This window comes from Onychomys torridus, chromosome 6 (genome assembly GCF_903995425.1).
Source record: "Onychomys torridus chromosome 6, mOncTor1.1, whole genome shotgun sequence".
Taxonomy (NCBI): domain Eukaryota; kingdom Metazoa; phylum Chordata; class Mammalia; order Rodentia; family Cricetidae; genus Onychomys; species Onychomys torridus.
This window is the reverse complement of record NC_050448.1, coordinates 92,690,422-92,820,704: the sequence shown is the minus strand read 5'-3', so window position 1 is coordinate 92,820,704 and position 130,283 is coordinate 92,690,422. Positions and strand designations below refer to the sequence as shown.

The 130,283-nt window shown below is 39.7% G+C and overlaps 1 long non-coding RNA gene across 1 annotated transcript; it reads right to left on the bottom strand.

Annotated features, from left to right (window-relative positions):
- Positions 1 to 23,130: 23,130 nt before the first annotated feature.
- LOC118586404 lies at positions 23,131 to 92,151 on the bottom strand. The gene is made up of 4 exons (XR_004945299.1): positions 91,922 to 92,151; positions 89,746 to 89,866; positions 86,137 to 86,358; positions 23,131 to 23,361 (listed from the first exon to the last, which is right to left on the bottom strand). It is a non-coding gene; the product is annotated as an uncharacterized LOC118586404 (long non-coding RNA).
- Positions 92,152 to 130,283: the final 38,132 nt, after the last annotated feature.

Below are 130,283 nucleotides of genomic sequence, written 5' to 3'. Positions count from 1 at the left end.
CATGATTACAAAACAGGGAACAAATTATCAAAAACTGACTATTAGGATATTGGTGAGTCTAAGAACTGGGGAAGTCTGTGCACTGGTTTTTTCCTGGGATCTTTTTTTTATCTGGCCTGTCCATTAATTGCAAAGTGCTGCCCATTTTGATGTGATTCTCCTCTGCCCCCTCTCCTCTATGAAAACACCTTCACAGACAGCCCTGAGATGTGTCACCTGATTCTAACATCCAATTAAGTTGACAAAACCAACCAACTGTCACAAGTAACGTGTTCACCTATATGTTAAGCAGCTTTCCAAAACATTATGTCCATTTCTTTCTCTCCACTCTCTTAAGGCTTCCTCTAGAACCAAAAGGAAACTTGTGTAGTCCACATGCAGGGCACTCTAGAAGGTCTGAGAATCTGCCTCAAACCATGAGATATTCTTTTCATTCTAGGGCACCATGCAACATGATGTAGGTTATCACTACCTACACCCCGACATCCTTATCCTCCCATGAGTAAGCCAGTTGTCTGGTTATTCCCAAAGCCAAATTGCAACAAGGACTGATTGTTCAGCTCTTTGCAAATAATTTAAGAAATTCTGGGCTATTTACAGAGTGTTCCATGACTGCATGGAACACAAGAAGATTTAATGGGAGGTGATGAACTGTGTTGCCTACACACGGAAAAGCCTGTGTGAGTCTCAGCACAGTATTTCTCACTTAACATTCATCTCAGCACTGTGGGATGAAGATTGTCTTCCAAGTTTGGAGGTGAAGAAGGCAAGGCACCTTACCTCATCAAAAACACCTAGTGATGGTAGAGGTAGGTTTTGTGTTTGGAGGCCCAAAAGATCACCAGCTATCTGGTCTCATTATTACCAAAATTGCTAACTAGAAAAGTATCCAAGCAAGAATAAATTGAGGCTTTTTAACAAAGTTCAAGGAGCAGCATACCTCCCTCTCTGGCATGCTAACCTAATATTCTAAAGGTATTTTTCATTATATCTGTAAACATTCAGCATATGTATCAGTGTACTCAAAAACAAACTTCCATTTACAGTTGTATCTAAAAAATGTTTGCTCTTCCCTTGTTCCAGATAATAATTTGTTTTTATGTTCCAAATAATAATTTGTTCTACATTTATAACATCTTATCAAAAAAAATGTTACTTGAAGAAAAGCCCAGGTAAAATTAAGTAATATTTTCCCTATGTTAATTCCAATTTCAGTCTTTGGAGATATAGATCTGACCAGGGAATTAATTATCTTATCATCTATATCTTTCAGTGGTATTTTGGGCACCACATGGCTAACTAACAAGATTCCCAAGATTAAGGTTATAAACTAAACTTCTTACTTCAATAAAACTCTTTGTAGTGGAGCAAACACTAGATTATTGATCTTCAAAGGTCTGTTAATTATCATCAGAGATAAGCCACATAAAAACATACAATTGTTGTCTATTTGAAAGGTCCACGTTAAGAATGAAAAGAAAAAAAAAAAAAAAGAAGAAGAAGTGATGAGAAACTGTTCTAAGTTCCTGGAGGTAAGCATACAAACAGCCCATCCTTCTTGGACTTGGGCTCTTCAGAGCAATGAACACATCCCTCTTTGAGAGCTGGCCTGTTTCTTCTTTACTTAAAAGAAATTTTCATCAAGGAAACAAAGTCTCAGTACAAATGAAATCCTTTGAGTGCTTTTCAGTAGGAGATACTAGATGTGGGGAATTGTTATCTTTGGCATGTGTGAGGTTTGAGTTCAAAGGAATCCTGAATTCAATTCTTTTCATAAAACTCTGTGTTCTCTGTTCCTATGCTGTCTTATTGCCATCTCATACTTGTCATGGATAGACCCAACATTAAATTCCTGTTGGTATGAAAAAAATAAGTCTGAGTCTTCATCTTTGTATCCATTCTTTACTTTCAACACAAACACATAAGGCTTGACATTCCTCCACATGCTGCCCTTATTACAGTGGTTCTCAACCTGTAAGTCACAACCCCTTTGGAGGTCACATATCAGATATCCTGCATATCACATATTTACATTACAACTCACAACAGTAGCAAATTTACAGTTATGAAGTAGCAATGAAAATAATTTTATGGCTGGGGGGTCACCCCAACATGAAAAACTATATTAGAGGGTTGCAGCATTGGGAAAATTAAGAACCATTGACATTAACCCTGTTAGCATCTGGGTTGTTTATCCTGACCAAGTTCCCTTTTGCCACTGTGAGCCAGTAGCCAGGGTCTTTCCTCTTGTTGTGATAATGATCTCTGCAGGTGCTGCTTCTAATTTTGTCTCTGTGCTTCCCAGAGTTTATTTCTCAGCATCAAGCTACTTCTTTTTCTCAATAATTGATTGCATTCATAACTTCTGCTGCTGGATTGGGAAGGAATCTCTGCAAAGAATGTTAGGTGTGAAAAGGCATTGTTTTCTCTAAGTAAATTCCTATCCAGCATGAGCTGCCATTCCCCTTCACCTGAGAGACCAATGTATCACTCTTCACTGTGAGTCAAGATAGTTGAAAGGTGCTGAGATAAAGTTCATCTTTTCAGTGTCGCTAGATTGGTGTCAAGTTCAGCAGGATTTAAAGTTGGCATTCCCAAACAAAATATCGTAGGGTGACTGAATGTTGGTCCCGCCCAAAACACTAACCAGGATTCTCCTTCTATCAGCTGAACCTGGAACAGTTAAGCATAGCCTCCCTGAACCAAGTAGAGCCAAACATAGAGTGAAGAAGGCCAAACATAAGCCTTAAATTTTCTGCTTTTCTTGAGACTGCCATTTCCCCCAGGATGCTGACCCTGAAGCTATAAAATCTTGGCTCCTATTGTTTTACAATGAAGAATGTTTTGCTTTCCCTTAAGTACTAAAGTAGTTACTGAGCTCAAAATAGATTTAGATTTAAAAAGGAAGAAGAAAGAAAGAAAAAACAGCAACTTTGCATTATTTTCTCACATTTACTTTGACAAGGTTGTGGGAAACATTAAGAGGCCTATGTACTGTAAACCAAACCAATTTGGTTTCCCTTATGTAACATATAAAAGGTGACTTTCAGACACATAAATTGTCATTTTCTACATCTTTCTCTTACTCATTTTTGAAATCGACAATCATGGGAACACAATCATGGCTAAGAGCTGGTTGCTAATCATTCTTCTGACTCCAAACAGTGCATCAAGGGTGAAATGCATCAAGATAATGTTTTCTCCAGAGACTTGGCATTTAACTAGAACAGGATTCCAAGGCAAATTAAATGCTTCATGGCCTGGGAGCTTAATTAAGCTCTTGTTAATTAACTAGTCAGTGGATTGATTGTAAAAAGTTTAGTTTTTATCAGTAGAAGGACAGAAAAGTAAAAAAAGCTTTTCTAGTTTTCCATACTTTGTCATACTTTAGAAAAATGACAGACTATTGCTGGACTTCCTATACATGCTGACTTTCTAAATCCCCCAGTTCCTCAGGAATGGATGTCATGGTTGTGACTGAAGCTATGTGCTGGTAGATTGCCTTCATCATACAATTTAGAAGACAACACCAATGTTGTCTATTCCACTTCAGATCTTCTCTAGGCCTCCCCTCTGACCATAGCTACTGCAGTTTTAGTTACGCTGTATCTGTAACATTTCAAACATTAAGTTTCAGCACAGCCATTCTGTTTTCTGAAAAGTTATTTTAAGAGTCATGGGGGGAACATACCTCTTGGATTAATACACCTGTTCCTGCCAGTGAAAAGTAGAATGTAAGAACATGGTTATCTGAGGTTTGAGTTGCGGGAATCCACAAGTTCACCTTCAGGATAACATTGTGATTAGTAAGCATGAAAGATATTAGATACAGGAATTCAGGAATTTTCTAAGAATTTGGTTTGTTGGTCATGAGGCTCAGTTACAAAAGGCACTAACACACATTTAAATTGTAAGTTCCTTGAAACCAAGACCATGATTACCATATATCCAGCCCCTTGCCCTAAAGAATGTCTCTGTCTCTTTTTTATAAGTACTTTTGTTTTCATCAGAGGAATAGAAGAGAGCCCCAGAGAGGTGACAAATGGAGGAATGGAGTTTATAAATAAGAAAGCAGAAAGAGATAGACGCTACCTGTAGGAGAAAGGGGAACCAGATGAGAAGAGCAGGTGACATGGGGGAGGGGAACAAATGAGAACATAGATAATGAAACATGTACAGAGTTGCCACGATGAAATCCATTACTTTGTACATTAATGCAAAAAGAATACTTTCACAAAGGTATTTTTTGTGTGCTAACTACATATCAGAAAGTACTTCAGTCCATGAAGATTCAATACGGTCATCATGCAAGTAACATTTTTGTGGTGGTATTGTATTCCCCAAAATATTGTGCACCCTAATAAACTTATCTGGGGTCAGAGACAGAACAGCCACAATATTAAACATCGACGTTAGGCAGTGGTAGCACACGACTTTAATCCTAGCATTCCAGAGGCAGAAATCCCTCTGGATCTCTGTGAGTTCAGGGCCACATTGGAAACAGCCAGGCATGGTTACACATGCCTTTAATCCCAAGAAGTGAGCCTTTAATCACAGGGAGTAATGGCAAAAACCAAAAGATATACACGGCGTGAAGACCAGAAACTAGAAGCTTTTGGCTGGTTAAGTTTTTAGACTTTTGAGCAGCAGTTCAGCTGAGATCCATTCAGATGAGGACACAGAAGCTTCCAGTCTGAGGAAACAGGATCAGCTGAGGAACTGGCAAGGTGAGGTGGCTGTGGCTTGTTGTGCTTCTCTGATCTTCCAGCGTTCACCCCAATACCTGGCTCCAGGTTTGTTTGATTTTTATTACGACCATTTAAGATTCATACTACACATTTTAGAATTAGGTCTCTGGCTCCAATGTGGAGAAAAACATCAGTATAACAAATTCAAAAGCAAGGAAATCATTCCAATAGCCCCTAAAGGAAATAATAATATGGAATGTGATGCTAGCCACAAAGGTAAGAATACTATTGTGCTTCGAGAGTAGAGCCAATGAGGTTTGCTGACAGGTCAGAAAGCTATAGAAAACACCTGAGAAGATGCATTATAGGAGCTGGAGAGACTGCTCAGAGGTTAAGAGCACTGGCTGCTTTTCCAGGATTGGGCTCAATTCCTAGCACCTACATGTAGGCTTACAACTGTCTATAACTCCAGTTCCAGGGGATTTAATGTCCTCTTCTGGTCTCTGTGAGCACTGCATGCATATGTTGCATAGACATTCAGATAAATACTCAGATGTACCAAATAAAAATTTTAGACAAAAATCTAAAAAAAAAATTCTAATGCAATATAGAAAGTCTAAGGAAATCATATGTGAATGATCAGGAGTTCTGTTTGGGTTCTGCTGTATAAGTCTAAGAAATAGTCAAACATGCAAATCAGTTCAGAGGAAGAACATGGGAAAAGTTGACAGGTAGATACAAACATGTTTATGTTAAAGAATACATAAAAAGTAAAGTACCAAATCACAAACACACTGACACCCAATATTCAAGATGAGAAAGGGAAAGAGGAAAAAAATCAATATTAAATGAGAACCACAAGAGTGCAGCATCTTGTGAGCAGTATGAAGAGAAGGTGTCAAGGGCAAGGGGCAGAGTATGTGAAGCATCCATTGGGCAGTAGAATAAGACAAGAAGCTGGACATGAAGATGCCTACTACTCATCAAGGATGCTGATTTTGAAAGGCCCGGGTGACCAAAGTGTTGCAATGAAAGCTTGGCTCTTACATGGTCCTTGGAGAAGAACACGGGGAAGTAAAGTAAAAAAATAAAATAAAAAATAAAACATACAGACAAAAGTTCTCAGGAGATTTTCCATTGAAATAAATAGAGATATGGGGCAGGATCAGCAGGCCATTTGGCCAAGAGATTATTTTATGGTTTCTTGGTTTAAAAAAAAAAAAAAATCTAAAGAAATTGTGATTCTTGAGTTAGGAAGAAGAAAGAACAACCTGGAAGTTATGAGGTACAAAAAGACAAAGTGTCCTCCTGCCCTGCCTCATCTGTGGACCCGTGCAGAAGAAAACAGTTAGCAGAAATATTGTAAGTTCTATACATCTTCATGTTTCTCTGTGACTTCAATCTCACCACAAATAGACCAATACCCAGGTTAGGTGCACCAACAAGACAGGTTGGTCTCTGTGACAAGTTCCTTTCTTATCCTTCTGTGACAGTGCTCAATAGCATTCAAATAACAACAATGAAATCCTCTCTCTGCCTTTGCCTTGACATCCCAATGGGCCCCAAAATAAAGCCGCTTGTCCACAGGCCTCACACTCTTGTGCCACCACCTGCTTGGCTAAGCCCACTGCCTCTGTCTCTGTGTTCCTTTCAGATGTCTTCCTCCTGTCATGAGATAACTCTATTTCCTTACATAAGTATTAATTAAAAAAATGTTTTTTGAACCTGTCCTAGACCCTTCTCTGACTGACCATTACCAAAAAGAAAAAAAAAAATCACATAGGATGTTTGCAAGGGAAACTGTCTGCAGGGAAGTGACAGGTTCTCATATAGGCTGTAGCTAAAGATAACACTCCGAGAAGAAAATGACAGAGGAGATTTTGCTGGAATAGACTGTGTGTTTTACATAGTCCACAATGATGCATGGATATGGTGGGCTAAACCGGAGGGAGTGAAAATGAGTCATAAGGTGACAGACAGAGTTGGTAGAGCCAAGAGGAGGAGTCAGTGCAACTTCTGGCCACTGTGGTCCAGAGGGTGTAGAGCATGCCTATGTCTTCTGGAATTGTGGTCTTCACTTGTTCATCCCAGGATGCCCTGAATGTTAGCTGCATTATATCTTACAATTTAAATGAACTTGGGTAAGGATAAGAAACACAGAAATATGATACTCATTATGGTATGGCTAGGGTCCAGATCACAATAGGAATTTAACAAGCTTGCTTTATGCTTGGGAGAGACTGAGATCCTGAAGGGGGACTTGTGGCTACATGGCATGGATCTGTGGAGTCCGGAGAGTCAGAGGATGGAGGATATTGGCGTTTGCTCCCATAGTTGCTACTAAAACAAACAAACAAAAATCCTCCTTTTCTCTCTGAAAGCAGGAAAAAAGGTTTGAAGTATTCATATTACAGAACTGTGAGAATAAGAATGCATGAAACGCAAGGCTGACTTCAATGCTCCTACTTACTTTAGCAATTATCTTTCACTAAAAATCACTATCCACTTACATTTTCTCGTGTTTACTTTACATCCTTAAATTTCATAGAATAGTATAAAAGGGGAAATGGTCCTTAACGAACCTTTCTTTCATCTTTACCTTCAGGTTTCCTCCTTTTTATCTTTCTACTTCACCCTTACAAGGTTCTCAGTGGTTTAAGTAGAGACGGATAGTCCATGCATGGAAAAGTCTAAGAAAGAGGTCATTTATAAGGAAAACAGGTATTTGTGGGCAATGAGTCAGGCCCTAGGGAAAAAAGCAACTCTAGCTTTTCTAGCTGAAACCTTCTCAAAATTCTATGTATGTTCATTTCCCTGAGTTTCATCATGTATAAATAGATGGGAACTTTATTGTCCCTGGGGTACTTGCTGAAGACTACTGCCACAGTTATTAAGTACCAAATAAAATCCTGGTTATTCTTTTTCTGATGCTTCAGTTCTGTACAGTGTTCCAATTTTTCTTCCAGTCTCTCATGCTTGTTGAAATGACATGGTAGATTTGTGTGTGTTTCTTACAAGCGAAGGTTAATGCTACATGTTAATCAAAGGCCTTTTTACTCAAATCTGCAGATAGTTCCCACCCACAGCCTAGTGTAGAGGGAAAGAGCCAGGATCGCTACTGCAGGGTCATCTCCATCCCTCTGCCTAAGTTGAGCACCAAGATCACAACCTGTACAGATGAGATTCATGACCCACTGAGGTTGTGCCAGACCCTTCTCAGCATCTGTAATTAGATTATAAAATGATGAGCACATTCAAGAGACCCACAGCCAGACAAAACACAGACAGTGAGAGACCTTGGAACATTTAGCCCTAAATGAGAGGTCTCCATCAAATCTCTCCCTTCAGGGTTGGGGGAATCTTGATGAAGAGGAGGCAGAAAGAGTGTAAGAGCCAGAGGGGATGGAGGATGAAGGCCAAGGAAAGCAGGCCTTCTAGACACAAAAGGATCTGTGCATATATGAACTCACAAGACTGAGGCAGCATGTACAAGGCCTGCATGGGTCCGCACTTGATAGATAGAATCCTAGAGCTGAAAGGAATAGACAAATGTTCCCATCCTTAACCAAGAAGCTACCAGCAATTAATAACCACTTGCAAATGAAAATTTAGTTTTCTCCAAAGGAACCTCACTGGGGAAACAAATATCCTCCAGGATGATGGCCAACAGAAAACTCATTGTCATCAACCTCTTTGGAGGTTCCTTGTCTCATAATGTCATTTCAGAGATTTTTTTTCCATTTATTTTATTTTATTTGCATACTTTTTCTCTTTTCATCCTACAGGTCCTTTGTGAACAAGTGGGTCTCTGTATCTCTGTCTCCTGTGCCTTTTCTTGGGCTCTTATCCTTATGTTTGTTTGTTTTGTCTTATTCTGATGTGTTTGTTTTGTTCTGTTATATCATATCATTTGTATCACGCTCTTACTGTATCCCTTAGAAGCCTTTTTGTTTTCTAATGAAAGACTGAAAGAGACTAGATCAGATGGGAGGGGAGGAGGGGAGAAACTGGGAGGAGTAGAGGAAGAAGAAACTATAATCATGAAACATATGGAAAAAAACTCTACTTTCAATAAAAAGGGGAAAAAGGAAATTGCAAACCATGCCAAAAAAAAAAAAAAAAACCCTATACATTCAAATAAAGAAGCTTATAAAATTGAAAGGATGAAAGAAAGAATTTTATGGGATTGCATAAATGAGAGATACAATTAGAAATAAAAATAATTATAGAGAAAAAATACCTTAAATATTAATAGATGTAATAAAAAATAAGAACATAGGAAGCAAATGTAAGATAGCTCCTAAAATGGTGAGAGAGGATAAAAACATTGTTCCCTGGAAATACCTGGAGTGGATCTTCCAAGAATCATTCTGACATCATCAGCACTTAGAAAAGATTTCAGAAGGCCACAACAGAAAACCACAAAGACAAATACACAATAAAAGCTTAAGTATTCTATGAAGATACTTAAAAATTCAAAACCAAGGAATTTCAAATTACAGTTGTATAATAAAAGTTGGGTGAACTACAAGGAAATTTGACAAATCCATGCTAAAAATATTCTCTCAGTTATCAACAAGTTAAATAAACCATAAGTCAGTAGCATGAATCTCAATAGTATAACTGACAAATGTGAGCTATGCAAAGGATACATGGAAATTTACAGCTACAATTTAGAAAATATGTAATTTTCTGGGCAAAGAAGTAAACAGAGGATTCTTGAAGGACATTCAAATAGCCAAGAAATATATGAAAAAATGTTCAGCATATTTAATCATCAGAGAAACACATCAAATTGCAAGGAGATGCTATTTCATCCCAGTTAGATTGGCTATCATCAAGAAAAGAAACAATAACTATGGTTGCCAAGAATGTCAGGGAAAAAATATTAATACACTGTTGATATGAAAGTAATTTAGACCAACCAGTATAGAAGTCAGCACGACAGTTCCCAGAAAACATTACCACCAAACACTGTATTATCCTTTTATATAACTCTTGAGTAGAAAATGAAAAGAATATATATCAAAGATATGTGTGCATCCATGTTTATCGATGCAACATCTACAATAATCAGATTGTGGAGTTGGGTTAGTTACCCATAAATAGTGTGGTATACATATACAATGGAGTTTTATTCAACCATAAAGAAAAAATAATGAAATTTTGTTATTTGCAAGAGAAAAAAATGAATGGAACTGAAGATCATTCTGTGATGTAAAATAAGTCAAATTCTGAGAAATATCACATATTTTCTCTCAGATGCCAACTCTAGATTCAGAGAAAAACTACACACACACACACACACACACACACACATGCACGCACACTACAAAAGTAGCAAAGATAGAAATGACCATGTGGGGTAAGAAATAATCAAACTAAACTATGGGAGGCAGAACAGAAATAATAATTGAAGACAAAAAAGAAAGAATAATTCATATTTTCTCTCTCATACACAGAACCTAGATAAAATACACACATGCACACACACACATATACACACACAAACACACACACATATACACACACACACACACACACACACACACACACACACACACACACAATGGCAGGAAGCCAGAAAGGAGACATTTGGAGAGAGAAAAAGACAGTCAGGCACCAGAAAGAGAGGGAGCAGGAACAAGGGAGGTTAATATGGAAACAAATATCATCAGGGTACAATTGCATGTATGCATGAAAATATCATGATGAACCCCATTTTGCATAATTAATAAAGACTAGCAAAAATAAACTGCTGGAGACTTCTGGTTGAAGATGGCCAATTAGAAGCTACCTCCACGTGACAAGACAAAGATACTTAGGACTCTGTAAGATAGGTGCCAAGTTAAAGGAGGTAGATATGGGAGTGATGAGACAGCCAAAAACTGGGGTGAAACACAAGGGCAAAACAGAGAAAAGTAATAGAGAGCAATAGCTTCAGTAACGGCTCCCCAGTTTGTGGGTCCACAGAAGCATTATCCAACAAACGAGGTCAGCAGCCCTAGTGAAAGAAACCAACAGTCTAACACAGGAAATGTCGAACACAGTTCTTGTAAACCTAGACTCCAGAGGAGGTTCATTATGTCACACCTCACAGCTTGGAGGGATGTGTCCAGGCACCATCTTAACAGGCAATCTGTTGCCTACAGATGAGATCTCCCAGAGCTCTGACAGTCCAACTCAGGGACCTGAGGTTAAGTTATCACAGTACCATGGTACCAGATAGTTGCAGCAGGTCCTTGAGAGATGAGCAGCATCTAATACATTAGAAGTTCAGTTAGCCCAGAAACTTAGTAAAAGATAAGGGTTCAGTGTTGGAAGCCTCACCTTTAGTGGATCAAAACACATGCAATTCTCTGAGGATGACTTCAGGGCATTAAAATTGTAAGCCTTCAAGCTACAATCCATATAACCATGGAGTTTAGGTATAGAGTCAGGGACTCAGGGGAGGGATGGGTCTCCCTAGAGAGAGGAAATAGAATAGATAGTTATGGATGGGTGGGGTAAGGGGATTGTAATGAGAGAAACAAACAGAGAGGGAGGGAAGAGAGCAACAACATGGGGAATACAGGGAAGGACAGCTAAGTCTAAGAGCCATTTGAGGAGTCATATGGAAATCTAATGCAGTAGAAGTTCCATACATACATACATACATACATACATACATACATACATACATACACATATATGAAGGTGATTGAAATTAAATCACCAAATAACAGGGCCACAGAGCCCCAACTGGACATCTCTTGTCCCTAAATGAAGCTTCAAGTATTGGGAATGAGTTACGTCTAATCAAGTTTTTGGACAAAAGGGTCCCCTGGGAACCTCCAAATAACCCAGGCTATGGCCAAGGCTGTTGGTTGCTCTCCACAAACTAACAGTAAGGACCTTCTGCTGTAGGTCCTATACCCATTGAGCAGAGAGAAGTTAAGCTGGTGCCTACCTAGAGCCTTCACCCCTACTAACTAATGTGCATTAGTATATAAGGTACTTTGCATGGTACCAAAGAAGAAAGATAAACACCAACCCTACTATAAACCCTTCAGTCTACAAAGATGACCTTCCTGCAAGATGTGCTAGTGCAATGGTGGCACAAAGCTTGTGGGAGCAACCAACCAATAACTGATTTGACTTTAAGGCCCAAGAGATGGAACCCATACCCAACACTGCTTGGATGGCCAAGAACCTAAGACTAGATAACCTAGAGTCCTAGGGGGAAAACCAAATACTACTACTGTTTTGCTAAAGAAATGTAACAATGAAATTACTCTTAATGATATTCTGCTATACTCATAGACCAGTGCCTTGCTCAGCCACCATCAGAGAAGCTTCCTCCTACAATAAATGGGAACAAATATAGAGACCTACAGCCAGACAATGTACTGAAAATGGAACCAGGGTCCTAAATGAGGTATCTCCATCAAACCCCTTCCTTCAGAGCTTAGGAAACCCTATAGAAGAAGAGGCAGAATGATTGGCAGAGCCAAAGGAGAGAGGACACCAAGGAAACAAGACCTTCTAGACACACCGGGACTGATGAACATATAAACTCACAGAGGCTGTGGTAGCATGCACAAGGCCTACATGGGTCTATACCAGATGGTATCCCAATACTCAGAGGCTAAGTGGACACAAGTCCCCATCCCTAACCCAGAAGCTATCTCCAGTTGATAACCACTTCTAAATGAAAAATTAGGTCTCTCCACTGGAGTCTCACAGGGATACAAACCACTCCTAAAGGCAGGCATCCTGCCCAGCAACAGATGACCAATACAAAATGAACTCAATGGAATTTTTAGAGGTACCTTGTCTCAAGAGGCTTTGTCAGGGATCTCCTCACCTTACAGGTTCTTTGTGTATATATTATGTTTTGTAGTTTGTAGGGACCCAATATCCTCTTTTGTCTTCCAGAGGAACCAGTATACATGTGGCATTCACTCACACAAACATGCACATAAATGCACATAAATAAAAACAAATCTTATTTAAAAGAAAGAAAAGGTATAAGGATCAGAGCAGAAATTACAGAAATACAAACTTTTAAAAACACAAAGATGAAACAAAGCATTAGTTGTTGGGAAAGATTAACAAGAACAGAATCAATCATTAAAGTAACTCCCCCCCCCAAAGAAACAAATTAAAATAAAATTATAATATGTACCAATGAGATCCAAAGAATCATTAAGAAACTCTTGGAAAATCTATATTCCAAAATGATGGAAGATCAAGGAAAATGGATAAATTCACTTTGAGAATTTACCAAATTTCAAGTTCACTTCTCAGTTCACTTCCAAATACTTGTGGGTTATAAGATAACTGTTCATTAAAATAGTCCTAAATAAGCAATCATGGGAGTGTTGTGAAAATCAAGAATATAGGCAAATACTAAGTAGTGTTTTGTTCTCAGAGGGAGACAGACAGAGCAACTGACAGAAACTGGTTTGCTAGCAGCTTCATAATGCATTTTCCAGCTTCCAAAATACTAAGCTCTGATTTTAATTACTTCAAAGTAAAGTGGAACATTACTTAAAAGTGAATGCCAAAAGGAAAGTGTGGGAATCCCTTTCCAAGGAGAGAATAAGTTTGAGCAAAGGATAATTTATTGTTGAAATATGTTGCTCTTGCTGCTAGTATTGTTATTTTTAATGTATATATTTATTATTTCACAATTTTGTACATATATAATGTAATTTGATACTACCTCCCATTATTTTCTTTTTCCCCTCTCCTCCCACAAACCCTCATTTATTGCTAATAAACTCCCTCCTACTTACACATCTTAAGTAGGGTTGTCTGCATGGGTTGGTGTTATTTACCTGAGCAATGGCAACTGACCCATGGCTACACCAATGAGAACTATGGTTCTCCCTGTCCCAGTAATCATAAACTGCTCCTCCTCTGGGAGAGTGGAGCCTTATGATCCCATTCCCTATCTATTTTATGCTGATAAGGCCCAGTCTTGTGAAGGTCTTATGCTGGCAGCTACTGCTGTCATTAGTTCTTGGGTACAATAGCCATGCCATGTCCAGAAGACAGCATCTAGCATTTCAGAGCACTCTTTCCTATCCTATGACACTTACATTCTTTCCATCCCTCCCCCTTGATGTTCTCTGAGCTTGGAGGGGAGTAGTATAGATCCCACTTAGGGCTGAGCATTCAAAAATCACTTATTCTCTGCACTTGGGGACCAATTACTTGTTTTTGCATCAGCTATCACCCACTACAACAGAATCTTCTCTGTCCAAAGCTGAAAACAGCAGTAGACTACAGTTAGAACTGTAGGCTAAACATTTAGAAGGAAATATGACACCATATCCATTTAGAAGCTCTTGTTTTTGTTCAAAAGTTCAGAAGTAGGAAGAGGGCTTAAATGGAGTTGAATAGCTAGTTATTTAGTTGACTCAGTTATCAGCCATTCATACTCACAATTAATTTGCCCATCTGTTTTTCTAAAGATTAGGAAGCTAAAGATTCTATTTCATAGGTTCCCTTGAATTTGAGGAGCATGTCAGTGATCCACATTCTGTATGCATGGACTGGGCTCATCACTAGAAGATGAAAACTTATAAAATATGCAGGAGAAAGAAACTGATTTTATATTAGCAGGTGTAATGTTTGTTTTATGTGCTGATTTTGGGTAGGCTTTGGTACCATGACTTTTGCTCAAACACTAGTCTACAGGTGCTACGAAGATATTTCTCAGGTGTAAATAGCATGTGCTTTTTGTAAAGCTTGAGTACAGTAGATCGATCACTCTCTCCATATTCGTAGACCTCAGCCATCAGTTCAGCTCCTAGAGGCAAAGACTCATGTTCACTCTTGAAGAATTAATACTTTGTAAAGACTGATACCAAAATCAAGTGGTGACAAGACTCAGACTTGTCAGCTTCCAAAATGCTATAATCTCATGACTGATTCCTTAAAATAAATGTCTTGGTACATTATGAGAGGTAGCTAGATGGGCAGATAGATAGATAGATAGATAGATAGATAGATAGATAGACAGATAGATAGATAAGACAGATAATAAATAGGCAGCTGGTGAAAGAAATACTTCTCTGGGGAACACTAATTCAGCATTTGTGCTAGAGCTTTTGGTGTCTGTTCTATGTCAGAGATGCCAAACAGGTAGAAACAGATGTGGTATATCTTCTTAAAGATCTTAAGATATGTATAAACAGGATGTTTCTGGCTTCATGGTATCTGGGTAAGTATTCTTGCATGAGTACTGTGAAAATAATGTCAGTCTCATAGTTGTCAATATATGTCATTTCTGTTAAAATATCTTGAGTGAATGCATATGTGGCCTATAAGCATTAATAAAATATTTCCTGAAATCTGGTTCAGAGTGGTCTTGTACTATGAACTGTAACTTAATTGCTATAACTATTCTAGCTGAAATATTAGAATGATGTCCTCTCACATATGAAGTGTTAAAATCATAGCTATGCATGGTGACACCTCCCAGAACTTAAGAGCCTAATGCAGGATAATGGATTCAAGTTTGAGGGTAACCTGGGATATATAGTGAGTTTGAGGCTTTTGCGACTAGTCTGGGTTACATAGTGGCACTGCCTCCAAATGGAACATCTTTCCAAACCTCCTGATAATCTCCCATTTACTCCTCTAGATGAGTCTCCTATGTATCTCCAGGGGGTCCTTCTGTTTCAGTCGCCTCCTACTCCCTTTTTTTTTTTTTTTTTTTTTTTTTTTGGTTTTTTCGATACAAGGTTTCTCTGTGTAGCTTTGGGGCCTGTCCTGGACTAGCTCTGTAGACCATCCTGGCCTCGAACTCACAGAGATCTGCCTGCCTCTGCCTCTTGAGTACTGAGATGAAAGGTGTGTGCCACCATTGCCCAGCCCTCCCACTTCTTATAGTCACCAGAGTGTAGATGAAATTCTAAACAGTCTTAGTAAATAAGAAACACAGATCCAAATACAGAAGAAATAGCCAAAGAGATCAGAGCAATAGCCATGACTAGCTTTAGCTTACTACTACCAGCAGTAGCTTCCCCAGAGAGAGAGCTTCTTCCTGCCTGACTTGTCTTTTCATTGCCTTTCTGTTCTGCCTTCTCATTGGCTCTAAACCCAACCACATGACTTCCTCATCACTGCCTGTCTATATAGACCTCCAGGTCTCTATGGTTGGTACTGGGATTAAAGGTTCATGTTACCATGCTTGGCTGTGTCCTTGACCACACAGAGACTCTGCCTGCCATGTGATTGGATTACGGGCATGTGCTACCACCGCCTGACTCTGTTTATGGCTCACCTCTGATCTCCAGGCAACTTTATTTATTAACATGGAAATAAAGTCACATTTCAGTACAAATAAAATATCATCGTACCTGAGAGCTTTGTGCGGTCACCACTGTCCTCATCCACCCAAAGACTCAGCTTCCCACTTAACTGTGTTGCTTATGCTTTGCACAGAAATGCATAAATGACTGGATTTAATCAGCCAGGCCTGGTTGTTTAGGCCTGTAACCCGAGTACTTGGAAGGTGGAGGAAGAAAGAGCAGGAGTTCAAGGTCATCAGCCACTACATAGCAACTTTGAGGCCAGCCTGGACTATATAAAACCTTTTATCAAAAAATACATATAAATAAATAAGTACATAAATACATAAATAAATACATAAATAAACCATCTAAGAGCAGTCATGCTTTGGATCCCTTGCTTTTTTTCTCTCTGGTGATTTCTGATTGGGGCTAAGACTGGATTATTAAATAATCAAGTAAATTGGAAGATTTATTTATTTTTATTTTATGTGTATGGGTGTTTGGCCTGCATGTATATATGTCTGTGTATGTCTTTTGTGCCTGATACCCATGGAGGCCAGAAGAGGGAATCAGATTCCTTGGAGCTGGAAATGGTTATGAGCCATCATGTGGATGATGAGAATAAAACATAGGTCCTCTGGAAGAGCAACCATGCTCTTAAACCGCTGCTCTATCTCTCCATCTCAAATCAAGTGTTGTGGTTTGCGTGAGAATGGCCCCCACAGGATCATATACTTGAATGTTTGCTTCCCAGTTAGTGGAAGAATTGGGGGATGTCACCTTGTTGGAAGAGGTATGTCACTGCAGGTAGGCATTGAGATTTCAAAAGCCTACTCCAGACCCAGTCTGGTTTTCTCTCTTCCTCTTGCTTGTCGATCAGATGTAAGCTCTCAGCTACTGCTCCAGTGTCATGCCTGCCTACCTGCCTGTTGCCATGGTCCCCACCATAATGATAATGGTCTAATACTCTGAAACTATAAGCAAGCCCCAATTAAATGATTTCTTTTATAAGTTGCCTTGGTCATGGTCTTTCTTCACAGCAGTAGGACAATTACTAAGACAGCAAATAAATTTGAATTCAAGCAAACCTGTATTACATACTAAGCCTTAAAGATCTTAGAAAAGTTACTCAGCTTGTGCAAAACTCACTTTCCTCATGTAGTTTGAAATATAGCTCAAATGTGGCTACTATAAGAAAATGTCACTAGAATTAGCTATTTAAAATAACTACCATCATAACTGTTGCCACAAAAGCATTAAATAATTGTTAGCCATATAAATTATTATTGTTGCAGCATACTAATTATTCAGGCATTGGTAGAGATTAATGCCAGTGAAGAGAGATTTTTATAGCTCATTGATGTATCCTTAAAGTATGTGTGTGCGCATTAATCTGTATATGAAAATTATACCCATTCTTTAATCATGAGTGAAAACAAAATTTTACAGTGGGTATAATTGCTCATTATTAATTATCTCCATCATCTGCTGATTTAATAATTGCCTCTCACTTGAGGACAAAGAGTGTCATTAATTCTCATTTATTATGTTTGGTGAGTACTTTTATGCTCTCCCTCTCAAAATCACCCCCTAAAAGTAGACATCAAAATAATCCTGCTTATCCATAAAAGAAAAGGTATACGGAAAGAGTGATGATGGATGAGCTTTGATCAATAGAGGTTAGTTTGGGTGTGCAGTGTTTTAGGGGCACTGAGCCAGGCAATCTTTCATTGTATTACCTTTATTATTACCTTTAGTCATGTATTGTGCATGTCCTGGCACACAGGCATCACAGTATACATGTGCTGGTCAGAGGACAAATTGCACAAGTCAGTTCTTTCCTCCAACTAAGTGAATCTCAGGGACCCAGCTCAGGTTGTCAGACATGGCAATTACCCACTGAGCCCTTTCTCCCGGCTTCATCATTCTGCTGAAATGATACAGGCACAGCCCTCTCTAAATCTAAATGTAGATAAATAAGTAGTGATGACACTTGTTAGCTATGTGGTTTATTCATAAAAGTAAAGGCAAGATAGTCTTGGTCTCTTCACTGTCTCACACACCCTCACATAGCCATTACCCATGCTCTTAAGGGTTAAACTAAAGTATGAATCAACTTGACTACTGTACTTGTAATGCACCACTTTTCTTTACCTTTTGAGCCAGGTATTGTTAAGCGTGCACTAAAAAGTAACTTGTAGCTCACGCAGAGGATCTGAGTTCAATTCACAGCACCTACATCAGGGAGATCACTGTAACTGTAACTCAAGATCCAGGGGATCTGACCCATTTCAGGTCCTTAGAGGTACCTGTTCACACATGGCATATGCATACACATAAACACAAATGTTAACCAGTGTGTCCCAAAATCCTTGTTGACACACTGTGCCCTTCTATCATTTTATTCTAGCTTTCCTTCTGTTGTAGTTCACTGTTAAAACACATTCTCCACTGGGTGGGATGAGAGTCTACTTGATATATCTTTCAAAACATGCAACTTCTTAGGAGGAAGATACAAAGAGCAAGAATGGGGAAGCCCTTCTATTTACTATATAGTAAATAAAAATAATTGTAATTACATATTTAAATTCAACAAGTCATTTAGTAACCTTATTAGATAACACTTTGCAGATAACATAACTCATATTCAGGGATAGGAAATAATTTCCCCAAATTTGCATATGCAATACATACTGTGGCCTGGCCTCAGAGCTTAATAGAGCTGGTTCTAAATCTCACACTCAGGCTGTTCTCTAGCTGTCTTTAGTAAATCCATAGTACCACACAACCAATCCTTATAAACACAGCTTCAGGTTCTGAGGTGATCAAAACATAAAGTAATCTGAAGTATATAAAAACATGTCTGAGGGTCAGCAAGACAGCTCAGTGGGTAAAAGCATTTGCCACCAAGTCTTTTGCCCAGAGGCCGAGTCACACAAGTTGGCCTCTGGCCTCCACAAGTGTGTTGTATCACATATGCACAACCAACAAAACCAAAAACTTGATAAACAAATATAATGTTTCTAAATTAAAGCATGTATTTCAATGTAACTTGAATTCTAATTGGTCTTAATAATAAAAACCCAGAGTCAGATATGGTGGTAAATGCTGAAAGATCAGAGAAATAAAGCAGCCACAATCACCTCTTACCTCTCCAACTCCTCAGTCGAAAAAGGGGCTGAGCTCCTGTCTCCTCTCACCTTATGTTGCTGTCTCCACCTCCCTAGTACTGGGATTAAAGGCATGAGCTTCCACTGACTGACTGTGTTTCTGTTTTAGACTGGATCAATCTCATATAGCCCAGGGTGGCCTTGAACTCCTGATCTTCCTGCTTCCATCTCCCAAGTTCTGGGATTAAAGGTGTGTGCCACCTCACCTTGCCTCTATGGTTAACTAGTGGCTAGCTCCACACTCTGATCTCCAGGCAAGCTTTGTTTGTTAGAGCACAAACAAAATATGATGGCTATTCTTGGTTGTCAATTTGACTTATCTGGAATTAACTAAAACCCAAGCAGCTGAGTATAACTGTGAAGGGTTTTTCTTAATTAAATTATTTGAAGACCCACATTTAATCCAGATCTTTTGAGATGGGAAGGGCCACCTTTAATCTAGACCACACCTTCTTGTGGCAGCCTATATAAAGGATATGGAAGAAGGAAACTTTTGCTCCTTGCCTGCTAGCAAGTCTATTTCTTCACTGGCATTAAAGCCTACTTCTTCAGGATTCTGGTGCATACTGAAGATCAGCTGTGACATCCAACCTCCTGGACTGAACAACTATAGGAATCTTGGCCTTTCCATTGGAAGATAGCCAATGATGGACTAGCTGGACCACAGCCTGTACACCACTTTAATAAATCCCTTTTTATATGTATATAGATTCATTGTACCAGTTCTGTTCTTCTAGATAACCCTAATATGCCATACAAATATATAGATGCTCAGATGTTTCTAAGAGTGCATATAAAATGACCCTCCTATAGATTTCCATAATAGTGTTTAAGATAGATAATGTCTATTTATTTCAATTATGTTAAACATGCATTCTCTCTGAATATTTTTGCTCAATCAGTAAAACATCTCCAGTATTAATATATGCTGGCAATATGCCCATCATCTCTCAATGAAATTTGACAAGAAAGTGTGTGAAGAGCATTGTGCTAAATTCTAGAGACAAACTTGTGAGGCAAACAGGACATGAGCCCTGTCCTTAAAGAACATGCATCGTGGTAGAGAAGACTGATTACACTCACCAGCCTGAAAATGATTATGGCTGGAGCTCTAAATACAGTTGCATGACAGTGGAGAAATCACAGCTGTGGAAAGCTAAGATGGAATTAGAAGGGAAAATGCCAGCTCATTGTGTTCCAGGAGAAAGAAGAGCATTTTAGGTCGGAGAAAAGCAAAGGCGAAGGTCCAGTCATGGCAAGTGTGTAAACGCTGAAGAAACAGGAGTGTGTAAAGTAAAGCTGGACAGCATGTGGATCAGGCTAGTCTAGACATTGTTTCATTTTTGCCTTTATTTTGTTTACCTTAAAATCTCCAGAGCTTTTAAGGAGAAAAATTATATAATACATTCTGAATTTAAGAAATCAGATGTGTTCAGGGTGGTGTGGTGGGAGACTAGTTTGCTTTTCAGAGCAGCAAGCTCTGGCCACAGTGTGGACCAAGGATTAGAAAGGATCCAAAGAAAACAGAAGCAGTCAGAGCCCTTTTGTGGTCTCCTTGGGTAAGATGTCACAGTAGCTGAAACAGAGGTGGCGGGAATAGGAGGAGAGAGTATGTAAGAGATGCTTGCTAGGTCGTTAGGGTGCTGGATCACAGAAAAACAAGAAAGCAGGAGATAGAGTTAAGGCATACATTTCTAGGTGTAGTCTTGAGTACAAAATAGCCTTTCTGAATCGGGAAGAACAAAAAGACTTCTGGGGGCCAGGAGGCAGGACAAATGATTAGTTTCATAGGTTAGATGATGAAGAGAGGCTAATTGAGCAACTGGATTTAGGAGTCATTGTCTCTAAGGAAGGGAATAAGCAAGCTGTGGCTGATGGGGAAACTGAGTAAAGCTTAAACACTGTAGTTCCAGCATGATTTTGGGAAGTATTCAGTAAAGAAACAACTGGATGCCTGTGACTCTGGATAATATCAAACCCTAGATGTAATACTTTATCTCAAGCATACATAGTCATGATAATTTAAATTCACAAATCAGGCACAGTATCAAATTAATAACTAGGAATAATTATAGAAATATCCTATACTAACAGCTATGGGCTATAGTTATTCTCAAAATGTCTTATTCTATGGTCACCCTTCTTGTACTGATATGATATGGCACAAGATGAAATGAACTGAGGCCATTGATATAGACATTATGACACAGTGTGAGGCAGCTATGTAAGGGTCAGTTGAGCTGACTCAAATGATCCTACAACAACCAATCTGATAACCAGAAGGGATGCCAACAGGCTAGCAGGGCAGAAAACATGTACAATTATGGATACACCAGACAAAGGCTGGCTCACGTTCCAGGAGATCACAAGAATAAAACTCCAAATAAAGAGGGATGATCATAAACTATCAGATTGCTTTCCTAGTGTTCTCTCTGCTATTCAAATGGAGTAAAATGTGGGGAGAAAAAAATTCCCAAGGTTTCTCCACCACAGTAAAGAAAAGAAAATTCAGAGAGTTCAAAAAAAAAAAAAAAGAAAAAAATCATCAAACAATTTTGGCTCATGCCAGGTTTCTGACTACTCCCAAAGAACTTTGGGGAAAGTGGCTAGCTTAAGAAAGGTAGGCTTCTTTAAAAGAATCTCTATAGGTAAGAACTCTAAAAGTTCTAGGGCTGGTAAGGAATTAAAGCCCACCATGTCCTTGTTAACTGTGTATATTCTAGGCCCAGCCTGACAAGTTTCCTTTATCATCACACAGTGTCTCGGACTTGGGACATGATGATTCCGGAGATAGTTCATGAATTAACATAAACACCAATGTCCTCTGTTCACAGGAGGGGCTGGCTCAGCGTCCATACCTCTTGTTAAAGACACCAAGGTCCCTCCCGTGAGCCATTATCAATGATGTTCATGGCGGGGAGACATATGTCTCTCTGACTCCTCTACCCTCCCCTCCTACTAAGGTTTTACGGCTCCTGCACTTCAGATTTAATGATCCTTTCAATCTTTAATTAATTCACCTATTATTTTCACCTAATGTTTTCTTTGAACATACAATGGAACAACGTACATGAGACTCCGACAGTAAAATAACTAATAATATATAGTAACTAAATGCAAGCAGTAACTAGGAAGAGAAATAGCTAATGAAAGAACAGCAAATGTGGAGCAGTGATACTATGTGAAAGAGGATTTTTATTTACATTTATTTATTTACTTATGTATTTATTTAGGGGGGGTGGAAAAACTTATACAAGTTTCCTCCCTGATCCTACTACCACCAGCTCCCAGTGGAGCAGTTGTAATCTGGTGCTACAGAATTCATATATAACTGTCTGGTAAAATAAGTTAGTTAAACTTTTGATGTTCACTTGGGCTGGCAAGATGGCTTAGTATATAAGGGTGCTGGTAACACAATCTTTATAACCTGAATTTGATTCCTAGAAGCCAATTAAATGAGGAAGAAGAGAACTGACCGTACAAAGTTGTCTTGTGACTTCATGTATGCTGTGCCATGGGCATTTGCACAAACACACACACACACACACACACACACACACACACACACACACACAGTAACTACAAAGTTTTTGAAATTACATTTTTGAAAACTGGATGTGCCCAGTTAAAAAAAATAGACAAAAGTGTGAAGAAGGTCTAGCTAGGCCAGAAAAGAAAGTATTCATCTCACACCATAAGTGGAGTGAATAATGGCTTGAGTTTCTTTTGTACACATTTGAAGCTAAGGAAATTGTGATTGGATTTTCACAATATTCAAGTCTGTCTGACCATGTGACAAAGGACCTGGGAAGGCACCACCAATGAGAGTGATAACCTGGTGTCATCACTGCCAACATGATGAGAAAGGAAAAAGTTTCAGCTGGAGCCATCCCAAAATAACAGGCTCCTGATAGGCTGATCTGGTCCACTGAAGAGGCGACGGTGTCATACTGTGTTGGCAGATGCTGGCACTCACCTCTCCAGGGGAAGGACTACACACGGGGACCTCACGGCAGAGCAGGGGGAAGAAACCAGGAAACCAGGCAAACTCGGTGCAGTCCTACTTCACTGTCTGAACTGCAAGGTCATCTTCGGGAAGAACCCTTCCTGGTAAACACTCGTGTACAGTCAGTACAGAGAGCTCATCTGCCCACTTCCACTGACAATCTCAAGTGCCTGTGGTGTGGCAACCATGGTGAACGCCAAATCAGTTCTCTGTAAAGGAAGAAGATGCCGTTTAGGGATTAAAAAACCTTTTTGTGGGTCCAAACAACAGAAAGGGTTCTTGTGATTTTCTTCTTTTCTGTTTTTCTTTAGTCAGGAAACACCACCACATCCTGACAGCTGTGGGCTACAGTGGGGCTTTCAAAACTATCCTCTTTCTCTTCATTTGTTCCACCAACAAATACAGAGGTGAAAGGGGAGTAGAGGGAAGAAGAGGTAGAAAAAGGAGGTGGTGGTGGAGGAGGAGAAGGAAGAGAACGAATAAGAAGTGGTGGTGGTGGAAGTGATGGTAAAGAGGAGGTAATGGTAGATCTGGGGTGGTGGTGGTGGTGATGATGTTGGTGATGGTGGTGATGATGATGTTGTTGGCGGTGGTGGTGGTGGTGATGATGATATTGTTGTTGGTGGTGGTGGTGGTGATGATGTTGGCGGTGGTGGTGATGATGGTGTTGTTGTTGTTGTTGGTGGTGGTGGTGGTGATGGTGATGATGATGTTGTTGTTGGTGGTGGTGGTGGTGGTGGTGGTGGTGATGATGTTGTTGTTGTTGGTGGTGGTGGTGGTGGTGGTGGTGGTGATGATGATATTGTTGTTGTTGTTGTTGGTGGTGGTGGTGGTGGTGGTGGTGGTGATGATGTTGGTGGTGATGATGTTGTTGTTGGTGGTGGTGGTGATGGTGATGATGATGCTGTTGTTGTTGTTGGTGGTGGTGGTGGTGGTGATGGTGATGATGATATTGTTGTTGTTGTTGGTGGTGGTGGTGGTGGTGATGGTGGTGATGATGATGGTGGTGGTGGTGGTGGTGGTGGTGGAGAGAAGGAAATGGTAGATCTGGGGTGGTGGTGGTGGTGGTGGCCAGGGCCTGTACGCATGCAGAGGGAAGGCAGCATGTGCCCCACTGTCTGGTCAACTGTGGGACTCATGGGAGCATCTCAGAAAGACATTATAGCAGGATGGAAGGAATGCCTATGGATGTGGGCTGAAGCTTGGCTCTGTCTGAACGTGGTGTTTCATCTTCTGAGGCACCAATCATTGTCTGGCTTCCACTTCCTCTGGTGTAAATTTGGAGCAACCAGCCTCTTGGGGTAAAGATAGAGTTAAATGAAAAAATAGATAGGAGATCACACAATAGGAGCCCAATCCTGCTACAGACTTGAAATGACAGAACCTGCTTACCTCTGTCTTCAGAACGCAGTTTTCTGATTCATCTTTGCACTTTGTACTCCCGTAGCTGGCTGCTGCCATGCCCTGATGAATCAGCTCCTTTCACACCCTCAGATGTTCTCTGCTGTACCCACACACGCGCACGCACGCACGCACGTTCCCCCTTCTGAATAACCAGCATGTTCATGACAAATGCCACACTTCATCTGTTCTTTGGCTCCTGCTGTTCTGTTTGTCATCAACTGTCACCCAGTAAATCAACCCATTCCTTCAGGAACAACTGAATTTTCCTTTCTCGGTGACCTGTCTCTGACTCTGTGTTGAGTTAATTCATCACTGGTGTCTCAGCTCTCCTGTGGTGCTAAGCAGCTGGCAGCACAGTTCAAACTTCACTGAGATTTGTGCTTGTTTCTATCCTGAGAGAGCAGTGATTCCCAACCTTCCCAATGCTTCGAACACAGCTCCTCATGCAGTGGTGACCCCCAACCATAAAACTGTTTTTGTTGCTACTTCCTAACTGTAATTCTGCTACTCTTATGAATCATAATGTAAACAACTTTTCTGATAGACTTAGGTGATTCCTCTGAAAGGGTAGCTTGATCCCTGGGTTGAAAGCCTGTGATAGATAGTAAGATGTTAGAGGTGAGCCCCTCATCTTGTCCAGCATCTAGCACCAAGTCTGCACCATAAAGAAGACTAAACTAAACAAAGAAATATTGAATTGCTTTTTAAAGGCTAAGTCTTATGTGGAAAGACACCATATCAGTGTTTTGTTCTCCCTTTTATAAAGTGTGGCATTTAGCCACGAGATTATAAATAATACACTTTCCCATCTATACAATAATTCAATTCCCTTAGAACAAATAGGATATAAGTATGCCTAGACACATTCTATAAACTTTTGTTAATACTATAGCACTCTTCCCATTAAAGATTTAGCAAAGTATTATTTTGCTAGATCAACAATTAAGCTATAACAGCATGATCATATAAACAATTTCACGTTGTCACTGTATTCTTCCTCCTGTCCAAATATAAGCCTACTCTTGAATCATAATCCTCTTACCACAGCTCCCCAAGTGCTGGCGTTACAGGTGTGTGCCACCATACCTCCTGGTTGATTAGTTAGTTAGTTAGTTAGTTAGTATTAGTTAGTTAGTGTTAGTTAGTTAGTGTTAGTTAGTTTGGATTTTTAAGACAAGAGACTACTCTTGAATTCCTGATCGGCCCACCTCAGCCTCCCGAGTGCTGGGGTTACAGGCCTGCAACAGCACACTTAGCTTAAGCTTGAGTGCTAACATATGAAGTGCACTTAATTATCAGAATCTCAGGCCCTAGAACCAGCATTGCATGTGATTTTTCTAAGTGTTAAGATTCAAAGTATTGACTAAGCTAATTATCTGAATGTACTCTTAACCCTTTACTCATGACCAAAACAATGCTGACAGCCATAAATAGCACCATTAAGTGTGACTTAATGCCTTTTTAAAATACCTTACTTTAACCTGGTATTTGTTATAACAATGAGTTACAAAACTTCTTTTGGAAATGGTAAGTCATTAGAAGTTCCCTGGTTTTTGCCATCTAAAATGCACAGAGCTTACTCAGAAATTTTTATCTAATTTTATATTGATTAATCTTTAATTTTTATATTACAAATACAAATTATTCATAGGCTGAAAACACTCACGATACTGAAAATTCCTAGTGGACAAATAACTTTGTAACTACGATTCTGAAACTTGTCTCAATTCTAAGCTCCTTGCTGCCAATCAATTGTTCATACACCGTGATTAATAATACAAGGTTTCCCGGGAACACAATTGTATTACACAGCAATTGTATTGTACATAATTGTATTAGAGAGCAGCTGACTGTATTTGTAGGTGTGAATTTGCTGCTTAAAGCTGCCCCAATTTTATACTTTCAATACATAATAAATGGTGTTGATCTCTAACTCTGTTCTTGGAACCCAGCGGCACGTCTCAGGCAGCTAAGCAGAAGCTAGCAGGGTAGAGCAGCAAAGTCAAATACGGCAGAGAGAAAATACAGAAGTCGAAAAGGAGTCATGTTCCATGGTGGGAGGGAAGAAGCTGTTCTCAAGGAAAAGGTGAAGTCGCAGGAAGATTAGCAGCCCGGGTCTTTTGAAAATTCTAAATAATGGCCAGTTACTATCTTCTTGTCAGTCTTTGTCTGATCACTTGTATTTATTTCATTTGGGCCAAACTTTAAGCCACCTAATGTAACCAAGAAAATTCATACTGGTTACATAATTTCAGAGAGGGTATTTTCAAGAAATTCTGAACTGTAGCATGGATGAAGCTCATGCAAGAAGGTAAGATGAGGGGGCGCTGGTAATGGGTGCAAAGTTGCAGTCAAGCAGGAGAAAATTCCAATATTTCATTACCCAGGAAGGGAAAATATTTAATGATAGCTTATTTATTTTAACTTCCAAAAAACCAGAAGACAGGATTTTTTAGGGTTTTACCATTAGGAATAGATAAATGTTTTATACAATGAATATTCTATTTACATTGATTATTCTTTATATTAATATGCACATAAATATGTGCAATTATGCTAATTTAAAAATTGTCTACCAAATGCTATTTCAAATATTTTATAAAACTCATTAAACTTTTTTAAGAAGTTCTCTGCTCTCCAGGTAACCTGGAAAATGGAAAAATCAATGAAAAAGTGACATCTGCTTTATTACAGGTATTCACCCACAAGGTCTCAGGAAATGTCTTCAGAAAGCATGGTAAAACTGGCTGCAACCAAATGCCTCTAGCATTTTCTAGGACTCACTCTGAACCTTCAGCTTCAAAGGCTGTTTGGGCAAATAGCCAAAGCCTATGGGACCCAGGACCAGCTTCCTGAGCTAGAAAGCTATACAGTTTGGTTGACATGAAACTGTCATTTTCTACAAAAAGCCCTATGTTTTGATCTGTTCTAAGCTCTACAAATTATGCAGACTATGCTATAGACCTGTGTAAGTGCAGCTCTGAAATCTGGGGGGAATGAAAAGAAAAGAAAGAAAGATAACATTACTTCTTCCTTTTTGTATTATGTTTTTATTGATTTATTTTATACTGGAAATTTCTTTCCTCTCTTTTCCTCCATCATGGACACAGGCAGCAATATGCATTTCTGCCTAATGCTCCATCCTTCACCCATTGCTCCTCCTGGGGAACAGTCTGGAAAAAATCAGTTTACATAACCTATTTGTACTCGGGGTATAAAAATGACAGAAACTGCCAATCCCAGATTAGACAAGTGAGAAGCAAACATCCACTCCACCATCATCGGTATATTTGAACAGATGTGTTAAGAAATATCATCTCTGTGTCATTTTTAGCACTTAGTTCTGCCTCGAATTCTTATCAGCAGAACACAGGGTACAGAACTTTGCAATCAAGCAGAGAATAACAAAGAGAGAGTGGGGAGCTGGGAGATGACTCTGGATAAAGTGCTTCCTCCTCAAGCAGGAGGACTAGAGTTTGGAAATCTCAAGACCAGGTAAAAGCCAAGAAGTTCCAACAGCCAGTCTATAATGCCAGAGACATGTTGATCCCTGGAGCAAGCTTGCTAGCTAGGCCAGCCAAATAGGCAAGCTCTCAGTTCAGTGAGAGACCTCACCTGAATAAATAAATTACAGGTCGATCAAGGAAAACACCTGGCATCAATCTCTGTCTTTTGCGCATACACACACACACACACACACACACACACACACACACACACACACACACACCTTAAAAAGAAAAAGAATTAAAGAGAGAAGTTGTTTAAGGACATACATCATCATAAACTCCCAATTCCTTATCTTTTCCAAACTCTCCTAACAGTCTCCCCAGTGGCAGGTCCCACTGCCTTCATGTATGCTGACATTTAAGACACACTCAACTATTCCTGAAAAACATCCATTTGCAATATCCATTTGATCTCCCAATTATGCCCCAGATTAGTAAACAAATGTTGCAATTACCAAAGTCTCTTGTTCTCTTGTTCATTTGTATATGTCACCAGTTAAAGAATAGTAACAGTAATAGTTAATAAATCTGCCATATGGAATATTTCCCCACCTACTGCTGTATTTCATCTTCATTAAAATAACTGCAATGAGAGCCACAGAGATGCTCAATGGTGAAAAGCACAGGCTACTCTTCTAGAGGATCCAGGTCCAATTCCCAGCACCCACATAGCAGTCCACAACTACCTATAATTCCTATCCCAGGGAATCTGATGCCCTCTTCTGACCTCCATGGACACTGCAATCCCATAATGCACAGGTATACATGCAGACAAAATACCCACACATATAAAAATAATAGTTAAGAAAATATTCTCAAAGTATGTTTTGTTCTATGGTATTATAAAAAATGTTTTTCAAAATACACACACACACACACACACACACACACACACAAACTGAACTCCTGACAAGCTCTAATGCTGCAGTCAACATTTCAGGATAAATTGGTAGTAAAGCAGCTATAATACTGAAACATAGGTGTGTTCTGTGTAATCCATTCTAGACATAGTCTATGTAATCCATTCAGACTTTACAGGCATTGTAGCTTTTGTTTACAATAACTGATTTGTCTTCTTTGCCAAAAATCTTGCTGATCTTAAAGTCTTGATCAAGAAAATTCAAAATTAAAGGACCATTGATTACGAACACACACATACACACAAACACACTGTCTATCTCTAGATAGTTATTAAACTAATCTTATGCTGTTGATAATAACAGTTCACTGTATATTTCAGCATAGGAATATTTTAATGTAGTAGATTATAAGCTGGTAAGGTTACTTATAACATTTTTATCTCATTACATTACTAATTAATAACCAGTTCTGTCCTGAAAAGAAAACTGAATTCTAGAACACCAGAAAAATCAACATTTCTAAAGTATTAAAATCATTATACATTTGGAGATAACACTTTTTCTTAAAGATATTTTGAAATCAGAGAAAATAAACACCACTTATGTAATATGTTTGTTTGTGATTTGATTCTAGACTATGGTACCAGAACTGGTAAATCACAGTCCCTAACTGCTAGATTACATGTCCCTACATGAGGAAGCATATAAAATAAATGAACAGTGTACAGGTATCTTCATCTACATAAAAAGATAATTAAAGCAATATATATTTTGCCTTAAGAAATCAATACAGAGGACAGAGACTTTTAAAATATGCTTAAAGAAAATGGCTGATTGCCAGAGTAGTATGATTTAAGCAATGGCATTAAACCCAGAAAGAATAATCCAATTAGATGAGGGTAGGTCAGGCATTTAAATACAGTGAAACATAATGTTACATACGAGAGGGAGAGAGAGAGAGAGAGAGAGAGAGAGAGAGAGAGAGAGAGAGAGAGGCAAATGTCATTCTTGTTCAAAGCAGGGGAAGAGTTTCATGAGGGTCTCAGGATTATCTTCCCCATGTAAGGGTGAAATTCCCCCAACGCTGTCATGCTCAATTAAGAGGTATATAAATATATCTGTTCTGAGTCCATGCTCATCACATAAACTCCCTGACAACCTGGCTCTCATCATCACTTATCTGGATGAACCAAAAACACTTATCCAGTAAGTGTGAATGTCAAGTTGCTTTCTCAGATATTTTCATCTTAAATTGACAGAATGGGCTCCATGAGGTGTCCTCGGTGTCAGTTAACATCTTGGTCCCCAATCATTCTTATTAACTGAGACATGGATGAGGCTGGTTTCTAAGCACAGGAAGCTAAATGTCTGTCTCTGAACTGTAGCGACGTCACTTGGTAAACAAATAAATACTACCCTGAGGCGTTCTGACAATGTGACTTGACTGGCCTTCAAAAAGCAAAACCCTTCTATTTATACTCATGACACATGCAGTTAGAGGTACTGAAATCAAGCCAGTCAAATAGGCAGCTCAGTGGGTAAAAGTGCTTGCCCCCCAGCCTGACAACCTGAATTCAGTCCCTAGAACCCATGTGGTGGAGAAAAGAACTTAGTCACTCAAATTGTCCTCTGACCTCCCTGTGGGTGCCATGGCGCGTGCGCACACGCACATATACATACAAATAAATAAATATAAAAATTTAAAGCTCTAAAATAATGGATATTTTTATAGATATTCACAGATATATATTTTCATAGATATGAAAGCAGCATAGGAAGCTCTACCTGAAATGCCTGCTAATGAGTGAGAGAACAGAAACTCACTCTTTAGCTGACATTTAGCTTTAAGTGGCTAAGGGAGGAAGAACTTTCTAGAAAGAAAAATCCATTCCAAAGATCTAGAAAACAAAAAAAACACAGGAAGAAGAGCAGAGTTTAGAGTGTCTCAAGTATAGACTGGGGGAGGTTGGACAGCTACCATTGGATGTGTAGAATATGACAAAGTTTTGAGAGATTTTATACATGCTTCTGGTAAATTACAAAAAAACCTGAGAACATACTGTGTGCTAGGCCCTAAGGAAGATACTTTAGGTCACACCATTAAATCAGAGCTTACATTATAGTATGACAGATGGAAAGAAGGAAGTTTAATCAGAGGACTGCTGATCACATGTTTAAAAGCCATTAATGCCCATGATAGTGTATAGAAGAAAGTGTGTGGATACAGACTGAGACTTTTGTGAGACCTTCTTACAAGACTTTGGACTTGTGTCTTGGAATTAGATTTGAGGAGGGTTCCAGCCACTCCTTAACAGGATAATGTCTCTACCTCCACCATTTATACCAATAAAGTATAAATGAATGCCTCCTTTCCTTCTGAGAATCTAGAAATTTTGGTATGTACTAGGCAGACTGTATCTATGTGAGCAGCCACCAATAAAAAGTTGGGGATTTGAATTTCTATTGTGCCTGACTTGTGGACAACATTGTTTATGCTACCATTACTCAGTGTTTAAATAGGTGAATCCTGTGTTTCTCCTTGGAGACAGCAGAAAGAATAGACCAGGATCACAATAGCACAACTTTTCCCTCTGCTATTTGTTTTGTATCCTCCAGTTATACAAAGCCTAACTGTGACTGCAGCCCAAGTCCTCGATGCCCCTCTAAGGATATCAATGAAACTAGAAGAGGTTCTGGACACACCCAGAACAGAGGTACTAGAGAAAATGAAGACCAGACATGGCTGGAAACTGGAAGAGAAGCTCATGATCAGAAATTCAATACTAATATTCAGAATTCTTAATAAATGACTGAATATATACCAACATTATTAAACAACTTTTTAAATTAAATTTCCTTCATTTATTTTACATCCCAACCAGTTTCTCCTCCCTCCTCCCTTTCCTTACCACCTTCCCTCTGCACCCCCACCACACACCCATCCACTCCTCCTATGTTTCTGTTCAGAAAGGGGCAGGCCTCCCATGGGTGTCAACAAAGTATATCAAGCTGAGTTAGGACTAAGCTCCTCTTTGTATTAAGGCTGGATGAGGCAACCCAGTATGAGGAGTAGGTTCCTAAAAGCTCAAGCATTGGGGACTGTGGTGGTTATTGTGTTCCCTGAAATATTGTGTGTTCCCCAAAATAAACATATCTGGAGTCAGAGAACAGACAGCCACTAGAACAAAGCCAAAAATGGTGGCTAGAAAATGGGAAGTGTAAGCCATAACAGAAGTTGGGCAGTGGTGGTGCACGCCTTTAATCCCAGCACTTGGGAGGCAGAGCTAGCCAGATCTCTGAGTTCAAGGCCACTTTAGAAACAGCTAAGCATGGTGACCCACGCCTTTAATCCCAGAAACCCAACCTTTAATCCCAGGGAGTGGGGGCAGAAAGAGAAAGGTATATAAGGCCTGAGGACCAGGAACTAAGTGAGTAAAGCATTAGTTAGTTAAGCATTTGGTTGGTTAAGCGTTCAGGCTTTGGAGCAACACAGTTCAGCTGAGATTCATGTGGAGGAGGACTCAGAAGTTTCCAGCCTGAGGAAACAGGATCACCTGAGAAAGCTATGGCTTGTTCTACTTCTCTGACCTTCCAGCATTCACCCCAATAACTGGCCTCAGGTTTGATTTTATTAACAAGTACCTTTAAGATTCCTGTTACAGGGGACAGGCCCTGATACCACTGGTAGGAGTCCCACAAATATACCAAGTTACACAACTGTCACACATGTAGAGGCCTCGGAGGAAGTACAGAGACCTTGCTCTTGTTAACATATATATATATGAGAGTCTTAAATTCAGGAGAGTAAAGCAAGTAAGTGTTAATGAAGAAAGTCTGAAGATACAGGACAGTCAGTAGGATGAACAAACACAGGTGCATTCTTATGAAATTTCCTAGATCTTAACTTATCAATAAAAGCAATTTAATGAATGCCTTCAGGGTCTTACGTGTAGTATATATTCACAGATGAGACAATAGGCAGGGCATGTGCATATAGCAAAAAAAATGTAGATCAGTCTATTCCAAACTCATGCAGGAGCATGTCTCTCGGTGAAATGATTACACAACCCATTGGTTTTCTCATTTGCTTTCACCCTCCCCAAATCCATTTGGTCTCAAACTCTCCATCCATATCAGTCCCTCAATAGTGTCCTCATCAACACACAAGAACAAAAGTGAACACAAGGCTTTAACACATGTAGCACATACACTGTGAAAATAGACTTATTTTATAAAATAAGAGTCTTGGAGCTGGACAGATGGCTCAGTAAGCAGAAGCCCTGGATGTTCTTGCTGAGGATCTGAGTTCAGTTCCCAGCATACATGTTGGACAGCTGACAACTACCTAAAAGTCTTGCAGGAGATCTTATGTCCTCTTCAAACATTCATAGGTTCTGCACTCACAGGCAAATATTCTACAATCACACACACACACACACACACACACACACACACACACACACTTGAAAATAAAATAAATTTTCAAAAATAAATAATAAAAGGAATGTTTTCCCTCCTCATTCTCTCATATGATGTTCATCATAGAAACTATAGCTTCCAAAATCTTAAGAATATTTTCATTATCTTATATCATAAATCCATTAAGTATGTCTGCACATACAAGACTTCCAGAGCAGGATGCATTTTATATCTTTTTATGATCTTTTCTACCTTAAAGTTGAGTAAATGTATGATTAAGTTTAGTTTTATTCTTTCTTTTTTACAAGATTACCCCTATAAATAAAGGTATAAAGATAACTGTCATATATCAAACATTGGGCAGAAAATGAAATCAAAGTACCTATAAAAATGTGTTCACCCTTCAATTATGGCAGAATATGGGAAGAACAGAAGGTCAAGAAGTTAAATTGAAATTAGAATGACTTCAAGTTAAATGGCAAAAAAAAAAAAAAGTTTAAGGATGAGTCCTACACAGTGTCCAGTATGTGCTCTTAGAGCAGACACTCTGTGCCCTACGGCGCTCTGTTACCCTTCTGTAGGGAAGAATAACATGTCAGCACTCATATTCCAAGAATTACATTATCTCCTTGTGCTCAGAGTAATAAATTCCATTAATACGCATAATTTTCTGTATATCAGGCACTGTAATAACCACTTTGTAATGGCTTGTCTCATAAACCCCTAAGTCAACCTAATTAATTAAAATCGATCCCTGGTTCTGTGGATGAGATGAGTGAGACTTACAGGGAAGTAAACAAATGATCCAGTATGCCTCTGCAGTGAGCACAGAGGTCAGGCCTGAACTCAGCAGTCACAATGTCATCCGTGCCACAGACCCCGGGAGCGCAAAGTTAAAGCCTGGCAAGGAGAAGGGATATTCGTAGGACTCGGAATGGAAGCTTCCAGAGTGAACTACTTCCAGAGTGAACAGTCACTCAGTGGTCCTCATAACTATGTGTGCAGTGCTTTATCATGTGCAAATCATCTCATCTACCTTATACCACATGCGGTTGCCTCACAATAACCCTGTCGACTCCATTCCACAAAGGACTCCTATGACTTCTGCTCCTTATTTGAAATTGCATTTCTGAAGAGCTGACAGAACTCATGTTTTATCCACAAGCCTCTGCTAGGCCCACTTTAACACATTACTCAGACATCTCTGTGTGTGTGTCAGTTACTTTACTATTGCTATAAGACACCATGGCCAAGGCAACTTATAAAAGAAAGTGTTTAATTTAGGCTTACAGTTTCAGAGGGTCAGAATCCATGATGGCAATGGAGCAAAAATATAATGGCAGAAACAGATAAAAGTTCGTGTCTCAGAAACAACAAGCAGGAAGCAGAAAGAGCACTGAGAATTGCAGGAGTCCCGAGAAACCTCAAGTCCTATCCAGTGACACACCTCCTAATCCTTCTCAAATGGTCCGCCAACTGGGCAGGAAGTATCCAACATTTGAGCATATGGGGTGGATTCTCATTCAAACCACCACAACGTGAAATTAGGATAGAAATCGGGAATCCCCTGAAAGAAAACGTATGAATCACCCCTATGGACATTTTGAAAGCTTAAAACAACGTCATCATTTGACTGTGAGAAATCCAATATGTGTTGATTCTTTGTCCATAATGACTTCAGTTCCAACTGAAAACCCTTGGAAGGAATCCTAACTTCCAACTACAGGAGGCCTTGAAAGAGGAGGAAATACCTAATGTATAATGGTCTGATACAAAGGACAAAGGGCAAAGGGCAACCTGATACTCTGAGGTAAGGGAACATGGAAGATTTTGGAGAGAAAGAAGGCTCATGATGTCAGATAAATCCCTTCCATGGCTGATAGACAGTTATATAACATACCTGCAGACAAAGAGACAATTTAATCAAGCATTACAATCCTTATCCATGCTCTAAATTAAGCCCAAATTTAAAATGTGTCTGTGCAACTGATAGCTAACTTTCTCCATCAACATTTCATTTGTAACCAAGTATATTTAGACATGCACATATGTCAAGTTGTATTATAAAATTAAAATTAAGAAAATGGGTGAAAAGAAAAAACTTTGAAAGAAAGCCACCCAAAAGAATTTTCAGTGAGCTATAAATAAGAAGCTCCTGAACATGGTAGAAAGAGAAAAATGACTCGTAAAAGTTGCCCTCTGACCTCCACATGTGTGTCATGCACCTGTACACACACACACACACACACACACACAGCATACATACACAATGACTATATGTGTGCATAGAGAAATTTTTAATACTAAAAGAAATGTATGAATAAAAAATCTGGGTTGCTTTCCCTCTGACTACTGGAAGATGAAAACTCTTTATTTATGGAAAAGCCATCTGATTTTTTTGATTTTATAACCAAGACTTCTGGGAAATGTGGAAAGCAGAGGTATGAAAAGAGCACAGTTAAATATTTAAGTGGAACTTAGATGCCACTAAAAGTGTGACAGAAGCTGTTTTTGGTGTGAATGGCATCAGCAACCCACCATGTATATTGGGGAATGCCCACTGAGTATCCATACATTAAAAAAATTCCCCTTAAGGATGGCTTTCCACTTGAAAGAAGATTGGTAAGCCCCTAAGTAGCCAGCTTATGTCTGTGGTTCAAGGTCATTTAGATAAGTGGTTTTCAACCTTCCTGATGCTATGATCCTTTAACACAATTCTTCATGTTTCAGTGACTCCCAACTATAAAATTATTTTTGTTGCTACTTCATCACTGTATTTTTGCTACTGTTGTAAATCATAATGTAAATATATATGATGGTCTTAGGCGACCCCTGTGAAAGGGTCGTTCAGTCCCCAAAGGGTCATAGCCCACAGATTGAGAACTGATGATTTAGAGGGAGTATCTAAAATTCATGAAGGGAAAAATCTACAAGTAGTGACAAGACTGAAGAGTGAACAGAAATGAAGCCATATATTTGGTTGGTGAAGGAGAGCTTGTGATGTGCAGAATGACCTAAACATTTTAATGAAAAACTGGCCAATAAGAACAAAGGCATTCTTGTGTACTTGTGTTGTAACAGACACTGTGCCTTATCCTCAGCCTCCCAGAAACAGAACATAGATCTGAGGCTGTCTTATATCCATAGTTAGAGGTACTTGGTGGGAAACACAGGAGTGATCTGGCAACTCTCCAAAGCAACTGAGAACCTAGATCCACTCTAGCCTTCCATTCCTCCATGTGCTGTTCCTCTGAATTCACATCTGTAGGTGTTGTGTGACTTCCTGGGGAAATGTGAGCATCTCTTTGTCACAGATAAGATACACATAGACCAAAGTAACTGTTACTTCCAAGTCCTGGTATTATCAAGATCTCACCTGGCTACCTGGTACTTGTTATTTCAGTCGAAATAATTCACAGGAAACTCACAATACAGTGTAGAAGATAGAATTTATTACAAAGTGAAGTGAGGCATCTTCAAGAGACAAGTGTGGGCAGTGCATTCACGCACAAATGTGCACACACACACACACACACACACACACACACACATTGAATACATAGATATCATATATTTATTTTTGTATGTTCTATAGTGTATATTGTACTTTTTATATATTTTGCATATAAAAACTATTACTGTAATCCCAACATGAGAATTTTTTCAGTGTCTTCATAATTAGACATATCTAAACTGATCTGATTAAGGACCTTTGTCACTAACCATACTTACTTTTCACTTTCTGATAACAGAAAAAAAAGAGAGAGAGAGAGAGTTTCTCCGCACTCCTTTTCTTTGATGCTTTCACAAGGCCTTCTCAGGGGACATTTAATGTGGAGGAAGCACATCAAAGTTGGCAATTAGTGTTTTGATCAAGACAGTATGCCACATTTCATTATTCAATTTGTATTGGGTATTTTGACCTTTGAAGAGAATTTTCCTTTCTACTTAAAGACCAAAGGATTTTCTTTCATGTATAATAACCTTCTTACTCTTACCAATTAGAGATTTTATTGGTGGATTTTTATAAATGCCACTTAAAAAAATTCAGCTCCATTCAACAAAGGAGTTGGTGATAGTTAAAGAGATGATAGTGAAATTTCTTGGAAGATTGTGATTGTGTTTCCATCATGCACTTCCTGGCATGCAGATAGTTTGTCCCTGAAACAAAGATCTGAAAGAGCTCCCTCTCTCTCTCTCTCTCTCTCTCTCTCTCTCTCTCTCTCTCTCTCTCTCTCTCTCCTTTTTCTGAAGGCCCATGTGCGAAGTGCAAGTGTGCGTGCATGCATGTGGATGCCAGAAGACAATCTCAAGTGTTGTTTCACAGGTGCTGCCCACCTAGATTTTCAGATAATGTCCCTCACTGGTCTAGAGTTTAGCAAAGGATGAGGCTGCTGGCTAGTGAGCCCAGGAGATCTGGCTGTCTCCATCTCTCCAAAGCCATGATAACAAGCTGTGTGATATCACACCTGTTTTTTCATGTGGGGTTTGGGAATCAAAGTCAGGTAAGTTCTCATACTTATACCATCAGCAATTAACTGACTGAGCTATCTCCAAGACCTATGTCCTTTTTCTTTTTACTTTTTCCCCCAAAATGAGTATTGTTATCTTTCATTTACAGGTGTGACAGAAAATTTTATTTCATGTTAAACAGAGAACACTTGATTACTTTATGGAGTTGGTAATATGAAGACACACTGTAGGCACTTATCTCACCAATATCAGTCTCAATTACATTTTTTATAATTCTTCCTTTATTTTGTGCAGCACAAATCTTAAAGTGTCTTATTAATAAAGAGAAACCTGGAGCCAGATATTGGGGTGAATGCTGAAAGATCAGAGAAACAGAATCCACCACAGCCAACCTCACCTCGCCAACTCCTCAGCTGATCCTGTTTCCTCAGACTAGAAGCCTCTGAGTCCTCATCCAAATGGATCTCAGCTGAACTGTGCTGCTCAAAAGCCTAAAAGCTTAACAGGCTCTAGTTCCTGGTTTTCAAGCCTTATATACCTTTCTGCTTCCAGTGTGGCTTTGAACTCACAGAGATCCAGATGGAACTCTGCCTCCAGAATGCTAGGATTAAAGGTGTGTGCCACCATTTTCTGGCCTCTGTGTCTACCTAGCGGCCGTTCTCTTCTCTGACCCCAGATAAGTTTATTAAGGTGCACAATGTACTGGGGGACACAATATCACCACAGTTTTGTGTGTGAGTGCCAGCAGGAATGCAGATGGCACAGTGTGTGTGTGGAGGCCAGAGGATAATTTATGAGAGTCATTTCTCTCCTTGTGTGTTCCACCATGTGGACTCTGGGAACCAAACTCAGACCATCAGACTTGATAAGAACCTTTTAGACCTGCTCAGCCATCTTGCCAGTCCTGTATCTCATTTTTATTGTGGATAGAAGTCACATACTTTTCCTTCTTTTATTATAAAATAAACAACAAAAATAAACAGGCAAATGAAACTGACCATCCTAGTGTATTCTCTTTGTGTATTCACTGTGCATGCTGAGAACACCCACAAAAAGATGCTTCTGAAGCAACATGGTGATGATTACTACTTCCTACTTCCAGATACATCAAAAGACAAAAACTGCAATGGAATTCTAAGTCTAAAGGACAGTGGATACAATTTGCAAGTCTTGAACTAAATGGCTAACTAACTAACTAACTAATGCTGAGCTTTTCCTCCATCTTCTAAGCCTTAAGTAGATCACAAAGACAATAAAGGTTAGCGTTTGGCCATCCTCATACAGCCAGGACCTTCCCCAAGTACACAGGCAAGGCCAAGAAGAAGGAACGCTCTTGACAGTTAACAGGATTCCTCCAACCAGGATGTTCTAAGTACAGTAGAAATTTCACTGAACTGTGAGGTGCCCACACACTTTCTCAAACATATGTCATATCACAAAAACTTTCCAGAATAAAATAGTTTATGGAAGCTCCTGAAGAAAATATTATGAAATAAAACAAATGGGGATTATGTTTATATTTGGATTCCTGTGTTTTGAGACTCTGTGATTCTGCAACTTATAAATCTCATTTAAAATATCAGCTTATGCAAGAACAGTAATTTAAAATGCCTGCATTTTTCTAGCAAAAATTCCCCATGCTAATTATGTAAGGCTCACAGTTCAGCCAAGACCCCTTGCTTTCTTTTATCTCTTGAAGGGATGAGGTAGCCACACTTCTGTAAGTGCATGCAATTGCAAGATAATAATAGGATGATTATGTTTTTTCTCTTAAATTTCTGTTTTATGTATTTCTAAAAAATGAATGTATAATGTTAAACTGAAAAGGGGAACACCTTCAACATAAAAGCCCTTGTCTTCAAAGAAGAAGGATTGGGAGAAATAAATTGATACACTGGGTTGCTAATTTAGTAATAATAATAATAATAATCTATTTTCAACCACCAGTGGTAATAATGTTTTAAAACAATATGAGATAAATCTTAAGACAATGTTTTCACAAGAATTGATCTTGGTCATATAATAAGATCATTTGATGTAGCTTCATTGGTAAAATGCTTGACTATCATGCATAATAGCACCACATAAACTAGGCTTCATGGTACATGCCTGCAATACTAAGATTCTGAAGGTAGAAGTAGAGGTATCAAAAGTCTAAGATTATCCTCTGTTATAAAGAGTTTGAGACCAGCCTGGGCTAGTTAAAACTCTGTCTCCACAACTACCAAAAAAAAAAAGTCAGAAAGCATCTTTGAAATGTTTGAAATGTCTTCAAATTTATCCTACAAATTAATTTTTAATCTAATTTATTTTTATGTGTATGAGTGTTTTGCCTGCATGTATGTCTATGTACCACATGTATGCCTGGCACCCAAAGAAGCCAGAAAATGGTGTCAGATCCTCTGGGACTGGAGTTACAGATAGTTGCTAGCTTCCATGTTGGTGCTGGGAATTGAGCCCAGGTCCTCTGGAAGAGAAGCAAGTTTTCTTAAATACTGAGCCACCTCTCTAGCCCCCACACCGCTTTTTAATCTCACTGTTCCTAATTAACTTTGGATTCTGATGTTTAGAGTTAAATAAACAAATAAAACTCCCATGAAGGTCTGCATATCCCCCGCCAGGATTATGTATCAAGGTTAGGGTTTGTATCAAGCTTTGTATCTACTATGAGAAGTTACAAAGTTACATTTCAGAAAATAACGGATTTGGTTTAGTTTGCCACCTTGAAATAAAAATGGTTGCCAAATGTGGTGATATATTGTGCAACCCAATAAAGCTTGTCTGGGGATCAAAGGCAGAGCCAGCCACTAAATTAGACATAGAGGTCAGGTAGCGATGGCACACACCTTTAATCCTATCACTCAGGAGGCAGAGATCTGTCTGGATCTCTGAGTTCAAGGCCACATTGGAATCAAAGCCAGAGGTGGTGGCACACACCTTTAATCCCAGCACTTGAGATCTCACGTCTTTGCTTAGGAAGGACTCACACCTTTAATCCCAGGAAGTAATATGGCAGAATGCAGAAGGGTATATAAGGCATCAGGAAACAGGAACTCTCTCTTGAGACTGAGGATTTCATAGAGGTAAGAACTTGTGGCTGGCTTGCTCTGTTTCTCTGATCTTTCAGCTTTCACCCCAATGTCTGGCTCTTGGTTTGCTATTAATAAGACCATTTGGCAATTCATCTTACAGCCCAAAAAAGTTTTCACATGGCTAAGTCTTCAGTTACTGCTGATAAATTCTAGTAAAAAGGGAAGCTGAATTGCTAAAGCCAAAGGATAACACATTAGACCAAGCAGCATTATCTGTGGAAATTCTCAAGGCTGTCTGTCAGGCGTGCTACTATGGGGTCCCGAATGATTTGATTGAAAAATTCGCCATTTTGATGAACACATCCCATTTAGAACAACATCCAGAATAGGAAAGATAGAACACTAGCTATAACTCAAATGTCGAATGCAAGTTGAGCATGAAAGGTCTCTGCAGCTACCTGGCTTCACGAAGGCCAGGCGTAACTGATCTATTTGAATCCAGTTTTGAAGGCTCTGTTTCTTCAGTGTTACCTGCCTTGATTCTCTCCCTTCTTTAAACCTTCCTCCACCCCACCATGGTGCTAAGTCCAGTGTTTTCTGATTTTTTGATGACATGCTTTAGAAAGCACTGACATCTGTGTAATGCTGCTGCCTGGGGTCCCTGCCCAAGATAGTACCAAAACAATAATAACAGAGCAATTCATCCATTCATGAAAACATTTAAACTCCTTCTTGTCGAAAACTAGAGTAACAGTAAAGAACACAAGGTTGGAGGAAACAGATGAAAGTCAAAGTCCTTTGCTGAGGACTACAGTTGTGTTTATCACGTGAAGGAGAGGCAATGATAACAATTTCATAGGCTCATCATAAGGATATACAATGTAGTCACTGTGTAGAGAGTAATATGTATCTTATAATTTATAACAAAATTCTTCTTGAAGACTCCTTAACTTATGATCTCACATCCAAATGTAACAGGTATTATAGTTTTGCTTTTTAAGCATTGAGTGCTATGACGTGGAGGATGATGTCATTCTGTAGGCTGTGAAAAGGTGTTGCTCTGTTTGGTTGATAAATAAAGCTGTTTGGCCAATGGTGAGGCAGAATAAGGTTAGGTGGGACATTCTAAAGAGAGAGGGTGGAAGAAAGAAGACAGAGCAGGGGAGACACTGCTAGCTGCTGCCAGAAGGAGCAAGGTGTAAAGGTACCAGTAAGCCACAAGAGACTTGGCAAAGTATAGACTTATAGAAATGGGTTAATTTAAGATATAAGAACTAGATAAAGCTGGGCCACAGTGGTGGCACATGCCTTTAATCCCAGCACTCGGGAGGCAGAGCCAGGCGAATCTCTGTGAGTTCGGGGCCAGCCTGGGCTACAGAGTGAGTTCCAAGAAAGGCACAAAGAGAAATCCTGTCTTGAGAAAGAAAGAAAGAAAGAAAGAAAGAAAGAAAGAAAGGAAGGAAGGAAGGAAGGAAGGAAGGAAGGAAGGAAGGAAGGAAGGAAGGAAGGAAGGAAGGAAGAAAGAAAGAAAGAACGAACTAGGTAATAAGAAAGCCTGCCATAACCATAGTTTAAAAATAATATTAGTCTGTATGTGTTTATTTGGGTCTGAGGGGCTGCGGGACTGCTGGGTGAGAGAGATTTTTCCTGACCACCAGCCAGGCAGGACACAGGAAAAGTTTCAGCTGCAATGATATCTATGAACCACATCAACAAACAACACAGCACAATAATAAGGGGTCAGTAATGGCACACATACCTTGGTGGTAGCCAACAGCTCTCTTATTGGACTTATGACCCACTCACCAAGAGGGAAATCATGCTCAGTACTAGAAACTTTACTCAGTGTTAGTGAAGTCATGGATATGGTAGGAGAACCTACAACGGACACTGCACTGAATCAGCATAATCCCTAACAACAATCTATATATTGGTCTTTATACTAACAGGTAAGTGTAGTCTTTACCCCTCATCACGGAAACTTCCCCTTGAAACAGAGATCCCTACAGGAAACCACAACCAATTAAAATGCAGTTGTGGAGACCAGTCCCAGTGGATACATCTACAAAATAATCCTCACATCTAGGACTCAGAAAACATTGCAGAAGTAGGGGCAGAAAGATTGTAATAATCTGAGGAACAGCGTTTGCTGTGAGATTGTCTTCTAGGAATGTCAGAAGTTACACCCATAAAGTCTCACGAACATGGCTGCCTCAATATGAGCTGAATAAGTTCAACAATAGACATGCCAAAGTGGACAGAGGAAAGACCATGAGTCCTCCACCCTACACACACACACACACACACACACACACACACACACACACACACAGGCAACTAAGGAATGTGGACAGCAAGAGAAAAATCTTTCCCAGGGAAGGACCTACCAATTAGTTATCCAATACCAATGGCCAGCCCTGAAAACATACATACAAATATTATACAGACTGAGAGGCTATATTTAGAAATATATTTTGTACACACATACATGTGTGGAGGGGGGAGTGTGGGTGTGTATGGTGCATATAGTAACAATTAATGAAAAAGGAGGCCATGAATTTGAAAGCAAACAAAAAGGGGTATATGAAAGCACTTGGAGAGAAGAAATGGAGGGAAAATGTTTGTAATTATTACAATCTCAAAAATTATTTAAATAAATAAACTTGGTAGCCACAGTATGCACTTTACAGAACTGAATAGTGTGTTGGTTTCCTCCACTTGGAACTCACTTCCCTGGACCATCTTGTCTTCCTGAATGCAGAGCACTGGTTAGTTAGTTCCTCTGGTCTGGTCCACCTTCTTCCTAAGTAAATGATGTGACAAAACAAAGAGAAAACTGCCGTCAAAGCCCATGTGTGTCGTTCTCCAGAAGCTAGAACTAATTGAAATTAAAACCAATGTACATTTTAGAGTCAGGGGTTTACATCCTCACTTTGCTATTATTTTAACTGTGTGTCCATGGACATCTATGTTTTCTGTGCCTCAGCTTCCCCCATTTTAAGTCAGGGAAGATTGTGCTATTTATGGTATGTAAAGGAATGAAGATGTGGGAAGCATTCAGAATCGAGAGTGGTACTTTGTAATAGCTCAGTGAATGTTAACTCATTATTCTGCTGGGGCCGGCATGAACAGTTCATTATGATGCCCTTAGAAGACAGGACTGTCCACTCTCATTTCTTGTGTCTCCTAAGTTTTGAAAACATTGGAAGGTGCATTAATTATCTTCAAAGATAAGGAACCACTTGAAAGTTTCTGAGGAATGTCCAAGTAGGTTAATATTATGTGATGTTTCACTTGGAGCCATTACGACGGAGGGGAATTGTCTCATTACAGGGATCAAGGGCACTATGTTCCCATGTTTAATGAGGAAAGTTTTCAAAACTGTTTCAGTGTCTTGTTGGAAAGCTGAGATTTCACTCTTTGAAGTGAAGAGTGGCTGTCACTAAACTAAGCAGGTCTGAGGTAGTCAAAGGACCTTGAATAGACAACTGTTGTAATTTTTGTCGGTTTTGTTAACACATAGTCACACATATTAACTCTTCTTACTTATGACCAACATGGCTAGCAATTTTTCAATCTGTTTTGTTGTTTGCTTGGCCATTTGGAAAATTGTGAGTCAGAAATAGCCATTTTGTTTTATTGAGTTCTTCTGACTTATAATAATAGAAACTCGTGTAGATTTTAAGTCCTGCAAATTTTCTTCAAAACTCAATATGTAAAGCTACTCTCGACGGTGCTGAGCATAGCATCAGTGCTGACTGAGTCCTGTGCTGTAGGCTTCTTTTTAAAATAACTTTTATTTGAGATTATAATTACATCATTTCCCCTTTCCCTTTCTTCTCTCTAAACCCTCCCATATAACCATATACCCCTCCTTGCTCTCTTTCAAATTCATGGCCTCTTTAGTCACTGTTACATGTGTATGTATGCATACACACACACACACACACACACACACACACAAACACACACACACACACATATATATATATATATATATATATATATATATATATATATATATGTTCCTAAATACATAACTTTATGTCCTGCAAATATAATTTGAAAACTTGGAACTTAATTTTCATCAACTCTGACTTACTTTAACACAGAGTAAATAAAATTTTGTGCTTGGTCTTAAAGTAAAGATTAATACACATCAGTGTACATGTAATCACAAACCCACACATGCATTCTTAGTCTGTGTAACAACTTCCAGATCATTTTGTTCGTGGTGTCTTGCAATGATACAGTGGAAAGTAAGAAGTGTTCACTTCCAATGCATTTATAAACCAATTGAATAGATAGGCAGTCAATAGCTGGACTATACTTCTGACCCTGTTTACAAATAAAATATTCCTAACTTCTATAACATGGGAAACAACACAACATTAAACATATTTATAGAACAATTAAAGAGGTCCATCATTTTTGAGAAGTCAAGTCTCATTTCCAGGAAGCATGGGGCCACTCAGTGCCTCTCTCAACAGTTTGCTTTATGATTAACTATTAAGCATTTCAAGGAATTGGATCAAATTTGACCTACATTATGGATAAGTCCATCATAATGTAATTTTGGTTGCTATGTCCAAGAAAATAATGCGTCTTCCAGTGGAAAAAATAATTCTGTGCAAAGCAAACATGAGTACCATTGTATATGTGAGTCTGTTTTGAATCACAAACAAGTAGTCTTTCCATTCTGTTTTCTTCTCTTCAACCTGTCCTTATCTCAGGTGCCAGACTGTTAGTTGTAGCAATGTAGAACAAAACACAACAAAAGAAAAACAAAAGAGATTCTTTTTGACATTTTCTCTTTGGAGGAATATACTTAAATCTATTTATAAATAAGAAGATCTTTCTAACTTTTATCAGATAATATCAACTACTGAAATACCATAATTATTTTATTACATTTATTCATCTAGGATATACATATATGTATGTGAGAGATAATATGTGTGAGTATGTGTGTGAGGGTGTGTGTGCTAGTGTGTGTGTTTGCATGTATTGTGTGAGAGTGTGTGTGTATATGCATTGTGTGTGAGTGTGTGTGTATGCATGTAAGGGTGTGTGAGAGTGTATGTGCATGTGTGTGAGGGTGTATGAGAGTATGTGTGAGTGTACATCTGTGTGAGAGTGAATGTGCTTGTGTGTGAGGGTGTGTGTGTGAGAGAGAGTGTGTTGTGTGAGTGTGCATGTCAGTGTGTATGTGTTGTACTTGTGGAAGTCAGAGGAAAACTTGGTGGATAACCATGTGGGTCCTGGGGAATGAACTTGGGTTTTCAGCACTGTGACAAGTGTCTTTATCCACTGAGCTCTCTTTCTGGCTTTATTGAGCATATTTGTGTAGAATTAAATATAAAAGGAAGTCTGCATCTCATTGTTATAAGTCAACTCTTTATTTTAGTAATTTCCAAGCTAATCAAACATCTACTTCTTTTGCTTAGAAAAGTACAAGTAGATCATAATATTGACAAAACATGTAGAAAACACGAGAAAGAGCAACCCTTCTGTCCACACACCCCAGGGGAGAGATCTTCTGGAGGAGAGGAAAAATGAAAAGTACAGATATTGGGCCCAAGGTGAAAGGTCATTCTTTGAGTTTCAGTGATTGGTCCCCAAAGAGACAAACCAAATCAAACACAAACCCAACGCCCTTGGTGGTACAGGAGTTGGGACCAGATGGGGAGAATTAAGGAAACATGGGCCAACTCTGTAAAGCTCTAGGTGAGTGACGTCTCTCACGGCGTAAGACCTCATACCAGACCATCTAGGATTTCCACACACTGCAGGGTGAAAACATAGTTTTTATTTTGTACCTGACGGAAGCTCTGTGGTAACAGTCGGAGCTGTGAGACATGACAGGCAGGTAGGTGAGGTCAGGTGAGCTTGGCTGTGAGTCACAGGCAGGAGCTGGCCACTGACGAAGCCCACCCCTCGGAACACCCCTTGGATCTTACAAACTCCCTCAAACAAACAGGAGAAATAAGTCCACATTCAGGAAGTAAAACTCAGTAGGAGATTTCTTTGCCCCAGAGTGAACCTGGGGACATCACACAACACTTCACAGCTGATGCATACAGACCGCATCTCAGGATTGTGGTTGCTAGCCAAGAGCGAGTGGGGCGCATGCGCAGAAGACTCAATGCACTGCAATCCATTGGCCGATGAAAGGCCCACCTCTTCAAGGAACAACTTCCCTCTTCCTTTTTGTAATTGAATACTTCCGGACTGTAAATGAGGGAAGGGGGCTTTTGATCTCTACTCTCCCTCTGTGAGGCAGACTATTTTGCTTTCACTTTAACTTTTAATAAATGTATGTTTTTGCCACTGCTTTTCTTGTTCATTTCACAATCATCACCACCACCACCATCAGCAGCATCACTGCACCGCCGGAGACTATTGCTATTACCCTCAGGTAGCAATGGTACTGTGATAGGCAAGCACCAAGGCCTCGTAGGGGGGGGGGGGCAGGGAAGCAACAGAACTGGATCTTTCCATAGGTAGATAAAAAGGTTCATTGGAGAACTCAAAACTGCAGGGCGGGGCGGTGCTAGCCAGTTTTAAGGATGTATGTTGTGGGGAGGGGGCTGTGGAAGTTTGAGTTAACAGGGAACCAGATGCCCCACAGCTTTGGGGACAGATAAGGGAAGTAATGACTTTTCCTGACAAACATAAGCTGGCTTCACAGGATTTCCAGAGAATGATGATTTTAGGGTTTTATTTATCTGCTGGCAAGCCTTCCATTTACCTGGTCAGAAGGATCAAGCTGAGCTGAGCCCAGACTGTCATTTCGGGCATTGTCAGTGGCGCTGTCATTTTGGAGGGCACTCTTGGACCTAACAGACCTGAGGTCCAGGAGTGATGCTGGGTATCCCTGTGGATTCCTGCTGAGGTCCAGGAGTGGGGCTGGACATCCCTGTGAACTCCTAATGAGGTCCAGGAGTGATGCTGGACATCCCTGTGGACTCTTACTGAGGTCCAGGAGTGATATTGAACATCCCTGTGAACTACTGCTGAGGTCCAGGAGTGATGCTGGACATCCCTGTGAGCTACTGCTTAGGTCCAGGAATGATGCTGGACATCCCTGTGAACTACTGCTGAGGTCCAGGAGTGGGGCTGGACATCCCTGTGAACTCTTACTGAGGTCCAGGAGTGATATTGAACATCCCTGTGAACTACTGCTGAGGTCCAGGAGTGATGCTGGACATCCCTGTGAGCTACTGCTGTGGTCCAGGAGTGATGCTGGCATCCCTGTGAGCTCCAACTGTGATCCAGGAGTGATGCTGAGCATCCCTGTGGACTTTACAATCCACAGTTGATAGCACAGCCAGATGTCTCCTTTCAGAATCCCAGCACACATGGCACTGAAACTTACGTGCACTCGGAGGGATGTGGAAGGATCACAAAGTTGGCTAAGCTGAAGCTTTCACTGCCTCAAAGTAGAAATTACACATAATTACAGAAAAAGAGAACACTTTTTGCTATATCTGAATGAGGCCGAATATGAGAAATGCATGCTTATCATACTTGTGCTTCAAGTAGGAATTCTGCTTTGTTAAATGATACATTTCTTGTAATTTACAAAGTTGCTGTATGTAAAATAAAAGGTGTGGATGTAACTTCCCACCCTCAAACCAGGGGGAAAAAAGTTGAAAGTTTCAAAGAAAGGCTGTTTACTCTTCTTTGATTTTTGTCTTCTTGAGTTTGAAAGTGTTGTCATGGGAAAGTTCTGTTTCTGTTCTCTTTAGCCCAAAATTCAAGACTTACCTCGTGACTAAAGTTGTTTCATGAATGTCAGGATGTAGAAAGACGGCTGCCTCTTTCCTGCCTCTCATATGCCATTTAACAGCCTCCTACTCAGCCAGAATTGGCAGAGTGGCTGAGCAGAGAATGCGCTCCATAAAGGGAATAATAAACAGGATGTATTTGCACAATAGGAAGGGGAAACGAGGCAGATTTCAGCACAATGTGAATTGATTTACTTCAGACAATGAATATCTTCCTATCAAGGCTATACAATTAAGGTCCTACACACTCAAATTTTCTTTAAAGTGGCAAATTTTCTTTCATTAAGGAAATTAGAATAATCTGTCCACCCCCACTCTTCTGTGTGTATAATTATTACTTAAACTGTGATTACTATGCTTAAGAAATGTCAGCCTTGATTTAGCCCCACCTGGTCCCCAACTCCCACTTCATTTCAACTTATGTATTAACTTTGTAAATTGCTTTCCAGGTTCTCCAAAGCAGGTCAATGGCACTGAAGGCCACAATGAACAGCATCCCCATAGCCATTCTCTTTGTAAGGTGTCTTTGCAGATTTTACCATGAAAAGAAACGTCCATTTCCTTTCTCTTTAAACCTGGGTTGGCCCTGGTTGCTGCTTTTGCTAAGATGTGGTAGTAGTGGCAGACAGCCTGTCACTTCTAAACTTAGATGGCTTGTTTGCTCTTGAAAATATGTCACCATGCTACTACAACACGAATTAGCCTGGACTAATCTGTAGAGGCTGAAAAAAATCACATGAAAAGTAGTCCCATTGTTCCAGATGATGCCAAATGACTTTGAAATATGTGAACATGGTCTAGCCAAATGCAGAAAAGCCATTGATTGGACCCATGGCTGACTCAGGTGCATGAGAGGGTTTAACCCAGATGATAAAGTAAGTAACTACTGTTTTAAACCATCCCATTTGGGGAATTGTTACACAGCAGTACTGATGGTTGCATTAAATAATTATGTTCTTAAACATTTTATTTTATCCTAAGACTTATTATTGATCATGGGATACATGGGTACAGACTTATAATACCTGTAATACTTTGGAGTTATGCATCGAGACTTTTCATGTGAACTGGGTGTGTGATGTACTACTTTTACTTACTCATTAATCATATCCAACTGATAATGACTTCTGCTTTAGTCAGCTTGGACTACCACAACAGGATATCAGCAGTTGGGTGGTATTAATGACAAAAACTTCTTTCTTGGCATACTAGAGGCTGAGAAGTCCAAGACTGAGGTAGAGACTAATTGGTTTCTTTGTGGGGACTGTCTCCTGTTGCCTTGTTGCTGTTTCCAAGTAATGGAAGCAGGAAGAGACAGTGATGGAGAAGGAGAGGAGGACAGAAAGAGGGGGAGGGGGAGGCAGGAGAGGGACAGTCTGCTTTCATGTCTAATCGTAAAAATGACCCAAATCCCCCGATCAGGGTCCCACTCATATGACCATGTTTAAGTTTAATTATTTGCATACTCCACTGCAGTCTCCTTGGAAATTAGAGCTTTAGTATATGAACTTTAGAGAGTGTAATGCAATTCATAACGGCATTGCTTTAAAGAGGCCTTCCCATGGTATCCGGTATTTACACTTAGATTTTTCTAACAAAGGAGATTAAAAGCAAACAGACAAAGGTTGTATTTAAGATAGTCTTCCTAGTGTTGGTTCAAACTGCCTTCTTGCTAATAATTTTTTCTATGCAGTAATTTCTTGCTATGTCCATCTACAAATTTCTAGTCAGTTAAAATGGAGCATTTTAAATTCAATTCAGCACAGTTTTTCTATAAAGTTAGGAAATAAATAATTAGTAAACTGGAAAATTCTCATCATTTGCAGGCAAAATGTGCAGGTTATTCCTTCCCTGCCACATGTGTTTCTTATTGCATCATATAATTTCCAGCACTATATTTAAGATACCAGTAATATCATCTAGGTCTCTAAGAGTTGTTTCTTCTTAATGACATTGGAAAGTTTCTTAAATGGAGTAACTGACCATGTAAAACATACTGTTCCCATGACAACCTCAAGATAATATTTAAAACTATATAAACCTCTTTCTTCACAGGGGAAAAATGTACATACAAGGAATTTATTTCAAGATTACCAAAATGACATACGTTTTTGTTTGATATAACTAATGTTTATATTAGCATAGATGCTGCTCTGTCTTAGTTATCTTTGCATATGATTTCAGTCACTTTCTTCAGAGTGCATTATGCATTGTGCTGATTTTTGCAGTCTACCTTGCTGCTATCTTGAATTATTTTAATTGATTCATCTAGTCTCTAAAGTAGACTTCAGTAAGATTTTATAATGTGTTAGGCACTATCCTTAGTTCTAGGGATACAGTGATAGCCCAATAAGAAAAAGGTACTACTCCAGGAAACTTACAAGCTACAAATGAATATGAAGTACACTGTCCAGCACCACAATCTGTTATGAAAAAAAGCAAATCAAGATAAATGGATAGAGTAGAGGGATCCAGGATCCAAGATTTAAGGAGAGCCGTGTGTGTGTGTGTGTGTGTGTGTGTGTGTGTGTGTGTGTGTCCTAGCAAAAGAAATAGCCACTGTTGGGACCTTGAAATGGTAACAATTTTATTTTAAAATGTCATACTCAAGTAGCATTTCCTATTCTTTTGATCACATTTTTCTTAGATTTTTGTTTTATAGAGACAAGGTTTTGCATAAGGAGACAGAGCACATTTTCCATGGAGGATTCTAAGATAAATTGTTGGAGCATTTGAATCTGCCTGGCTTTGGAGTTTGTAAGCCTATTGGTCATTTTGCTCCAGTTCTTGTCACTAACTCTTTAAAAGTATTTATCATCACCTAAAACACCTAAGATCTTTTGCACACTGTTTTAAACATGAAGGATAGCTCGTGGATAGGTAAACCATGCTACTTACCATTTCAACACTGTGTATTCTTGTTTGTGCTCAGCTGTCAGTATAGTAGGCCAGAGAGTCTTCAGTAGAGTACAAGCATTTAAACTCTCATGCCACCATCTACCAAGTGTAGATGTCATGCAAATGTATACATACTTATGCTAAAAAACTCCACGTTGCAAAATGGAGATTCATTCATTCTGAAAGTAATTATTTGAACATCAATAGGTGATAGATGACTACTATTATATGTGTTTGGTGATACGGTAACCGACAAAAAGACAAAATTAAAACAATGAACAGTGAACAGTGAATGTTGGAAGATTTATATATGATACATACAATGCTTGGAACATCATAACAAAGAAATGTTATCTGTGTATTTCTTTCTACAGAAAACATATCTTTCATTCCAAAGCTACTAGTGACAGTTTATTGTTAAACTAAGGACCATGACGCTGAAATGTAACATGTTCTTGTGAAGATCTCTGCAAACACCAAGGCCAATAGAGCACCAAATCACACAAGATAAGAAGGAAGCTTGATTAAATATGACTCAGTAACCAGCATTGGTTCAAACTTTTGAGAGTCTGACACTGGCTCATTTTAATCAGGCATATTTAAGCACAGAACAATTTGGAAAAAAGTTTCTTGCTGATAATTAACTCAATCCTGTGTGCACAATAAAGCTTAAGGCATGACTACACTAAAATTCTTTGTAAAGTACGTGTGATACCTCCCATAAAGATGAGGTCTACAGATTAACTGAGAAAGCAGACTCAAGGTATATATATATATATATATGTCTTTAAAGAGATGGCCTTGCATGTTTAACATTTCTGATTTCCTTAGTGCTTATCTCTGAGCACCAGGACCTCCATGTATATAACCAGCTTCTCAGAGTTTTTATAGCTACAGAACAAAAGAAATCCATAAATCAAAACATTTTTCCAAATATACTTGTTAGGAAGCTCATCAAGCATCTGCAGACTTGGAGGTCATGGAGGATGAAGTCCTCCTTTATAGTCAGTTTATTAAACCTGAGACTAAAGCTTCAGCCTTTGGACTGTTTCAAAGAATAGGATCGGAGTTGTTTATTTGACCCCTGCATGGAGACTGGACATTCTGAACTCCCCTGAAGACCACAAGTTGACTATGTAGCCAAGATACTATTTGATAAAGAATAAACACACACACACACACCATACCCCTACCACCGCACCCTTTACCCCTGCTTAAGAGTTAATGCTGATGGAGGCATCGGGAAGATACTCCTGGACAAGAACATATCACATGGACAAGAAGATACCCCTGAGAAAAGCCATTTGTTCTGAGGATTTTAAGAAACAGTATAAAACCTACCTAAAAGTATAAGTTGACACAGTGGTACCTTCACTTGTGTACTCTCATTCCTAAAAGTGGTTTTTCTCCACAGTGGTCTCTGTCCACACTTTCTGAGAGATTGTTTCATCTGCTGTGGTCCCTTTAGCTGTGGCCCACTCTCACTTATGAGAGGCTCCTATTATTCTGCAATGAACTCTGTCTTCTACACTATATGTGCCTCATTTAATTTATTGGAAAGAGATCATGACAACAGGAAAGCTGAAGGAAGACCAGAACAAGGCCCCACTAATATATTGCTGGAAAGCTCAGGTAGGTGGGTTATAGCAGAGCAGGGAAATCTCTGTTGTAGTTCTTGGGTGCTAGCTGTTGATGCTCTTAGCTTTTAGGGTGGTGAAAGCTAGTAGTCTATGAAGCTCATACATCCCAAAAGACTTTACCAGATATTAAAGGAAGAATGTTCAATCAGACAGAGGTGGCTGATGCAAAACAGGATTCCTATGAAATGACAGGTGATCTTAGCCAAGTTTCACTGTTGAACTCAGAAAGGCATGTCTGTTGAGAAAGCTTGTCCCCCAAGACAGTCTGTCTCATCTTGGACAAACAATTTCAGGAACTAGAGACTGAAGACAAGCACTTAGTCCCTAAGGCTGCCATAATTTCTATAATTCCTTACTCCCGAGCCCCTCAACCTGACTCCTATGCAGAGTCTTGGTGGGCTTTTCCCTCCTGCAGACCCCTCCATTTCCCTCCGGAGAGAGACTCCCTCCCAGTGTGTGTGATAATAAACACAGTCTCATCTGTTGAAGGCCAGACTCTGGTCTCCTTCTGCCTTCCATATCCTTACACTGTCTCTGAAATCTATCTAACTGTGGCTACTAAGGGGACAAAGACAGTCAAAGATAACTTTACCTCTAGTTTTGCAAGATTCCAATTCTTGGCAAATCACCAAAGTCTAATCAGTACATCAGCCTTGTAGAAGTTGTGACATAGCTGTGGTTTTAGAAAATGTGTGATCATCTCTGGTTTTTCATTAGATGTAGAATTATAACTTACCTGTCTTTCTGCTTGCCTTTAGAGGTTAATTCTATTCAGCATAACAATAAATCTAAGGAAAACGATTATAGCTTAAAAAAAAATTCTTTTGTAAGATACTCAACTCAGAGGAGCAAGCTGGAAAATACTATAAAGTACACAAAGAGTCTGCCATGTTTATATCCACAGAACAGAAACTGAGTTAACCACATCTTGACATCTGGGGGGGAATATGAATTAGTTTAACTTTAGAGAGAAATTTGACAATATCAAATCATATTGTATTTAAATACCTTCTATAGTACAGCATTTATTAATAAGTTCTGGGCAAAGCAGTGCATGGATAATGTGTTGTGTTATGTATTTAATCATTGCTTTGTAGTGGATAGCCATCCCAGCATTGGCCTTGAAGTTCCAACCTCCATTGAGGCTTCGGTAATGGTCACGCCCACAAGGCAGGGTGGAGGAGGAATAGGAAGACCCAGGATTGAGAGGAGGGCTCTCTCTCTTGGTTCCGGGACCCTGGACGCTGGAGGTAGACTGAGCAGAGTTCTCCAGAGAACACCGCCGGACTGCTCTATACCTTTGCCAGACCCTGCAACCTACCCCTTCATTTGTAAGTTACCCCACAAAATAAACCTCCCTTTTAACTACGTGGAGTGGCCTTAATAATTTCACCAATATCGCTTCTATAAGCATGAAACTAGAAAGAACTCAGGTGAATACCAAAAGGAGAATGATGAATTGCAGTACATTTGTATAACAGAATACTATATAACAGTTAAGATTAATTAATGAAAAGTATAGAGCGATTTCAAAAATATAACCTTGAGTAAAAAGCAGATCACGATTTTGCTGTGGAATATTAGTTTAAGATATGTTGCATTCTGCTGGGTGGTGGTGACGCACGCCTTTAATCTCAACACTTGGGAGGCAGAGGCAGGCAGATCTTTGTGAATTCGAGGCCAGCCTGGTCTACAGAGCGAGATCCAGAAAAGGTGCAAAGCTACACAGAGAAACCCTGTCTTAAAAAAAAAAAAAGATATGTTGCATTCTTTTATGCTGTGGAATATTTATTGAATGGTGCAAAGATGTGTTGCATTCTTTTATGTTGCATTTGTTTAACTCTGTAAAGCTGTGTTACTTTGCCTGTCTAAAATACCTGATTGGTTTAATAAGAGCTGAACAATCAATAGTAAGTAAGAATAAGTCTCTGTGTATTTATTTGAGAGCTGGGTGGTGGGCCCCAATGAGAAAAAAAATAGGTATACAACCTCATTCATTCACTTAATTTTTTCAACAATATTTTATTAAGCGTTTTCTATATGCCAATTACACAAGATTGTTCAAAGTTATAGGACTTCAACACAAAAGGTGAGGGATGGGCAGAGACAATGGTCTCAAAGAGCCCGCATCCCTGTGAAAGACACGTCTATGAAGCAGGTAAGTATGAAATGAGAGTGTAGTACATCAAAGATGGAGTAGAGAAAAATATGGTTCAGTGGGATTTGAGATTGAAGGGACTGTTTGGTGTAGGATACACAGAAGAAGGTTTCTGACAAAAATTCTCTTTAAGTGTAGAACTAAAGGAAGTGTAGGGCAGGCAGATAGAGACAATATTTTCCAGACAAAGAAAACCAGTCTAGTCAATTCTTCATATCCACAGATTCAATATCATTAGAGCCAAACAACTTTGGATCCTAAATAGTAAGGAAAATAGGTGTCTATATTGAATATGTACATGACATTTCATCATGACAAAGCACAGTTACATGCACAATACACCTGATATTGAGTGTAATAATTGATCTAGAGATAATTTTAAAGTACAAAGGAAGTCTGAGTGAATTACACACAAACTGTAGCATTTTTGAGCATCCATGGATTTGGGCACCCTCTGAGCTCCTGGTCCCAGTCCTCTATGGATTCTGAGCTTAACTACACATGCCCTAATGAACTTACTGTACTCACAAAACAGTAAGGAGGCCAATATGACAATGGAAAGGGAGATGAGACAAAGAAGTAAAAACACACAGGTAGGTCACAGTAAAGATTTTGCTTTGCTTTGGTATAAAATTAAGAACCATTAGAGATATTTCAAAAGATTAGTTCTATAGCATTTTTTTCACTCAGGTGCTGGACTGAGAATCAACTATAAAAGATCAAGAATAGAAATTAAGAGAACAGTTATAAGGTTTTCAGGTTGTATAATGGGGAAAAATGATAGCTTGGACTGTTGAATTCTGGATTCTATTTTCAAATTTTATAGTATTTAGTTGTATGTACATAGGGTGTGTGGGAGGGTATCTGTGTATATGTATATGCCACTGTACATGTGTAGAGGTCAGAAGGCAACTTGGAGAAGTTAGTTCTCTTTCCACCATGTAGATCTCAGAGATCAAACTCATGCTCAGCCTTGTTGGCAAGTGCCTTTACTTATTGAGCTCAGATTCTGGATTCTAAATAGAAAAAGGAGAAATAGCTCATATATTGAACATATACTGTAGAAGAAACGAATTTTGGGTGTCTCCAATAATTTTTTTCAAAAGAGGAGAAGATAATTTCTATTCACTGAAATGGGAAAAGCTGAGACAAGTACAGATTCTGATGTTTGTCAAGCCAAATGATGCTCCCAAAATATTTTTGCATCATAATCCTCAGACCTGTATATATGTTAATACATAAGGTGTGATAATCAACAACCATTGACAATTTCATTGAATTTAGAAACACTTAGGCATTAAAAGTTTTAGGTATATCTATGAGAGGATTTCCAGAGACGTTTGCCTGAGAAGGGAAGTATAGTCTGAATGCAGGCAGCACAATCCCATGAGCTGGGGTCCGAGAATGAACAAGGAAAACCCAGATGAACCATAGCATTCATTCCTCCTTCATCGTTTCCTAGTCCGCACCATGGACCAAGTGACTCCTTTTGCCATGTCTTGCTCACCATGATGGACTGAATTTTCTGAATTATGGTCAATATAACCCCTTCTTCCTTAAGGTGTGCATGCGTGTGTGGGTGCGTGCGTGTGTGTGTGTGTGTGTGTGTGTGTGTGTGTGTAAGAGGCATTTGATCATAGCAGTGAGAAAAAAGCTAATATGTGTTGCAAAAAGGACTTTGCAAATGTAGTTGCAAGTTAAGTTAAAGATGTTAAAATAAGGATATTATTATATTGTTACATTGTAGATTCTGCAACTATAAAGGTCCCTTTTCAAAGTCAGGAAGGTCAGTGGCTATAGGACAGGCTGACTCTGGGATGTTGTAATGCCTTTGTCTTAGTTAGGAATACTATTGCTATGACACAACACCATGATCAAAAGCAAGTTGGGGAGGAAAGGAATTATTTGGCTTATACTTCCACATCACTGTTCATGATCAAAGGAAGTCAGGACAGGAACTCAAACAGGGCAGGAACCTAGAGGCAGGAGCTGATACAGAGGCCATGAAGGGATACTGTTTACTGACTTGTTACTCATGGCTTGCTCAGCCTGCTTTCTTTTAGAACCCAGGACAGCCAGCTCAGGGATGGTATCACCCACAATGGGCTGGGCCCTCCCCTCCCCATCAATGCTAATTAAGAAAATGCCCTACAGGCTTGCCTACAGCCCCATGTTATGGAGGCATTTTCTTAATTGAGGTTCCCTCCTCTCAGATGACATTGACTTGTTGTTAAGCTGACGTAAAACTAGCCAGCACACCTCTCATCATGCTAAACATATGGATGTTATCTCTCCTAATGTAACTTCTCTCTGGGGCTGAAGTACTATTTCCCTCCATGGCTCTGCCTCTCTTTTGCAGCACCTCTTAGATTTTGAAGAGAAGATTCTTTCATCTCTTATGGTCTCATCATGCTGTATCTCTCCTAATTGTTCTTCCACTTCAAGGACCCATCACGTCCGCTTCTAATAGTAGTGAGACATACCTAATCAAGCTCATCCTTAAAGTTATTTTCATATGAGCTTCTTTCCCAACCCTGTATTTACTTCTAACATAAGGCAACTCTGTTAAACAATCAAAAATTTGGTGCCTTTGAAAAGCAATGCTACATCAAGGACAAAATATTTCAAACTGTTCAGGAAATAATGAAAGATGTTAATTTCTAATGGTCTTACAATAACTAGAGCATAGATTAATATAACATGTAAGCATGACATTGATGACTCAGGAGATAGAAATGCTGAGTCATGATTTGGGAGAATAGTTGAAACTTATTATCTTTCCAGTTGTATTAAGAACAGTTAAAAAAGAGAAGAGTCACTCTGCCACTTAATTTTAGGTCATACATATTTAAGTGGTACTATGCAAATAGGAAAATGCAAACTAAAAACTCATTGAGATACTATTACTTCAAGGCTCAGTAAACTCTATCTCTAGGTCTATATCTGTCTGTCTCTTTGTGTCTCTATCTCTGTCTCTGTGTCTCTCTCCAGTGTGTGTGTGTGTGTGTGTGTGTGTGTGTGTGTGTGTGTGTGTGTGTGATGATATAGACTGGACCCAGGCCCTTGAACATGCTAGACAAGTGCTCTAACACTGAGCTAAAGCCCCAGCCAGAAAAATAATTTTTTAGACAGCTAGCTCTTAAATGTTAAAAGCTCTACAGGCCATATGCTATCTACCACAGCACTCTTGACTCAATCATTATAAAAACCAATGTAGTCACAGAATGTATAAACTAGAGAATATGCCTGTTTCAGTACAATTCATTTGCAGAACTAAATGCATAGGGATATAGTTCAAGGGTACAAGTGCTAAACAAAGACAAGGTCCCAGGATTCAATCTCTAGCATCCAAGCCCACACACACACACACACACACACACACACTCACTCACAAGCATTGCACATGCACACACAATGGTGGGCTAAATTTGTTGAAGGTTTGGTGATCCTTACACTATAATCTCTAAAGTGCCTAAATTTAAAACAGTAACTCTCCCAAGTGCTGAAATGTGAAATTCTCTTAACTAGACTTGCTGGTGGGATTTTAAGCAGTGAAACAACTTTAGAAAGTGCTTTAATACCTATTTTAAAGTTTACATATACTGCTATCACACTTCCTAGTCTGTTCCTCTTCTGGGTATTTAAAGAGAACTGGAACTAGCCAGTCTCAGACTATAACTATGTATAATCCAGACATTGGAAGTGACCCAAATCTCTAGCAACAGGCAAATGGATAAACAAACTCCAATATGTCTATGCAATGAGCAGCCACCAAAACAATAGGTTATTAATATTCACTCCATATGGATGCATCTCAAAATAATTTTTCAGAGTGAAAGGTGCCAAGCAATGAAAGTATAGACTTATGGATTCACTTGTATAAAATTCTAAAAATAAAAATAAAATCTAAGGAAAGACAATGTAAATCAAGGGCTCCTTGAAGGTGAGGGTAGAGGCAGGGAGGCCATGGAAACAGGATGAGGAGAGGTTATGGGGAGCCATTAGAAAAAATTGGAAGTGTTTATTATCCTAGAGTGATGGTTTTCATAGATATATTTGTGTGAGAGAGATTCATAACATGTATGTCTCATTATATATAAGTAATCTTTATATATAAATATGTCTGTACCAAAACTTAATAACTATAACAACACGTCAGATACAGGTAAAAATAACCAAGAGAAAGCCGAGGAGAACACAGGAAGCAGTATTTCCTGTGCAGTCTAGAGCACACAGGGCCAGCCTGCTGCTTAAGCATCTCCACAAAACTGCCTACACATTAGTGATTGGATTAAATTTGAAAAGTTATTAGAATCTTAAGTAAAAATGAGCTACACAGGATGGTATAATGAATGTCTCATATGCAGCCTTGTGGAAACAGATTCTAGCATAGCTAATGAATAAAATTTGTGCTGTAACATTTTTCTCATTTAAATGTCATCTTGGCTATATTAATAGGCGACTTCTCTGTGAGCTTTAAGCAGTGACAACAGTGACTCATAATTTAAGAGTTAAAACTAACATCACTACACTAAATGACCCAAGGGAGCCATCCTCATTAACATGATAATTCAGTCATGCAGATTTAAGTAAACTTCAAAGAGTGGAAACAGGGATTTTATTAGGAGTATCATGTTCTGGGAACACAGATGTTAGGATCTTCACAAAGTAAAATTCTCTCATCCTGTGAGCACAAACATTGGCTGACATCAGATTACATTTATACCAAATGCAATAGGACATCCTCTCTCGTCTCTCTCTCTCCCCATCTCTGTCTCTGTCTGTCTCTCTGTCTCTGTCTCTGTCTGTCTCTCTGTGTCTCTGTCTCTGTCTCTGTCTCTGTCTCTGTCTCTCTCTCTCTCTCTCTCTCTCTCTCTCCATCTCTCTCTGTCTCTCTCTCTCTCTCTCCTTGAAAAAAAAATGAAACAATGAGCTCCTGTGATGTCAAACACAAACAAGGAGCCTCTGGTTAAACCTGTGGAGAAAGCTTCCTGTTCCAATCCCCAGTGCCTGGCACCTAGTCTGACCACACTGAGGGAGCTCTGCAAACAGAAACAGGCTCTCCCCTACAGGGCTCACCTTCAAAATGCCATACTTTAGAGTAGCTTTAAAATGGTTAATGCTTAACAAAGCAGTCAGTGGATGGGTAACCTTACAAGCTAGCAGCTTTGGGGGAAGGTCAGAAGCACTAAAAAACATAGCAATAAGATGCCACAGTAAAAGAGGCAGTGAGGTCACTGAGGTCACTTACCCAAGCCAGGTGTTGTGCAGATAAACAACAACCATAACAACTTTACAGTTGTTGTTTCTTGTAGACCTCACAGCAACTACATGAGAGAAAAACTGCTGTCATCACTTCAGGCTGAACGAAGCTATTAGCCAGGTATTTGTTAAGAAAATGGACTCCGCCTCACTTACACTCTCCTATAGACAGAGACAAGCATGCATTCTAACACTGTTAGTTCTGCATGTGTTGCAGTTGAAATAGGGAAATCAAGTACCTGACTCAGGGTCTTGAGCCTTGTAAACAATGAAGTCAGGACTCATACGTAGATCACAGCGACTAGATTCCCCCTGCTTATGACTCACTCTTTATGCTCACAAACACTAGAGTAAACCAGTCAGGTGGTGTCCACCTGTAATCCTACACTTAGGTAGGACAATCACATCATCAACTACACAGAATGCTCAAGACCACATTGAGCTCCATGATATTGTCTCAAACAAGAACACTAGAGAAAATCTAAATGTCCAATGCAAAGAAAGTGATTAAATATATTTGACTAGTTATTCTATGGAGAAATATACAAACATTAAAATGGTTAACTTAAAAAAAGCTAAAGAGCTGAATGGGACAATGCTCACATGTTACTAGGAAAAAAGAAAGAATCATCTGTTCTTTGATTATAATCATGCAAAAATGATATATCATATTAATAAAAACGAGAAAAGAAGAAAATATTAAGCAATATGTTTTATTATAGTTGTATATTCGGTTTTTAATTTTCATTACTGTTATTTAATATAGCCTTCTAAGAATGACTTTTAAAGAGGAAAACAATCTGAGTACGGTGGCGCATGGCTGTAACACTGAGGCAGCCAAATGGAAAAGGAGGGAAGAACCCAGTCAAAAGACTGACAACCCTGTTTACCTTTGATTCCTTCAGCCAGTGCCCAGCCAGTCAGAGGGCCATATTTTCATGGACTTCCTCACAATTGTTCTTCTCCAGTATAAAAGCCGACCTTCTCATGCTAGTTACCACATTAGACTACTTCAGCCTCCACTAGGCACATGTCACTATCAACAGAGACATGGTGTGGTGAAGTCATGGCTCCTACTTGCTAGTGTTTGAATCTCAGTTGCATTACTAATCAACTTGAAACTTGAGTCAAGTTGCGTAGTGCTTTCAAACATCTGTGTTGTTGATTATGACAGTGTTATTAACAGCCTACAAGTCACAGAGATATAAAAATTAATTGAGTAACTGTAGCTAACGTGTAGAGTCCATAATCAGTACTCACCAAAGGTACATATCACTAAAATAATACTCATCAGTAGTATTCAGTTTCCTTATCAAAACCTTCAAGAATCCCTGGGTGCTTCCTACAGACTTGCTAACTTACAAAGCTTTCCATGAGTCTTCATCATATTTTCATCAGCCTGTTCTTTGTTTGCACCTTCTTACATGTTTTTACAAGATATTTCTCTCTCACCTTGTGCTCTTTACCAAGTTTTGGGTAATATGAAAAAAATGAATCTAGTATGTTCAATCAATTTGAAATATTTTTCTCAATTAATACTTAAGAAATTGTCTATTAAAATAGAATGTTCTCTGGGTATATTGTTTTTCTCATTGCTGTGACAAAGTATCTAAAAAATAAATAAAACTCAAGTAAGGACAGCTCTGTTTCAGCTCACAGTCTAAGGAAGGCAGGACAGTACAAGAATAATGTGACTAGCCACACTGCCTCTGCAGTCACAGAGGTGAAGGACAGTATTTAGTTGTGATTCTTCTCTTTCCCTTTTTTCATCTTGGGATCACAGCTCCTGGGTGGATCTTCTCTCCTCAGACAAACCTCTGAAATCCTCTTATGGGCACACCCAAAGGCATGGCTTATAAATGATTTAAGCACTTATTAATCCAGTGAAGTTAACAATCAAAATTAATCATCACAACAAGGCTATTCAGCTAAGATTTAGTGAATCAAAATATTTTTATGGATCATTTAAAGTGGAGATAGGCTAATACCATGGCAAAGACTTGCAAAAGTTGGGAAGATGTCTCAGACAATGGAGTGACTGCTGTGTAAGCATGAGACCTGATCATGACTCCAGAACTCTCAGAAAGGAAGAAGAAAGGGCACAGTAGTACACACCTGCAATCCTAGCACTGGGGAGATGGAGATAAGCAGGTCCCTGGGGCTTGCCAGCCTGCCTAGCCCACTCATCAAGTTCTAGGTTAGTGATAGACCCTGTCCAAGGCCAGTGCCAGAGGAAAAGCATATGAAATGTTCTCTGGCCCACACACATACATACACACACACTTAATACATTTGTACATTTGCACACACATGCATCTGTATACACATGAACACACACACATACAAAAAAATAGACAAAAGGACTCAGAAATTCTTATCTCTGTTTGTCATCATTTAATTCATTAGTCTAGCATGTGAAAAAGTCAAATGGATCTTTCTGGTTGATAGTGAACTAACAGAAACATCTAATGTGATCCCAAGTTACAGATGTTATCCCAGGTTTGACTCTTTAATATACAATGTCAATGCAGGCCCAGACATCTTACATACATCTACTGATTTGGTGACCATATTCTAGTTCACAGCCTTAAGGAAGCAGACTCTGAAGCAGGTCCATTCACGTGGTAAGGGTTAGTAAGCAACAGTATCACTGAAGAGTATTTTACTGCCTTCTACCAAGACACAAAATGAAGGTTAACCAGCCACATGGTCCCTCTAGAATATCATGTTAATATACACATTGGTGACATCACATTAACCTTGAATGATGAGTGAGAGGTGGCAAGTACTCCAGATGACATAAGAAGCAGACTTCCTGGAATTGGAAATACGGGGCCTGCTATATCCATGAACTTCTTTGGAGAGCACTGGTCTGTGGTGTAACACTTCACATAGAGTATCAGTAGAAAACTCAATGCATAAACATCTCCCTTATGTTTTGGAAGCAAAACTTCTATAGTTGCCAATACCAACCAACTATCCTGGTTGTGTTGGGCTTTGTGCCACCAAACCACCATCCAAGGAGCATCATGTAATGGGACACAGGTAAAGCCACGGAACACATGGCAATACATAGGCCATACAGTTTGTAGATAATATAAGCTTCTGTGTGTTTACTTGAGACCAAGTGGCTGTAGAACGCAGGTAGGAGAGATTCATCCCAACTGTGGGGCCAGCAGGACCAGAGAAACTTCTGGCTACCGTTTTGTTTTTTGTTTTCATTAATTGATGTTTTGTTTTGTTTGTCAACTTGACACAGGCTAGAGTTATCTGGGAAGAGGAACTTAAGATGCCTCCATCAGATTGCCTGGATGCATGTCTGTGGGGAATTTTTTATATTAATGATTGATGTAGGTTGGTACAGCCCACAGTGGACAGCGTCACTTCTGGGCAGGTGGTCCCTGAGTTGTATAATAAAGTAGGCTAAGACAGCCAGAAGCAGTGTTCCTCCATGGCATCTGCTGCTTCAGCTTCTGTCTCTAGGAAGGTTACTGCCTTGAGTTCCCACCAGGACCTTGATCAGAGATGGACAAGACTTGAGAGTTATAAGAAAAAATAAACCCATTTGCCCTCCAAATTGGTTTTAGCCACTGCGCTGTATCACAGTAGGAGAGACTTGAACTAAGACACCAGCCCCTTCACTAACAAAAAGACTGCATTTGCTGCGATGTAGTGAAAGAAGCACTTCTGTCCAGACAGTGTGTTAGAACATGGAGGTCTTGGGAATCGCCTTGCTCTCATTCAGGACTCTGTGCCACCATTTGCCGGCTGTGTGCCTTGAGCAAGCCACGCTGTCTCTCCGACCACCATCTCTCTCATCTGTAGACTGAGTACAGTGCTAATACCCCCCACAGCCTGGTTACAAAGATAATGTTATAACTGCTTATAACAGATGATGTCAGCTATTGTTTTTATTACATTGAAAGTGTTTCCAATATCATGGACTGAGTAGTTTGAAAAGATGTGTCATGTCAGAATCCCAGAAGATGGTTCTATAGTTATATAGGCTCATAAATTCACTTTGGTGAATTCAATGGAAAGGATTTGATCAAAGAAAACCTAAAGGCTGAAGATGTAGCATAGCATGCACAAAGCCATGGGTTCAATCCCGAGCATTGAATTAACCCTGTGTGTGGTGGGTGCCTACGTTCTCAGATACATCCAAAATTCAAGGTCATCTGCTACATAGTGAGTAAGAGGCCAGCTCGGGATGTGTGAGCCTCTGTCAAAAAGAGAAAGCCAGTGGAAGAGAAAAGAGATTTTTCCTTCTTTATAGTATATAAATAAGTAAGGTCAGAGTCTGAAAAAAAAAATAGTCTGCTAAGAAATTATTCAAAGAGAGGTGAAGGTGACAAGGAATGGGCTGAACCATTACAAAGAACAAGAATGAGTCAATAAATGTCATCTTCCTTGTGTCATTTGTTTAGGGTGTCCCTCAGGGAAGGATTCAGTAAGGACTTCCAGTTCAAAGTAGGGAAAGAAGTTTGAATGTTCATAGACAACACAGTGTTGATTTATGTGAGACTGACTGCATCATGATCATAGGATGGTGTGGGATCTTGTAAACACTGTCAGAGGGGCAACAGAGCAAGACTTCTTGTGTCAGGGCCTCATGCCCAACTGTATGTGCAACCTGGATCCTGCTCACCTACCTCCATACTCCTAAATTTCACCATCCATAAAACAAAATGTAATACTTTATATGGTTGCTATAAAATTATATGAGTAAAGGCATAAACATATGTAGAGTGTTTAAACCAGTGCCATGCACAAAGTGAACCCTGTCTAAGTACCCAGAGATACAGCCTATAAATGGGATGCCAGCTGTCTTTCAAACTCACTGATTTGATTCACTTTGTTCTTAATTAGTATGGATAATATATATGTGAATATATACAATGCAATGTTTAAATAGCTTCAAACTTTCCCTTCCTTATGATCTAGTTTCTAAGATCTAATTTCTTATTCATGGAAATGGGTGTGTGTGTGTGCCACATGAATGCAGGTGCTCACAGAGGCTGAAAGAGGACATCAGTTCCTCTGAAGCAGGAGTTTAGGCAGTTTTGAGCCACCTAGAATGGGTTCTGGGAACTGAACTCCAGTCCTCTAAAACAGCAGCAAGTGCTTTTAACTGCGGAACCATCTCTCCATTCCCCTCAAGAGCTGTTTCATTGTTTATGGAAATGAGAGGAAGGAGGCAAGGTGTTGAGCCATCTCAAATATTCCCACAGGAGGTGATTGTCACCCCTAAGTCAAGTGAAAACCATTTACACAATCAAGCATTCTATTTTCCCTAAATTAGATAAAGGATCTGAATATCTTCCTCTGAAATGCTTACATTTCTGTTGGCCATTCAAGGGTTTGCACACATTAACCACATCTGAATATTTTATAATGTAAATGTAAGAGACAGCCTTGCAAAGCTATACTGCTGGTACCCTGCAGCAAAGTGATGAACAATAGATAAGGGTGCCATGTAGAGAGTTCTTCTCTTGGTGCAGCAGAGACTCCCAGAGGCATTTTTTTTTTTTTTAGCATTAACAGGGTCTACATAAGCAGACTATTCTCTCCAAAGTAGATTAAGCAATGATGGCCCAAATGGAAGTACCTGGAAAAAGCTTTCTGCCCAGTGCTCTGCAAAAATCATATACCCCAGACACACACCTCTGACATTTCCAGCTGTGTTGTAGTTGTAGCTGACATATGGTATTTCGGTAAAAGAATTTTCCCATCAACAAAAGCCCTCCAAACCCTAAAAGTCATGAAAAACTATAGCAGCAAACAGGAAACACATAAAATGTTGCCATTTGGGGCCCACAGAAGTCTCAAATTTTCTGTGACAGTGAAATCATCATTTTGGATTGTTCCTTTTATACAACCATATGATAACTTTTCAGGAACTAGTCTTAGAGAAAAGTCTCATCCACTCACCCATCCCCCAAAGACTTGAAATCAGCCATTTAAAGGCCAATAACAGACCTCTATCTCGATAAGACAGAAGGCAAGAAATTGGAAGGTTCCAAAGATAAGACATAGGTGATAACATTCTAATGGTTAGGGATGTTACTGTTGTATCACAGCATGACTGTCAGGGACATGCAGGACAATAGGAAGAACAATTCCACCACAGCCCTTTAACTAAACTTAATATGCCAGCCCTAGGATAAAAGCTTACCAAGACATTCATAATTTCTGCACATTCTTTTTGATTTCACAGTTCCACAGTCCTATAGTATACACGGGCCAGAAGCACCTGCTGGAATGCCCAGGCTCCTGTGTCTCTAAACAATGATTTTAACAGAGATATGTGCATAGTAATAGGAAAGGAGATAGTTGATTAAAAGTGAGAAATTCTTCTGGGTTGGGCTAGTGCTGGAACCCAGGTCCAGGCCCCAAGAAAGTCTGAGCTGGTGGTGAACCCCTTGACTTCTTATGGGTCATTTACATATAAAGCATCCTTTCTAACCATGCTCTATTGTGTTACATGTCGCTGGCTAGTGGGGGTTCCAGTACTCATCTGCCATTGGATTCTTCCATGTGTTGGTAATGATACTTCTAGAATCTCCCTTTCAGCTTTATCCCCCTTTCTAAGGTCTATAGCCACCATTTCTTCTGCCTTTTAGTCTGCCAGGGGTCGGATTCTCCTTTATGGCTCTTGGCTTGTAAATGTTAGTGAAATATTAGAAATGCACTTCCCCTGCCTATATTCTAGATTCCTACAGCAGTACACCCAACCATGCAACTGCCCACAAATAGTCCAACCTAGGATTGACTCTCTGAAACAGAGGCCAGGAGGACAGCTGCAAACAAACACAGTAGTTTCAGGTTAGATCCAGTGCCTGAGTGACAGAGCCACCTCCAGCCAGAGATGTGGCAAATTGTCTCTGCCCTCTAGGGCTCAAAGATGCAGCCTATCTCAAGCCATATTCTACCAGTGGCAGTAACTGAATCCTAAGCAACATGATTGGGTCAGAAACAAAACCTCAGACCTTTTGAAGAAAGTCTAGAAACACCTAGAAAACTGTGTGTTTACTATTTACTTATTTGGGCTAAATAATAGATGGGGTAGTTAGAGTTTTCATCTGAGTTGTAGGAAGTAACTGGTCCAAGGTTTTGCTAGCAAATGATGACCAAGATGGCAGTGCCTGGCATATATATCTAGCTTAGACATTCAGTGACCCTGCTCTTAACCATGTTCCCAGATCTCTCTGGAGGATCCTGGGAATATCTGTTTCTTGGTGGTTCCTGAAGTCTGGTGGTAAATGATGGCAGTAATGATAGTCTATCACCATGTTAGAGGAAAGCCAATCCAGTGCAGTGGAGATGACAACAGAGACAGTGTGAGCTCCTTCCAAATGGTCTGTGCCAAGATCTTTTCCCCCTAGTCTCATCCTGCTTCCTCCCACTCATGGCTCTGGTATAAACACTGAGGTAGAGAAAGATTCTCCACACTGCCTGGCAGCTCCCTTCCAAGTGTAGGATGCTGAAGGTAGACTTGGCACTTGTGCAGTTCCCATGAAAACAAAAGTGTCTGTCTGTTTTATTATTTAGTTTAGTCAGGCAGATAGAAATCTCAAATGACTCACTATGAGTAATGAAGAAATTTGCAAACTCCTTGACAGCAGGCTGATCTTTCTGCAATTTGTCCACTACATACATAGGCATGGGCTAAGCAAACAATACAGAAATAATAAGTGTAAAGGGTAAGATTCTTCATCTCTTGTCAACTTTTAATATTTTAACAAAGTATTTTTTATTTCCTGTAATGGCTAATAGTTTCTAATATGTCAGATGCCTTCCCAGTTTGAGTGACGTGACAGTCTTACCACCCAGGACATCCCCAAGCTCCTTCAAACCAGGACAGCTGGCCATCCCAGCAAAACCACAGAAGCCTTGATTGGTGTTTCCCTGTACCACAAAAGTGTTGTCTGTTTTGGGGCATATATGCTAATGTGTCCTAACATCAGATGTGAGATATAGCAATAGTAAGCCTATACAAAACACTCCTTTAATCCTTTTTTTTCATAAAAAAAAAATGAAGAAATACAAGTCAAGGACTCCATTTGACTAGCGCTTAAGAGCAATGATTAATGAGTGGGACCTCATAAAGCAAAAAAGCTTCTGAACATCTAAAGAAACTATCAGTTGAGTAAAGAAGGAGCCCACATAATGGGAGCTAAACTTTGCCAGCCATACATCTGACAGATGATTAATATCTAGAATATACAAAGAACTCAAAAAACAAAGAGAAAAAAAAGGAATTATCTGTTCAAAAGGTGTGCTAAAGATCTGAACAGAGTTCTCAAAAGAAGAAACAAAAGTGGCTAGGAAATATCTCAAAAAAATCTTCTGGCTGGACCTCACCTAAAAGCCTCCTCCTTCAGATGCTGTGCAAACTTCTAAGGAAGGGAACCAATAATCCTGCCCAATTGTGATGCCTATGAACCACAACAACCAGCATGGCACAATAACTCTAAGGATGTGATACTGGCGCTCATATCTTGGCAGTGACCAACAACTCTTTAATTAGATTTAAGGCTTATTTAACAGGAAGAAAATCGTGCCTGGTACTGGAAACCTAGCCAACCAGGGCAAGTGAGGTCATGGTCTTAGAGGAGAACCTACTGCTGCCATTTACTAAACTAACGCAATTCATAACTGCATCCTAAAAATCCATCCTAATACCCACAGACAAGTGCAGTTCTCTCCCATCATCAAATAATCTTCTCTTTGCAGCAGAAGGAGTATATTACAGAAAGCGCACCCAGTAAAAATGAGAGAAAACATGATCTTGAGGTGCCAGCCCCAACTGATACTCTACAGCTCTTATACCCAAGGCTCAGGGCACATTGTAGAAGAGGAAACATAAAAATTATAAAAGGCAGAGCAACAGAAACTCTGCTGTGAGATTAAAGGTGACAGGGAAGTTTCACCCATAATACATTAACAACATGGCTGCCTAAACAAGACTTGAACAAGAAAACACCAATAGATGTGGTAACATGGAAGGGGGAAATCCCATAGGGCTCCACTCTGAAGCAAATTACAAGAAACTAAAAAAACGTCTTCCTCAAGGAGACTAACTGGTTATCTAATACCAAATGGTCAGCCCTGAAATCACACACACACACACACACACACACACACACACACACACCACTAAACATAATGAGCAGGGTGTGTGTTGTATGTGTGTGTGTGTATGTGTGTGATGTGTGCATGTGTAACAGTAACAAAGGAAAAGAGGCCATGAATTCAAGAAGGAGTTGGGGATAGATGGATACATGGGAGGGACCAGAGGAAGGAAACAGAAGAAGTAAATTAATGTAAATCTACTTTAATTAAAAAATTAAAAAGAGAAATAAAATAGGCCTAACCAACAAGGGAAGATGCCAAAATCCAAAGTTTACTCACTGCTTTCTGCCCTTTCTTTCTTTAAAACATGGGAAGATAGTCTAAGTGTTCCAGTAACAGTTGAGTACTTTCAAACATTTTCTTATTTCTGGGAAAATGACTTAGTATGCTCAAAATATAATTATTAGCTTTTACAAACATTTGCATCCATAGGGAAGGCATGTCTCCTACTCCCAGCTCCTATAGCATCACTATGTCAATCAAGGAGGTAGACTAGCTAAGCAATGATTGTGGTTATAACCCAGAAATCAGGTCCACAAAAACCCTAACATTTAATCACAATATGTAAAATGTTTCTCCCACCCCCATACCTTAGAGGAAAAATTTGGCCCGATTTACTTAAACTTCAGTCTCAAATCCTATGACCTCAGTCCCTACCACTTCATAGAGCATTCATCCTCACCACCAACAAAAATATTTTTTTCTTAACAAAGTATCAAAACATTCTGAAACACAAGAAAACCACAGCAAATATCATAACCAAATTTCAAATATGACACAGATAATTATCACATTAGAGCATTTTAAATAACCCTGATTAATATGCTAAGTGCTCTACCGGTGAAAGGAAACAGCTTTCGAGAACAGATGGGCCTAGGTAAAGATGCTATTGTGCTGCAGCAGTGTAGCTGGTTGGCATGCGGTTCTTATACAACTATGCGGTGGGGTACACTAAAAGACTATATACTGAGAGAGTAAAGAAAGAATAATAGATGAGAGGAGAATCTTGAGGTCAAGGCCAGCCTGGACTACACGGCAAGACTACGTCAAACAACAACTGCAAACCGCAAGCAGAAGAAGAGATAGAAAACACAAACTAAGAAAGAATTAAAATCAAACCACATGGGAAAAACAAATCAAAACTATGTTAAAATTCCATCTCACTCTAGTCAGGTCAGCTATCTATCGTCGAGTAAACAGACAACAGCAAATATTGGAGAGGATGGAGATGAGGAACTTATTCACTACCAGTGGGAATGCAGGTGAGTTTCTACCACAGTTGAAACAGAAGTTCCATATAATCGAGCCATATCATTTCTATGTATACACCCTGAAGAACTGAAACCAGGATATAATGGAGATATCTGTATACCCATGCTTAATTGCAGCACTGTTCACATTAGTTGAGATATGAAATTGGACTAGGTACACAACAAGAGAAGAATGGATAAGGAAAATTCTGTGTATGCACATAGTGTAGTTTGACTCAATCATAAAGAAAAATCAAGTTACATCACTTGCAGAAAAATGGATGGATTTGAAATAATTATGTTTAAGTGAAGTAAGCCCATCCCACAAGAATAAGTATCATGAGGGCTTTTCGTTTGTCTGGATGGTTGGTGGGTTGGTTGAGGTTTTTGTTTTTGTTTTTGTTTTTGTTTTTTCCTTTTAGATGGAAGCTAGAAAAAAGAGGGTAGGGCATCCAGCTACAAGAATATCTAGAGCTGTGGAAGGAGAAAGAGAAAATGGGGAGAATAGATAAATAAAGAATAAAAGTGAGAGGCTCGGGCCTGTAATGTTGTATAATCAAAAACCCACAAAGAGTAGAAGAAGGAGTGAATATGGTCAAATTACATTTTATGCATGTATGCAAATGTCATAGTGACACCATTCACTCTGTACAATTAACATGTGCGGGAGGGGCAAGAACATCCCAGAACTGTAGACGCTTTCAGTGAATGTAACAAATAAGCCATTAGAATTTAACAGCAGTAGGGATGTGAGGGATGGAAGGAATCAAACATGTAAAGAATTAGTGGATAGTAACTCCCCCAAATTCGTGGCAGACAACAAATTACAAATCCAAGAAGCTCAAGGAATAGGAACCAGGATAAAAATGCCAAAGCAATAAAACAATGTAAAGCTCCTATTCCTAGATATGTCATTTTCAAGCTTCATAAAAACCAAAGACAACATAAAATATTGACAGAAGCATGAAAGGAGTTAGCGATTTCCTTATACATTAAGCTTCTAGTCAGAATCATGCATGTCTTCACATCCCTATGAAAATGGCTGTTTTGTTAAAATGATGATATGGATTACTGTCAGATACACAGTGCAGGACTTCTTCACTATGGAAGCTTCTTCATAGCATAGCTTCCATGCAGAAATGCTCATCAGTTCTTACTAAACACAATCATCTATAATGTCTGGTGATCAGTCTCCTGGGTATTTAACCAGATTATTTCAAAATTCACATCTACAGAAAACCCTGTGTGTGAATATTTCTGTGAACATCTACTAAAGTCCTTCTTTTACGTCTCCAGAAAGCATAAAAAGAAAAGCAGTTTCTGTGGAAGAAATGGGAAGGATGAAGTATGTGAAGCAGGAAGCTATTCCTGACATTGCCACTGTGGACATGTGAAAACACTTTTGAAGACCCACAAAACTTCATTAAACAAAGGATGGCTGCAAATGTGTGTAAATCTAAGAAATTATTTCAGAGGTTGGAATCCCAGGGTGGAATAGAGACTATGATCAAATGATCTGACTGATTGGCAAATCATGGAGCAGCTCTACCAGAAGGAGGGAGGAGTTGGCAGGTTTCTGGTCACTGCATCTTTGGGAATGAGTCAGTAAGACTTATGACTAAAGGAAAAGTACACAGGCAGTATGCTCTGGGTGTTAAATTTGTCTCATACAGGGGTATTAGTCATCACATCTGACACAGCTATGCATGCATGATGGGAATGAACAAGACCACAAGTTTATGTTGAGACCCATTTTCCTCACTATTGGAACAGGAGTTTAGAAAAAAACAAGAAGACACCAGGGTGATTTTTGTGAGTGGATAAGAGTGGAAGACATCAATATTCGTGTTAGCAAAACATAGACCAGATGACATGGAGAAATATTTACATACATGTATAAATACAGAAATTATCATACACAAGTACATTAGGCTTCTCTCTACTGACAAAGCCCAGAAGCAAGAGCAGCCAATAGCAGCAAGCACACTTTCCCACAGACCTTTGTTTACAATACTATTCTAACAACACACAGAAATTTAGTTAGTAAAACTGACTGCCCCTGAGATTGTGGCAGGAAATACACAAGATTCTCTGGAAGCATCATATATGGCCAGTTAGTAAGTAGTTGTCTCACACACACACACACACACACACACACACACACACACACACACACACTGATAACATATGTCAACCAAGGAATTGTCAAGGATATGTCAACCAGGAGTCAACCAAGAATTCCCAATGGCCAAAGATGACTGAATCTGACTAATGATGCAACTTGAACAGTATTGCATTATAAGTTCTGATATGAAATAAATATTCATGAGTTTAAGTTCAAGTTGATATACATAGATGATTGACTGAATAAATAAATCAAAAAGAAGCAACAGATATTCTCTGGAGTAGAAATCCAAATAATGTATGTAGCTCCTGTAGTCCTTTCTCAGGATGGTGAAGACTAACCTCTGTACTCAAGTGGGAGATACATGTGAGTGTGAGCTACACATATTGACTGTCTTTCAAAAGATACCAATGAGGAAAAAAGAAACAGAAATGGAGAGAGGGCACAAAGAATAACTTTACAGTGAAGAAGCCTGAGGGGAACACCCTCAGCCAGTGATGTAGGTTCATGTAAGTGACAACGTCATGTTTATAGTACTCACTCTCCTCCCCCAAACAGAGTCCCGCTCTCTGTCTTAGGCTAGTCTTGAACTAGTTTTTCTCCTGTCCCAGCCTCTCCAGTAGCTGACACTCCAGGATTTGTGCTATCACATCTTGCTGAGTCCTTTATAAGATGAGATGATGAGAATGGAACTTTGCCTTTGTGGTTCAACTTCCCAAAATCATAGTAAGTTTCAAATCATAAGAAAAACATCAAATTCCAATATTAAAAGACATTGTTGACCATAACTCTTTAAACTACCAAGGTCATGAAAAACAAAGAAAACTTGAAAAACTTGTGACCCTCAAGAGACTCTAAAGCATGCAATAGCTAAATATAATCCAGTACCCTAGAAACAAAGTTGGAACAGAAAACAGACTGGGTAAAAAAAACTAAGGCAATTTCTACAAAGTATGAACTTCAGCTAATAGAAATGTGTTACTATCACTTTCCTAGTTTTAACAAGTATATGATACAAATATAAAGTTTACTAATAGGATAAAATTAGTACATGGGAGTTGTCTGCACTGTGTATATTTATTTTCCCCATAATTTCAAACTCTCTCAAAATTAAAACTTTTTAATTAATCAAATAATTACAGATATGATTATTCAAGCACAAGCACTCATTGAGCTCTGCTTCCTGACTGTGGATACAATGTAACTACCCAGCCACACCCTTCTGCTGCCATGCTTTCCCATGTGAAATGTATCCCCATGAACTATAGGCCAGAATAAACCATTACATCTTCTCAGGTATTCTATTACAGCAACCAGACAAGAAACTAATCCAGGTCTCACCTGATAATACTATTACAATGGCAATGAAATCTCATAGTCAAGCTAAAGAGCTCCACCCATTCCTGTGATACTTGTCCTTCTCACATACAAAATATATTCATCCCAACTCGTTACCCCCCAAAGTTCTAACTTTCTGTCAGGACTCAAAAGACAAAGGCTAGTCTCATTTTAATTAGATGTGGGTGACAGTCAAGGCTAAAATCCATCCTGAAACAAATCTCTCTCCAGATGTGAGCTTATAAATTCAAAACTAATAACAGAGTTTCCAAAATAGCATGGAGGATGTTGTCTTAGTTACTATTCCATTGCCATGAGGAGATACCATGACCAAGGCGTCTTATAAAAGAAAGCTTTTAGTTTGGGGCTTGCCTGTAATTTCAGAAGGTGAGTCCATGATTATCATGGCTGAGAGCATGGCAACAGCCAGGCATGGCACTAGAGCAGCAGCTGAGAGATTACATCTGATCACAAGCTGGAGGCAGAGAAAAGGAGACTGACTGGGAATGGCACCCCCAGTGACTCAACTTCCTCCAACAATGTCACACCTCCTAATCCTTCCCAAACAGTTACACTAATTGTAGACCAAACTTTCAAAGATATGAGCCTATGTTGGTGATAGGGATCTCTTCCATTAAAAAGAAGTAGAGAAGGGGAAAAGTATAAAATATAACACAAGAAATTACACTGTATCCTAAGGTTTAGTGGTATTCTCCTTTGGCTTCAAGCCCCAACCTCTGAGCATACTGACACTGTGGTTGGGCCACCAATGCCTTAGCCAGCCCTGCCTCTACAGCTTTGCTGAGTTCATCCCATGCATAACTCTGACAGTTATATTATCAGGCCTGCAGCTCTTAGAATGGCAATGAATACTGGTAGCTCTAGTTCTGGGGTCTCCAGGACCACTCTGCCTGTCAACTCTTTATGGTGATTCTACCTCTAAGCATAGCTCTACAGCATCTTTTGAAATCTAGGTAGAGGCAGCTCTCAGATGATCTCTGCACACATGCGGCATTTATCCTATGGGTAAGAATCCCACTCTTGGTAATCACATTTGAATTAGCATTTTCTCAAGAGAAAGAAGAACCAATAGGTGGATGTTCACATGGAGCCCTCAGCTTATGAAGGTATGAGTGTTAGTAATATACATTATTTCACTCCTTGAATTTTAATCTTTTCCCTGGCTAAAGAGATACCGTAAATCAGTCTCTAGTTATTCTGAGCAGTTGAAGCCAATAAGGGTGCTCAGTCAGTCACATGATCACAATGTGTTGCTAAGCTACAGCATTCAGTAGGTTATGTGCAATAACTGAATTCTCAGCTCATAATGTTTTTTATTTAATAATCAGGTTATTTAAGTGAAATCCTGTCATGAGTTCAGGAACACTTATGTGGAGACATATTAAAATAGGGATTTATCGGGAAAGTTAGCCCACGTGAATGCAGAGGCTAAGTCACACAACTGACAACCTGCAAGCTATAGACCCTAGGATACAAATAGCATGACTCAGCTCAAGGCCCAGAACCTCAGAATCAATGAGGTACAGTGTTATTCTCAGTTGATGCTTAAAGACCTGGGAAGTCAAGGAGTAAAAAAAAAAAAAAAAAAAAAAAAAATCCCAAAGATCAAAGGCCAGCAAACCCAGAGCTCAGGTATGCAGGCAGCGGAAGAGTTCCCTCGCCCATGGGAAGACACTGCAGCTTCCTTCTGCCTTTCCGCTCTTTTGGACTCTAGGTCATTTGCATGCTGGCCTCCAGCACAATGAGGACAAATCTTCCTGACTCCATCTACTAACTCACACAGAGAGATGATATCCAAAAATAGTGCTTTACCAAACTTTTTAACATACCATTATCCAATAAGGCTTACACCTAAATTAACTATCACAACCATGAAAACTGTAAATAAGACTTGAGGTGTAAGATTATTAAGAGGACTGACTATTGGATTGCTAGAATATTTACTTTCATTATAACTTATAAGTAATGTGTTGCCCCACACCACAAGAAACATGTGGATCCCTGGGGCACACTTACCAAACAGCTACTGTGAGGTAATAGCAGCTAGGTAAGCTCTAGGAAATTGAGAGACCCTGTCAAAAGGATTGAGGGTCAAAGTGTACCTGATAAATACAATCCAAAGTCATCCTGTGGCCTCCACACACAAGTGCACACACTCTTGCACCTACACACACACAAACATACTGTGTGCACAGGCATACAAACTGTGATACCTGCGTGCTGATATACTGACAACTCTTTCAAACACCAAAGTTACTATATGTCTACATGTAGATAGTGAAATCATTTAATGTGAGGAGCTAAACAGCTGGAAATAATGATCCATTTTTTTTTTTGCAGAACATTCTAGCTTTCCACATATGTAACGGCTGTGGCACCTTGTCCAATGTTGTCCAAAGGGAGGATAAAACATCAAGAGAAAATGCAAACATTTACTCCTGGGGGCAGGGAATAGGTAAAGTCTTCTGTAGGGAAGTTGCTTTCACTGAGACTTCCTCAAATACCCTCAAGTTTTTACAGGAAACTGTGGAAACAAACCATCTCACTTTGGTACCCTAGCAACTCAGTGACATTTTTGTTCTGTTAAAATTGTATCTGCCTCTCCTGAATTTTTCATTATTTTTTCCTACTCTTCCTATGCCATCTACTTTCTAATTCTGTTTTTTGCTGTGTTGGCATTATCTATTAGTAACTCACTATCATGCATATTTCAACTATTTCCTTAATGTCACTTTAAATTATTACGGACACTGTAAATCAATAATGAATAAAATAATATAAACACACAGAGATAAAATGAAATGTTTCTTATTCAGAGACTCATCGATTATCATTTGGAGGCTGAGTGGTTTAAATTTACATAAAAAGTTTCCACTCTGTTCAAATGACTCAAGAATAAAATGAGACCCTAGTTACCTGTGGTGCCACCACCTCTTCCTCCCCCACAACAGTCCACAGGCTGGAGAGACTGTTTCTCACAAAACGAACTTCATTCTAGTCTTGGAAGATAATGGGTCACTGTGTGTTGAGGGCTTCCACATGCTTTCATTCCCTCTACTCCTTCAGTAGTCAACAAAACAAACTTTAAAGGTGGAGTACACATCGTCTAGTGTCTGATGTCTTCTAAACACTTGGGAAATATTTATTTGGTGAATAAGCTCATTCATGATTGAATTAATAATCATCAACTGAATACTGTCAACCTTGATGAACACAGAAGACTGTGGCAGACAATATTCTTCCTAATAATCCTTCCTTCTCTTTAAGTGATGGGCTCAGAAGATCTGTGAGAATCTATTAGATTGTTACCAGTATTGAAGTTGTAAGCCCTCTCCCTAAATATTTGATCCTAAGCACTAAGGAGTAATAAAATACCCCAGCAGTACCCAATGAGGGTAGTCCCTCACTCTAGTCTTCTGACAACAGTACTGAGCTCTCACGGTCTAAATGCCAGGGTCTGTACAGCTTATCAAACTCCATCAATAAAATTCTTATCCCTACTGCACTGGTGCATGGAGAGATGAGCAACACCCACTCCTTCCAAAAAAAAAAAAAAAAAAAAACAATTCACAATGGAGATATTTGTTTCTTGGTATCTTCCCACCATTTCAAATCCTGCACCTGATCCAATTTGCCAAATATGCAGAAGTCGTCTACTCCAGGGGGCTCCCAGATCATGGAAAGTAAGCAAGTGAACTTAAATAACCAATTGTGTCTATGCCAATGGCACAAAGGGCAGTCATGTGCCAACAGTCCCGAGCTTAGACTCTTTGTAGAGCAGCCAGGTTCACAAGTAAACCCAGGCATCCCTGTTCAGTGGTGTCACATCAGATCTCAGACCTTGGCATAATTTCAGGTCTTGGCATAATCCTACTCTGAGAGAACTCCTGCCAGATGTTCATCATTCTGAGGTGAGAAACAACAGAGAATGTTGAACAGAAAAAGGACAAGACTTCCCTTAAACAAAATCATTCTGTGTGTTTATCCTGAATGCTGAAGAATAAGGTTAGACTTCCACTGACAGAGAGCCATTGTAGTGATTCAGGTGGATGATGATGTTTTGGACCCTGATGGAACTCATGGGGGGTGGTGATTATTGCAGATACATTTTAAAGAATTAGTAAGATGGACTAGATATCACACATATATGGGGGGTGTCAATATAACAGTAACATTTTAGACTGAGAAGCCAAAAGAATTGAAAGAATGGGTGTTAACTAGATGACAGCATTCAGAGTGAAATACCAGATTACACTTTGGGATGCAGCGAGTGCAAAGTGCCTATTAGACATCTAGGCAGAGATGAAATCCCACCTGGAGATATAAATTAGGGTATTATCAACTTATAGGCAGCTAATCTGAGTGAAATTCCCCTTAGGAAGAACAGTACAGGAAAAAGAGAAGAGGACTTACTCTGTGAGAATTTAGAGATTAAGGAGAAAACCCTGTAAAACATTTGAGACCATCTCTCTAGTAAAGGAATGCAGACATGTTAAAACTTCCAGGAGGAGGAGTGAAGGAAGAGTAACAAGCAGAAAGGTCAACCTGCCCAAACACCTGATCTCCAAGTAAGCTAAAGCCTGTGATTACTGGGTTAGCCCATGGAGGTTGCTGGTGAGCATATTAACAATAAGCAACCTCCCACTCAGATTAGAACTTTGGTCTCAATGTCATCCAGTGTCTTTCCAAAGAACCAAAAAATGATCTTTGAGATCAGACAACAGTAACAAGTTCCCATAGTGATAAGTGGAGTGGATATTGTGTTGGTTTGAAGAGGCTAAACATGTGATTTCCCAGTTCCGTGAGTCACAAGAGTCTTTCCTCTGGCCCCCACGTGCTCTGTGAATATGAAGGTCAGGAAACGTCTCCCAAGTTGTCTTCTATCTTTCAGTGACTCAGTACTTACCTCAAAAGAATAACTGTCTCTCTTTCAACATTACTGATTTAGTTTATAATGCTGCCATGTCAAATCTGATTAATTTGTCACCACAAGCTACAATGGTGTGCCCCCTTTGCCTCTGCCCACCACTTCCCATCCATAAGGGATGATCCACAGCAGACTGTGGGATTTCTCAGCAAGTCCCAGCTAGACATGCGCAGCCAGCCTGTCGGATGTCTACGGTGTTGCTTTCCTGTAAAGCGGCTTAACATTTGGGTTTATTCTTCCAGGAATGTTCTCTGTGGTATTTTTTTCCCTGGGGCTCTAAGACCTTATTGTGCATCTGAGATTATAACTCCCATACAAAGAATAATTATGTGATATATTAGGTTATTTTGCTCTAAATGCATTCAAGAAATAACGTGGGATATCCAGAGAGAAGTAAGTATGCACGTGAAAATCATCAAACTCCAAATTCAATCTTATCCCAGCCTCAGATTGACCTACTTCCTCAGAGGCATTAGATAAAATCCATTCAACTGAAAGTATTAGAAGTAAATTCAACCTAAGGGGGGGGAAAAAACCGTGGCCCATTTGATTAAAAAATAAACAAAGCAAAACAGATCTGCAGAGCTTGTCCGGTTTAGTTTTAAACATGATAATCCAGGAGCTGGAAGAGAGAGGGAGAAAGGGAGAGAATGAGAAGGAGAGGAGGAGATGAATAGAAGGGACAGAGGGAGGATGGATGTTTTAGCTTTCTGATTTTCCCCATTCACTGTCAGGATCTCCAGAAGATAAAAGGTCTTGGCCTGTACCATACACTCTATCATACATACCTAAGCCAAAAGGCCTAATTGGGTCACTTAAGCCAATCACTAGTGGAATATTCATGGGATGGTCTTAGTCTCTGATTCATCTCAAGTTATAACAGCAGGTGGTTTTTTTCTTAGATAAAAATGAGGATGTTGTTACTATAAGAAAAGATAATCATGACAGTGGGAGGTGACTCTGCTTGGGGCACCATGTCTAAAGAGGCTTTGCTATGACAGTGCTTCCCATGAAAGACAATTGGTTTTGCAATAAAATGGGAAACGATGAAGGGACTTAATATTATTGAGTGTCTTCTTTAATTTTTACAACTGTATGTGTTAGCTGATACTGTTCTTGTACAGATGTGAAAAGTGAGGCTTGGAAACATTTGATAGCTGACGAGCAACTTGGTGATCAGAAGGAGACAAAGCCAACATTAAAACCCAGAGCCTCTAATTCTCAATTCCAAGCTCTCTTTCCTCAGTACTTTTGCCCCAGAGAGACTGTCATTAATGAAGGTGATATTGAATGTAGTATCCATTTAATGCAAATAACTCAAAGAGGGTGATGTGTTGGATGTGAACTGGAAACAGCTGTATTTTCCGTGATATATACTATACCCTAAGTCATGCCTAGAGCCAGGAGACTGTCCCAAAGGTGTTTTTTTTTTTTTTAATTTGGTTATGTTTTTTTTTTTTTCCTGATTTCTTCCCACTGAATTAAAGGTAAACCCCTTTTGTGATCAAGGAGCTCACATGAGATAGTATCATGTTAGTATATCTTTGAATCACATAATTTCTCTTTGGTGCCAAAAAAGGGAGCTTTGGGCACTGTGTTAGTTACTTGTTGCTGTGACACACATGAGAAACTCAGCTTAAGGAAGTTAGCTCCCAGTTGGAGGGGATACAGTCCATCGTGCTAGGGAAGGTATGATGGCAGGGATATGACATGATTGGTCCCATTCCATCTGCATTCAGGAAGCAGAGAGAAATGAATGCTGTTGCTCAGCCTACTTTCTCATTTATCCTCAGTCTACAGCAGCAGTTCTCAACTTGTGGGTCATGAACCCTTTGTGGGTTGAATCCTTTTGCAGAGGTCACATCTCCGATATCCTGCATATTAGATATTTGCATTACAATTCATAAGCGTACCAAAATTACATTATAAAGTAGCGATAAAAATAATTTTATAGTTGGGGGTCACCACAACATGAGGAACTGTATTAAAGGATCCAAGAACTAGGAAGGTTGAGAACCACTGATCTACAGGATGATGCTGTTCACATTCAAGGTGTGTCTTGCCTTTCCAGTCAACCTCTTTGAAAACACCCTCACAGACATACCCAGAGGTATATCTAAATCTAGTCAAGGTATAAATAAAAATTAGCCATCATGTGCACATTGGCTCATGTTAGAATTGTGTCTATAAAAGATACAAAATAAAGTGACAATCTAAAATTGAAAAGTAATCAAGGCTGGGATGCAGTTCAATGGTAAATCACTTACCTAGCCTGAGACCCCAACTTCAATCTCTAACACTAGAAAAAAAAATTAAAAAAATCAAACAATCATGCTATCTTTGGGCCTCAGCTAGCTTTCCAGAAACTTTTCAAAGAAGCATGAGGGCTGGAGAGATGGCTCAGCTGTCAAAGGTTAGGCTCACAACCAAAAGTCTAAGCATCGTAAGTGCAGATGTGTCTGTGACACAGCATTGTCTTTTCAAGATGCAAATGATTCTTGCTTTGCTTCTTTCTGTAGGTGCTCCAAAAGCACACAGTCTCCTTTGGTACTCTGAACTCCCTCTCAGCATTAAATAATCCCCATGGTAACTGGGGCTAACAAGAACACCTGAGATCTCATTAAACAATCAGCCATTTAGACAGTTTTAATTTGCCTTTCTCTCCCTTTTGTTAGATAATCAATAATTATCAGTGTTTATATTTCTTAATGATTCGACTCTTGGAGAAGCTTAGGAAATGAGGTCTGATTAGCTCACAAAGGTTGCCTCTGGTATAAAATGCACCATCTGTATTTTAGAAGTGAAGCTTTGAAGCACAGACAGGCAAAAAAGGGGGTGGGAGGGATCCAAATGTTTCCAAAAGTAGTTCAGCCTTCTAGCCACAGAAGGAAAACCCTGAATTCTGGCATTTTTCTTTGTCTTGGTAATCTTCCAGCCTGTGGTTTTGTCTCCCAAATGTCACACCAGAACCACAGATGGCAGCAGGTGTACAGCAGGTTTGAGTTTCTTTAATCCAAATCCGAAATTAGTGGAAGTTGATGGGAACTTCCCAGCTTCCTCCACCTCTGCCCACCCCTTCTGTTCCCGGTGATTTGTCCCAACTGTAGTTGTCTGACCCTAGCATCACTTTTCCCAGCAACCACACACACACACACACACACACACACACACACACACACACACACACACATAATATAGGACCAATGTACATATGAATTCAGAGACTGCAGCAACACCTACAGGGTCTGCCCAGGTTCAAGCCAGACAGTGTCCCAGCACTGAAAGGAAAATGGATGCAGGCTCCCACCCTTAACAAAGAAGCTATCTGCACTTGACACTTGCTTGCAAAAAATAATAATTTTCTCCAAGAGAAAGATATATTAGCCATACTTCAGTCTAGGCCCCATACCCAGCAGTAGACAGCCAACACAAAATGAATTCAATGGTATTTTGATAGACTTATTGTCTCAAATTGCTTTGTCTGTGCATTTTATGTCTAGTTGATCTTTTGCCTGTGTATTTTGGTTTGTGTGTGTGCTTTTCCTGTTTTGGTTGTTTTTCTCATTGGTAGTGGTAGTGGTTATGGGTTTGTTGGTTACTTAGTTTGTATTTTTGTGTGTTTGCTTGCTTGCATGCTTGCTCAGTTTTTAAAGAGAGAGAAAGGGCATGAGGTTGTGTGGGTTAGGAGGTGGGAAGGATCTGGGAGGAGTTGGGGAAAAAGGAAAGCATGGTCATAATACATTGAATGAAAACATTTTTTCAATAAAAAAAACAAAAATTGGGGAAAAGATTTCATAATGCTAATTAAGTAAGCATAATTGATTAGCTGAGGATATGCTTAATACCCTGTACTGTAGGAGAAAGCAGAAGGCAGCAAGTGAAACAGACGTGGTTTTACTGTGTGTCTCTGGGAATTAGTCTACAGCAGTGAAGGGCCATCTTGTTCCCTCAACCAGCTGAAGCTATATAGAATCAATCTCTTGTCTCTCTCTCTCTCTCTCTCTCTCTCTCTCTCTCTCTCTCTCTATCTATCTATCTATCTATCTATCTATTTATCTTTCTTTCTTTCTTTCTCTCTTTCTCTCTCTTTCCTTCATTCCTTCTCTCCCTCCTTTTCCATCTCACTTCATTCCTTCTTGCAATGTGATGTAAAATGGAGACATCTCAGTCACATACTGTTCTTTTGGGGCAGAGGGATGCAGGAGCTTTACTGAAAGAGCAGTGAAATGTGTTAAAAGCTTAAAAGAAAGGGGACCTAAGACACCTCCCCTCAAACCCAGGAGTTCTAGATGCTGTAGTAAAAAGGTAGGTCCATCTTCTTGCTGTTTGTATCATATCACCCTTTGCAATCTTTCCTTTTCAACTTTCAAAATGTCCATTATTAACCAAATTGTGTGATGAAAAGGGATTTATGTCTGGTGGAAGACTGACAGTGTGGAGTCCCATGAGCCTTCAGTCGAGCACTGTATGAGAAATCTCTTGCCCCCCAACTTTGATGTAAGCTAAAATCCACTCAATAAATAAATAAAGATGTAAAAAAAAAAGCACCAGAGATTTGATGTCATTTCCCAGCACCTTTATGTGAAGCACCTAGTAAATTGCTGACCTAATGAAGTATTTCCTTGCTTATGTCACTTTTTATTGTCACATAGAAACTATATGAGGGTTTCAGAACCATGTAGGTCAACTAGCTATTTTTGCTCAATTCTGTATGCTGTGAATGTGTTGCTCTGATTGATTGATAAATAAAATGCTGATTGGCCAGTAGTCAGGCAGGAAGTATAGTATAGGCGGGATAAGCAGAGAGGAGAATTCTGGGAAGTGGAAGGCTGAGTCAGGAGATACTGCCAGCCACCACAGCCATGAGAAGTAAGATGTAAAGATACTAGTAAGCCATGAGCCACGTGGCAAGGTATAGATTTATGGAAATGGGTTCATTGAAGATGCAAAAACTAGATATCAAGAAGCCTGCCACAGCCATACAGTTTATAAGTAATAAAAGTTTCTGTGTGTTTAATTGGGTCTGAGTGGCTGCAGGAGCCAGGTGGACACAGGATAACTCCAGCTACATAGTCTTCCTGTTTCCATGCATTCCCCACCACTGAAGTCTCTATTCCACCAGAATCAGAAGGGAAAATAAACTCTTCCTTTTTCCAGTTGCTTTCTGTCTTGGTATTTTACCATAGCAATATGAAAATGACTAATACAGATGTGTTACTAATTCCACATATATGAAACATGTTGTTTGAAGGGAGATAACATAAAAAGTAGCTAGCAAACTACCTGACATATTGAATGTGCTTACTTTCTGCAGTCAGCCATTGTTTAAATGACCTGATTGGCCATATCTCATCTCTGGGTTTATCAACCACCCTTGACCATTATAATATCATCTGACATTCATCCAGTAAGCCAGGTTTCTTTGTGAATTTTCTCACCCTCATATCCTGTTGTGCTTAGGTTTTAAGATGTTCCCCATACACTCACATATCAGAACACTTGATTCCCCAGCTGACAGTGCTGCTTGGGATGATTATGACACCTGTGTGAGGCAGAGCCTTGCTGATGAAAGTATGTTCCTGGAGACAGGCTTTTGTACTTTTGGGAGCCCCCACTGGATGCTCACTCTCAGTTTCCCTGAGGGCTGATGCAATGTGATCACATGGCTCCTTGCCCCTACATTCTGTCTTCCATGATGGATTCTATCCCTGTGGAACTGTAAACCAAAATAAACTGCTTCTCTGATAAGTTGCTCTTCATCAGGGTATTTTACCACAACAGAAAAGAAACTGATACACAACCGTTCATGCCATAGACACATGACCAGACCTTAGGGCCCCTGTGAAAACCAACACACTTTCCCTATTTATTTCTGCTGCTGTTTATTGAGCAGTCTAGCATCTCCATCACTTGCTAGCTAATGAAGCCTGCTCCATGTTTGCAGCTTGACAAAGTCACACTGTCTTCTCTGACAGCACATGGTGCCCATTTCTGCCCACTTGAAGCATTTTCTCAGCTGGTGCTACAGGCAGGAAGAGTCAGCAGAAACAAGGACACAAGGAAGACCATATTGCTGGGAACAATAGGCTTCCTTGTTCATGGTCTTTTCTTCTTTCCATTTAAAAAAAAAACTCCCCCAACCAAATGTTTCTCCCTGCTGCAAGCAACTTTGTAAGCGAATTCTGCCCAAATGCTACCAGCTGCGATGGGCACATAGAAATGCTTTAGCTCTTTCCTGCCTGCTATTTGAAATTTGATATTTATTCAAAGTGAAGAAATGCTGTCATTTAACCTTAATGCAAAACAGAGTGAGATAAACGTCATTAGCAGAAAACAAAGTACCTCAAGAAAACAGACCCCAAAATCTCTCAAAGCACTGGTGCCCAGAGGATGATTTCCATTAACAATTTGACAAGGAGTTTGAAACCTTTACCCTAAAAATCTCTTATTGCTTATCTAAATTCCTGAAGGAATTTTTCTATTCCCATTTTACTTTTTCTTTCTGAATGGGAAGGTATCATTCCATGATTACTCAATCTCTACTGTGATCCCTTGCTCAGAGACAAGACAGATGACTCAGAATTCTTCAATCCAAGGGACACTTTGTGATATGCAAGAAAACAAATACCCACCTTAGCAACAAGAGATTCTGAAATACAGAGGGTACAGAGGGACAGCTATGCAGCCCACCACTGTCATCACAATCCAGACTTGAAGACCCTTCTAACCACACTGTTATTCACCTGGCTCACGGCTTCTGCATGAAGATGCTTGCTGAGCATTTGTGGGAGTGTGTGGATGGAGCTATCTTCATGGCAGCTTGATGGTGTGCCCGTAGTTTGTATTAATAATTTATGATCCCAATATAGGGCAGGAAGGAGGAACTCAACACCTTGACAGCTAATACCAGCTACAAAGAGTTGCATTTGTCCATTCAAAACGTTTCTCCAGCAGGTTCTTGTCCTCTGAAAATTAGAACAAATTTCACTGGTGTTAAAATTGATCTCTGGCTGTTTGGGGGGGGATGTCAAAATGTTAAGGTTGTGTGTGTATGTGTATGCACACATATAGGTGTGAGGGCAATTTGCCCATGAGGGTAGAAAGTTAACCTCAGGTGTTACTTCTCAGGAGCCTGTTTCTCAGGGTCTTGGGCTTGACCTTGGGTCCTCACACTTACTATAGTAAGCACTTTACTAACTGAGCTGTGCCCTCAGCCTCTAAACTTATCAATTTTTTAAAATATCAGTAGCAGTTGTTCAAATTCATTCAAACTTACTTTTAAAACTTTATTTTAATGTATCTGATGAAATAAAATAATCCACCTTTAATCTATCAGTATTAGAAAGAATAGCACTCATTATAACTACTTTAGTCTGATAAGGAATTGTCAAAATAAACATTGAACCAACTCTGCCAGACCCTGACCAGGGAAATTTCTGTTCCCTTAAGGCAGTGATTCTCAACCTGTGGATCACAACCCCTTGACATCAAATGACCTTTTTGTAGGGGTCACCTAACATCATCAGAAAATACAGATATTTATATTACAATTCATAACAGTAGCAAGATTACAGTTACGAAGTGGCAATGAAGTAATGTTATGGTTGGGGTCACTACAACATGAGGAATTGTAATAAAGGGACACAGCATTAGGAAGGCTGAGAAGTATTGCTTTAAGGCTTCTGGAACCCCCACTCCTATGTCAAAGCTCCATTACTGCCATTGCCTAACTCAGTCATTCATCATCACCTGCAAGGCAGTTTCTAAAGAGACAGCAGCCTTGCCTGAACAGACAGCTCATAATCAAATGCATTGTGCTCAAAAGCAAGCCCAAAATATATTCAGGTTTCTTAATTCCATAATTTCAGTTCATCTTTCTCATTGCTCAAGCCAGAAACTCAGCAAGCCTTCCAGCTCTTTGCACCTCTGTCCCATGCCTTCTATTACAACATTAGTCATTGGTTCTACTTCCTAAAAATATCTTTTCTGCAAGCTTCTCACCAATTTTCCTGTTATGATCTAGACTAACCAATTATATTTATAAAACATACCAATTGGTCTTCTAAATTCTACTTGTCACTATTTAATTTGCTCCCCAAACTGAAGTCATAATTAACCTTAGAAAATTCCAACCTTTAGCTCATTCAATTTAAAATCCTTCAGTGGTTTTCCACATTCCCTTGTAATCATTGCTTAATGTGGGCTAATGAAGCTGACTCAATCAGAGTTTCACCTCTTCTTTTACCTCTTCTTTGACCTTTTCTCCTTAGCCACACAGGCTAGTCCAAGCATTTTCCATCTCAAGACATTTTTGCATAAGGTTTTCAACATACAATATTTTGTTGTTTGTCTTTGGCTCTCTTGGGGGGGCCCACCACCCAGCTCCCAAATAAATCACACATGGAGGCTCATTCTTACTTATGAATGTCTTGCCTTAGCTTGGTTTAGTTTCTAGCCAGGTTTTCTAAATTTTAAATTATCCTGTCTACATTTTACCTTTGAGTTTTTCCCATTCTCTTACTTCTGTAAATCTTACTCTTACTCCGCAGCTTGCTGTGTAGCTCAGCAGCTGGCCCCTGGGTCCTCCTCCTTCTCTGGCTCCTCCTTTTCAATTCTCTCTTCCCAAATTTCTCCTTCTATTTATACTCTCTGCCTGTCAGCCTTTCCCCTGTCTTGCTATTGGCCAATTCTTTATTAGACCATCAGGTATTTTACACAGGCTGGGGTTACTCTGGTGTGTGTCTTTGACAAAAACTAACTAGCACTCAAGCTAACTATTTATTCTGTGGGTAGCAGATGAAATGCCAGCTCCCTGTGGACTACTAGTTCCTTCCTTATCCATCCTGCTCACAAATGTACTCCAAAGCAGCCTGTACTCGTCTTATTTCCCAAACACACTTAGTTCTCCTTTTGTAGAGTAGTAATTATTTGCTTAACATTTGTGCTCCCTGTAGAATGTCAGCAGGTGGAAACCTTAATCCACATAGCCAGATGTGATGTGCAAGAAATAAAACACTCTTTTGTTTCCCTTACATTAATTTCTGTCAAATCCTTGCTTAATCCATTTAAATCAAAATCCCACCAATCTGGAGAGAATTCTAATCCCAGTTATTATTAGTGTTTGCTCCCCCTCCCTTAGTTCATAAAGAATCTAAGTGGAGAATCCTGTTCTTCCAAAGCATTGCAATGCAAAGAGTCTTCCCTCCTCAGCTCTTATCAGCTGCTTCAGAGAACCCCACTTTCCAGGCCATCACTGCCTCTCATGGCCTAAAACACCTTTATGTCCTAGATGTATTCTGTGAGACTTTTTCTGGGCAGAAACTACACAAAAAGCTACTTATCCCAGATAGGGAACCCATTGACAGACCAAAGTGATGATTTTACCCAAGTCCAGGATGGCAAACCAATTAGTTTATTATGGTTACTTGCAGGAATACAGATGAGGGGTTACTTGTTGGAACAGGGTTGAATCAAATACAGCTGCATCACTGAAAAGCCCACCCCAGCATATGTGATGATATATGAAAGAGGAAATCCTGGAACTCTCTGCTAGACTCACAGGCAGAATCACCTACTCAGCAGTTTTTACTGCTTATGTAGAAGTTGGGGAAAGAGTGGGCGTGCTAAAGCATGTAAGCTAAAGGGGAAGGCTTGTTAGTCTGGTAAACTTCAGGGACTTCTTGAAATTTGTACATTCTTTACCTCCTGAGTCTTAGCAGCCTCCCTTCAGGATAGAATATTTCAATATGGAAGAAGCTGCTACACAATCAGGAACAGAAACAGAACTGAGAGTCTTCACTAAACATGGAAATGCCATGACCTGGGACCAGCCCATCACGTCTCACCATTTCTAAAAAGTGTCATCAGGCAGGCCAGAGTGGTTTAACACATTTAATCTCTTGCCCTTGCCTCAGTCTGAAGAATCCAATCTTCTCTTTATGACCTTAAAAATACTCTTTGCTCCACATTTCCCCACTAGTGATAAATAAAATACACAATCTGGCACAAAACCAAAGTGTTTGATTTCAAAGAATTTCGACTTTGTTCTGCAAACATATTTGAAGCATGAACCTAACATTTCCTGAACTAAGATGGAACACAAAAATAAAATAGAAAAAAAAAGACAAATGCTTAAAGGTAAGTCCATAGAATATACATATTTGATTTAAAAAATAATACATTTAAATGATTAAGTCACAGGCTGTTTATGGGTTCTGTATGTGTTTGATATGTTGACAAACATGTATACATACATAAAAAGATAAATAGGTAAAGAGCTGGCGTGCACAAGGACCTGAGTATCCAGGTCTATCTACACAGAAAAGGGGAGCACACACAACAAACAGCTGTACCTTACGTTCAGCAGATTCATGGGCTTCCCATTTCTTGTCTTGTCTACCATTAACACTGTGTCCAACTCCAACTCCATGATCAGCAAGGTGCTGCAGACACCACTACTGCCATCTCAGTAAACTGAAAGAAAAATAAATATTTCTGTACAGGAAAGTATGCTATCTTAGTCACTCCTCTATTGCTATGACAAAGAACCATGATCCAAGGCAACTTATAAAAGAAGGTTTTTAACTGGGCTTCTGGTTTCAGAGGGTTAGAGTCCACAATGCAAAATTATAGCAGCAGGGGCAGCTGAGAGTCCACATCTTGATCAGTAAGTAAGAGGCAGGGAGACAGCACACTGGGAATGGCAGGGATCTTCTAAAACCTCTTCCAACAAAGCCATACCTCCTAATCCTTCCCAAACAATTCCACCAACTGGGGACCAAGTATTCAAACATATGAGCCTATGGAGGCCATTCGCATTCAAACTACCATATATTACCAAAGCTATTAAAGGACCTGATTCACACTCACCATATGAATACCACACCACATAAGTTGTATAAGAAATGAGGGTTAGACCAGATCAGCCATTATTATAAAGAAAAATACCTAAGATTACAGCTAAGAATATTGTTATAAATCAGTAGCTCTAATGGAAATAACAAGGAGAGAGCCTGAGCCTCCGCTTCTTCATCCTTTCTTTACCAGCTTGGACCATCTAACCTGACCTTTGTGATACTTCAACAAACGTCTGTGAGCTGAGCACATACCTATAACCCCAGATCCCTGGTGACCTGAGCAAGAAAGCTGAGACCCTTTTTCAAAAGCAAAATCAGACCAGGCATGGTTACACATGCCTTTAATCTTAGGACTCAGGAGGCAGAGGTAGGTGGATCCCTGTGAGTTTGAAGCCAGACTAGTTTACATAGTGAGTTCCAGGCCAGCCAGGGCTACCTGAAAGTCAAAATTAATCCTAGCCTTGTCCATGAGGAACTCAGAAATTCCAGACAAATATTTGAATACAGCACTCATTCTAACCTTAGTCTTGGCTCATATCAATCATTCATAATTGTGCCTGTGATTCTCTTCTAATCACTCAAATTTCAGAACAAGCTGTTAAAATAAGATGGATATACATTCTAACCTGGTCTCCACTGAGGCCATTTCAATAACTGATGTTTTGCTTACAATGTGATTTAATCTTCACTTTCGGGATTATTGTATGCAGTCCCTGAGAGAGCTATGAGAGAGCCTCCGTGGAGTCCAACCCAGAAGGGAGTCTTGATGCACTGCAAAGTTCCATGCTCTAGCTCTTCAACCTCTCTTCCCAGTTTCCTCTGGCATCTTGATTCCATCAACAGCTCATCTAAAAAACTCCAGTGCTTTAATTACACATTTATTCCTCTAGCCCTGTGTTTTCTAATTCGGCAGCCTCTGGGCATATGTACTCCCTGAAATGTACATTTTAATTACTCGTTTGCAATAGAATTAAAAACTCAGTTTCTGACTTGCACTTCTCAGACGCTGGGTGTGCACTGCCTTGTGTAGCCAGTGGCTACTGTATCACACAACACAAGTAGAGGGCACTGCTCACATGGCATGAGGGCCTAATGAACAGCCTAGGCAGAGGAAGAGTCTAAGGAAGACTTGTGTATATCAATAACTAGCTTCCAAGCACCTGATTAATTTATGCTTATCCCCCTCGGCCTCCCACTCTCTCACTCACACTCAGTGTCTCACTCTTGGTCTCTCTGGTTCATGCTCTCTACTCCCTCTCTCTTTCTGGGACAGGGCCTCATATAATCCAGGCTAATCTTGAACTTGCTATATATTCAAAGTTGAAGATGACCTTGAATTCCCATCCTCAAGCCTCTATGTCCCATCTTCACACCTCTACTATATTATGATAAAATTAACTTTTATAACATATAAATATATATTACATATAAATTATATAATATAATACACCATATAAAATATGTAACATATATAATATATAAAATTATATATAATATATAAAATTAACTTTTATCATAATATGTACACAAATGGCCCACAAATCATTTGCTGCTGTGCCTCAAAGTTTTAGGCTTTAAATCACTCATGGTTTTCATGGCCATGTGAATAATACCTTTTAGTCTTCTCTATTTAGTTTAGTATCCCACTGCAAAAAATTAACCTGTGACTTACCTGACCTTTAAAAACAGAAATCTTCATACTCTCAGAAGCATTTGTAATATTTCTCCTCAAAAATTGAAGAGCTGAACTATTTCTTCCAAAGACTGGTTCCCAGAGGAGTACTAATGGCTAATGTTTCAGATTCCACTTGAGAGCATTCATATTGGCACACGATAACATTTTCCTTTTTTCCAAATTCTTTAAGTTACATGACTCTTCGGGGCTTTGGAAACAAAATAGACCAGAGAATCCACTCGTAGGTTTCCCCAGTTCCTCCTGCCTGTGTCTTTGCATTGATGCCGTCTAAGAAGTTGTTGCCCTTCAAAGATGACTTCTGCTTTCACTCCTCCAGGACCCTTGCACAGAGCAGTCACCAGCTTAAATTTCAAGTCTATCTCATGTCATGGGAAAATGCTGTGGCATGAAATACATCATTCATCAGACAACGATACTGAGAACCTGTCACATGTTGGCCCCTTAACTGAAAGTTTGGGTACAGTGAGAAACAAAATAAACGTATCTCCCCCATGGTGCACACAGATTGATATTCCAATTCATCCTGACTTGATATGAATAGAATTATCTGATGGTTTAAGTTGTTTCATTTTCTTACCCTCAGACTAAATGACATATTGGACAAGATGTCATTCTGCTCCTCTAGCAGTTTTATATTCGAATGAAAACAACTACATTCTCCAAAGCTGCCCAGTCCTCATCTTACTTCAGCTACCAATTGGGCTTGGTCACCAAAATGACAAACCTCCTATACATCAACTGTAATTAATTGGCATTAGGATTCGAGATCTTCTGGGGAGCTGTGGTGAGCACATCAAGACTAGATTTGTTGGGAATGAAGGCAATCACATAATCTATTAATAATATCTTCCATGAGTTTAAGACAGAAGAGAATGTCAGGTATGTCCACTTATTTGCATTTCCTGGAGATAAATGGGAATGGCAGGAGATGTCACCCCGGAGTTACAGAGACAGCAAGGGCAAAGACACAGAATGTGTAAAAGCCAGATTCTTTTCCAAGGAGGAAGTAGGTCAGGGGAACAGATTGTAGGTTGGGTGGAGATGTCAGAAAAGAAGGAACAACAGAAGTTTGGGTGCAAACTATGCCATATCTGGAATGCCCAACATCCACTACAAATGATTCACCTCTGGTCATTTCCAGGGTTCCTGATGCCAACCAGCAACTCCACTCATTTTCTATGCTGTTAATTTTCTTGCTAAAAATAACTTTCTCTTCTAAACTTCCCCTTAACTAAGGCATCTGTTCACACATAAATCATCTCATTATCATTATCTCTAAGCTGAACATTTTAAAAATGCAGCTCTAAATTTAATGGGCTCTTCAGCTACAGAGAAGAAGATGCCAGAATAATCAATAAAATAGGGTCAGTCAAATATTTCGATCACTAACATAAAGTCCCATCCAAGCCTTATAAGGACAAGGCTAAGATAGATACCAGATGTGTTTCTCTCTCTCATCATGAGAATGAAAGTCTTTAATTCACAACAGACAGGGAAATATCAGGTATGCCCACCTTGCAGAAATATAATCTATGAAACATCGATTGTCGTTTCTGTGACCCTAATTTCTTAATACTCCTTAAAATGATTCTTCTGTCTAACTGGCTCCTTCTCCCTCAGCTAACATATGCATGCATATGTGGACATGTGTGTGGAGAGAGGGGCAACAAGAATAAGGCAAAAATGGCACCTAGCTGTGACGCTTTTCAGTGGGCAATTTACTGCATGGCATGCCACTGTCATCACAGTGAAATTACTCAATGTACTGAAATGACAAATCATTTCATGCTTCAATTGTATGCAGACTGTCTGTGCTTTGAAAGGCATGTGCCGCATGAAGGGGGCTTACACGGAGTATTTTAAATGTGCTTTAAACGGAATAGCAAATGAAGAGAGAAAGTGAAGGAAGAAATAATGCCTCGAATGTTTTGTCAAACTTTCGGAACAGACCAGCCAAAAGGAATATTTGTCTGCCTCTGCCCCCTTGTGGCGAATGGGCATCACCATTATTACAAACCCAGGTTGAGGAAAACAAGCATTGCAGATTTGAGAAGAAACTTACCAAGACGGTAGACAAATTCTCATAATTAATAATGAAATACTTGTAGTTGCATCAATGTGTGAACTTAGTGCAATATCTGTGGCTTATTGTAAGACAAAAGTGGTTACAAGCACAACGCTGAGTGGTTCAGGCCGAAATGGGGTTGTGATTGTTTCGTTTTAGGCCTTTAAAGCTGTGTGATGGGGATTATCTGTGTTTTACCGAGAGACTGGGTAGAGGTTTATGATACATGCCATTCAAGCATTAATGTTTACTGAAGGCATCCTGTACTTTGGGCACTAGATTAGCTCTTAGGAAGAAAATAATAAGCAGAATCAACAAAGACATTGCTGACACTGAGTGTAGATGGTGTTTGAAGGAAGAGAATATGGGTCTGTCAGAGTCAACAGCCAAGGAGGTAGATGGGGAAGACTGATGAAGAGAATGAGGAGACCAGTCCTCTCAATGATTCAGAGAATGTCAAACTACTCTAAAAATAATCTTTTGCGGGAGGTGGTAGCGCAAGCCTTTAATCCGAGTACTTGGGAGACAGAGCCAGGTGTATATTTGTGAGTTAGAGGCCAGCATGGTCTAAAGAGCAAGATCCAGGAAAGGTGCAAAGCTACACAGAGAAACCCTGTCTTTAAAAAAAAAAAAAAAAAAAAAAAGACAATTTTAGGGTTGGAGATTTAGCTCAGTGGTAGAACGCTTGCCTAGCAAGCACGAGGCCCTGGGTTCAATCCTCAGCCCCTCCCCCAAAAAATAATCTTTTGCTAGGGTATGCAGGAAAAGGCAAGTCCACAGCAAAAACTACAGGGAGTACAGTGACATGGAATGGTCCAGAGATGGAAAAAGCAGAGGCCACGGCCACAGAACATTGAAAAGTATGTAGGGACCAAAATGTATAGGCCATGTTGTGAATTTAAGTCTTTAAAGCAATAGGAAGCCACTAAAGAGTTTTTAAAAAGAGAGTGGCACACTTGATTGTTTTGAAAAATATTAACTATCTAAATCTTAAGAAAACAGGGAATCATTGAGACAAAGCATGATAGTTTTGTTAATTTTCATGCATTTACTGTGTCCTGACTTGGCGCTGACCTCTGCTCTATACATTTAATTTGATCTTCCCTGCATATAAGGTAAATAATAGAGTAGATGATTACAACTGCTTCCACAGAAGATAATGGTAGCTTGGGCTAGATTCTTGGCCGTGGGGACACATGATGAAGTCATACTGATAAATGAAAAGGAAATCAGTGACCAGTGACAGACTGAGTTTGGAGACAGAGAAAGAAATGTCAAGGCTATTTCTCAGACTGGTCTTATCTCAGTGGCTAGGTAGTGGTGCCATACCCTTAAAGAATTCTAAAGAGTGTCAAATTCTATGGAAGATGGAGTGAGGGAGAGGCAGGAAGACTGTACCTACAGACTTGAAAACCTTCTGAGACATCCAGAAATAGAGGTCTGAGATACAAAGTACCTCAGCCAGAGAAGCTTAAGACACCTGAGTTCGAAAGGAGTAAATAGTCATTGCTTTAAAGGCTGCAGGAGGGATGAGGAAATGGTTCAGTGGGTAAACTGCTTGCCACACAGGTGTGAGAAACAGAGCTGGCTGGTGAGACTATCCAAACCTGAGTTCAGGTGACAGAGCTTGCCTCAGGACAAAGCATAGAGAGTGATCAAAGTTGGGGGCATCATCAACCTCTGGCATTCACATGCATGTGTATACATATGCATGAACACCTGCACACACACACACACACACACACACACACACACACACACACACAAACATACGTGCAAAAATGGTGGGGGGGGTGCCAGATTGTCCATTTAACACAAAGTTGTAGACATTAGAGAACTAGTTGAGAGTACTAGAAAGTTTTGTGATGACAGACAAGCCAAAAAAAAAAAAAAAATCACTAAAATTAACTTCATCAAATGGTCTATTGAATTAACAAACGTAATTGTGAGAATTTTGCGGGGTGTGTTTTCGAGTGAGGCCTGCACATGAAATAGTCCACAGGTAGCAAATGAATTCTTAGTTCTCACATGGGAGTAATCATTTATGCTGACTTGTGTCACTTCTTCAGATGTCATTTTGTATTGAGACAACTGCAGCACTCATCTGTCACCACTGATGGTGTTAGCCAGTTCCACTTGTGCCATCCTTCATGTCTTTCACAGCTGGTCTATGGCAGCCATGTCTTCTCACTGTTATTAGATGTTCATGGAGAGTCAAATTTGTAAATTGCTTCAAATCACAGCAAGATAACCTAACTCATCATATGAAATCATATCTTTAGTCACATGAGCTTTGATGGTTTTAACTAATTCTGCTTCTTTTTGGATTTAAATTTTAAATCTACAGTTAATTTCATTTAAGCATTTTATTTAATTGAATTTCAACTTCACTTAAAATTCAGATCTGTTTTAATGAATTTCAATTTGAAGTTTAATCTTGTCTGAAGTTTAATTTAATCTTCAATTTTAAATGTTAGGAATATAAAAAAAAAAGAGAGCTAGCATGCCATTTGGGGAAATGGCAGAAGAATAAGGAAAACATTTGAAGTTTCTATAAATAGAAAATGACATTCAAAGATAACCAAAAATATCTCAGAGGTGGACAAGTAGTGTCATTGCACACAAGAAGAGAAGAGAAGCCCTTCGTGACGCCTTATCCTGAGAGAACTTTTTAGTTGAACATGAGTTATTCTACTAAGCTCTTGCACCTAAAGGTATTTCTGTGAGGTTCTCAAGTTGTATAGCAATGTTAAAAAGTTAATATCTAGAAAAACATTTATCATTAGGAACCAAAGGTACACACTGTAGTTAGAGTTTTCCTGCCTGGCCCAGTCAGGACAAATCTCTGTTACCTGCCAGTCCCACAGTCGCTCAGACCCAACCAAGAAAGCACACAGAAACTTACATTGTTTAGAAACTGTATGGCCGTGGCAGGCTTCTTGTTATCTGCTTCTTCTATCTTAAATTAACCCATTTCTGGTAGTCTATACTTTGCCACATGGCTTGTGGCTTACCAGTGTCTTTACATGTTGCTTCTCATGGTGGCGGCTGGCAGTGTCTCTCCCCAGCCTTCTACTTCTCAGAATTCTCTTCTCTCTTGTCCCGCCTATACTTCCTGCCTGGCCACTGGCCAATCAGAACTTTATTTACACAGAGCGGTATCCACAGCAACACATCCTAATAGTGTTGTTGTTGTTATATTAAGTGTACCTTATATAAAATTATGTGCAATGTGATGGTTAATCTCAACTGCTAACTTGATAAGCTCTAGAGTCAATTGAGAAATGGGCTCTGGACACACTTGCAGGGATTGTCTTGGCTAGTAACAGAGGTAGGGAGGTAGGGAGGTCACACTGTGAATGGTAACATTCTCTAACTGCGATCATGAAGCATATAAACACAAAATGAAACTGAGCAGCAACATGCATTCATCACCCTCTGCTTCCTGAGTGTAGATGCAACTAATAATTCTTCTGTTTCTAGGCCGTGGTGGACTGTACTCTGGCAAGGCCCTCAGGCCATGGTGGACTGTACTCTGTGGCTCTCATTCTGTGGTAGACTGTACTCTGGCATGGTTCCCAGGCCATGGTAGACTACTCTGGCACGGCTCTCAGGCTGTGGTAGACTGTACTCTGGCACGGCCCTCAGGCCATGGTGGTCTGTACTCTGGAACTGTGAGCCAAAATAAATGTCTCCTTCCTTCAGTCGCTTTTGTATAAAACACCCTGGTGTATTATCACAGCCACAGAAAAGTACTAAGATAGACAGTCTCTCCATTAAACAGGAAGATGCTAACTTACCCTGTATCAACAGTATTTGTCTGCTAAAATTTACTCTGCTTTTATTGATGTAAATTTCCTGGTTATCTCCAACAGACACAGCTTTTGAGCCATTTCCATGATTCCAAACCTGACCCCGGTCATCAGAGAGGGCAAGAGCACAGTCTTCATCCCGACCTCCCAAACGTTCACACGTCTGTCAGGTGAACAAGAGGAAGACAAAGGGGATGTCATCAGAGCAAAAGATGCTCAGCCCCCAGGAGGCGTGGTGACTCTGAGATTTAACAACAGGCAGAAGCTGAGCAGTAGAGTGTGCACTGCTCTTGAGAGCAGGTCAGGTCCCAGCATTCAGGTCAAGCAGCTGTGACACCAGCTCTGGGGAATCCCACTCTTTCTTGTCACAAGGCTTTGGACTCATGTGGAGAACACACACACACACACACACACACACACACACACACACACACAATTAAAAATATATTAAGGGACCAGAGAGATGGCTCAGTGGTTAAAAGCACTGGGTGTTTTTGCAGAAGACCTGGGTTCAATTCCCAGCATCCACATGGGGGTTCTCAGTGATATGTGACTACAGTTACAGGTATACGGTGCCCATTTGGCCTCTTCTGACACTGCATACATGTGGTACACACACCTGCAGAAAAAGCACCCATACACATCATGTTTTTAATTTTAATTTTTTAAAGGATTTGTTAAATCAAATTAACAAAGTGTAAGACAAAAAAGAGAAAGAAAGCAGAAAGAAATAGTGTTCAGGAGAGCATGAAAAGTAAATGGTCCCCAAAAAGGCAGATAGTTATTTTAAAGTTATTTTAGAAGCCGTGAGATAAGATCTGAAAAAGAGGCCATTGGATTTGAAATTATGGAAACTTTAAGAAAAATGTCCAGATAAAGGTGATTTAAAAGATACAAAGGGGAAAAACACATAAATATAGAGTACATACAGTGGCATTTTTCAAAGAGGAAATACTGCACAAAATACTCTCTAAGAAGAAAGAGGTCATACTCAAATGAACTTGAAACAGGTTGCATACTATGTAGCTACATGAGCATTTCTTCATTCTCACTTTGGGAGATAAGAAAAGTAAGGGAGCATCTTGTGTTTAAGTATCCATCTCTATCAAGTAGGCTTCATCTCAGAAATGCAATAAGGTTCAATATACAAAACCTATAAATGTAACCAACCATATAACAAACTGAAAGAAAAAAAACACATGATTATCTCATTAGATGCAGAAAAGGCCTTGGAAAAATTTAACACTCCTTCATGATAAAAATCCTGGAAAAATTAGAAATACACCATTTTTTAAATTGGATTATTTGGTATTTTGATGTCTAGTTTCTTGAATTCTTTATATATTTTGGAGATCAGCTCTCTGTCACATGTGGGGTTAGTGAAGATCTTTTCCCATTCTGTAGGCTGTCATTTTATCTTGTTGATCATGTCATTTGCCTTACAGAAGCTTCTCAGTTTCAAGAGGTCCCATTTATTAATTGTTGCTCTCAGTGTCTGTGCTACAGCTGTTATATTCAGGAAGTGGTCTCTTGTGCCATTGCATGCTAGATTACTTCCTACTTTCTCCTCTATCAGGTTCAGTATAGCTGGATTTATGTTGAGGTCTTTGATCCACTTGGATTTCAGTTTTGTGCATGGTGCTATATGTGAATCTATTTGCAGTCTTCTACATGTTGACATCCAGTTATGCCAGCACCATTTGTTGAAGATGCTTTCTTTTGTCCATTGTACAATTTTGGCTTTTTGTCAAAAATCAGTTGTTCATAGGTGTGTGGGTTAATGTCAAGGTCTCCAGTTCAATTCCATTGGCCCACATGTCAGTTTTTATGCCAATACCAAGATGTTTTTATTACTACAGCTCTGTAGTAGAGTTTGAAGTCAGGGATGGTGATACCTCCAGTAGTTGATTTATTATAAAGGATTGTTTTAAATATCTTGGGTTTTCTGTTTTTCCATATGAAGTTGAGTATTGTCCTTTAGAGGTCTGTGAAGAATTGTGTTGGGATTTTGATGAAGATTGCATTGAATTTGTAGATTGCTTTTGGTAAGATTGCCATTTTTATTATGTTGCTTCTACCTATCCATGAGCATGAGAGATCTTCCCATTTTCTAATATCTCCTTCAATTTCTTGCTTCAGGGACTTAGAGTTCTTGTCATACAGATCTTTCACTTGTTTGGCTAGAGTTACCCAAGGTATTTTATATTATTTGTGGCTATTGTAAAAGATGACATTTCTCTGATTTCTTTCTTGGCCCATTTATCATTTGTGTATAGGAGGGCTACTGACTTTTTTTTAGTTAATCTTGTATCCTGCCACATTACCAAAGGTGTTTATCAGTTGTAGGAGTTCTCTGGTAGAATTTTTGGGGTCAATTATGTAGAATATCATATCATCTGCAAATAGTGAAAACTTGACTTCTTCCTTTCCAATGTGTATCCCCTTGATCTACTTTTGTTGTCTTATTGCTATAGCTAGAACTTCAAGTACTATATTGAAGAGATATGGGGAAAGTGGACAGCCTTGTCTTGTTCCTGATTTTATTGGAATCTCTTCAAGTTTCTCTCCATTTACTTTGATGTTGGCTGTTGGCTTACTGTAAATTGTCTTTATTGTGTTTAGGTATGTTCTTTGTATTCCTGATCTCTCCAAGACCTTTATCATGAAGGGGTGTTGGATTTTGTCGAAGGTTTTTTCAATATCTAATGAGATGATCATGTGTTTTTTTTTCTTTCAGTTTGTTTATATGATAGATTACATCGATAGATTTTCGTATGTTGAAAATACATCCCTGCATCTCTGGGATGAAGCCTACTTGATCATGGGGGATGATTTTTTTAATGTGTTCTTGAATTTGGTTCGTCGTCTTTAATGAGTATTTTGTATCAATGTTCATGAGGGAAAATGGTCTGTAATTTTCTTTCTTTGTTGCATCTTTGTATGGTTTGGGTATCAGGGTAACTGTAGCCTCATAAAAGGAGTTTGATAATATTCCTTCGGTTTCTATTGTATGGAACAATTTGAAGAGTATTTGGTATTAGCTCTTCTTTGAAATTCTGGTAGAATTCTGCACTGAAACCATCTGGCCCTGGGCTTTTTTTGGTTGGGAGAGTTTTAATGACTGCTTCTAATTTCCATAGGAGTTATAGGTCTATTTACATTGTTTATCTGGTCTAGATTTAATTTGGGTATATGGTACCTATCTAGAAAATTGTCCAGTTCTTGTAGATTTTCCAATTTTATGGACTACAGGTTTTTGAAGTATGACCTGATGATTATCTCTGGATTTCCTCAGCCTCTGTTATTATGTCTCCAATTTAGTTTCTGATTTTGTTAATTTGGATATACTCTCTCTGCATTTACATTAGTTTGGATAAGGGCTTGTCTATCTTGTTGATTTCTCAAGGAACCAACTCTTTGTTTCATTGACTCTTTGTGTTGTTCTCTTTGTTTCTATTTCATTGATTTCAGCCCTCAGTTTGATTATTTCCTGGCGTCTACTCCTCCTGGGTGAGTTTGCTTCTTTTTCTTCTAGAGCTTTCAGGTATGCTGAAAAGTTGCTAGTGTGAGATTTCTCCAACTTTTTTATGTGGGCATTTGGAGCTATGAACTTTTCTCTTAATACTGCTTTCATAGTGTCCTTTATAAGTTTGAGTATGTAGTACATTCATTTTCATTGAACTATAGGAAATCTTTAATTTCTTTCTTTATTTCTTCCTTGACCCAGTGGTGATTCAGTTGAGCATTATTCAGTTTCCATGAGTTTGTAAGCTTTCTGTAATTTGTGTTGTTGTTGAATTCTGACTTTAAGCTATGGTCTGATGAAATACAGGAGGTTATTCCTTTTTTTTTTTTTTTTTTTTTGGTTTTTCAAGACAGGGTTTCTCTGTTCACTTTTGTGCCTTTTCTGGAACTCTCTTTGGAGACCAGGCTGGCCTCTAATTCACAGAGATACACCTAGCTCTGCCTCCTGAGTGCTGGGATTAAAGGCGTGCACCACCACCGCCCGATCCAATTTTTTTTTTTATCTGTTGAGATTTGCTTTGTGGTCGATTTTAAAGAATCCACACCTTAATTTTGATTAAGAAGCCATTGGGGAAAAAGACGGTATCTTTAACAAATGGTGCTGGTCAAACTGGATGTCTGTGTATAGAGGAACACAAATAGAGCTATACTTATCACCTTGGAAAACTCAAGTCCAAGTGGTAAAAGAGAAAGTTAGAAATAGTCTTTAATGCATTGGCACAGGAGACAACTTGCTAAACAGACCACCAAGAGCACAGGCACTAAGATCAACAACTAATAGATAAGACTTCATGAAACTGAAAAGCTTCTGTAAGGTAAAGAACAGCAGCCTACAGAATGGGAAAAGATTTTTGCTAACTCCACATCCAATAGAGGACTAATCTCCAAAATATATTTTTAAAAAACTCAAGAAACTAGGTATCACAAAACCAAATAATCCAATTTTAAAATGGGATACAGATCTAAACAGAGAATTCTCAATAGAGGAATCTCAAATGACTGAGAGACATTTAAAGAAATGTTCATCATTCTTATCCATCAGAGAAATGCAAATCAAAACAAATTTAAGATCTCATCTTACGCCTGTCAGAATGACTGCAATTAATAACACAAGTGAAAGCTCATAATGACAAGGATGTCGAGCAAGGGGAGCACTCCTCCATTGCTGCTGGGAGTGTAAACTTGTACAGTCACTATGGAAATCAATATGGCAATTCCTCAGAAAGTTGGAAATTAATCTACCTGAAGATATATCTAGCTATTCCACTCTTGGGAATATACCCAAAGGATGTTCCATTATACCACAATGGCACTTGCTCAGCCATGCTCATTGTGCTTTATTCATAACAACCAGAAGCTGGAAACAATCTAGAGGTCCCTCAACTGAAGAATAGATAAAGAAAATGTGGTATGTTTACACAATGGAGTATTACTCAGTTGTTAAAAAAAAATGGCATCATGAAACTTACAGGCAAATGAATAAAACTAGAAAAAATCATTCTGAATGAGGTAACTCAGACCCAGAAAGGTGAATATAGCATGTAGTCACTTATAAGTGGATATCAGCTGATAAGTAAATGATAACCAAGAAACAATTTGTAGACCCAGAGAAGTTGGGTTTAAAAGGAAGTGTCTGGGTGGGAGGGGCTCATGGATTTCCCTTGGAGGGGTAAAAGGAATAGACTGTATGGTCAGACAGAGACCAGATGAGGATGGGAAAAGAAGGATCAGAAGGGAAAGAGATATAGCAGAGGGAGAGAGTTCAGGGAGACACAGCTGGAATTGAGGGGCACTTGAGGGATGACATGGAAACATAGTAAAGTAGAAACTAATTAAAATATATGAAGGTGACCCTAATGTGGTCTCCTAATAATGGGGGATTCAACTAGCAATCTCTTGTCACCAAATAAGGCTAACAGTACCAGGACTGGGTTGCATTCAGTTGAGTTGCTGGCCAAAGGGATCCCACGGAAATCCTCAAACAACCTGGACTGTTGCTAAGACCTAAGGTTGCTCTCAGCAAACTGACAGCAGGGCCCCACTGCTGAGAATAACACCCACTCAACTCATTGAACATGGAGAAGTTAAGCTGGTGCCTACAAGAGCCTTCACCCCTACATTCTCTTAGATGCAGTGTCTTAGATGCAGGAAGGCAGGTACTCTTCAGGCTATCAAAAAGAAACACAAACACCAGCCCATCCACAAACCTTCACTTCCTTTGATTTTCTAAATAAAAATGGCCTGTCAATGAAGCCATAATCCATACAGATCCATACAATTGAGATTTTCCCATTTTTTCTTTTTTTAATATTATTATATTTGTGTTTTAATTTTACACATCAGCCATGGGTTCCCCCGTCCTCCCCCCTCCGACCCCCACCCCCAACTTCCCCCCAGCCCATCCCCTACATTCCCATCTGCTCCAGGGACAAGACTCCCCTGGGGATTCATTTAAACCTGGTGGATTCAGTACAGGCAGGTCCAGTCTCCTCCTTCCAGGCTGAGCAAAGTGTCCCTGTGTAAGCCCAAGGTTCCAAACAGCCAGCTCATGCACTAAGGACAGGTCCGGGTCCCACTGCCTGGGTGCCTCCCAAACAGTTCAGGCTATTCAATTGTCTCACTTATCCAGATGGCCTGATCCAGCTGGGGACTCCACAGCCGTTGGTTCATAATTCATGTGTTTCCATTAGTTTGGCTATTTGTCCCTGTGCTTTATGCAATCTTGGTCTCAACAATTCATGCTCTTACAATCCCTCCTCTTTATCGACAGTTGGACACCTGGAGCTCCACCTGGGGCCTGGCTGAGGATCTCTGCATCCACTTCCATCAGTTATTGGACGAGAGTTCCAGCACAACTGTTAGGGTGTTTAGCCATCTGATCAGCAGACTAGGTCAGATCAGGCTTTCTCTCGACCATTGCCAGCAGTCTACAGAGAATGTATCATTGTTGATTTCTGGGGACCTCTCCAGCACTCTGCCTATTCCTGTTCTCATGTGGTCTTCATTTATCATGGTCTGTTATTCCTCGTTCTCCCTTTCTGTTCTTGATCCAACTGGGATCTCCTGCTCCCCTAAGCTTTCTTTCCCTCAAATCTTGCCCTTCATTACTCCCACTGTCATCCAGGTTGTTCATGTAGATCTCATTTAATCCATCTAATCTTATGAAAATAGAAATCATGGAATGCTTATTCCACTCTAGGATGCACTGCTAAATAGAAATCCATATGTATCCCTAAATGAGTGACAACTCTCTCTTCCTGATATGGCATTAAACTTCCACCAGGAAGTTGTTTCCAGAAAGGAAACTACAGGGAAGGGTTGAATTGTTCTCATAATTAAAGAGCAATTCTTTATATCTGAATGCGATTTTAAAACCTGCATATGAAATCTTTTGCTCTGAAGAAAATGTGATTATATAAATTGAGCTGCCAAAGACTCCCCTGACTGAGAATTCACACCACGTGATCTCGAAAGCTGTGAGCATCATGAAAGGCTCTTCTAAACCCTATGGAGCATGGAGAGTGCTGCCTCCCACACAGTTTTCGTGTGTATGTGTGGCTTTATTTAAACATGAAGTTTTAAATCATTTTTACTTTTAATGTCAGACTCCTTTGGAGGATATTTACAGAATCCAGAGTTAAGCACAAAAAGTTGTTAGAGTCCTTTATTCCCTACACTGGAAAAGAAAAAAAGAAAACATCTGAAAGAACCAACAAACCCATTCATAGTGTAGCTTTGGAAATTGCCGCTGGAAGGGCAGTGAGTTCCTCCTTAAGTCTGCCATCTGAGTTGAGGAGGAGTTGGGCTTTGGACCATTGAACTTCTACTATTCTCAGAAGGGGTTTTTCGCATTCCCTGTTTGTCCAACAGGGGTTTACTTTGGGTCCATTGCTGAAAACAAATGACATGTCACAGTTGCCACCTTCTACCTATCTCAGTTCATAGACCTTTCTCTCTTGGCACCTTCAAAACAAAATCAAAGAAATAACACCCATCCTGATGGTGTGTTTTGTTCATTTTTAACATTTTTGTTTTTATTCTGTGTATGATTGCAGAACACACATGTCATGACGATGGTGTGGAGGTCAGAGAACAGCACTGCATAGCCAGGTCTCTCCCTCTACCTTTAGTGGGTTCAGAAAATGGAACTCGGGCCATCATTGGTCTATCTCACCAGCCTTATAATGTGATTCTGTCACGTGTCCTTCTTGCTAGAGGAGACAAGGAAACACATTAAAAGAAAAAGGGAAACACACTAAAAGAAAAATACTGTCCATCTATTCTCTGTTGTTTTGGGTGTAATTTCTGTCTTCATTTTATTCCTTCCACTCAGTCACACCAGAAATAATCAATGTTGCTTTTATTTCTTTTTGGTTTTCTTTTTTTTTTTTTTTTTTTTTTGAGACTGGGTTTGTTTTTTCTTGTTGTTTTGTTGTTGTTTTCTTCTCTTTTCTTTTCTTTTCTTTTTCAACCTGATCTGTCTTCAGATTCACTACAGAGCCAATGATAACCTCGAATTCCTGGTCCTGCCTCCAGTGTTAAGAGCATAGGTGTGTGTCATTATGTCTGATTTTTTGCCATTTCTTTACTAAAAGACATTATCCATCAGACTTTGTGCGTGCAAGACAAGCCCTCTACCAACTGAGATACATGCCCAATGCTCACTTGAATATATGTTTTATAGATAACTTCTTAGACACCAAACCTTGTCCTTTTCATCACTGGCCTGACCTTGCCTTGCCTATTTCTCTGTATCCTACCTGTGTGCTAAAGTGCAGTATATTTGAAGAGACTTTCTTTCCTCCTCTTCTTCCTCTTTCTTTTCATACTGCTCCTCCCCCTTCTTCTCCCAACACACACCTGTCTAGATTAAGTCCCCCTTGCTATTCTGAGAAACGCTATAACTTTTCCTCATAGTATTTTAAATACTGATAACTACATAATGATTTCTGTGTGCATTTGCTTTTTAGTACTTTAGTATGTCCTCTCACCCATTCCCATAGTCACTGTTTAGTGAGTGTTTGATGAATGGAGAAAATCTTGTGGATAACAATTTTGGGACTAGGAAAAAGGCTCAGCGGGTAAAGCATCTGCCATGCACACATGAGAACCTGGATTCAAACATCCAGCGCTCACATAAAAGCTGAGTGCTGTGCACTGTAGCCACATCTGTAACCCTGGTGCTCCCCGAGCAAGATGGCGGCAGAGACAGGTGAATCCCTGGAGGCTCAGTGCCAAACAGCAGGGAAAAGCCTGTCTCAGACAAGGTGGAAGGCAAAGACCAGCAGTCAAGGTTGTCCTCTGATCTCCACACACAGTGTGACATACGTGTGCTCTCCATACCACCCCACATATGTATCCCATATACACATACAAAAAGAAAGAAAGGAAAGAGGGGGGGCGGGGAAGGAGGGAGTGAGGGAGGGAGGGAGGGAGGGAGGGAGGGAGGGAAGGAGGGAAGAAGGAAGTAACAGGTTCAGTAAGGTCATGGCCAGGCTCATATTTTTAATAACCAAACTGGGTGAGGAAAAAATTGTAATGCCCCATTTCATCCCTTTGGTATTTAGGAAAACATCAAATCTAACCATAATCATTTCATGAATCTGGCCCTTTAAATTTTAAATATGGCAAAATTAAGATACATTGCTCAAGAATAATTTTCCTTCTGTTCTTATTTTCTGTGACTGACTCAAATCATTAAAATATGATGTCTGCTTTTTCAGCCAATCATTTAGGGTACAAAGTGCTGCTTATAAAAATTAACTGCCATTTTTTATGGCCTTCCTGGTCATTTGCTGATAACGGCTTCTCTGAAGTGTCTTTGCTGTGTTCTCTGCCATTTATGTCTTTCCTGTTGGCTGTTTTATTGCTCAGCTCCCTCTTGGTCCTTCACACATTTTACTATGAGCAAACTATTGGCTGGTGAGTAGTTTTGCATGAATTTCCCACTCCTTGAGGGGTTCAGAGCCCCCATTCACCCCAAACTGGCCTACTGGCATTGTGCCCGGTAATGATATTAACTGCCCTCATCAGCTGAGATGCTTAGCATTACCTGTTCCCAGGTAAATACAATTAGGAATCAAATCTTTGTAGGAAAAAAATTATCCACAATAATGCTTTTCAAAGCCAACTATAATTGATGTATCATAAATAACTTATATTTATTTGTCAGGCTGATTTCCAGAATTTAAATCTCATTCAGCATTTCCATCCTCACCTCAGATGCTGCCTCAAAGGTTATTTGAAATGTTGTTCATAATTACTAACTCTTATGGTTTTGCAGAAATCGAAATACCAAGGACAAATATAGGCAAGGCAGCTGTAAATGTTTTTCCTCTAAATAAACTCTCAACTTTTCTTCCTACTTAAAAACAAATAATCTAACCACATAAATTCTGCTAGAAACTGTTAATAAGCCTACAAATAAATTTGATTCAATAAATACTACATGCCTGGTGTGTGTGGCCCTTGGGAAAGGCAGAAATGAATACATTTTCACCTCTCAATACCTCACCCATCAAATAGTAATCTTTGTCACAAAGATTAAATGAGTTAATATAGATGAAGCAATTAGGGCAGGACCTTAGCACCTACTTGTAGATGAATTTCTAAATGGTCTTATTAAATAAAAAACATGGAGCCAAATATCGGGGTGAAAGTCTTAGAGAGATTAGAGAAATAGGGAAAGCCACTGCTAACCTCACCTCACTAACTCTGCAGCTTCCAAATGGGAGTTAGTTCCTGTCTACCCACGTCTATATGCCTTGATGTTCTGCTATCTGATTTGCTCTCTCCAATCAGCTACATTGGTTCATCTTCCTGCCCAGCTCTGTCGCTTCCTGTCTGTCTGTACAGACCTCCAGATCTCCACGGTTAACTAGTTTTGGAATTTAAGACTTGTGCCATCACACCTGGCTCTGTTTCCAGTGTGGCCTTGAACTCACAGACATCCTGCCTGCCACGGGATAGGATTAAAGGTGTGTGCTAGCATTGTGTAACTTCTTTGTTTACTTATAATGTCTGTTCCCATTCCTCTGATCTTCAGGCAAGCTTTATTTATTAAAGCACAAATAAAACATCACCACAATTCAGCACAAATAAATTATCACCACACCTACTAGACTCAAGAATTTTAATTCTAATTATTATTTATTATAATAATTATATTATTATTATTGATTATGCCAGACAAGACATAACTCAAAGCATCTAAATATGGATCTCTGTAGGGTTATTCTAGCTATTTTGAGTGCTTTTCTTCCAACTTTACCTGCCTTGAAAATACATCTGCATGAGCACAAAGTCCAATAGGGTCTGACCTAAGGAAGGTTTGCTTGGGTTCACAGTCCTAGAGTCCAGGCTATCCTAGTAGGGAATGCCTGGTAGCAGCAGTGTGTGGATGCTGACTATTACATCCACAGTTGGTTACATAAGGGGATGAAAGCTAGCACTTGGCTTAGCTTCTCCTCTTCACCTTGTTTGGGAGCCCAGCGCATAAAATGGTGCCACCACATGCCTAGAGATTGTATCTTAGGTCATTTTAGATCATTCAATTGATCTGTGCTAACGATCACCATCTAGAAGGCATTTCTTTCTGGGAAATGAGATTTCTAGTTCCATCGAACGCCATCATCACTCCTTGGCTCTGCTCAAGTAAACTGAAATATCAGGTTAATTTGGGAATATAAGGTGGGTTATTGTTCTTATTTATGAAGTTTGAGGGGGGTTGTTTGTGAATATTTTTGTACTCTATAAAGTGGTGTAACTATAAAAATAAGAAATACCTACATAAAGCTATAAGTCCCTACCCTGTTGGTAGCACTTCTCACATATTAAATCATTTTCATAGCAACAAATTGTTGTTTCCAATTTACAAAGAAGCTGAAAATTAAAGAGGTGATGCAGTTGTCTAAGGTCACATGATTATTTAGCCAGCATCTGAGATTAGCCAGTGCTTTTTTTTTTTCTTTCACATTTTGGGGTTGAATTTTTAAATAAATATTTTTATTTTATAATTAATTTAATTTTACATATCAGCCACAGATTCCCCTGTCCCCCCTCTTCCCACCCCCAGGCTCCCCCCAATCCACCCCCCATTCCCACCTCCTCCAAGGCAAGGTCTCCCCTGGGGATTCAGCTTGGCCTGGTAGATTTAGTTGAGGCAGGTACAGTCCCCTCCTCCCTGCACCAAGGTTGAACAAAGTGTCTCAGCATAGTCTCTAGGTTCCAAAAAGCCAACTCAAGCACTAAGGACATGTCCCGGTCCCACTGCCTGGGGTCCTCCTAAATAGTACAAGCTCATCAGCTGTCTCACTTATCCAGAGAGCCTGGTCCAACTCCATGGGGGCTCCTCAGCTATTGATTCACAGTTCATGTGTTTCCACTAGTTTGGCTATTTGTCCCTGTGCTTTTTCCAATTGTGGTCTCAATATCTCTTGTTCATATAATTCCTCCTCTCTCTCGCCAGTTGGATTCCTGGAGCTCCACCTGGGGTTTGGCTGTGGATCTCTGCATCTGCTTTCCCAGTCACTGGATGCAAGTTCTATCTATCATGATAGTTAGGGTGTTTGGCCATCCTATCACCAGAGTAGGTCAGTTCGGGCTTTCTCTTGACCATTGCCAATAGTCTATTGTGGAGGTATCTTTGTGGATTTCTGGGGACCTCTCTAGCACTCTGCTTCTTCCTGTTCACATGGGGTCTTCATTTTTCATGGTATCTCTTTACTTGTTCTCCCACTCTGTTCCTGATCCAGCAAGGACCTCCCACTCCCCTAAGCTTGCTTTTCCCTGGCTCTTGCCCTCCATTACTCCCCTCACCTCCAGTTTGTAGATCTCATCCATTTCTCTGTGGCTGGGTGATCCCTGTGTCTTTCTTAGTGTCCTCTTTACTAAGTAGCCTCCCTGGAGTTGTGAGTTGCAGTCTGGTTATCCTTTGCTTTACATCTAGTATCCACTTATGAGTGAGTACATACCATGTTTGTCTTTCTGAGTCTGGGTTACCTCACTCAGGATGATAGTTTCTAGTTCTATCAATTTGCCTGCAAACCTTATGATGTCATTGTTTTTCTCTGCTAAGTAGTACTCCATTGTGTATATGTACCACATTTTCTTTATCCATTCTTCAGTTGAAGGGCATCTAGGTTGTTTCCAGGTTCTGGCTATTACAAACAATGCTGATATGAACATAGCTGAGCATGTGTCCTTGTGGTTTGATTGAGCATTCCTTGGATATATGCCCAAGAGTGGTATAGCTGGGTCTTGGGGGAGATGGATTCCCAATTTTCTAAGAAAGCACCATATTGATTTCTGAAGTAGCTATACAAGTTTGCATTCCCACCAACAGTGGAGGAGTGTTCCCCTTGCTCCACATCCTCTACAACATAAGCTGTCTTCAGTGTTTTTGATCTTAGCCATTCTGACGGGTATAAGATGGTATCTCAGAGTTGTTTCGATTTGCATTTTCCTGATGATTAAGGATGTTGAGCAATTCCTTAAATGTCTTTCAGCCATTTGAGCTTCTTCTGTTGAGAATTCTCTATTTAGCTCTATTGCCCATTTTTAAATTGGACTGTTGGGTATTTTAATGTCTAATTTATTGAGTTCTTTATATATTGTGGATATCAGCCCTCTGTCAGATGTGGGGTTGGTGAAGATCTTTTCCCATTCTGTAGGCTGTCGTTTTGTCTTATTGACTGTGTCCTTTGCTGTACAAAGGCTTCTCAGTTTCAAGAGGTCCCATTTATTAATTGTTGCTTTCAGTGTCTATGCTACTGGTGTTGTATTTAGGAAGTGATCTCCGGTGCCAATGCATTCAAGACTACTTCCTACTTTCTCTTCTATCCAGTTTAGAGTAACTGGATTTATGTTGAGGTCTTTGATCCACTTGGACTTAAGTTTTGTGCACGGTGACAGATATGGATCTATTTGCAATCTTCTACATGTTGACATCCAATTATGCCAGCACCATTTGTTGAAGATGCTTTCTTTTTTCCATTTTACAGTTTTGGCTTCTTTGTAAAAAATCGTATGTTCATAGGTGTTTGAATTAATGTCAGGGTCTTCAGTTCAGTTCCATTGTCAGTTTTTATGCCTATTTTTATTACTGTAGTTCTATAGCAGAGCTTGAAGTCAGGGATTGTGATGCCTCCAGAGGTTGTTTTATTGTACAGGATTCTTTTGGCTATCATGGTTTTTTTGTTGTTGTTGTTCTTCCATATGAAGTTGAATATATTGTTCTTTCCAGGTCTGTGAAGAATTGTGTTGGGATTTTGATGGATATTGCATTGAATCTGTAGACTGTTTTTGGTAAGATTGCCATTTTTACTATGTTAATCCTACCTATCTATGAGCATGGGAGATCTTTCCATTTTCTGACATCTTCTTCAGTTTCTTTCTTCAGGGACTTAAAGTTCTTTTCATACAGGTCCTTTGCTTACTTAGTTAGAGTTAATGCAAGGGATTTTTATATCATTTGTTAGTCAGTGCTCTTAACCACAATACTATATTGTTTCCTACTCTATATAATTATCTAGGTCCCTACCTAGATAATAAATTCAGCCTAAATAAAGATTTCTGGTGTGCCAAAACCAGAAGCCCCAGATTCTTTTTAGAGGTTGTCTTAGTCAGGGTTTCTATTGCTGTGAAAAGACACCATGACCATGGCAACTTTTATAAAGAAAACATTTAATTGTGGTGTCTCGCTAATAGTTTCAGAGGTTCGGTCCATTATCATCATGACAAGGGAGCATGGCAGCATGCAGGCAGACGTGCTGCTGGAACAGTAGCTGAGAGTCCTACATCTTGCAGGTAATAGGAAGTCTACTGAGAGACTGGGTGGTATCCCTAGCATAGGAAACCTTAAAGCCCTACACGCACAGTGACACACTTCCTCCAACAAGGCCACATCCACTCCAACAAAGTCACACCTCCTAACAGTGCCACTCCTTATGAGATTATAGAGGCCAATTACATTAAACTACCACATAGGGGGACAAGACCACTGTTTGTATCCCATTGAACAGTTGATCTGGCTTCTTTGGTGAGTATTACCATGCATCTGATTATGCCTGAGACAGTCCAGGTGTGCACCCTGCCCTCGTGAAAATGATAAATCACTCCCTCTTTCACTTACAAAAATGTCCTTCTATGTGGACCTTATGTTGTAGGTCTGATTTTTGTTAGTACAGGATCTCCTCTTGTAGCCCAGGCTGGCCTCTCACCTGCATTCCTCCTGCCTCAGCCCTGTGAAGGCTGGGGTTACAGGTGTCTGCCACTATGACCAGCTTATGTGTATAACCTTGAATTTCTGATTTCCAAGTGAAGGAATTGAGCTCGTGCAATGTGTTTGTGTTTACATGTGTGTTTATGGGTTTCCCCTGAAATGTTGTGTCCTTAACCTTAAAAGATGCCTTTTTCAATTTCTTTTGTGCAGATTTAAAGCTAAACCAGAATATAGCTCATTGATTCCTTGGCAGAGAGGCTGGAGAGTATGGGGGAGCAATGGACCTTTTTGATAATAGCAAAATTCTAATTGGAAGCCAGCTTATTCTCTGTTTTCCTGCTTTCTTAATGAACGGCTCAAGTGTGTGACTGTCCCTTCACCCAAATACACTGTCAGTCACTTTCTACTGGCTATGTCCTTTCTAGGCTGGTAGATCCACATGCCCGGTATGAAAAGATGAGCACCCTAGTCTCAGGGAGAAGCTTTATCAGGTTTTATGGTGTATACATGGTTGTGGTTTATTTATCCGGGCAGACTTTCGTTCCTTGTCATGGTTCAGTTGTCCTGGATGCTGCTTTGTTTTATGAATTTGGGCTTATCTTCATTAAATGCAGAAAAGAAAAGAAAAGAAAAGCAGTAATTATAGCTCCTTTCTGTGCCTTCTGGGCTTCTTCCTGTCACTTGTCATAGTTTTACTAATGAAGTGACTCTCCTGATAATGATTCTAAGTAGAAATCTGACTGAAATGCCCTTTGTGTCTTCTCCCCCTGGTGAAATCTTACCCATCCTCCCAGGCTCATGGTGTGTATCTTCTCTTCCATGAACCCTCTAGACACAATTAATTACCACACCATATGTGGAAAGGCAGTTTTGTTTACTCTATATGATTATCTTACCTCTGTCTGTCATCCCACTAAGTTGTGAGCTCAATAAGGTAAGAAGGACCAGTTCTTGTTTGGTTTCGCTGAGCCTACAGAAAGATCTAGTATGTAAGCTTGATGACTGACTAGTAGGCAAAGCTTTTCTTTGTTTCAGATACATTAGCTCTATAGTTACCTTATTAGTTATGATATCATGAATCTCTCTTTTCCATAGAAAGGAAAACTAAGCAATTGCAGAAGGCAGAGGGTATAGGAATGAGGCTGTAAACCATTCCATGGGTATCCAACTAACTAGATTCATTCAAATCACATAGTACTTACTCTCCAAGGACAATAAAGTTAATTTTGATTTAAGAAATATTTGACTGAACAAATCCTTCTAGTATCCAAGGAAGCCTCTATACATTGTTATATTGTTTTTGGTGAGCTTTGCTGTGGCAGCTTCACCTGGCATAACATTTGCAGGATGCAGGCTGGACCTCCAATGTTGCAGAAGACAAGGATGATGAATCCAGAAACTCCCTATACTGACAGATATTCCAGGACTTTTGAACAGTCTCCAAAGTAACAGGCTATAGCCAAAGCAAAGTAGGCAAGACAGCTATCAGACACCTGCAGATCACCCAGAAGCAGTGCTGCCTACATGTGTCTTATGCCTTTCACCCTGTCACTCGCTTATTACCCTCTGAAAGGAGATGGGGATGCAGGTAGAATGAGTTGATATAAATGTCACTTATACTTAACCTTGGAACAAGAATCCATGTCCGTATGCACACATCTTCTTCTCCTTATACAAAAATGTTTAGATGACAATGGTTCTCAACCTGTGGGTAATGACCCATCTTGGGGGAGGGTTACAAGTCAGATATTTTGTATATCAGATATTTACATTATAATTCATAACAGTAGCAAAATTACAGATATGAAATAGCAATGAAATGATTTTAGGGTTGGGGGTCACAACAACATGAGGAAATGTACTAAAGGGCCACAACATTAGAAAGGTTGAGAACCACTTGCTTAGAAGAAAGGGCTATTAGCTCCATCAGTCAGAGTGCAGTGCTAATAAAAGATTCTCTTAATGATGAACAGAATGTTAAATACAGAGATCAAAATAAGGTTAGTAAATTGAACGTAAATGACAGGGTGCATAGTAGCAGAGGTCCTGAGTCATGCAGGGCAGTGCTCTTTACTTTTAACCAGTATTTCTTGTGTGCCAGACTCTGTATTACACATAGAATTTCAGTGTTGGATGAAATAGTCCCTGGCCCACAAAACTGCATCTCACAGGAAAGACCAAATCTGTACAAGTTCAAGGTAGTCAAGGGAAGACCAGGAAAGGGATATCACTGATAGATCAGTAATTGTGTTCTGCACGGAATGGGATGGAGGACAAACTTGGGAAGACTTTTTTTCAGGTGAAGAGAGAGAAAGACATGTTCTACAGTGGCACCTGGCTACACTACATCAGTGAGTCTGGTTGTCATTAACAAACATAACACAAAGACATGAGAAGAATTTGGTCTGTTCTCGCTTCCCACGTTTGGAAATTTGATGTCATCCTGCAGGTGAGCCCAAGCTCTCTGCATGGTAAGGTCACATGCAAAGAAATCAGATGTAGTCTGCTGGTCACTATGTATGAGGACATGGCAGATCACTGAGCCACCAGCCAACAGACATAGAGAAAGCCTCAAACAGGTTGCTGAGCTATTCTAGACCCAAAGCATTGCCTAGATGATCCACAGAACTGTGAATTAAATAACATTTCTACTTTAAGATGCTATTGATATTGGGGGATATTTATATTATGCATCAAATACTAGCTGACACATTTGATAAGAGATGATGCTATCCTTAACTATGGTTAGCAATAAGAATTGCCAAGGGATACAGAACTGATTTTAATCAAAAGAAAATGTGGTTTGGAGTTGGATTGTTGTTGTTGTTTAGTTCTGGTTGGATGGTTTTAGTGGAGGGAGTCTGTTTTTCTTTTTGTTGTTGTTTTGATATAAGATTGTTATGCAGCCCATTCAGGACATGAACTCCTAATCTTCCTGCCTCAGCCTCCCAAGTGGTGGGACAGCAAAATCAGCTTTGTCATTTATAGTTTGAACCTGTAGGTGGAGGGTATGGCCTACTTGTTGAGCTCAGGGGTAATTGGACAGAAAGATGTACTGGATGGAAGATGCTAAACTGTAGAACTTGGAGTGGCTGGGAAACATGTAAAACAGCCATCGTACTGATGACTAGAGAATGTACTAGAATATGTCTGGCTGCAGATGTGTATTTGAGACCTCTTGTAGACACTGTGATTAAAGCCACAGTAGATAAGCTTCCAATGTGTAAGAAGAGACTTAGAAGACCAAAGGCCCCCAGTAATGTCTATATCATTTGGGACAAATTATTTCCCATTTCTGAGCATGTTTTATCAGTACCAGAACGGTGTGATGCTCACTGACTTACTGAGATGAAGCAAAATGGATACTTTTTCTTGCTTTAGAAAATGCCAGTTACCTTCCCTGTTACTGATAACCAAATTACACAAAAATATTTAAGGGAATCTTTTGATACTTGATAATCTATTCATTATATTTATGGGCCTGGGAACTGTTTTAGTTACAGGCAATAAGAATAGTATATTCTCTTTTATGTTTGAGAATATCGTACATACATATAATGTGTTTTGATCAAATCTACCCTCGTTCTCTCCCGTGCAATTCTTCCACTATCCACCCATTCCACAGTACTTTCCCCTCTCAGTTTCATGTGCTCTTTAAAAAAAAAAAAAAAAAAAAAAAAAAAAACAACCTACTTAGTCGACTTAGAGCTGCCAGTATGCACACAGATGCAGAGGAATCTACTGGAACTTGGGCAGCCTCTCAGGAGCTAAATTCCTGAAGAAAACTGACTCTCCCTCCCCGGCTGCCATTTAGCGCCAGTATCTCCTCAGTTAGAAGTGAGACTTTGTGAGCCCCTTTCACATCCATCCAGGGACTACGGCCGGTTTGATCTTGTGCTGGTCTTGAGCAGTCATAACACCTGTCAGTTCCTGTGTGCAATGGTCTGTCACAGACACGGTTTCACAGTTGTCATCCACGACTCTCTGCTCTTGAGGTCCTTCTGCCCCTTCCTCCATGATGAAACACTAAACACATCTGTAGTTAGCAGGAGTGCTCACCGGTCGCTAGGGAAACCAGGGATGTTGTTCATCACATAGGACTGTCTCCTCAAAGAAGGAAATGGACACCTGGTTTCCACCCAGAAAGCTGGGTGTGGATTTTGTTAATGACCTGGTGACCTTTACTATCTATAGAGCCAGACTTCACCCAAATCCCCCAAAATGCCTACCTCAGACCCTCCCTCCTTAGACCTTTCTCTTTAGCTTTGTTTTTCAGTCAATAGAGTCCATCCTTAGGGGAGGCCATCCTCAGGGGAGCCCATCTTCAGGGGAGATGCCACATGGACTTCACAGCCTGCTGACTTATGTGCTATTTCAGTCAGAGACTACACCAGATCCTAGATCCTTAAGCTACAGAACTCATCTTCATGGTAGAAGCCACATGTACCTCGAGTTGAATTTTTTTTTAATTGTGCCTCTTCATGCACTGGGGACTGTATTATACTAGGAAAATTTTCTTCCAAATTGTACTGTGTTTAAATATGCTTAAAATAAACTGCCTGGTGTCAGACTCCAGAAGCTTTTGACACAGCACTAAGTTGTGCTGAACCAAGTTTTCCTTCTTACCTCTCTCAAATTGTTTTCCTGTTGGTAGTAGAGGAACCACCCCTACCCCCACTCACTCACAAATCACCTTAAGTCCCATCCCTAGAATTTTCCATGATGGTTGTTTAGAAAGCATCTTAGATTTTTTTTTTTTTTTTGGACCAGAAATCCAAAAGTGTACAATTGGGAATCTACATGCTTAATAAGCTCCAAGGATCATTGTTGTGCACTCTAAATGTACAAAAAGCTTTTTGCTATGATTCCTTAATAATATACTAACAAGTGAAACTTTTTACATTTACCGGATACCCTGTGAAACTCATACATAAATGACCACAACCTAATGGTAGCCTTCCGAGCTTTCTGTCACACATCAATTCTATGCTCTTACCCATTGTCATTATCTGTATCATCACCACCACCATTACCACACAGGACAGCCGAGTTTTCCTCCCAGAAATGGAAATCCTTACCCTCCTCCTGCACTGCCAAGAGAACCATCTCCTTGTGATTCCACAACAGATCCTGACCTGTCTCCAGATCCCAAAGCAGGCTGATCTCTTCCTGTTGAAATTCTGCCTCATCTCTCAGACAGCTCTGTGTGTTTTAATAAACAGCCACATATATTTCATGGCATCAGATTCACGAAATCAGTTGCTGATTAAGAATAAATATTGTCTCCCAGGAGGGTTCAAACACTTGAAACTGATTGCAGAATGAAAATGAGTCCAATCTGCTCTGGTCTACAAAATGTCAAAAGAGACAGATAGCCAGTATATCTAATACATGCTTTTCCTACAAATCACAGGGCAGAGTGGGAAGAGGATAGTATGAATAGACATCCACATTCCAGGAGAACAAAGGAAGGAGAATATTGCTGAGCAGAGCCTGCACAGGTTACTATCTGCTTCTGATGCTCAACTAATGTGGAGAGGACCCCTGACGACAGCGCCACTTCAGAGAAAAGATCTCTAGTCACAGGGCCCTTCTCTGGGCTTGTGATTTGGAGAACCCGCTTGTTTGTAATGTGGGAGGTGGCATGCAGGGCCCATGAATACACTTCATCCACCTTCCCGGGAACACTTTGTACCTTCTCAGCAGAGACTGGACCAAGGATCTGCACACACTTTCCAAAAAAAACCATTAAATGCATCAGTTCAATAACCTCATGCCAGCTCCAGTGACTCCCTCCTGTTCTCCATCCCCACCCCACCCCCATGGATCTCTACAAAGCTGAACCAGAATGACCACTGCTGCTTGAAACAAAGCAGAGAAAATATTTCCCCCAAAGGAAAACAAAACAAAAAAAAGAACCAACAACCTCTATGTTGGCATTATGTGGGTGGGTGGGTTTTCTATTTCTGCTGCAGCTGAATTTCCTAGCAGGTTATTGGTTTTGATGCCATCTGAATATTGGATGTTCCTAAATACTGGAGGTTCCACTTATACCCATGTTAAACAGCATTCTGAGTTCCTAGCATACTTCAGTACAAGCAATAAGCACAGTAGGGAAGTAGTACTAACCCCAGAGCACTCTGTACCTCTCCAAGCTCCATCTCTCCTTGGAACATTAGAGGCCCTTTTGTCTCTTCTTTCTTTCTTTCTTTCTTTTTTGTTTTTTTCTTCTTTTCTTTCTTTTTTTGTTTTTCTAAAAGAAATCAATAGGTACACATTTTCTCGTTGCTCCTGCAATAATGCTAGCCCGTGCCTCCCACAGCCTCTGGCTTGCTTTCAAACCATTAAGGTTAAAGTCCCTGTCACTAAAAGCAAGTCCTCTTCCATGGAGGTTCTGCTGTCTGAGAACACCAGAAACCTCGAGGAATCTGTTAAGGGAAGCAGTTTCAAACCCAAGAGAACTTTTATAGGTCAGGTGAGAAAAGGCGGATTCGTTGTTTCATGCCTTTTGATAATTCCTTTCTCCCACGTGTCTACCTAAACCTGATTGAAACAGAAGTCTCTGATGGCTACAGATGTCAAAAACTGAGAATTTAAGGGGGTGGGAGGAGGACCATCCTCCCATCATCGTAAATTAAGTTAAAATCATCAATTTAAGTTTACTCCTTTTCAGTTCAAGCCACTGTTTGATAGATGATTCCAACACAGAATGTCTGACAAGTTGTAAACACCATAAAAATTCTGAGACCCAGAAGTGAATTCAAACACAACAAATTAAGCAACTAGAAATACAAAGTGGTTGTGGGCCTGCTACCTTTGTGACTATACATGTGTGGTGTTGTCAGGGAGACTGATCCTAGGCAGGACCAACAGAGTTAATGCGGTACTTGATACTGAAGCCACAGCCACAAAGTACCCTTGACCTGTGGGAAGGAGTATGTTCTGTTAGCCACGGTCACATGACATTGTAAAGCTCCTCCAATTTGGTAGAACAATGACAATCCCAAAACAAAAGTAACTTGATTCCCAGACCTAAAATAAGTTGTTTTTTCTGATTCTTGCCCTCCCTACCCTGCAGACCCCAGTCATCCACTAACTAGAGAGATGTTTATAGACCTCTGGACATTCTTTTATCTTCTACTCACCTTATTTCACAAGCTACCCAGGCCACAGCCAACCACAGGCCAAACAGGAGACATTTCAGCCCCTTACCCATTTTCCTTTCTCTTCTCTGTAACTAGTGGCTCCTGTTCTTGAACTAGAGGCTGCCCTCTGCCGGCATCTTCCAGAGTACAGACCCTTGCCCTTTGTGCTCCTCGCTGACCTTCCAGGTTCACCTGGTACTAACCTAGGTGAAAGATCCTGAAGGCCTTGAACAGACTCCCCGACCTTCAACCAGAAGTTGAAACAACACCTGTTTTCCCCTATCTTAATTTTAGGGAGTTTAGTGCAAACCTTTATCATTTTATGTATTTTAAAGTTATCATAGTTAAACTAATTTGAGCTATGTTGAGAGATATTTCAGTAGCATCCTGTAAAGTATTGGTGGCACACACCTTTAATCCCAGCACTCGGGAGGCAGAGGCAGGTGGATCTCTGTGAGCCTTTCCAGGAAAGGCTCAAAGCTACACAGAGAAACCCTGTCTCGAAAAAACAAAACAAACAAATAAACAAAAAGACGACAACAACTCTTAGAACTGTGTTTAGTTTTTGTTTTCTTTTCTTCCAAGCCTCTAGGCCTGGCTCTCAGCAGCTACAGCCACCACCACCACGCTAAATGTGGTCTCTGGTCCAGCTTAACAATGCTGTCATTCTGGAACACAAGAAAACATGGCTTCTCTTCCCTAAGCTCTTCAGTCAGTCCCCTTCCCTCCCCCACTCCCCTCTCTCTCTCACACACACTCAGGTCTCTACATTCTAATAATCAACCAACACATAGGAGTGAGTGCAAGGTATAGTTATAAACATGGATCCTTTCTGCATCCTTGGTTGGGGTAGGGATTTATTTTTCAAGGATATAATGCCGGAAGCCATGTTGGACCATTTATTCAATCTGAGGATCATCCTGACAGCTTTTGAAGTAAGGTCTCTTGGTCTCCACGTGTACTCTTTCCAGGCTTACAGCCACAGTGCTTTTTAAACATGTACAAAATGCCCTAACAATAAATAAAACCCCAGCTGCTCCTGGCTCCTGTCTCCACCCAGGGGATCTGGTCAGACACAGGTAATAAAATTCCTGCTGACAGGCTGTCAAAGGATCAGTTATTTTCATTCTCTGCACATAAGACAAAGAGCTGATGGAACAAGCCAGTGTGTACATTGAAATAAAACCTTCCTCATTAGAAGTTTACCTTTCAAAGCAATGGAAAGGTCACGTATAAAAAACAGAGCAGGTGAGAAGAATCTCTAGACATCAGCCATTCAAAGGCACACACTTGAAACAGTTCTATACAATGGAAACAGCCATATTTCATTCTCCGAGGGAAAAATGTTTTTGACTCACCCAGGAAAGACAGAAAACTGACAAGACACCTAACAGGGTAAGCCTGAGGTTTTAAGAAGCAACTCCAACTACCTTCAGTCACAAGTGACATCAAATGCGAGTCACAGTTTAGTCCCTGGAAACAGATGGGAGGGATTTTTGCCAACTTCTTAATGTTGGGGGACATTTACTTGGTAATGCACTAAGAATGGAGCAGAATAAAGAAATATATACAGACTTCAGAATTAGAAATGTGGGGAGATTTATGTGACTTGTCAAAATTTAATTGGGTGACAAAAATTTGCCAGTCTCATATCAAACATGAAGCAAACCTTCTTGTTCAGTGTTAAGCCATTTTGTTGAAGAGATCAAAAAAATATTTCTGAAGTGTTTAAGGACATGGTATAAGTATGAAGAAAATTCTCACTAAGACTTTTGATATTGAAAGCTCTGATTCACAGATCTCATTTAAATGCTTGAACAGGTCAGTAATAAAGTGAAAATAGAAGCAAATCTGTAATGTTCATTACTCACTGGGTAAGCTTGCAAGTGTCCGTGTCTGCCGGGTTTCTAATATCCTTATTAGATGCCTTCTATTTCATACAATACACACGCAGAGAAAGGAAAACACAGAATCACCATTTAACGTAAGCAACCCACCCACACAGCTAGAGAGAGTAGAGTTCGGAATTGTGATTCTAGGGATTATGTATTTAATGCAAAGGTGAGCGGTGGGGTAACACCTGAGCAGATGCTCAGCTGTGTTATCCAGAGTAGTAAGTGTTAGAGACTGTGGGAAGATGAGGAATACATCTATTGGGGTTCAGACTCACTCTTAGGCTGCGCCGACCAAAGTAGGACAAATGGACACCATGCTCTGGAGAATGGAGGGAAGCAGTAATTAAAGTCTGCGGTAGCATGACCCCCAGGACGGGGAGGTAGACAAAGGTGGCCTTTTGTGGACTACCGGGCATCAATCTTCCATTCATAGCAACATACAAAGACCAGAATCTAAGATACTGACTACTTGGGTTCCTAGAGAAATGGAGGCCTTTAGAGAGTCTTGTCAGAAGATTCCTGAGGAGAGACACGACCTACATGCCTAGATGCTTTGCTTATTGATCTCTTTTCTCAATTAATTTAACTGACATTAAACTCAAGGATTTACATATAACTGAAATGATGTATTATTGTAATACATGTGTAATATTTACATCAGGTTAAATTCATCTATTGTTGCAAACATCTGTCATCCCTTTTTGATTAAAAACTTTCTAAGCCAGGAGGTGGTGGCACGCACCTTTAATTCCAGCACTCCGGAGGCAGAGCCAGGTGGATCTCTGTGAGTTCAAGGACAGCCTGGTCTACAGAGCAAGATCCCGGACAGGCACCAAAAACTACATAGAGAAACCCTGTCTCAAAAAAACAAAACAAAAACTTTCTAAAATCCTTTCTAATATCCCAGATCACCCCATTCATCAGAAGCACACCAGAACTACCTTCTTCTCTAACTGAAACTTAATGCCCATTGGTCACTCTCCACTCACCCTCTTTCCACCCTCTTATCCCCACTTTCTGGTTACCATCATCCTACTCTCAATGTCTATGAGACCAGTATTTTCAGCTCCTGTATCTGTGTGACAGATATAGTACTTATCTTCTGTGTTTAGCTGATATAATGATCTCCTATTATCACAAATGAGAGGATGTCAGTCTTCTTATGACTGAATAGTGTTCTGCTGTGTGTGTATACCATATTCTCTCTTTCTGTTCATCAGTGGATAGATACTTTGGTAGTTTCCAGTTTAGAGTATTGTGAATAGTGTTTCAATAAATGTAACAGCACAGGTATCTTTGTAGCTTGCTGATTCAATTTCTTTCGATATATACCCAAGAATAAGATTGCTGAGTCATATGGTGGTTTCGATTTTCCATATTGTTTCCCACAGTTCTGTATTAAATTCTATTTCTTCCAACAGTGAGCAAAGACTCTTTTATATCTACCTCCTGCCCAGCACTTATAGAGTAGAGTCTTCCTCATACAATCTGTTCTTACTAGAGTAGGTGATGTTGCCTTAAGATTTTGATCCACATTTATATGATGATTAGTGGTATAAAACAATTTTTTCATGTACTTGCAAGCAGTTGTATGCTGTAGAAAATTTCTATTTAGGTTTGCTGCCCATTTTTAATCAGACTATTTGAGGCTTTTTGCTATTAAGTTTTAAATTTTCCTCATCTATTCTAGATATCAACCTCTTGTCAAATATATAGTCTGGTGCTGTGGATATTGCTCTGTGTAAATAAAATTCTGATTGGCCAGTGGCCAGGCAGGAAGTTTAGATGGGACAAGAGAGAAGAGAATTCTGAGAGGTAAAAAGCTGGAGAGAGATTCTGCCAGCCTTGACCATGACAAGGTAATGGTAAGCACGAGCCACGTGGCAAAGTATAGATTAATAGAAATGGGTTAATTTAAGATAGAAGAAGTAGATAACAAGAAGCCTGCCACGTCATACAGTTTGGAAACAATATGTTTCTGTGTGTTTACTTGGTTGGTTCTGAGTGTCTATGGGCCTGGCGGGTGAGAGAGATTTGTCCTGACTCTGGGCCAGGCAGGAAAACTCTAACTACAGTCTGGAAAATACTCTTTCCCATTCTGTATATTGTCTTTTGGCTCTGAAGATTTTCTTTGCTGTGCAGAAGATCTGAAGTAGAGCTAAATACTTTAAAAAGTGTTGCAAGTCCAGAGAGAGAGAGAGAAAGAGAGAGAGAGAGAGAGAGAGAGAGAGAGAGAGAGAGAGAGAGCGCAGTGGCAATTGTGATGATAACCATAGATAAAGGTTAGAATTGCTCTCATTTTCCTGAACTGAACAAATCCAAACTTCTCTCGAGTAAAGAAAAAGCAAGCCTCCCCTTGTGAAAAATGAGTAATACTGGACATCATCCTGTGAAAGTGAAAGCTGAAATATCTGAAAGGGAGGAACTCATCTGCCTCCTTTTCCAGGATTATCTGTAGAACTGTGCCTACACCTCGCGTATGTACATCAGTCAACCAGTATGGATTTGCAAAGACAATAAATACTAGGTAACTTTTTCTATCTAGAAATGTACATGAAATGTCTTGTGTGGGGGCTTACATGGATGAGTACACGTTTGCATGTGGATGTACATGCATGTGTGTCTAAAGGCTAGGAGTCAGTCTCACATGTCCTTTCCTTACCACTCCTGTTTGATTATTGTAACAGGGTGTTGCACATGACCTGGTGGTGTTCTCTACTTCAGCCAGAAGTGCTAGTGTGAGCTAGAGATCCATCTACATCTACCTCCACAACACTGAGATGACATGACTGTATGTGGCTCTCTACATGGGTGCTAGAGATCCAAGCTCAGGTTCTCTTGCTTACACTTTATAGACTGAGCCATCTCCCTAGCCCATTCAATGAAATTTCTTACATCTCATGTCTAAGGGAAAAATGCTGTTTATTCATGGTTGATTTGCAGATTATTTTCAGCTGGAAAGGACTTCTTTGACTTCACCTATATTTCATTGATTTCTATGTAATCAAAGAACTTAGCCAGTTAACGGGAGAATGGGGAGGAAAGACTCACTGAAACCTCACTCTAACAATATCATCGCATTTTAGTCTTGACAGAATTTTGTTGTTGTTGTTTTGTTTTGTTTTGTTTTGTTTTTCAAGACAGGGTTTCTCTGTGTAGCTTTGCGCCTTTCCTGGAACTCACTTGGTAGACCAGACTGGACTTGAACTCACAGAGATCCGCCTGGCTCTGCCTCCTGAGTGCTGGGATTAAAGGTGTGCGCCACCACCGCCCGGCCAGAAATTTTTTAAGATCAAAATACAGTGGCTGGTTGTGATTCTCAAGTCTGTTAGGCATCTACCATCCTATGACCCACCGATGCTGATGCCATGTGGAAGTAATTCCCAGCTGCCATCCGTGCCTCTGTGGCCTCATCTTTTGCTTCCATGGGGCATCTGCTTCCACCCAGAATGTCTTCCTATTCCTTACATCCTCCACAGGGAACAGATCAAAATTCTCTCCCCATGCCTTTTCTCTGACCTAAGGGAGCCATCACCAAGACGCTGAGGCCATCACATACCAAAAGAGGTGATTAGTATCATTTATTCTAAACTGAATTGAGAGAAACAACTTCCATGTGATAGAGAAATGACTTCCGTGTGATAGGTAATCCAGTCTGCTGTTTTTATTTGCTTCTGAGTCATTCATAGGCATTCAAAGCACAAAACTCCTATTAGAGATTGCTGGTGACTCCATGTGATGGACTGCATGAAAATGCCCCCCCCCCATAAGCTCACAGTGACTGGCACTACTAGGATATAGGGACTTATTGGAGTAGACGTGGCCTGGTTGGAAGAAGTGTGTCACTGGGTCAGGCCTGAAGGTCTCAGTTGCTTAAGCCTGGCTAGTGTGTCAGGATCAAGAGGTAGACCTCTCAGCTTCTTCTATGGTACCATGTCTGCCTGTGTGCAGCCCAAGCTTCCCACCATGATGATAATGGACTAAACCTCTGAACTGTAAGCCAGCCCCAATTAAATGTTTTCCTTTGTAAGGGTTTCTGTAGTCACGGTGCCTCTTCACAGCAATAAAACCCTAACCAAGACACTCAGTTTTATTTATTTTTAGCTTAAGTTGGAGAGGCTAATGTTACCTTTCTTGTTATAACTTCAAATTTTTAGCCCCTTTATAGTCCCAGTTATGAGAAACAGACCCTCCTCAGTTGGCTCTGAAGGAAATTGCTGAGAAGAAGGAAAGTAGAGAAATAAAGTTGCTAAAATTTCACAAGACTGATAAATAAGGATACAAACACTGAGAGCTCATTCTTACTTGCTTTTTAATAGGATTTTGTTGCTTTATTTTTTGAGACACAAGCCTCTCATGATACAGACTAGCCTTGAACTCACTATGTACCTAAGACTGGCCTTGAACTCCTGATCTTCCTGCTTCTCTCTCTTAAATGCAGTATAAGTAAGATGTTCACCACTGTGCCTAGTTTTATGCTGTGATGGGAACTGAACCTAGGACATTATCTACGCTTGGCAAACACCCTACCAGCTGAGCTACACTGATGTTTCTATTTAAAATGGCAGGAATTTTCCATTGTCATGTTGACATTAAATCAGAAGATGAAGGCTTTGGAGAGTCACTGGTGTAAGACACTGGAATCTGGGGTCCACAGATGATGGAAGCAGTTCTAAACGCAGTTATTCAGGAAGGTCGGAGCTTGTAGGAACTGCTGCTCTTCTCCTTTTCCCAGGCTCCACCTTCTTGGAGAGTGTTGCCCACACTCAGCATTGGTCTTTCCCCCACATGCCAGTCAGCTTTGGCAATGCCCTCACAGAGACACACAGACGTGTGCCTGACTAATCTCCCAGGCATTTCCTAAGATGATAAAGTGATCACTGAAATTAACTATTACAGATACAATTCTCAGGTAAGTATTTTAATGTGAATGGGGGAAACTGATATCAATGCCTGTAATTGTTACAAATTATTGGGTTTTCTTAACATGCAGAGGTGCAGTGCCTGCAAACAGCACAGAACATAATTAAGAAGATGTGTATATCATAAAAGGTTAATATATTTAATTTAAATAAAATGTATTGAAACGGTTTTGTGTGTGTGTGTGTGTGTGTGTGTGTGTGTGTGTGTGTGTGTGTGTATGCCACGTGGTAGTGGTGCACTCCTTTAATCCCAGTACTCAGAGCAGGTGGATCTCTGTGAGTTCTAGTCCAGCCTGGTCTACAAAGCGAGTTCCAGGACAGCCAAGGCAACACAGAGAAACCCTGTCTTGAAAAACAAAAAACAGAAAAGAAAAGAAAAGAAAAGAAAAGAAAAGAAAAGAAAAGAAAAGAAAAGAAAAGAAAAGAAAAGAAAGAAACTATTATATAATTTACTGATAGATATTAATACTAATATTTAGCAACTTCTATATTCTTCACATTAATTTTTAAGAAGAAAATATCTTGGATTTATGTCAAATCATTGACTCTCAGGAATGTTGGCAGCAAAATCTAATTGGAGTCCAGGCAAGAAAGAGCAGGAGAAGGGTTGAACACAGGAAATGTGGGCTGTTATTCCAAAATTTCTTTCCTCTAGGAAGAAAACAAAAGGATGGGACAGTAGTTTGAGAGCAGGGTGGGCAGGAGAGTTTGTAGTCTACATCAATGCACACATGTGTGCCGGTGAGAAGTGTTGCATTCCATTTACAAGGCAGTGAAAACTTTTATTGAAATTGATACATCTTATATGATTCTTCTTGAATTCCTGTGCTTAAAATTGGCATCTATTTTTTTTTTAAAAAAAAAAAAAAAGGAAAAGTTCTAGACCCCTAAAGTCCAATTTGAGATCTAGAAAAGAACTAATAAGATCTAACTGGATATAGATAACCCCAAATGGTTATGTTAACATTTTAATTTAACAGAGAAAGGTTTTTATTGACACTTTTAAAGATTACAATTATTAAACTGAGTGAATGGACCCAGCATGATGTAAAACTGGTAAGACAAATGTAAGATAATGCTAGTGCACGAAATGCATGTGAGCACATGCACTGAAATGCTTAGAGCATCTACAGAGACATATTAACATATTAAAATTCAAGGAGCTCCTATATCTTTCATCTTATCTTTTCTGAGGGAAGATTATGGACTTATATCAAAAATGACTATGAGTTCATTTTAATTATATTCATAGATATATTAGAATGTAACCCCAGAGCATTCAGAAGCACTGGAGTCTCCAGGCTGCTGTAGTTTCTAATGCAACTGAATTTACTATTTGTGAATGGCTGAATGATATGCAGCCACACTGATACATCATCTCTATAGAATACATGGGATGCTCAGTTGTTACCCATTTTTTAAGAGTGTGTACACTTGTGATATGTAACATAAAGCAATAGTTGTTTGTTAACCTCTTCCTTTAGTGTTAAATAACCCACATTTTAGACGGACACACAACAACTCAGAGACCATTTCCCAGTTCTTTTTGAATCTATGTGTGACAATGTGAGGAGAGCTGGCCGTTGGGAGTGTGGAAGTAGCAAAGGGCACTTATGGTATCAAAACACCCAGACAGAAACAACTTAAAGGTCACAGAGATCAGGGACTTGGAGAAGCTAGCCTTATCCACAGTCGAGAGTAGAGAGAACGAATGCATGCATGCTTGCTCATAACTCACTTTCTCCTCTTTTAAGCAGCCCAGGACTTGAACCCAAGGAAGGCACCACCCACTTTTAGGCTGGATCTTCCCATATCAATTAACATAACCAAGACAACTCCCCACCCTCAACATGCCCTAGGACCATCCTATTCTAGACAGTTTGTCACTGAAACTCTCTCCCCACGTGGATCTAGATTGTGTCAAGTTGACAACTAAAACTATCATGAGTACCTTCCAGAGTTTTCTTGAGGTAAGGATGCTCGCTCTGCTTTGTCTCTTCCTATTTTCCCAGTAAGTGGGACCATCTGGTTGACCTTCACATGGAGACCATGCAGAAGAAAAGAAGGACAAAAACAGAAGCTTGGATTCTTCCAAGATGCTACAGAGTACCATGTCAACCTTATGATGACTCCTCTGTATTTCTTTCAAGATTCTGCAGAGTACCATGTCAACCTTATGATGACTCTTCCATATCTCTTAAATTCAAAAACCAAAGAAATTGCCACATTGTTTAAGTCATTAAGATGTTTCTCTTTTGGTCCTGTTACATGGTATAGTATGTGAAGATGCAGAAGTTAACAGTTTTTAGTACCATGATGGAGATACAGGAAACAGAAGTGCTAAAATAATGTTTGAGGGATTGTTTTATGGAAAATGAAATGAGAAATGGATCAACTGTAGGCTACTTGACTGACAGAATCTCTTCATCTCTGGTTTTACCTGTGATGGCCAGTTCTTGAACTATGATTACAAAGGCATCAAAAAGGCCTGCTCTGGGCCACTTGTTCCCAAACACAAATAAATGTGTTATAAATATGCTTGGACCCAGGATATAAAATAATCATACTATTTCTTACTAATAGAATTCAGGTCCCCAGCAACAGGGAAAAGACAAACTTGGTTTGAGCATCAGTATAGTTTTCCCTTCTTGTCACTGCCTTCAAAGAAATTACTCCAGGCAGAACTGGAATGCTGTGCCTGCCTGTTCTAAGGAGAGATGAGAGAATAGCTCCCACTAGCAAGAATGCCTTTGGTAAACAAGACAGACAACAGGCAACATAACCAACAGGGAAGCTGATGATGATGTTCTTTCTTAGTTGAGTCTATAGCTGTAATAAATGCCATGAGCAAAGGCCACTCAGAAAGGAACAGGCTCTACACATTCTGACCTCTGTCCACCATGAAGGGAATTCAGGTCAGGAACTTGACAGGAACCTGTAGTCAGGAACTAAAGCAGAGACTGTAGAGGAATGCTGCTTGTTACTGGCTTGTTCTTCATGGCTTACTCAATTGGTTTTCTTATACTACCCAGGAACACCTACTCAGGGTGCCTAGATTGTGTCACGATTAATACTAACTATAATAAGCACCTGCCAGAGTTTTCTTGAGAAACTGCTCCCAGTGGAGTGGGCCTTCCTCTATCATTAGCAATCAAGAAAATGCACACACAGACTTGCCTACAGCAGTCTGATGAGACTTTTCTCAGTTAAGGTTCCTCTTCTCATTTGAGTCTAGCTTGTGTCAAGTTTACACAAAACTTTCCAGGACAGGTTCTTACAAAAGCTGTTTGTCATAAAATACATTCTGGATCACATGGAATAAGGAGAGTACCAGTGCAATATTTCTCAATATTTATACTCTTCTTTCTGTTCTAGTTTGCTTTCTGTTGCTGTGATAAAACATTCTGACAAAAAGTAATTTGAGGAAGAAAGAGTTTATTTCAGTTTACACGTCTGAGACTTCATCATAACACTGCATCTGTATCCAAACTTAAATAAATGAAAAATTCTGATTCTACACCATTGAAATTTCAGAACTCTGGAGATACCTGTTCTTCTAGAGACTGTGCCTCTGATCATAAGATATGGAAAGGATTTTTTACAAATAATTTAAATAATGGAATAGCTGCTTCATGGAACATAGGGGCACAGAAATATTTTATCATGATTTTCTTTTTTTATTTGCACAATACTTTAATGTCCAGATTTTCCTTGAGTGCCAACTTGAAACTTTATAAATCAGCAGAGAGAAAT